A 137919-nucleotide genomic window follows, 5' to 3' on the forward strand; every position below is an offset into this window, starting at 1 on the left:
CCTTCAAAGATAACAACCTGGTACCATTTGGGAGATAGCACAGGGCAGCAACAATTCCCACTGGGCAACATGGACACAACTGTACTGCGTGAAGCTGTATCGAGTCAGCAGCATTGCAGCAGGCTTTGCACCCAGGCTGTGCAAAGCACATTCTTTTTCACTCAGAGTACAGCTGTAACACAGTGTGTCGTGCACTTTGAACTGAATATAAGAGACACAGAACTTTGTCTGTGGTTTAGACTGCAGAGGCTCTGTGGGAGATCAAGGAGACCAGCAAGTCTCCAGATGCAGACAGTCTCTGCCATTTTACCAGAGAGCCAGAGAATGCCCCCTGTTCCTGTTTTATTGTGCTTTCATATCTTGGAACTGGGACACTTACAGCTGGCAGTAAACAGCTGACCTCTTCCTGTGTCACAGAAAAGTCTGAGGCTTGCAGCTTCTGAGGAAGGCACAAGAGATGTGGCCAGAGGTTCCTTCTGGCTTCCTGGAAGACAGTGTACCCCATTGGGTCATCTCCCCTCTGTATGCAGTTAGCACCTTAGAGAGCTGCCAGCTAGTGAGCTGTCTGTAGCAGCCAAGTCCTGTGCTTTTTTTCATCCAGCAGTGGCAAGGAAGACAAGGTAAGGTCTTCAGAACCCTAAGGAAAGCTGTTGGAAAACTAAAGTAGTCAGCCTTGAGATTCAGAAAAGCCTGCTGGAGTTGCAGGGGTGTTAGGTGACCAAACCAAAAATTCAAAATATAACACCATTATTATCCCATTTTCTTTCCAAAAATGCTACCTCTCCTCTCCAGCTTCTAGTCCAACATGGTGAAAGATCTTAAACAACCCCACTATTACTTAGTTATATTAATGTATTTGGTAAAAGGGACAGGCCATAATTCCTAGGCACCTGCATTTAGATAGGTTTGTTTTCCGCTCCCCTGATAGGTGTGATTTGCAGGGGAAGAAGTCAGATTTAGCTAGAGCTTCGTTCTAAAAATAGTTAATCAATTTCAGTTCAAGGATCTCGGGTTATAGGAAAAGAAAATTATTTCACTTGGGCATATAATGAGCTTGGATAATCAGTTTTCCTCCTCAGAAGCAATGAATCCAAGGGTTTAAAAGAAAAGGAATGTTATTAAGAGGGATAAAATGGCAACTCAGCATAAAAATTGGTAGGCCTGTTCACTAAAATCAGCAATAGAACCTTCTTGCATGCCTTTTTCAATGTAGCCCTCACCCCTGTTTTGCCCAAAGCTGAGAGAGCCTATTCTCCATCTGTAAGGACTTGCTGTTCTTAAACCTCTTGTACTGTTTCCAAGTGCAGTGATCCCAGTCCTGACACCAGGTCACTGCTCTTCCAGCTTCAATCCACGAAGCCTTGGCTCTGCCAGAGAGGAGTCTGTGGCAAGGAAAACACAAAGTGAACCCTGAGGAAGACAGCATTTGAGTTTGGGTTTTGTTTTATACCTTTCTTGCTCCTTAGCTCATTTGCTCTACCACTATCAATTGGAGCCCCACAGGTAATTCCTAACCCTCAAATCACCATTCTCTATTGATGAATAAGAGTTTTTAATACCTTCAAATGTAAGACAGAATTGTATTTTAAACTCAGTGCCTGAGAGTGAAATCCACTGAAGTCAATTCACCTGCTCCCTTTTTGTTGTGATCTCTTGTCACTTCAAGCAGTGCTGGATTTCTCTCTTATCCCATTATAGGCAGGATCAGCAGTAAGTACTGCATTCTTTCAGGAATACTGGGCTTACCTCAGGATAGATGTAGCTCTGAATTTAGGTTTTACTTCTGTGCAAGCTTTACAGCACAAAGGATTGAATCGAATAGTTGGCTGAAGATTCTAATAAGAGTTTTTGCAGTATCTGTCTTCTCTTCTTACAGTTGTTACCATCTCTTAATATGACCCATTCCAAGTCATTCATAGTGGAGATAACAAAGGTTGGAACCATTCAGCATAGCATGAGATAGGCAGAGGTCAGAGGGTTAAATGGTTAAATGAAAAAAAAAAAAAGAAACATTGTTTGGAGAATAGGAAATATTTATTAAAAGTGATATCCTGAAAAATGACCTGTGCTTCAACTGCAGTGATGCATAAACCTGAACTGGGAAGTAGCCAGTACTGCTAGAAAAAGTTGTAAGAAGAGTGCTGCAGAAGCTGAGGTAAAACTGGTTCCTTCTACCTCAAATACTTGTAGTCTGATTATATTTCAAGTTGCACTGTCTGTTTAGAGGTGACATAAGCAGTTCTTAAATAGCAATTTCAGTGAATGGTTTAGCTAAACCAGAGAAGAACACATTTTTTACCAATTTCTGACTTGTCAGATAAAAACACTGGCTCAGAACTGCCACCCAATGATCAGACCCTGTAAAATCACTTAAACACGGGCTACCTGTGTTGCAAAGCACTGCGTTCTGTGAGACAATACAGTGGAGGCAAACAAAGTTCTTGTTGCATAAAAAAGGCAGTAAAAGGTCATTTCCACCTCCACTCTCCTTCTACTCCTCTTTCCCAACATGTGTATATCCCACCACTCATTGCCTTGTCTGCAACAAGGTCCTTTGCTTAGAAATTTTGATTGGTTAACCTGTTAAATTTTGGTTTTCGTTCCGTATTGATTTTCTGCTGGTTTATCAATTCGACTCAGTTCAGAGTTTGGGCAGGGAAGGGCCAACACCAGCACAGAAGAAGCAAGAAGGAATGAACTGTTGAGAGCCGAAGAATGGATAGAAGGGAGATTTTCTCAGCTGCAGTGAGCATGAGCACTTATTTCAGCTCTCTTCTTGTCTAACTGCATATGACATGGTACCTGGAGATTCCAAGGCTGGTTTTCCATATATGTGTTTGGATATTCAAAGCACTCTACAAAACAAAGTGCCACACAGGAAAATGCTCCTTGCCAAGGTTGTGCTAAATAAGTCTGTACAGCACTCAAAGAGTTCAGGTACTGATTGTCCCCAGTGGCTGTGCTGCCTCACTGAAAGCTATAATCTCAGTTATCTTTGCAGCTTTCATGTGTCATCTGTCTGAAAGTGTTTGTTCCTGGCTGAGCTGTACCATTTGGCAAAGCAAAGAAGATGAAGGGGGATTGACACAGGTATGTTCATTTGTCATCAAACACTGTCACCCATTTGAGTGCATTATACAACACCAAGTATTTTATGCTATTTTAGTGCTTATAAAATATTTTCATTTGTAAAAGGTGTACACAGTGACTTCATTTCACTGCAAGATGCAAACTCCCCATTTTGTGCCCAGTGGTGCACCAACAGGACCTTTCAGTCCATTTCTCTTCTGATCTACTCTCTTAATGAGTCCTTCATGAACAGCAAAAGGGCATTCGCTTCCAGCTGAACCATAATCCTGCAGTCTGCCTGCTTGCCCTAGTGTCTATTTCTAATGACTGACAGGCATTTTTAATGTCTAGTAGAAACAAATTTGTACATCTATGTGTGGATTCATCCCACATTATGTGTTGCCTATTAGCTGACAGTGCCCTGAACTGCCTGCTTCCAGTATGCCAAACAACATCACTAGATTTCTGTTCAGCTCCAGGTTTTCTGGATTAGTACCTGCTGTGGTCTCAGAAGACAGTGTTCATTATGTATTTGGAGTTATATTAGCCATCAGTGCTGAATGCAACACAGAGCTGTTCCTACAGAGCTGTGCTGTTCAGGGGAGGTGAGAGTGGTGTGTGCTCAGACAGCAGCCACTCAGTACTGATGTACAAAGCAAACCCACAGGGAGGCTTCTACAAGCTGCAATTTGGCCAGTCTTCTTAATTTTAAAGACTTGGACATCTGCCTGGAAATATCCAGTTAATTATTGGTGGTGGGAAATGATTATCACTTGATTATCATACTAGTTAAATTTTAACCTCCTTTACTACTTTAACAAAGTATACTGTTATCTAATCACCTAATCTATCATGGTGAAGTAACAATCCTAGTTCTGTCCCAAAACAGTTCATATTATGGAGCAAAGCATCAGTCTTCTAAAATGGTGAGAGCTTAGGACCAGATGGGGAAGAATAGGGCATCACTATTCCCAGGAATGTACTTTGTGATTGCTGCACCAAATTGCTGTCACCGGCACAGCTGGTCTGTAGCTGGACAAAATAAATCTAATTGTAACAAATCCAATTTGGCTAACCTGGCTGGTTCTAGAAACAAGTCCCTGGGTGAACAATGGAACTCATACAGGGATCTCAGCCAATCATGTTCAGTCCAGAGGGCAGACATATCACTGGTCAGGGAGCTGGGTGATGTTAAAACCCAGACCAATCAGTTGTCTAGACCCGGGAGCTTTGAACTGCTACATAAAAGGATCTGAACAATAAAACGGGCTGTTTGCTGATGACCCTTGCTGTGTACTGTGTCGTGTGCCTGTCTCCAACCCATGACCGTCGCATAACAAATTGCTACGCTTTGGAGCTGGAAGGCAGAGTCCTGCAATAAAGACCATTAAATCTGTGAGAAAAACACATCAGGAAACACTAAAGACCCTGCATATCCTGCATCCTTCAAGCTGTGGTCCTTACTTACTGCCCAGATACACTCCCAAACTCCAGGCTGGACAGACTGGATGCTGGATGCATGTGCCTCTCTCTGAGAGCTAGGGAAAGGGCTGCCAGGGGCAAGTGGGGCTTATGAGAGCTTCAGTAAGGGTACATGCACGTTGTGGGGTAGTGTGTGGATTGGAGGAGTCCTGAGGTTTCTTGCAGCTTTCCTGTTCCCTTTAGGTGGAATAAGCTGTTGTTTCTTTGTTTTTATTTTCACTGGCTTGGCCTGTAAATAGGGTTAGCTTTCACAAACAGCCTGATGCCTCCTCGGGTGAATTTCCGTTTGCTTTACCACATTTCTGTTGCTGGGACAACCCTGGTTGGTTCCCAGTGCATCCACTGCGCTCTCTGGAGTGCTGGGGCAGCTGTCAAAGTGTCATGAATCTTCTGGCAAACATGAGTTTGCTCAGAAACACACACCCCTTCCACCACTGCCCTCTTATACCACTCACAGGTCCTGCTCCAACTTACATGCCGAGCAGGTGAATTTCTGTGTGCACTCCTCTCAACACCACATCCTTCTGCAAGGGTATGGGCCTCACATCATCCTTCCCAGCATGCCAGTGACCAACAAAGTGATTTTTTTTTTGTTTGCATATTCAGACTTATCTCACACTGCTCTCCCCAGAGACACTTTAATAGAGAGGGGAGAAAGCACCAGGAACAAATCTGCTGTTGTCAGCTTGCAGGCAACGGGTTCAGGTTTCACAAGCAGGTTTATTAGCCAGTGGAAGAAAGACTCATTGTTGAATGCACTCCAATCTTCAACCTTCATCTTCTAGAAATTGTTTCATTTATCTCCCCCATATTTCTCCTTCATTGCTTTCTGCGCGTTAAGATCTAGGAAATATTTCTCATACCATCTCCCTGTAAAGAAGGGAAATCATAGTTCAGTTACAGCTTCCCTCCTAGTGCTATCATACCCCAAGGATTATTCTAGCTGTAGAGCTTGTTTCTTGTTAAAATGCCAGTTTCTAGTCCCCTTGTGCCTCTGCCCAAATCCATCCTTTGTTCTTGGCAGAAGCAGCACCCATCTCAGGAATTCAGCAATGTACTTTTCCTGGCAGAAATCATACCTAGCTCACTAATTGTCCTTCCATGCCAATGTCTGGGATCTATGACTGCCTTCTGAAATACATCAGGGGTGTAGGAATCTCTCATCAAGCTTCGGCTTTTCAGTGGGCCACCTGCAAAGAACAGCAAATAAGGAATTGCATGTAAAAATCACCAAACTGCAGTCCTGGAACTGAGCAGGGGAGCAACACCAGCAGTTGCAAGGGCTCAAGAAAAGGCATGTGTTGACTGCAGTACCTTTGATCAGGTTGGAGGCTGGGTGCTGAACAATAGCTTCATCATCACGACCCACGAGGTTGCTCGTGTTTGCCCATTTATCTGCTTTTCATCCTCAAGTATGAGATACACACAGAGGGTGCTGCAAGGTATCATCTTTATTTGTAACCCACTGCCCTTTTTTCAGTCAAGTGCTCGCCTCCTGTTGAATCTCCTCATCCATGTGAGTAGCTTCCTAGTAGCTGCTAGCAGCAACTAGCAGCACAACTCCACAAAACCCCCAATCATCTTACCACTCCAGGCCTTCTTGACCTCATTTTCTGCCACAAAGAGCTGCTAACTTCGACTTCTCTTTTTATCCCCTCTTTACTTCTAGCCATGAGGGGGCTTTAATCTCTAATCCTTTCCTCTTCACCTTCCTTTTAACCACACCTTTGTCTTGACAATAATGATTTTGAGCTCCCTGAGGAAAGATGTCCTTTTCTGTGTAACCACACAAACCCAGGACAATGCAGTCCTCAATATCCAGCAAGGTCTTGTCAGGGAACATACTGAATATAAGGAAAAGGAATCTAGTGCCTTATGCTGGTACATGCAAAATTAGAACCAGGAAGAATTATTTCAGAGTTTCTTGGATGAATGCTAAGATTCCAATATTTGCTTAGATGGAGGGATTCTGGGAAACCTTGGAAACAGAGGTTTGGGAAAGATATTTCACAGCTCCACATGTCTAAAGGTGTAGAAGAGAAATGATGTTGGAACTGGAAGTAACTAGGAACTGGAGATGACAGGGAACACTGAATTGCAAACGGTGTCCATTTGGACAACTCTGGACAGGATGACAGGGGTTATGACTCATGTTCACTTTTCACGCTGTGGGGAAAAAAAAAGTGAAAGAAAAGGACAGGACAGAATACATAAACTGGGAGTGTCTAGATTCCAGTTCTTGAGGTACCACAGCCTGGAAAAGCAGTGACTTTGGATAGAAGGAATAAGAGGGGAAAGTAAGTATTACTTATGGTCAGATCTCTACCCACAGCACTATGGCTGCCTGAGCCCTGGCAAAGAATAAATGGAACCAGCTTTGAAGGTCAGGGGTAGGTGTTGTGTCCCCTCACCTTGGAAGAGATTTACTCTCAAGTTGTAACCCAGCTGTTCATAATCTGAAAGAGATGCCCAGATCAAGGAGTTTTTTGTCATTTCAGTACAGTCGTTGGGTCCTTTCTGTCCTGTTTCTAATGTTGCATTGTCCTGAGCTTGAGGTTTCTGGAAATACAAAGAACAGGGAAACTCTGTCAATCCACATTCCCACAGTGCAGCAAACTCCTGGCATTTCCACCTCTTTGAGCTATGACTAATGCCTGGGACGGGTCTGTCCTTCAGTCTCCCTTAGTGGCTTCTGTAGGCATTGCATTTGCACGGGACAACTAGGAAAAGAAGTGCCTTCCCTGCAGAGGGAATGTCTGTGTAACCCTCTGTCATGTCCTGCTTGTTGGGTGTGTTCCTCATCCCAGGGATGGACAAGTTAAACTGAAGCCCTGGCCCATAGTGGTGGAATACGGTAATTGTGAGCCTGCTGGCACCAGCAGCAGGACAAATGGGATTGGGATCAGGTAGGAATGTACGTTTGGATTAGTTAGATTAGCTCAGGACATGACACAGGGCTTACATTCTGCTCTTGAGGCAGTTGTGGAAGTGAAGGTGCCAGCCCATGGGGTAGAAAGCCCAGTGCTCCACCAGGGCTGACTTGAATCAGCAGCAGCTTGGGTTTTACACTGAGACAGGTCTTTGCAGCACCAAGTCTTACACAGTATTGGGATCTTGAAGCTGAAGTTACTGTATCAGCCAGACTCCAGGAGTCAGTGCTGCATGCTCTGCAGAACCCTCTCCCACAAAAAGAACAGGGCCACAAGACATGAGGAGAGGAAGCCGGCCTGAGCCACAGGGAATAATCTGCTTTTTTTCTGTATCACTCTTCTTTTTAAAGAAGAGCCATGCACTTACACATGATCAAAGTGCAGGAAGCTGCTGCTAAATAAACTGCTGTGCTAACTCCCACCTCCTACTTAAAACAAAACCATATCTGTTATTATTACTATATTCAGTAGGAAGAATTTTCCAGTTTGCTGATGTAGAAATTCCTCCTCTCCCATTTCTTCCAACAAAGCAGAACTTCTGTGTAATGAGACAATGTGCTCATTTCCCAAATCCCTTTCATCAATAATTTCCCCAGTTCCTCTTGAACAAAATGACACCAAAGCCTGCAACTGTTCCTACTTTCTAGTTTGTAACTGTATATGATGTTGCTATCACTGTTATAATAAAAACACTGGAACTGCACGTGATTGTTATTTTTAATTTTATTTCCGACCCTGAAGGTCCAAAGTCAAAGCACTGCTCAGAAAATCCCACATCCTGAGGCCAAGGACTTTAAGGCCATTTTACCATCCTCCTGGATAACAGAAACCACAGAAGTATGTCTGCTTATTGCTTTGCTAAACCAGTTCTGTGAGGGACAATAGGCAACCAATCAGAAAAGATGTATCTTGATCAAAGAGTTAAAAAGGATTAAACGTGATCTTTCCTTCTGAACAAAATGTTTGGCATAGCCTAACACTCTGACTTTCCTGACATGCAGCCTTTGAGGAAAGAGGGAGCTGTTCTTCCCAGACATAAAACCTTCTTAGACAGGTGTGGGAACTGGCCACTCTCACCAGCGACCAGATGTGGCGAAGAGTGGTCTCATAGGCCTCCCCCATTTGACAGGATATCCAAAGTGTGGGGTTTCAGTGACTTTCCAAACCTGAGGAGCCCTATGGATGTGAAAATGACATTTCTCTCTCTCTCTCTCTCTCTTTTTTTTTTTTTTTAATTAAAAAAATCCAAATGTCTATGATTTACCAAGAGGCAAAGCCTCTTCTGTAACTACCTCTCGCACCTGGTCCATGATCCCTGGTGTGGTGACTGGTGGCTTGTACAAGCAGGCAGGTCCTCCTGAAGTCCAGTATGGAGGTGGGATGAAGGCTGAAGAGTACAGATGGTTGCTAGGGAACAGTGCTCCCTCCCTCTATGAGCTGTGGGAAACACAGCTCCATGGGAAACAGAATTCACACGGTGTAGGGAAGGGTTACCCTCGCTGATTGGAAAAACACACAAGGAGAAGAGTAAAAGGCTCATTTCTCATGAAGTACCTGTGCCCAGAAGTTCTCATCACACATACAGGATTTCTTGGAGACTTTCCTAACACAGTCGTTATAATCAACAAGACTGTATTCCAGCAGAAACGGCTCTTTTAGCATCTCGAAATGCTTCACATGAGCTCTCTGACCTCAGCCTTCTTGTTGGGACCTTGTTGCTGCCTACCAGGAACACCAGTAGTGGGTAATAATCAGTGGGCCGTACCAGTTGATACCATTTTTTTTTTTTGATGTCCGTTACCTGAACCCCAGGCAAGCAACACACCTCCCAGTGGATTGGCTCCAGTTGCCATATAGAAGGTACCCCCATTTTCCACATTCCAAATGGGAAGATGGTGGGCTGGCAAGAAATCTTCCACAGAGTCAATGACAGAACCACAGCTTGGCCCTCCCATGTCCAGTACTCAGAACTGTATTTTAGCACTGGACTTTGCATTCATTCTGCTCCTGATCTTCCACCAGGCCACTGGAATTTTGGCAGGTCTTCAGGCACAGTGTAACTCTTTCATGCTGCAGAGCGGCTTTTCTCACTCAACACAAGCAGGTTGCAGGTGACCGAGGAGAATTAGAAATACTCACAGATGCATCATCTAAGATTTTATTAATTGTCAAAAATCAAAAGCTCAGTAGAAGCTTAATGACAATTCTTAAAAAACCTGACAAAATCTAAATCAACCAATTTTTTCTTTACTTCCACCTCTTCCCTTTTGCTTTATCCTGGGCTGCAGACAGCTGCTAGACCGCGTTGCCCCAGACACAGCTCTCACTCTAGGCCTTGCTGCGTTTCAGCTCGGAGACCTTGTAGTGTGGTGGGGCTCGGTGGAACCACTCGGACCAGGAGCCATCGTACACGGCCACGTCGCGCTTGCCACACAGAAAGGCTGCCAAGGCAATCTGACACGCTGTGACGCCCTTGCGGCATGTGGCTGTCAGCGGCTTTGAGAGATCCACTTTCTTCCCACGGAATATTTCCTGGATCTCCTCAATACTCTTCTCGTGCCCTGTTTCTGATAGGAATGAGTGGAAGGGTATGTTCACAGCACCAGGGATGTGGCCAGATTCCAACCCTGCAAGAGTGAACCAGAAAAGGAAACATGAGCAAGGCCACATTAACATAGGTGATGGAAGACACCCACAAGAGACATTAGAGACATCACTGCAGATAAGTCTCACTCCCTCCAAAAGACTAATTTGTCCCACTTGATGATGAAGATGCAAAATGGTATTAGGCTAAAAAGAAGAGGACAAATATTATTCAACTTTGCAAAAATCAAAACTTCCAGAATATTTACCTATTATATAACTATTTCCTCACTGAAAGCGATGAGATGTAGAAATCTGAAGAAGCCCTAGACATGACAGAAATCAAAGAACCTCCACAGAAAATGCCTTAACAAAGGCATTAGGGGCACCTGTGATAAGAGGAATAAAACAATGCATTTCCAACCTTCCCCAGGTATGCCAGCAGTGTGTAGTGACAGTTTTCAGAAGCAGGAAACGTGGCCTGTATGTGGGATTTTTGAGAGTGGTTATCTGTTCACAGTTTATTCCTGCGTCACCTTAAAATCATATTTCAGAAAAATAAGTAGGAAATCATAAAGCAACCTTAGAGTCAGCCACATGACTGCTGAGGTAGCTATCCTGGGACAATAGGGTCAGAGAAGTCAGAATTTAAATTTTGTATCACTTCTTATCTACTCCATGGATGAAATCAGCACAGGCTCTGTTTTTCTGCTGGTGTATCTGACCACTTCAGGCAAGTTCAAAGCCGCATGTCAAAACAAGGTCTTCGGAGAGTAGCAGATATAAAAATACGATGGACAAGGTTGGCATCACACCCTTCAAATTCAGACTTTTAAGGGTTAATAATGGAAGCTTTTCCAATCATTTTGAGAAGCTTTGGATCAAGCCTCATTGGAGCCAAAAACATGCATTACTCTGAAAATGTGTTTGAGGGAATGGTTCCTTGCTAGGTTTGAACTTCTAATGAGACAAATCTGAAAAAAATCACATTAATTGTAATCTTTTTCACTGGGAGCTTTCCACTTGCCCAAATCATTGGGATAACTGGTCTTGGGAGAAGGGAGATATTGGGGCAGTTTAATCATTTGACTTTGCTACAGTGAAATGATTAAACTATACCTAGACAGAGACTGACATCACACATAATGACACTGCAGTTTCATCAGTATGCAGAGTGGGAACATGACATGGTAAGATATAAGGGGAAAATGGCTTTGGCACAGAATTCAAAGGAATTTTTGCTCTGCTGGACAAAGACAGAACCTAAAGACAATCAAAGCTGTCCTGAGTTAGCTTCACAAGTTCTCCTCCTGTTCCAGATGGACCCTCTTTGTCTCTTGATTCATCCTCCCCAGTGCATTAGAAATACGGCACAGTTGTCTAGGAGTCACCTCATGCATCCTTCAGGAATGTTTAGCATTACTGAGAGAAGCTGGGAGAAAAACTGCTGACTTCTGCAGGAACTAATATTTAAAAAGGACAAGAAAAAATAAAAGAGGCAGCATTTTAGACTGATGCTTTCACCAGACTTTTTCCAGTTCCAGAAGACAACGGTTCATCACTTCAGTACAGAGAACTGCGAAACTCACTCAGCAATACAGTGTCTGTATGACAGAGAGGAAATAAAAAATGAAGCAAAAACTGTGAAAACCTTTTATATAGTTCTCAGACTGCAAAGCTGCTTACTGGAGCCTCTTATGTGCCTGGGTTAGGCTACCACTTTCCCAGAGAGTAAATAGGAAAGGATTCATTCAGCAAAGGATTTCTGCAAGGCTCTGCTGCAGTACTGGTGATCACCCTAATACAGACAAATCTGTGAGCCATCCTAGGGCACTGGGAAGTGTACTGAGGATGAAGCAGAAGGGAACTCTTGCTCAAAGAAACTCTTGTTGGGCCACCAATTCACCTCCTAGGTGTCCCAGGCACCATGATCATTATTGCTTCTCTAGACTGTTTACAAACCTTAAAATAGGTTTGTACCCCTCTCTTATTGGAGACTGACAACTCACCACCCTTAAACAACTCTTGAGGTAGGAGCTGAGCAGATCTGAAAAAAACCCACTCATTTTAGAGCAGTTTTGACTTTGATCTATAGGGAGATTTTCTTGCTCCAGAGATTCAAAAATGTGTTGGAGTCAGAGACCAGTGCTTGCACTCTGTGGGTGAAAGACAGGGAATTCTGTAGAAACTGCATTTATTCACATATGTGGGCGCTCAACTGAGAGAAAGAGCTGAAACTGCACAACCACAATCCCTTGGACTGCCTAAGAAGTGCTCTCAAGCGGCTGAGGAAGCTTTATAATCTCTCTCTGCTAGGTCAATAGCAGAGAAACATAGGACTGGAGGGCAAGGCTGGATGCAGCTGAAATCTGAACAGGGGAGAGGATACATCTGCTCCTATCCCATATGAAACAGAGGGTACTCCATGCCAGATTCATGCAGTCACCATACGAAACACCAGGAAGGAACCCTAGGACTATAGAGCCTGGGCCCCAGCTACCTCAGTAATCACTTTATAGGCTGCCTCTCAAAAAAGCATCCATCTCAGAAACAGTTTGGATTCTTGTCATGAAACTTCCCACTGAAGCACCTCCTAGCTCATGTGAGGAGGAATATTAATTTCCAGTGTTCAGATCATCACAGTCAGTTGATACACCATTTATCCTTGGGTTAACACTGCCCTATGGCCAAAACAGTTTTTCTGCCCTTCTGCTATTGCTCCATCAGACTGACAGCAAGCCTTCAGCACTCCCAACAACCTCATGTCCTTAGCCTAAACCCAGTAAGTCCCCGTTAGATACACTTTTCTTTGTCTTGGCTACCCTAGAAACAGCTCCAGGCGTCCAGCAGGCTTCTGGATAAAGAAGTGGCATTTCCTACCATCACAGTTGGTAGACAGAGTTGCCAAGGCTGTTGCCAAGGCTAAATCACATGTGATGTTCCTGCACCCAAGGAATTCATCCAGGTCTTACCCTCTTCTATTGCTTCCAAATGTGGGTCATCAGCTTGTAGGAGAAACACAAGCAGTTCAGTGTTTTGGGCTACTAAGCATGTGACTTTGCTCTCTGTAGTGTTATACTTCCTGTCACTCATACATCTGCAGGTGGCCCCTCACATAATACTCCCCATGTGATCATTTAGACCTTCCCATGGCTGCGCCAGCGGCACATTTCAGTAACAACTCCCTATTTTCAATGCCTTAATGATTCAGGAAAATACAAAACAAAACACAGAAGCTTAATGATGGGACCAGGCTGGCAACTTCCAGCCCCACAGACCTTCTTTCAGTACCTGCTTTTCGTATCTCACTTACCTCCTTTTCAGTCAATTTTTCAATCTAACAGTACTTGTGCTATTTGCCCTCTCCTCATACCAAGCTAAGAAATGCCCCTCTGTGTTATGCCCAAAGCATTAATGAAGTCCAAATGGCACAACTCTACCTTGTAGGTGCTTCCAATGGCTGGAAAAAAAAGATCAGACATAACTTCCAGACATGCATGTTCCCATTTCTCTTATCTGGCCAACCAATTCTGTTGGCAAGGAAATAAAGCCCTTGGCTGCAGTACAAGTCTACCAATATATTCTACTCAACTTTACCTTTGTATAAAATAATTTTTTTGAAGAGTCTTTTGAAAGCCTCCCAGTCCACCCATGTTAGAAGACCAGCAGCTGCTTCAGTAGTGCTGTAACCCCTATTCTAAATATGAAGTTCGCAATTGTTTCTGTCCCACAGAACTATGTTATGAATAATTTTATCAAATTATTGCCTCAAGAAGTTTGCAACGTCACATGACTGATTTTTGACACACATTTGGGATCGATATCATCTGCCTCTCTGATTTGAGCATGGGGATATATTTTGGTTAGCCCTCTCCCTGCTTTGCAGAATTATCCTTAGTAGAGAAGTAAGCATGGTAGCAAAGACTCAGGGCCCAGTATAATGCTGAGACCACACACAAATAATCTTCCACCTGGAACCCCTGCTAACTGCACTGCAACCTTATTTATTCTTTCGCTCCTTGTTCTCTTTTGTTCACTCTGTTCCAGAAATTTTTGCCATTTAATTCCTTTTGCCAAGTCTCACTCAGCTTGGTGTGTGGCAATCCTTCCTCATAATTTATAACCTGTAATATGTTATCTTCTTCACTACTTAATCTCATTTTCCACATTTGTTAGATTCTCTGCTTACATATTGTTTTTATAGTTGGCTATTTCTCTCAGACCATAGCCCTTCCTCTCTAGCCTTCCCTTTGCAATGAAAGCTCCAGATGGAACTCCTTAATGTCAAAAAGATTTGCCCTGCCCGTATTTAACTCCCTGTGGCTTTGGAGTGTGCTGGCTGCAGATAGTTCTTTTCCAAATGCCTCCTCTGTTGGCTCCTTGTTTATCTCTCTTTTCCATTCAAATGGTATATCTTAGAAGGGACAATTACTGATCTTGTCTAACCTACCATGTAAGGAACACTTTAGGCTTGGTCCTGGCCAGCTCCTTGAAAGTCTTTCTAGGTTCCTGTGGGTTGAAACAGACTTTATCAAAGTCTCTCACTCTCCACTGATGTGCTCCAAGCATTATTACATGATCAAAGCAAAGCCAGTCCACTCCAGCTGCAGAACCCTCTTGGAGAAGAGGGGAAAGAAAAATGTATATTTCATTCTCATTCCCACTGAACATTCAAGATGAGCAAAAGCTTTATGTTTGGGGCAGGCAGGATGGAGAGCTGGGAAAATGGGCAAAACCTGAAGAGTTCTATATGCAGAAGGGAGACAAGGGCTACTTCAGGGCTGAGAATAAGAAAAAAAAAACCCTCTAAGTTCATTAAATGATTTTGGGTTTGCTCTCTATTTTTTTTTTAGATTATAGAGTTCTTGCCTAGCAACTTTCCCCTCTTTTCTCAGATGTCTTCAAAAGAATTCAGAAATTCACAACTTTTCTGCATGCATTTGGTTAACTTATAATTCTTGTTCATCAGTTTTTAGTGCCTGACAGTCAGAGAGGGTCAGCATTGGCAACTGCCATGTAATTATTTTTATCATCAGCCCTGGACAGCTAGTTCCTGCAGAAACACAGCACTGGACAGAGACACCTCGAACTACTCAGGTCAGGGCTGCACATCTGTCAGACTTATGCTGCACACTCTGCATGAACATCCAGCTTTTCATCCAAAGCAATACCAGCATTTAAGACCTATGAGACCCAGCCTATAGAGATTTCCATTTTTCTCTACTCTGGCAACTTTGGTGAACCTCTCCCAGCAAATAAAAATGTATTTGTCCAAATTATGGCTTATCTTAACCAGTACAGAGATCTAAATCCCAGCAAGGATAAAAATAAAACAGAGACAATTAATTCTTACCACAAAGAACTGAAAAACTAGAGGCGAAGAGTCAGCTGCAATTAGCCTCTCCTAAAGATGAAGTTCACAGAACAGGAGAGATTAATTGACTTAATTAGGAAGTCAAGAACTGAAGCAATAATTAAACTGAAATCACCTGAGAAGGCAGCAAGTTCCCTAACCTGAAGACCATTAGTCTTCTCTAAATTGCATCCTCCCTGATTGGATGACCCCTGCAATTAATCAGCATTGATTTCAAAGTGCTCTTTTAGGTGTAAGCACTGTCTTTTACCCACTGCTGGCTGATGTGCTGCTACTGTCTAGCTTAGTTCAGAGAGCTGTCAAGCTCCTATGGAATGAGCAGCTGCAGCTGGAGTGCTTATCCTGCTGGATCTGCTGTGGGAAGCAAAACTGGACCACCACAAATAAGCTGTTCCATGCTGACTCATTTCAAAGGAAAAATCTGCTTTGAAGATGCTGTTGGGGCTGGGGTATTTGCCATCTGGTGACAACTCTCACCTTGGGAAAGAATGCAAAATCCACCAGTTTGCAGCAAGGAGCATTTTAGTCACATTTTGAAGTTAAAATTCAACCTTCACTTTGATGGGCTGGGTAGGAGAAGAAGTAGAATGAGTGATAAGCCCAACTTTCCCCTGCCACAGCCTCCTCCATCACTCCCCATTACCTCTCCCACCTTCCACATTGTATTCGTGCAGGTCAAATGCGTTGGGGGGCTCCCTGTAGACACCTGGGCCACCCAAGTGTAAAGAGTAATTTATAGCTCCTGAAGTTTGGATGCAGGATTGTACTTCAGGACATGTTGTCACACTAACTGGCTGTACAGCAGCACACAAATATGTGAACAGCCCTGACAGAATGGCAACAACCTGTAGGGCAGCACGGGCTGGATACCACAGAAACCCACTGCACATTCTGGCAGTGTGGGCTCTGCTCAGACCCAACAGCTGCTGCTGAGCTTTTCTGTGCTTTCTTCTAGAAACTCCTTCTCTTCCAACCATTTCTGCGATTCCCTTGTTGAGGAACACATTCAGTGCAGGTAGCTCAGTGTGCAGCTGCAGTGTCAGCTGCAGGTTGGGCTCTGGGTGGTGAGAGCCTCAGGCAAGAGGCCAGGAACTGGGCCAGACCCTTTGCACAACAGAGAGCACAGGACCTCTGGCACAGCCAGGTGACCCAACACTGAGACATAGCAGGAACCAAGGACTCAGCAGGAAGAGCCAGGACTTTGTCACACACAGACTGAGAGAGGCTAAAAGTTCAGTGTTTTCTTTGTATAGGTCCCTCCTCGGAGGCACAAGCTCAAGCTGTTTCTTTGTTATAGTGCTGTTAATAAATTGCTTTAAGGAACCAGACTTTTGAGGCATCGCTAAGGAAAATCCAGACTGGAGACGGTAAGAAAACCTGATCTGAGTGTGTGTGCTGGGAAGTCAAGTGGGGCACCCATCGGATTAGTGGAGCTGCCTGCTGAGAAGGGGTTTTGGTCCCGGTAGTTGAAGTCTCTTTGCTGGTGACAGTGTGATTGCCAGAGTGCCTCCTGAAAGTTTCCTTTACACCCTTTCAGAGGGGAGGTTATTCTGGGATGTCCTAAGGCTCAAATTACACAGCAAGGGCCTCCTTTAACCAACTTCAATTTCATTCCAGGCACACTGCTGTACCTGCTGTCCCCACTGCACAGGACATCTCCCACCCCTGCTGCTTGTGTGTCCAGTGTTTCACCAAGGTAACAAAATCAGTTTTTGTTCCTGTAACTTGGGGCACCTAAAAGAGAGAGGCTGATACCCCATACATTTGCTAAAGGCTTCAGACTTTTCTTACATAAGCAAAAGAACAAAGATCAGCTCACGCAAATTCTCAATTTGCTGGGAATCAGAGCGATAAGGAGAATGTCCCTTGGGTTACTGTATTACCTAAAACCTTGGCTTTTGCTAGCGCACTCATTATGGTGAGAGGTGCCTGTATGAATACTGATAGTTTGTATGTGTGTGCTGGTTTTAGATAGGACCCTGAACAAACCCCTGGGAGCTTTCACCTCCCATGTTTGCATTTTGATAAACTTCTGCAGGGTGTGGGATGAGAGATCCTGGAACCAAATGACTGCAGCCCTTTTCTGCTATTTCCTCCTGCAGCTTTATAGCCAACTCCAACAAAAGCATTCAGTGATGGCACTGGGGTCTGAACGTGCAACTGTGGATCCCTTAAGGTAATCAATGAGTCGGGCTGAGGCACGCCTGTGCATGAGGAAAATCTGTTCGATGGCTGCCAGGAGCTGTTACTCCCAAGTCTAGTACTGACATTCACCCCGTTCTGAGGCAGGTGCCAGTCCCACCTCCATTACCTTGGTCCAGCTCTGTCCCCCGAAACCGGCCCTCGGGGCGGGAATCCACCACCTGGAACTTTAGGGACGACACGTTCTCTACCATCTCCTCAAAAGTCTTCACCAGGGCTCTGTTCAGCCTGGCCTTAAAGACAGCCGGGGTGGGTTGGGTGACCTCCGCCGTGACGGGGTACCCCTCCTTCACCCAATTCTTGAAGCCACCATTCAGCACAGAGACCTCCTTGTGCCCAAAGGCCCGGAACATCCACCAGGCACGGGGAGCGTAGAAGGCGCCCACCTCGTCCCCGTCGTACACCACCACGTGGGTGTCATTGCTGACCCCCAGTCCCCCCACGTAGTCGGCGAAGTGGGACTCGCTGGGCAGCATAAAGTCGTAGGGGGAGGACTTGTCCCGGCACTCCTCGATGTCAAAGAACGACGCCCCGGGGATGTGCCTCTCCTTGAACTCCTGCCGGGCGTTTCGCTCCTTGGGGGGGTACCAGGAGGCGTCCAGCACCCGTAGGCCGGCGCCCACCCGCCCGGCCCGCACCGCCTCGGCCAGCCAGGAGGCCGTGACCAGCGCCCGGCTGAGGCTCTGCCGCGCCATCTCGGGGAATCGGCGCGGGCGCCGCGGGCGGGACGCGCTCCCCTCACACACAAAGCCCGACGCAGCCCGACACACACGAAATGGCGGCGGGAGGCGCGGCCCAAGGGGCGGCACGGAGGCGGCCGTATGGCTGGGACCGGCCCGCTGGGAGCGCTCCCGCCCTCCGGCGGCGGCCGTGGCTGGCGGGTGGTCAGGCCCAGCAGGGAGGTACGGGGCGAAGCGGCGGGAATCGCGGCCCCGCCGGGCTGGGGGGCTGGCAGCTGGCGGCGGCGGGGCCCCGGTAAGGCCCCGGCTGCAGGCGTGCTCCAGGGCGGGCAGAGGCGCGGGGCTGTGCTTCACCGCCGAGCACTTGGTCCTTGGGGCTGCCCCGCTCCGCTCTGGCTGCTGTCAGTGCTGGCTGGGGTCCCTGGATGGGGCCAGATGAGCTGCGTGGGGCCGGGCACAGGGCAGGACTGCCGTGGCTGTCCCGCTCGGGACATTTTTGGGATGAGCTGTTGAAAACTACTTTCAGGACTGGAGCGTTTCAAGCCCCTCATTGTAGGCTTAGCCAGCACCTCAGTGCAGACGCAGGTCCTGAAAATGCGTCTTTGTCCATTTGCTTAATGAAAGGCTGGTCTCTAATTCGTGACTCTCTACCTTCTGCAGTCAGGTGGACTCAGGCAGAACCCAGAAATCAGATAATCTCAGCCAGGATTCGGGAGCGATGTCGCAACAACTCCTCTACCGAGCTCTGGTGTCTGCAAAATGGCTTTCAGAAGCCATCAAGTCCCAGCAAGCTGGCCTGGCCTTGAGAATCGTGGATGCATCCTGGTATTTGCCGAAGATGAAGCGTGATCCGAAGCGGGAATTTGAGGAGCGCCACATCCCTGGTGCGGTTTTCTTCGACATTGACCAGTGCAGTGACCGCACCTCGCCTTACGATCACATGCTGCCCAAGGCTAGTGACTTTGCTGAGTATGTGGGGAAGCTGGGTGTGGGGAATGATTCCCATGTTGTGGTGTATGATGGCAGCGACCAAGGTCTCTTCTCAGCACCCCGGGTATGGTGGATGTTCCGGGTCTTCGGACACGAAGCTGTCTCCCTTCTGGATGGTGGCCTGAAGAACTGGCAGCGAGAGGGGAATGCACTTAGCTCTGGGAAAACCCAGGTAGCTCCATCTGAGTTCCATGCCTCCTTGGACAAGTCCCTGGTGAAAACATATGAGGATGTCTTAGATAACTTGGATTCTCATCGCTTCCAACTAGTGGATGCCCGCGCTGCAGGACGGTTCCGGGGAGTGGAGCCAGAGCCCCGAGATGGTAATGTGCCTTCTGAGACAGTGGCATCATAAAGAGAGGCTTAATTTAAGGTGCCCATCACTTTGACTCCTGTAGACGTAATGCTAGGAAATAATGTCTGTCTTTTATGGGATGGGACTTCAGGCAGTATGTCTACCTGTCCTCCTTTCAGTTTGACTAGCAAGTGCTGCACTTTGAAAATTCAGCAGTGGGGAAGCCATGTATCTTTTTTTCTTCCTGAGGGACTGGGGTGAGGAACGTAGCTTTCGATACACCCCAAAGATTCTAATTGGTCTCTTCAAGTACTGGTGCTACTTTTCCCATCAGAATGGCCTGCGGAGGTGCTTCATCAGTGTGGGTTGCTCTGATGGGGAGAAAGATGTGGAAGGAACTAGGGGAAAGAATGGAACTCGACAGGGTTGTGCCCATGTGGTAGCATGAAGGTTACACAGAGAGCTGTGCTTCCTGAGTAATCAGTAATCTAATAAAGCAAAGTGTAGCAAAAATAAATGTACTTGTTTGTAACAAAATACACTAAGCAATAAATATTCCTCTCAGTGAAACAGAAGAGGCTTTGCAATAGTTCCTGACAATCAATAGAGGTTAATTCCTGTCTGCATTGTTTTTTTCTCTAGGAATTGAGCCCGGTCATGTCCCTGGGTCAACAAGCATCCCCTTCACTGATTTCCTCACAGAGTCTGGCTTAGAGAAGACCCCTGAGCAGATTCGCACTCTGTTCCAGGAGAAGAAGGTGGACCTCTTGAAGCCGGTGGTAGCCACGTGTGGCTCTGGGGTTACTGCCTGCCACGTGGCTCTGGGGGCCTACCTCTGTGGCAAGCCAGATGTTGCAGTGTACGACGGGGCCTGGGTGGAATGGTACATGCGAGCACAGCCTGAAAATATAATTTCTGAGGGAAAGGGGAAAACAGTATAATAAGCTGCATTGTTTCCCTGCTGTGCACATATCTTGCCTTGAAACAGGATTTGGAAAAGATGGGTTTAGCATTCCTGGTTAAGTGTCTTGAGCTGAAGGCATTGGATAACAATTATGCGCACATGGTACTTTGGCACTTTCTCCTTACCCTGCTGCTGCTTAGGAGGATGAAGATGACAGCAGTCCTGGGCAGCCAGTTCTAGGTGACCCTGCTTGAGCAGATAGGGTGGAACAGATGTCCTCCCAAGGTCACTTTCAACCTCAACCATTCTGTGATTCTGCGACCATTTCACCGTATCTGATGGATGGCAGAGAGTGCTGCTGCCAGCATAGGGAAGTAATTGAGTTAAGCCAAGCTCCTGACTCCACACATTCAGTCATGTTCATTCACAGAATTGTCATTCTTATATAACCATGCCTCATAATCCTGCTCTCTGCCTCTGTCCCACCCATGCACTTTTATGACCATTTTGAGTGCAAAACTTTATGGAAAGAGATGGCTGTTAGAGCAAAAATGGCATTCAGATTGGCACTTAGGCTAGAGACTTGATTTGTATTTATTCTTGTACGTGGACTCTAACTACAGTGTGTACTTAGCCAGCCTTGTAGCCCCATGGTCCAAAATCCCCCTTGAGAAAAAAAAAAAAAGATTCTGGGATTTAAACAATGTAAATAAACATGTTTCAAGGTCTTTCTGCAGAATGGAACTTACATGAGTGTTGCTTGGGTGAATTCTTTTCAGGAATTCTGTTTTTATGGAATCACTTCGTCCACAGTGTGATTCAAATGAGATATTTTCATCTCTCTGTGAGCAAAACTACACATCTTATCCTCAACAAGCTCTTTGACCCAGGAATGACAATGGCATGCCTCTCTCTTGGGTCTTTGCACCATCTTCCTGCTTTCGGTCCTTGTCCATTTTCTTTTTTTCCTTAAAGTCCACAGTTGTCAGTTACAGCTCTGTTCTTGAAACACTGGATGTCAGCTTACATAGTGGGAAGTGGGCTGCATGCGTATTTTCATTCTTACCATTTAACCTTCCCCTAAAAACTTAGCAGAACTGAGACGTACACAGGAATATCCCACACTGGCACATATTTTTCCCCAAGACATTTTCCTAAAAATTCAAAGCACACCAGGCATCCCTGATAATGTTCAAGAATTTGTTCTCTCTGGGATTTTCTCCTCTACAAAAAATGCTCCAAACTAAACAAAAAGAACCACAGAAACCTTGCCCCCCCCCCCCCAAAAAAAAAAAAAAAAACAACCCCAAACCAAACAAAAAAAAACCAAAAAAACCCCCAAAAAACAAACCACAAAACACACACACACCCAAAAAAAAAAAAAAAAACCCAAAACAAAACAAAAACAAAACAAAAACAAACCAAAAAACCCCCCAAAAACCCCCACAATAAAACCCCCCAAAAACCACAAACAAACCTGCACCTCTTCTGGCCTGCTGCTAACTTAAAGAGAGTTTCTTCTCTTGGGCTTGCAGCAACAGGTATCTGTAGATATCTGTGGCTGATGGGGTTGCCCTTCCCAGGGAATGCAGTGGATACTTATTGTCACAGGTTTGTCTGTAAGGACTGGATTCTTCCCTGTTGCTGAGTGTTTATCCTTTGCATTTCCTTTTACATCTTTTGACTGCTGCTTCTTGGCCTTGGCTTGCATGCATGCAAGCTGTGTTTCTACTCACCTCTTGGGCAGCTGGAGTTTCACTGTCCAGTTTATTTCTTCCTCTGTCCTCCCCACTCACACATATGGTCTGACCACCCCGTGGCTGACAGCCTGCAATTTCCCTGCTTGCATCCAGACTGACAGCCCAGCTCTTCGAGGACTTGGAGCTAGCATTGCAGCAAGTGCTGAGTACATGGAGTGCACAGGGGTCTGAAACAAGTGACCCTTTAGTATACCAAGAGGCTGATTTTGTCGTTATGTGGCCAGATGAGTACTCTGCCTGCTTTGTTGCTCCAGGAAAATTTAGTTTTAGGAAAATAGACATATTGTTTCAGACTCATTTGCAATAGATGCAGGGAGCTGGCTTTCGTGTATCCTTCCGGGATATATTTTGATGCATCTTACGCACTGTGTTTCTTTTTTGCCACTGACCCAGGAGTCCTGGGGTCAGTGGGAATCTCTCTTCTTCTCCTTGAGACTGAGATGCTTTTTCTGTCCTGTGTGTTGCAGAGAGGTGTGTGGCAAAGCCCAGCCATTCACCTGGAGATTGCAAATTGAGTAGAAAACTTCCCTCTCCCCTTGCTCTACATTTCACCCCTGTGGCTTGGTGACATCTAGCAGGGCCCTTTCCCCTCTCTGGTATTTATGCCAAGCTTGGCAATACTCAACTCAATTCTCAGGCTGAATTTTCCACTCCAAAATCTCAGTGATTCTTCCCAGCTTTTGGCAAATCTTTTCCCAGATGCTTAACTTTGCCTTGATTTCTCCACAGACCAGAAACAGAGATCTTCTTTCCTATAGCAAGATACTTTGTTTTTCTGGGGTATTCCCTCTTATATCATGTATCAAAAATCTATCCAAGAGTGTCTTCTGATGTTCCCCCTCCTTTTAGTTGAGATCTGTACTGGTGATGCAGGCAGAGCCCTGAGAAGGTTGTGAAGACGGAGACAATGTTTCCAAAGCCTGGAGACTGCGAAACCTATTTTGAGCTATAACAGATGCTACTGGACATATGGAACAGCTGAGGGGACTTACACAAGGACTATAAATGTTCTGCAGATCTTTATGTCCCTGACTCAGTGAGTGGGTTTCCTATAGGAACCAAAAGCTGTGGAGAAGTGAATATAATGCAAACCACTAATGTTCATGACTTTCCCATGGAAAAATTTGTCACAGGCAATTGGAAATAGCATGTCTTTAGTGGAATAGGGTTCATGGTAGCCAAAAAGGTAGCCTAAACAACAGCCCTGATGTGGGAGGAAGGTCACATTGACCTGTGGGTAACTTGAGACTAGAGTTTTTACATCTTTCAATGCAAATTTTAGAATCTCAGGCCAGCATGTAAACTCTTTACTGGTTTATTGGTTTATTTTACTATCTGCAATACTTTTGTCCTGAAGGAGGTTTGGATTCTGTGAAAACAGTCTTGTCTAGTCAAAAGTAATCCCATAGTGCCCCGTTCTTCACTTGTCTTCTTTGTCATCCTCCTTCCTTTTCCTTCCATGATGCTCCCTAGCAGTCAGGTTGCACTATTTAACTCTTCATTTCCCAGCAAGCTTTTTGTTTCTCTGCAAATTTTTGTAGATTCTAAAGCAGCTCTTCTTCTACCGGCACCACTGGTCCAAGCACTGCATAAGCCATGGTAATTAGTGTTGTCTGCAGGGACATTTCATATTCCTCCTATCTCTCCGGGTTGCAGCTTACAACCAGGTGCTATACAACCATTCTGTCTCCTTCTCCTAGCAGTCTTCCAGCAAAGGTGCTGCATGATGCACGTTCACACACACATGCTTTGCACACTGCTTTGAATGCAGGTACATTGCTCACAGACCTCATGCAGCACAAAGAGCTGGAGGAAGATTAGCTTGCTTATATGCCATGAGGCCTTTCCCTTATGCTCCAGTATGCCTGGCTCAGCTGGCAGTCAAGCTGGACTCTATTATTCAACTGTGTCCACCCCCAAGTCCAGTGTAGGGAATTTATTTGCCTGATTCACTGTTGGCTTACTGGCAAAATGTCAGAGCATCACTTGTCTTCCCCTCTCCACTTCCTGCAGAAGAGAGAGTGGCACTGATTCTACATGGACATGCCAACTAGTTCTTCTTGGTTTCTTCTGCGGTGTCTCCTGCCATGTAATCCCCAATATGTGTTCCCAGACTGTCAGGGTGGTGAGCTGTCTGTGCCAACACATGGTGACCCCTGCTCCCACTGCTGTTCCCCAACACAACAGTTCCATAAGAGCAGCTCTACAATGCCGGAGATGCATTGTGGGCCACGTACCAAGCTGCAGAGCCCTGCAGTGTGTGTAGCCTTCTGCAGGATTGCATTGCAGGCCTGGCTGCTGACCCAAGACACTCCCAGTTTACTCCCTGCTCTGTTCTCCTCAGCTCTTGTTCAGCCCAGTATCCAGTGGCTGTCAAGTTTTTCCTGCTCCCAGTCCATCTGTGCAATGGTTCCCATTACTTCACTGAGTACTTTGCAAGGCTGTACAGTCTTACACCATCACACAGCCCCATGTAAGCTGTTGTTTGCTCTTCCCTCTGTTTCTGTGCATGTGTTTTTATATACAGTTATCATAAAGGCAGGAGGAACAAGTCATAGAATCATAAAACAGTAAGGTTGGGAAAGAACTGATATCATTAAGTCCAACCTTTGACCCAACACCACCAATTGTTTAAACTTAACCTCTCTTGTGTCCTATTGCTTGATTTTAGGGGGCCTTAACAAGGGCACATTAATTGCCTCACAGAACTACATCTGGTAATAGTGTGCAATCAAGTCTGTATTTAGCCCATGCCCCAACTCATCAGAACATTTCAGTTGGCAACACTGGCTTCTTCCTAAAGAGGATTTCACATGCTGTGAATAAATCCCTGGCCTGGTGCATTTTCAATTATTTTTTTCCACTGTATATTGCAGGAAAAAGGGCACTGATGTTGGAAGTGGTGTTCGTTGACATCTTTCCTTACTCAAAATATACCTCTTTAGATTTAGCAAATAACTTTTCACCCCATGGCACTGGGGTGAGCAAGACTTGAGGTTCCAGCCACAAGTGGAGACTGGTATTGATGGAAGAAATTATGCCTTGAATACAGATCATCCTGGACTCGTGAGCAGCACTGCCATGGGGGAGGTTGAAAAAGAAGGTGTTGAGAACAAGAGATGGACCCTAAAAAGGAAAAAGAGGCTGTGGGGCTGTGAGAGGAGGAAAAGGAGAGGGTGAACCCTTGGTAAAAGAGGGAAAAAATTGAAGGCGGGGCAGATTTCTTGGAGGAGGAGATAAGGGGCTATAGGCTGCCACCCAACTTCTGCATTCATATCGGAGAGCCACAGTCTTCACCCCAGTTCTGTGCTGGAGCTGCAGCCAGTACAGACAAGGTCTTGCAGCCCTCACACACCAGAGTGCAGGGCAGAGGCCTCCAATTTGCTGTGGTTTGACTCAGAGCCAGAATTAGGAGGACAACAGTCTGACAGCCCAGAGCTGTGTTGCTCTGTGTGACGCTTCAGTCCAGGTCAGTGTTAGTCTGAGCATCTTCGATGTATGTTACTGCTCAGTGGAGACTGCTTCCAGGGCTGAGCAGTAATTTTGGCCGGAGCCTGCTCCCTCCATACAGGTGGTAGACAAAAATATTTTTTCATGCTCTGTTAATGGTCACTCTAATGCTGGTTCAAAAGTATTTGAATTTACACCCTTGAGGCAGCTGAATTGTTCCTGTACTTAAATTAGGTGAAGGTCAGCAATCTTGAAACCTCTTCCATGTTACCGTCTCTTTCTCTCCTTCCCTTGGCACCCCTCCATAGAAGGAGCGAAGTACACATGCGATCTTTGTGAGGGAAATCCTGGGTGATTTGGGGGAGAGGCCTTCTTCTGTAGTGATAAAAGGGAGTGATTTGCAAGTAAAAGAAGAAAGATGGACAAGAGGAAAAGGAATGTAAGAGTAAAACATAATGTTTCTCTTTACCCAGCCTCTTCACTCAATAACCCCTCACCTCTAAACGCACTAAGATCTAAATGCAAGAAAAAGAAAGTGTTGTGTGTCTCTGCAGTGCTACCTTGGCCTGTCAAGGAAGAGCCAGGAAGTCGCTTAGGTGAAGGAAGGTTTTGAGCCACAATGGGGTGAAACATCAGCCTTTTCTTTCCATTCTTAATGTGTTCGAGCTGCTGGCAAGCACAGCTGTGCTTAGGAGGGACTGGGAAAAGTAGGGCTCTTGGAGAGAGCTTGTTCAGGTTGTGTCTGTGCCAAGGAGTGTGTTTAAACAGAGTCCCCTGGGGCATGGATTGCTGAGCACCAGGCTCGGCCTGGCAGGAGTGAGTGGCAGAGGCAGGGCTAGATTCCATATCACGGGATTGGATTGGCACATCAGCCTGGGCAGGTGATACATGCCGGGGGAAGAGGTAAAACTCCACACAGAGCTGAGTTACAGTCTGACTTCTCTATTGCCCAGACACAAACAGGGATGGCAGGAGCCCTGGAGAAGGACGCAGGGGGTTTGCGCAGGTAGAGCAGCACAGGGCGGGAGTTTGCTAAGTCAGCAATGCCTCTGAGCTGGAAGAAGAAATATTCCTGCCCCCTGCCAGCACTTCATGCAGATCCATAATACGGTTCCCAAAACGGTCCGTACATATGTTAGCAAGAAGGCAACTGTCTACATATTTTGCTGCAAGAAAGTATGACAACTGATGCGGCACTGAGCGGTGAGCCTGGGATAATGGATGTCCTGAAGGGAATGCTGTGAAGTACAGCGCTGAGGGTCTTAATCTGCCGACTTCCAGGGAGCAGGCTGTGCTTCCTGTCTCCGAGGAAGCTTGCAGACAAGACCCAGGACTGGTAGCAGGCAGAATACCAGCCGCAGGGCTGGCGTCATGTGGTGCAGACCCCTTCGTTCCAGCATCCTCATTGCAGGAACAGCGACCTGGGAAAACTACAGTTCCCATCACCCTTTTGTGCTTGTTCCTGCGAAACTACAGTTCCCAGAACCTTTTAATGAGCCAGAGAGGATGTCTACGGAAATAAATGCCTACGATTTTTGCATAACACCCTGCACCTCCGGATTGCTGACTGGCACATGGTCTGTGAAAACGGGAAGAGGGGAAAAGACAGGGAGTGTCAACGCTGTGGAGCTGTTGCTTTGCCCACCCCAATAGCCGCAGTGATATCTTCCAGCACCGAGCAACCTTCCTCCTCTCAGGACTCCCTTGGTAGTCACAGGGAAGATCCCTAGCCCCCAGGAAACACAGCTGCTGCGGAGGGAGAGGCAGATAAACTACAGATCCCGGCATTCTCCGATAGGCAGCACCTGCGGCAGTCCCTGCACGCCGTGGGGGAGGTGGGGGTGAGGATGAGGATGGAGGGCAGGGAGGAGATGCAGGGCGCCGTGGGGCTACGCTGCACCTGGGACATCCCGCCACCCGCTGGCACCCAGGCCAAGTGGGTGAGACTCAATGTGGGGGGCACCGTCTTCCTCACCACCAGGCAGACCCTGTGTCGGGAGCAGAAATCTTTCCTGTGTCGCTTGTGCCAGGGCGAGGAGCTGCAGTCGGACCGGGTAAGGCAGCTGGGTTGCCTCCCGCACCGTGCCCCACCGAGCATGGGGAGGACTGGAGGGATGCGGGGATGGAGCCAGACTCCGGCTGCTGCAGCAGTAACTGAATGAGACATGCCTGCTCTTTCCCCCCCTCTCCCGGGAAGGATTTTCCTATGCCAGATTCCCCCTTGTTGTAGCCTGGTACCTGCCTTCCCGAGCTGGGGAAAAGAGAGGCCATCTCTCCCATGCTTCTGCTCCCCTTCCTCTTTGTCACCTCACATCCTGGGTCTACTTCCCAGCTGTGTCTGTCTGACTCAGCCTTGTTCCTGTAAGGGGATCTCTGCTCTCTTGCACCAGGCCTGGATGCACAGTTGCACAAAGAAACTGAGGCCTATTTTTTGGGCTTTTTCAGCTGGATTGATTCATACTGAGGTCGGCATGCTGAGCAGACCCATACAGGAGTTAAAATCCAAGCTGGACTGACTTGGCTAGGGACTCTGAGGGACCCATGGTTTCCAAAGAATCTTAGAAATAGTGGACATTTTTGCTTAGGTTTGTATTTTCTTGTATTCTAGGGTATTTGAGGGTTGGTTACAAGTTTTCCTTGGGTTTGTTTTTTTTTTTTTTTTTTTCTTGTGATCTATCTCTGTTGCTAGGATGAAACTGGTGCATACCTAATAGATCGGGACCCCACTTACTTTGGACCGATTCTGAATTTCCTCCGTCATGGGAAGCTGGTCCTGGATAAAGATATGGCTGAAGAGGGTGAGTTGTGAAGCCCAGAAAAATCCCACTTACCACAGTCGGGATAAACGGAACTTGTTGTCAACTTTGTTTTCTCTTGTTCTCCTTTTGGATGTTGATGTGGGGGGATTTCAGAGAGCTATCCCTGCAAGGCATGACGATGTCTCCTTTACTAAAGGGGTTTGGAGTGGGTGAGGAAGGCATCCTTGCAGGTGTTGTGGCATCATGACTGTCCAACAGAGATGTCACCAAGACAGAAGTAGGCAAGATCTCAAGAGCCTCAATAAGCCATTTTTTTACTTGTTCTTGATCTACTTTTAACCAGGCTCTGTGAGTTTTCTATTAATGTCTGTTTCTAATTAGGAATAAAAGCCCAGTAGACCAAACAAAACCGAGATCATCTCTTCTACTGACTGTAATAAAGACCATCATTAATCAGTGATATGCACTGTATGCTGTTCGTGCTCTGATGGGTTGTGGACTGCAGAAATTCCAGTGGAGCAAGTCAGACAAACCAATCCCTCATTTGAGGTTGGCAGTGGGTCGAATAGGATGATTTGGTGACATCACAGTGTTACCAGCCAGCAGTCCACAGTGCCTTGTTATTTTTTGGATGCTAGGCTCTAATAAGGAGCCAATTCCAAATACAGGCTGTGCTGTCCAGCCCTTGCCAAGCACAGTTTCTGCATGGTCATTAGTCTTCTCGCCTTTCTTACACATTTTTACCTAAAGCAAAGAAAGTTTTCTTCAGAATAGTCTTATCAGTTATAATTAAAAAAATATATATCCAACTAATGGTACAGGATTTTAATAAGCCAAATTTTGAAGTGTTTCCTGCTTGACACTTCTTGTAATCCTGAGGTCAGACAGAGTTCATCTGCAGGTTTTAATAGCAAATCTGAAACACAAACAGGAGTCCAGTTAATTTGCATTGCCTTTTTTAATTTCCTGCTGCAAACATTCAGACTGGTGTAAAACTAACCCATTAGACAATTCATTGGTGAATGAGAGGCACAGAAGAGGTCTGAGTGTGTCAGGTAGTGGAGGATCAATCTCCCCACCTATATTTTCTTTGTACTGCCCTGGGGACATGTGAGTGTTGGCTTCCAGCCACCTTTCCCTCACTGACCCTCTGGGAACCTCTTCCCTTTTCCTGAAGGCCTGTTAGCAAACAGGTGAGTCTCAGGAGAGGTGATGGATGCAGACACCATAGAGAAAAAAACAAAACCATTTCTGTTTACCTGTTTTGAGTTGAAGCACAGGGAAGGTAGCCAAAGATCATATAAAGTAATATGGGGCTGCAACTCCAAGTGGCTCAGGAGGTAGGTTAGGCTTTTCTAGGATCTTTTGGTGGCTTGTCAGAACCTCAAGTTGTGATTCTCTAGCTTAATGAGAGAGTCTGAGCAAGGTGATAACGAGTGGTCATTGAGAGAGACTGGAGCCTACAGTTGTTCTCCTTGGCCAAAACTATCTGGGAAAGGTATTAGCAGTCCTCAGCACAAGCCTTCCCTGGCAGTGCCTGTTTCTGTAGTAGCAGGCAGCATAAGGAAGTTGGGGTGAGCATTAGAAACAAGATGCAGGGAGCCAAGTTTCAATTCTCTGCAGTAAGAGTTTCAAGCCTGTTAAAAAGTAAGGCACTAATATAATTTCTCCCTATGGGCCTTGTGAAGCTCAGAATTGATCTTTTGCAAGTTGAAAAATAAAGATGGGTTGCTAACTTTCTGTCTTTGTGATCCTTCTGCCTGTCTTTCTCAGGGATCCTTGAAGAAGCTGAGTTCTATAACATTGGTCCTTTGATCCGAATAATCAAGGATCGAATGGAGGAGAAGGACTATACAGTAACACAGGTATGGCAAGATAAAGTGGGGTGGGGAAAGGAGGGGGTGTAAGAAGGGACAAAGATGAGTCTAAAGTGAGAGAACGCTTGAGAGAAGCAGCAAGGAATGGAAGGAAGCAACTAATTAGAGATTATGTGCTAATCCCTATGCAGCAAAATCTTGCAGGGGACAAACTACCACCAATTTAGTTATAATAAATAAGTTGCAGGCTTGCTTAGCATCCCAGAAGTAATGCTGGATGTATCCCCTGAAACTAAGTGAGCTCCTCTATCTTTTAGAAGAAGGCAGCTGGTTGCTGTGGGATATAGAGGAATGTTTGTGAGGAGAGCAAAGGTGTCATGGAGAGGAGGACTCGTGTGGGCAGTCCTGGGAGTGTAATCACAATGAAGAGCATGGTAAAACCTGTAAAGAAACCTGGAGGAAACAGGTGAAGAAATGGCTGTGAAAGAGTTAAATGCAGACAAGGAATCTATCCTACAGTCACTTTGGGCTGCAAAGCCCCATCAGCATTTGTTGCATTTGCAAAAATGATTTTGTAACGACAGGTACAAACTCCCCATCAAAAGAGGGCAGTATCTTCTGGGGACAATGCAGGAAGCACTCAGCTCAGTCCCTACTCTCCAGAAGAAATACTGTTCTTGCCTCCAATGACAGCACGGGAGAAATCTGGATTGTGGTTTCCACTCCCCTTTCACCTGGGACATGGGAAGAGGACAGGCCAAGGAGGGGTATTACCACTTCATTCTGCAGGAGGGGAACAGCTTTTAGTATGTGACTGTTGTCAGTGTGCTCTGTAATTTTGCTCTCAGGTGCCTCCTAAGCATGTCTACCGTGTGCTGCAGTGCCAGGAAGAGGAGCTCACTCAGATGGTTTCCACTATGTCAGATGGATGGCGCTTTGAGCAGGTATGGATAAGGCAGAGCAGGGGGGGAAGAAGTTGTCTTTCGGGGAAAAGATGATGGATATCATATAGTTGCCAGGCAAGGTTCCTTCCTGCTCTGAGAATACTGGGTAAGTCATTGATTGAGTCATCACGCTGGCTCTTTTCTTGCCCCTTCTAGAGGTTTTAGAGGATACTGTGTGAGGTCAGCCTGTTTTGCATCCTGGCTAACTTCTCTCCTGGTTCTCTGTGTTGTCTCCTCATCTTATGAGACCTTTCCAGCAGGATTATGGATTGGACTCAGTACTGCATGGTGGGCTTTCTGCCTTGCACCCCAGGTGGAATGGGTGTTTTCAGGAATACATGCTTGTGATTCTTGCTCTTATCTTTTCTAGCTTGTGAACATTGGCTCATCCTATAATTATGGGAATGAGGATCAGACAGAATTCCTGTGCGTGGTCTCCAAAGAGTTGTACAACTCTCCCAATGGCCTGAGCTCTGAGCCCAGCCACAAAGCCAAGGTGAGATTAACTTTGCTATGGCCCTGCTCCCATTGCCTATGACATCCTTTGTTCTTTGCTCCTTCTCTCTTTTCTCTCTCCCTTGCGACAGTGGGGCACCTCAGTGGTGAAATACAGGGGCCTTTCCTGGTGTTCAGCACCGTGGCATTACACCTGTTGCCCAAAAGGAGGAGTGTGTGTGTTGGAGGGGTGTGTGTGGCAAATGGCTTTAGCAAGTCACCCTGGCACCTCTCATGCTACTCTAACATCTCCCTCATGCCTCCTCATGCCCATTTGTGTGTGTCACTGCCTATAGGGCATTATTTCCCTGAAGGTTTTGCAGCATTCTCTTTCCTTTTTCTGAGTCTCAGCTTGAGGGGCAGATATCTCCTGCTCCGCTTTTGAGGGAAGGACAGAAACATGTAGCAGTGCATGACATCCTTTAGATACCCAGGATGCAGGAAGGAACACTAGCAACTGATGGCAGTTATCGGGCAGTGGGGTCACAGCACTTGTAAGTGGGTTAGATACCCTGATGTGACACTCCAGAGGAAAACGAGCCTCTCTCTTCCCTGACCTAGAATTGTCTTGGCCATGTGGAAAGGTCCCTTTTTATTTCAGTGTTATGATAATTGCTTTGTTCCGTTGTGTGTCAGAAAGAACTGCCATGGCTCATCTTGCAAGTATCTCCACTCTTTCTTCCTTTTGTCCCACATGCTGGGCCACAGAACACAGAGGAGGACCTGGAGGAGGAAGAGCAGGAGGTGGAGGAGGAGGCAGAGGCAGAAGCAGAAGCAGAGGAGAAAGGTGCAGCAAATCCCTGAGGAAAATGATAAAAATAATCCCCCAGGCGTAGACTCGTCCACCTTTCTGGTGAGAGCTCACAGCTAGCATCAGGGAAGGACTAGAACAGGTGTGGGGTGTGGGGGCTGTCCTCTCCAGGAGTTGGAGTCTCTCTGGAGATAAAGCTGATAGAGGAGAGCTGTTACCATGGCTGCTGCTTTGTATTTTGAACTGTTTGGTTTATCTGCGGTTTTATTTTTATTTGCAGACTGTCCATCTATTTGGGATTGTGCTAAACTCTCTTCCTGCGGACCCTCCCTCCTGCTCCCTTCCGTGTCCATCCCAGCACTGTCATCCACCTCCCACATTGCCCCACTCGCCAGCCTCCAGCATCCTTCCCTCTGCTGTCTTTGTCCCCCAGGGCTCAGAGTGGTCTCTGGCCAGGGCCCTGTCTCTCTCTGCTCCTCACTTTTCCTCTCTGCAGGTATGTTACCTGTCTGCACTCCCAGCTCCTGCCAGCCTGAGCTCTGCATGAGTGACTCACTTCCCTCTTGTGGGTATGGCCCTGGTTTGTAGAGCTTGGGGAGGGGAAGGAGGGACGTGTGAGGTTGTCTCATCCTTAAGGTGGCTTTACATATTCTCATCCTATGCATGCCTTTACCTGCCAAGCAGATCCTATGGCTGTGGACCAGAGGCTCTGGCAGCAGAAGGGAGAGTGCAGCTGGGAGAGGGGTGGAAATGAATGCAAAGCAGGCAGAGGTGGTTCAGGGAAGGGGTGGAATTTTGCCACGTGTCTGCGTGACACGCATGCCAGATCGCTTCTCCAGACTGCCATCCGCAGCTCCTTTGCCTGCCAGCCCAGGCAGTTTGCAGAAGACAGCCTGTTATTTGTCCTTCCCTGCTCTCACTTCCCTGGGCTTTTCCCCCACTGACTCTGCCGGGGTAAGAGCACAGTGGAAAAGGTGGCAAAGACAGAGCAGAAGCAGCTGGTCCCCATTGCAGATGTTCTCACAGCTGTGTGCAAAATGAGCCTCTCCACTCTGCCTCCTGCTTAGAAAGGCTGTCTGGCCAATATGCGTGGGGCTGGATACAGAAAGTGTTAGAAGGAGGATTCCTCTCCATACTGTGGAACTATAAGGCTCTTGTTAAACTGGAGATGTTCAGTGTCAGTCTCCACTGGTCCTGATGGAGAGCACTTGCTAGCTGGCTGACATTTCTCTCTCCCTCTGTTTGAAAGCCTCCTTGTCTATGGCTGTGGGACCTGAGTGTTATTATCTTAAGACTCAATGTGTGTTAATCACACAGACTTTTTCTCCTTCTGTTCTGTTTTCCCACCCTTGTTTCTTTTCTTTTTCTTCTGTTTGTGTTTCCTCTGTCATTTCCCTTTTTGTTTCTCACTCTCCCCTCCATGTTCAGTTGCTTTTTTTTCCTACCATTGATTGTGTTTCTCTTTCTCTCTCCTTCTCTAGCTGTTGCAAGCCAGAGATCTGAGGATGTGATCTGAACACTCCACTCCAGCCTTTTCATTTCTTGTTTATATCTTTATTTTTGTACTGCAGTGTATGGCAGCCCCTTGTCCCACAGTGATGCCCCCAGCCCCCTACATTGTTCACATGCAGCCATTTTTCTTTTACAAACTCACCTCGGAGGCCTGAGCTTCCAGCCCTGGAAGAAGGCAGATGCTCTAGGGAGCCCTGAGCTGCTGTAGGAGTGGGAGCCCACGGCCCTCTCCTATGACTGGCACTCTGGCTTTCCTTAATGTCACAGTGGCCCCTGGTGGGGACATCAGCGATCAGCCACTGCAGCCTGCGGTCCCTTCCTGAGCACCCTGGATGCAAACGGCGACCGAGGTGGCGGCAGCTGTGGAAGGACCAGCCCTTGCCCTTTCACTGTTGCAGGCAACTGGTGCGGGCTTGTGGCCTGGAGACAAATGCAGAGCCACCATCCTTTACTGGGCCACCTGTATCACTCGGAGGTGTCCCTGTGCTGGGTATCACATTCCTTGGTGCCTCCCTCCCTGTTCCTCAAAGCAACTCTGTGCCAGCAGTGTGAGAAGGAGAATGGTGTTCAGCCTGGGTACCAGGAACAGGCTGGTACCTGATGTTGTGTCAGCCAGCACCAAGCAGATTCCGGTTTTGGGGAGAGGGTTGTTTGCTTCACTGCTGTGTCTGAAGACTCCTGAATAAAATTCACAGTCTGTTCCTCCTTGCTGCCTCTCATTTCAAGTGGCAAGAATTCATTCCTGCTGTAAGGGGGTGTGAGTTGGAGAAAAGGAGTTTGGATTCATTACCTGGTGCCAGCAGAAGCTGCTTGCGCTGTGCCTGTCTTCTGGGGGCTGGAGGTGCTTACCCCACTGTGTCTGTGCTGCATCCTCACTGCAGGCAGCTGGGCTACAGAGTAGGTTTGCTTATTGGTATCTGCACCCCTAAATCATAACAATAAGTGAGGACCACCTGTCTAGTAAATGTATCGACGCCAGGGACATCTAGGGTTGGGGTGGGCAGGGGTGTGGAAACTTTTGCCCGTTGCCAGTGCCAGGACTGGAGTTTGGTCAAAAACATACAAACCTCAAGATAATTTTTAGCAGACTGAGGCAAAGTAGAGCCAAAAAAATTAATTTTATTTTTAATTCCAGAGCGTGGCCGATTATGTACACACACACACACACACACACACACACACACACACATCTTTAGTTAAAAAAACCAAACCCTCAGTGGTTGCAGTTTAAGCCCTGTGCCTTGAAGTCTTCTCCTTCACCTCCTGGATTACCTGAGATAGGAGATGGAGGAGGTTGAGACGCCCTGATGTTAAAGGTATTTAGGAGGGCTGAGGGCAGTGGATGGGAGTCTGCTCCAGCATTTTTCCTGGGGGAAGTGCAGCAATGGAGGCTGGGTGCTGCTCCAGCAAGGAGGCAGGACACGTGCTTGGGGGTGCAATGCTGGACTCATGCCTGGGAGTCAGTGAGACGTGAAGAGTTGCCTGGCTGAATTGAACAGCACACTGAACAGCACACGCCAACTAAGAAAAGAAGCAATTAGGGAGATGGAAGAGGAGGAGTGATGGGAGGGGAAGGGGGAGAAGGATAAGCAGCAGGAAGGAAGAGGGAGGCAGATTGATTTCACAGTTACTGGAATCTCTAACTACATCAGTCACATTTTCTTTCAGCAAATGTTCTAGCATAAGACTGTGGCTGAATCACATGGTTCACGGAAAGTTCAACTCCCCTTATTCCTCTTCTCAGAAACCATCAGCTTGGGACTATTGCTATGTCATGCCATTGCCCCCAACTCCCTCACCTGCCTCCCTTCTCGCTTTTGGATGGATGGCCTAAAAACCCCTTGGGGTGCTGCCTGGGAAGCACTAATGAGAAAGAGGGTCTGCCTGCTTTTTCTCTACCATCCCTGCAGCAGCCTATTTTATCCTGTTCAGAAGAGCATCCTGGGTCTGACAACATCCCACACTCTTTCTCTGAGAGGCAAGTGAGCAAGATCAGGAATGAGTGCCATGCAAGTGTAGGTGTGATGGGGAGAAGACAGAGATGCACTTTTCTCAGCTCATGGTTTGGTTCATCCAGCCCAGCACTTGAGTGATCCTGGTGTATACTCCATAGTGATTTGCACGTGCGCATCCCATTCCCCAGCTGACCAAACCAGCCAGAAACCATCTGCCACTGGGTTCTTTGCAGGCCAGTGGACCTCCAGAATCACCCTAGAAAAAAGAAAAGTAAAATGAAGTGGTGTGATCTGATGGAGCTTCTGCTGCTGCCTAATTACACTGTCTTTGAGCCCCTTTGTATACAGATTCCTGTATCCCCTCAACTCATGCCTGGGGCATCTGCAACCTTCCTTGTACCTTAGGCAGATGTCAAAAACAGTCTCCAGTGCAAACATCTGACTCAGTTTTTTCTTCATCATGCAAATATTCCTCCCCCACTGCCAGGTCCCAGAAAGCTGATTGCTCTACTGATTCCTCCTGGTCTGTATGGCATTTCCAAATATGTGGCAATCAAGGAAGCTAGTTGAAATTTAACTGGATTCCATGAGGGATGGCAGAGAGGAATTCCTTGGGACTGATAGTAATGAAGGAACAGACAGGTTACTGTGTATGAGAGGTGCTAAAGAGGCTGAGGTTGTAAGAGTCTGATTTAGTCACCTGACTTGAAAGTGGGAGGTAAAGTGGAGAATGGGCTGAAATGAGAAAAGGGTAATTTAACTGTATTTGGATCTTGTCTAAGGCCAGGATGCTAGGAAGAAGTGGTCATGAGAGCTGCTGTTGGCCGCTTAGATCAGAGAAGTGCTGGGACAGTGACCTTATATGGTCTCCCCCCCTCCCCCCCTCCCCTTTCAGGCTGTGGGGATTGCATTTGTGAGACTTGGGACACATCCCCCCTCTGGTAGTGAACCCTGATCCCACAACTCCTCTGTCACCTGGCAGGCATCCTTCTTGCCCTGGTAGTACCCAGCACACAGCATCCTGGGAGTAATCATGTAGTGATAAGCCTCACTGCAGATGTTCTGCTGGATGAGCTGCACATCCACCTTCTGCAGAACATTGCTGATGTGCCCTGAAAAGTAGAGCACCAAAAGTAGCACAGGTGAGATATGGTGGAACTTCCCCTAGCCCATGCCTACCTCACTGCATGCTGAAACCTGCCATTGGAATTTCTGTTCTGCTCTCCACTGGCATCACAGTCTCTGACTTTCAGCAGAGAACTCTTTCTGTGTGGAAGGCATAAAATTTCCCTTCATTCCTTTCCCTAAAGGGATATATTGTTGGCACTTCAGCTTTTGGGACAAGGAGTATTCTGCTTTGGGGAAACCTCTGGGCTGTCAGTCTTGGGTTTGTTTCTCACTGAAATGGATGTTAAGCTCTTCTGTCTAAGAGTACAAACCAGGAGTGTCCAGTTCTGTAGAGTTTCCTTAGTCTTTCCAATTAGGAAGCATCTGGAACAAGTCTGTGAGTGGGTGAAGGCACTAAGCTGACCTAAAGGGCTATTCTAGTCTTTAGATGAAGAAACTCATGCTGTCCCCATACAGATTACCAGGCTGCCATGCCTGCCTCTCCACATGAGGTTTCAGGGCACTCAACAGGTAACTTTGGTCATCTTATTACCCAAAATCAGAAGGAGTGAAGAAGGCACAATGTTTTGGGATGAACAGAAGCGTGTTCTGCCTATGACACATCTGAACCTATGTTTCTGCCTCAACACTGCTGCAGTAGGCCACCAAGAGACCTTGAACCTACCACCTTCCTTGAGGGCTCCCCAGCCAGTGATCCAGCAATGAAGGCCAGGCTCAAAGATGTGAGAAGGAGCAGGCAAGCAGATGGGCTGGATTAAGGGTGAGATGATCACAGGATGATCCAGCTGGAGCAGGGCCACATCATAATCATGGCTGTCCTCCTCGTAATAAGGGTGGAGGAAGAGATGGATAACCTTGAAGGACACCTCTGTATGGCCAGTGGCATTTTGCAAGTATTTGCCCAAGAAAACGGTCCAGATGGAGGGGGAGGCCAGCCTATAGGATGCAGCAGAGGAGCATGGAAGCCAAAGGGCACATTTTGCAGGTAATGCTATCCCCATCCTAGCACATGCTGACATCTCCATCGTTGTGACAGCAGCTATGCAGCCTCTTCCGCTATTGTTGCCCCCTCAAAGCTGCTCTGTGAATCCTAGCATTGCCCCTTTTCCCCTGCACACACCCCTAGGTAATTCTGCGTGTATCTATATCCCTTTCTTCAGTTCCAAGCCATGGAGAAGCATGGCTGAGGTGCCAGAGGAGGGGAGCAGCTGCCCCATGATATTTTCATTAATCAGAAGAACCTCCAATCATGCATGACATGGAAAGCAGTGCAGATCTTTCTATCCAGCACCTCCCCTCTCCGTTTACCTCTCATCCTGGAAGCAGTGTGCGGCTGAGACCACCCAGCGGTCAGCAATGAGTGTTCCCCCACAAATGTGGCGGCCCCGAACTTGCAGGCTGGCCTGCCATGGCCATTCTCCTTCCACAGAATTCATACCACCAACAATCCTGCTGAGAGGGGCTTGCATCCCACAGTCTGAGGAGGAGACACAGCAGGTACTTCAGGGAAGGAAGGGAACATGATATACTGTGCCTGTCCTTCCTTTCCTACTTAGTTGACTGAAGAATTTGACCTCTAATTGCTTGTCTCACCCAGCCAGCATATGCTTTATGTACTGCCCAGGACAGGTCTAGTGAGCACTCCCTGCCAGTATTCCCCACCTTCAGCTGCAGCCTGGGGATGCCTTTGGGGGAGCATGCTGACTGTGCTAACTGCTGTGTTGTCAGGAAATCCTTTCACTGCATATTGAGGCTCCAGAAAAAAACAAGTAGGGAAATCAAGACATCAACTCTCTCCCTGCCAGTGGCCATTCAGACATGGGTGATTTTCCTGGCTGGAGCCTTGAATACGATGGCATATAAGCTGACACAGTGGTCAGACAGGCAGCCTGTGGGTTGAACCTGGCCTGTGAGACATTGTCTGTCTGGCCTGACGCCTTTGCCTGAAGGAGGCAGGGAGCAGCTGTCCAAAGAGCAAGTGCCTGCTCACACTCAGCACAGAGTTAGCTCGTTGCTGCATTCCCTGCCACTGCAGAATGGAGCAGGAGCACTGGTACTGTGGGACTTAGGTGGGGAGAAGTTGGTGGAACAAGGGAGGGGGGGTGCTTCTGGGTAGTGGGAGAAAACAGGGCAACTTGCAGCTACGTGTCATCCTGAACCTGCCTGGCTGACGTGTGGCAGATCATTTCCTCACCACAGTGATTCTCGTCAGACAGGTCCTTGCAGTCTGCAGTGGTGTCACACAGGGGGTTGGGTTTCTTCACACAGGTCCCATCTTCACAGCGGTAAGTGAAAGGACCACAGGGGACCCCTGCAAAAAGGAAGGGAAGCCAAGACTGAGAGAGGGCAGCCAGTTGTAGATGCAGCTTGAAATCCTTTCAATGAGGAGAAAGGGCAGCAGAGAGCTTGGGGGAACTCCATAAATGATGACAGAATTTCCTGAACAAGCAGCTCACAAACATTGTGAGGAGGCTCGGCGAGTCAACTCCCAGATGGTGTCCTTATGTCACATGTGGGAAGTGCCCTACAGACAGCCTTGGTTTGAACACAGGGGTGGGCATTTGTCATCCAGCACTGTCCCCTCCCTACCTTCACTGCAGTGCTCCTCATCACTCCCGTTGACACAGTCCAGCTGCTGGTTGCAGACCCTGCTGAACTCGATGCAAGTGCTGTCCTCACGGCACTGGAACTTTGCAGGGCACACTGCAGAGGAGGGAAGCACACGGGAATCAGGCATACAAGACCAGGTGTGAGGTCAGGGTCATAAGTCCTTCGGTCTCTACAGCCTCATAAGCTGTGTTTATGACCAGCTCTGGTATAGTGCAGTTGTGTAGCTTTTGCCTGATCTGCACTATAGGTGTGCCTGAACCCTTACACTTTGGTGTTGCTGACTTAACTTTTCTTGTCTTGGCCTTAGACCCTCCTCAGCACTATGTACTTGCCTTGAGGTCCATGGCCTCCTCAGTTACCACCACCAGTCCTAATCTGCTTGCCTTGTTAGGGTTTTGTAGGACTGCATCCTGTCTGCTGAGGTCACTGCTCCTCCTTCCTTGCTGTCAACCCCAGCTTATGGGTCACTGTTTCGTACAGACCAGCAATTCCCCTTGCAGCTGAGTCCTGAACAACAAAGGATTCTGCAATGTCCATGAGTTCTGGTGGACACTGGAGGATGGAGATGGGTCTAAGCTGCCTGCCTACCAGAGTTTGACTTCTGTTCAGATTTCCATAGCAGGAACTTGTTCTGCTTGTGTGTACCATTTTCTTACTGCAATGACTATAATCTCTCCATTAATAGCACAAATCTTCTAGATGACTAAAGGCACATGAAGGTCTGAGGCAACTTGAACTTTGATTTTAAGGATAGGGACTGTTCCATACCTACACAGAGTGAATAATCAGAGATGCACTAATGGCAAGAGTATAAAAAAGGAAGGAAATAATAATGTTTCTATTTTCTTTTTCAAATATAAACCAATGTTGGAAAACACTGAGAAAGTGTGGGGTTTCTGTCAGTCATGGTCTGTGTCAACATGTGGAACTGAACAACATGATATCCCTGGGGCTAAGGAGAAACTGGGATTCAAGAAAGGATTAGATATTCATAAGGATGCAAATGCATCCATGTCTACAGGAGGGAAGCATGCAAAGCCTGGTGTCAGACAGCTGAATGATGGGACAGAGCACATTGTCAGCAATACTGCAGACAATACAAAACTGAACTTTGGCAATCTTACGTGAGCTCTCACATTTCTAGCATTAAATGCTAGCATTAAAGCTTCCTTAGAAAGATTTCACCTTCCTTTGACTTTAGACTTTTCCTACACCTTCCTCTGAATCTTCAAAATTGGCCACTCTCTCCAGTGGTTCAGGGCCCTTTATCCGTGAAAAAAAATCTATAGGAAACAACTAATGAAATGTTAGTAGTGGCAGCAATGTCATGAGCCCCCCCTCAAACCAGAGATGAGAGAACAGATGAATTAGGTGTCATGTCTAAGACTGAATTGCTGTTCCTATGAGAATGGGGCTCTGCAGGAGTTTTGAGATGCTAAGGATGGAGCCTGCATCAGCACCACCTGCTTTTGGCATGAAGAACTGATTGAGGCTGATCAACGACTTTGATGCTCCCAAACTGGGGCAAAATAGATGAGTGAGGATCTGTACAGATGAAGTGTCACAAATGGCCTGGGGGGAAAGAGGAGAGAGAAGGGCAGCAGGTGGGCTTGGGGAAGTGTGAGCAGGGAGGGGGATGCTGAGTGGTGTGACAGCAGAGGGGGCTGTAGGCCAGGGCTGAGGTTGGTCGTAGACCGTGGATGGGAGGAAAGCAGGACAAGGTGAAGGACAGCTTGGGTAGGGGGCTTCTTGCAGGTTGCCTGGGACTCTTGGTGCTCTTGGCAACTAGGAGACTCTCCCAGGAAGGCTGTGCTGTGACAGGAGCCTGAAGCATTACTGCTTTTTCCAGAGCAGGATAAAGCCATACCGCAGTGGGATGAGACTTTGAAGGGCATAGAGGTTTAAGTTCCTGAAGTTGAGGTACAAGGCTGTGCCTTGGCCAACCAAATACACCCCATCTTTCCCTGCCTTTGGAGGAGCAAAGGGGCTGTATCTTGCTGAGACCAAGGACCAGCGAGTAGAAGAAATCACTCACCACAGTTTCTCTCATCCAGCCCATTGGGGCAATCTTTGATCCCGTCACAGGCTGGGACACACAAACCGTTCACCAAACACAGAAACTCCCCAGGACAGGCTGTGAAACCAAAAGAGAGTAATTAGTTCCCAGTGTCTAGAAGCCTCCTGGCAGCAGAGCACCATGGCTTGGAACAGTGGAACTGCACACCCTTCTGACCACACGAGTGCTGCTGCAGTGTGCTGGCAGCACTCACCGCACTCCCCAAAATCTGCTACATCATCTGCACTTATCAGGGGCATATGGAGCCAGGCTATGCACCAGGGGAGAAAGGGCTTTCCCTGTTTTGTGTTGTACCACTGGGCAAAATCCAGGACAACCACCCGTCTGGCATGCCATACAATGGGATCGTTGTTGTTTCATGTCTCCTGAATGCCACAGGAAAGCTGAAAAGGCTCTCTGGAGTTGTTATCAAAACTTACGTGGGACCTTGAAGGGGTTGTTGTTAGACACGTTGACAGGTGCACATATTCAGGGACTGGTGTGCATTACTGGCACCCTTTAGGAGGGAGATGGTGAAACCTTGGAAAGACAGACTGTGGGTGGCATTTGCATATGTGTGTATTTGTGTGAGGTTTTATTTATCTCTTGTTTGCACAGATTCCAAGGTGAGCAGGAAACAGCTCTCTCTAAGAGATCTTGTAATCAAAACAAATGTTGCTTCAAGCAGAGGTGCTTTCTCATTGAATTCCCAAGGCCAGTCTGTGATCTTGATACGAGGGTAAGCTTTTAGACAATTTTGTGACCTTGGGTTTAGTTGTGTGGTTGCTCTGGCCACAAGAGGCAGGGCCACATGTGAGAAGCAGCTTTGCACATAATTGTCTCTTCTTTTTGGGGGATCACTGGTGCATCACTGATTTGTGAGCATCTTCCTGAACGGTGGATGGCACCTAGGGTTCCTGGGCTGTGCCTTGTGTTTCTCCTGGCACAAGCCAAGCGCAGAGGAGCTGCTGGTCCCCTCACTAAGGAGCAGGGAAGAACCTAAGCTTACGGTCAGATTGCTTGTACAGGCTGTAAGCTGCCTGTACCCCAGGGCCGGTTAAGGAGATCTGCGAGGTGAAGGTGATGGTGATGTCAGCAGAAGATGTGACTGGGATCCTCTCAGCGTAGGCTTGCAGGGTCCGCAGGCCACACAACCTGAGGGGCAAACACAGGCAAGGTGTATTGGACAGGGAGGCAGGAGACAAAGCAGGGCAAGGGGGCTCGGTGTGGCTGGGGTGGGAAGGGGGTCACACAGACAGGGCGCTGCAGGTGAATCAGGCATACAAAATGCCTTCAGTATGCATGAGATACAGAGTCCAGAGGAACCCTCCCATCTTTGGACATTTCCTTCTTTCTGGGAAGCACTGAGATCACACCATGCAAAGCAGTTCAGCTCTCCCAGTGTAAGAAGATCCTCCTTTGTCGTCTTCCTGAAGAAGCCATGGTGTAGAAACTGTGGCACTGACAGTTTAAGAGAAGAAAGCAGGGAGAGAAAAGGTGGAAATCCTAAGCCAGGGTAACATAACTGCTGGATAAGATCTTTCCTAGGAAGACAAGTTATCTCTACAAGAACCATGGAGAAGGCACTAATGAGGTGGGTCAGGGGAGGTTTTGGAGGAAAATAGGCAATTTTGCAATAAGTGGGAGGGAAACCAAAAGCTGTAGGTCCATTCATCTCAGAGCCTGCTTTGAAGAGATAGGAGGACAACAGGTCTCCATGCTTTGCACCTGGGCAGCAGTGAGCAGTAGCCCCAGCTACATAGGGATGCTAATCGTGGGAAGACCTGCAGGGGAAGTGGCTGCCGTCAAAGCAGGAGGATATGGAGCTAAGGGGAAGATCTGTACGGAGGTGGATGCAAGGCAATGGCTCACAGATAATATTGCAGAGGTGGTGACAGGCAGATTTGCAAACACAGGAGACGTGGGAGGACACCAAGGTTACACACACAGGAGAAAACCAAGAAGCCTGATGCAAACAGCAAGACACAGAAAGCAAGTTGGTAGCTCGAAACAAATCTGTGAGAAATGTGTTCACTGGGGACAGAATGAACCAGACAAGCAAAAAAGCAGGAGGCACCAGCACAAGGAGTGGTCACTGAGTGTAGATCTGTGTATGGCTCTTCTTCCTCACGTATGGTGGCTGAAGTGAGCAGAGAACCTACAGGGGTTTAATCCCAGTTTTATCCCAGGTGGGAAGTGAAAGACAGAAACCAGGACCCCACCACACACCTTCTGTTCTGAATTATCCACTGGCCTTGGGTACAGGGCAGGTCGTGCTTCTGTCTGCTGAGTGCATAGGCATCAAACCAGAGGGTGACCCCATAGTCAAGGGATGGGACCTGCAGACAAGGGGGTGCAGAGCAGAGGGCAGATGGGTTCCTAGGAGTGTTACAACACACTCCATAAGTCAGAAACGAGCAGAGCAAATGTGAAGGCCAGACATGTCCAGCCACATTGCAGGTCAGAAAGAAGCACCCTCTAAACTGGAGCCATGCCACAGCCCAGGGTGGCTCTGCTGCTGGTGTCAAAACCTGGCAATTCTCAATTCCTATCAATCTGGTTCTGCTTGAAGAACTCCTCTGGAGACCAGATTTCAGATTCCTCCTCAGCTGTGGCATCTCTGTGCTGATATGCAATATTAGACTTCTTCTCCTTCAGAAATACACCTTATGTGTAGGCTGGGCAGGCTGTTACCCTCTTCTTGCTTCTCATAATTATCTGACTGAGAGCCCTGGCTGTACCCCCTGCAATATGCAGAGTGCTACCCAGGTTTTGGGGACAGGGTGGATGCTCTTGTGGGAGCTGGCTCTCACCATCATGTGCCAGGTGCACTGTGTGTTGGGCGAGTAGTAGCTGGGGTGGTGTGGGGTGCCGATCTTCCCCTGCAGCTCCAGGCTCTCCCGCAGAGTTATGTTCATTTCACAAGCTGTAAATACAGACATTCAAAGCCCTGCTCCCTGTCAGCACAGCCTCAGCCTGGGGAGGCCATATAACCTGCCTTTTACTGACCACCCTTGCAATACAGAATGAATTCTGCCCCTTACAGGGATGCAGGCCTCTAGGAGCTGTGATGCTGTAGGAGAAAACCTGTCTTCTCCCTGTAACTGTATCTATTCTCCTCCAGCCTTCCTCACCTTCGAGGGGCACTGCCTGTGCTGAGAGGATGAAGGGGTCATAGTAGCTGTACATGGCTTTCTTCCACACAATGGACATGACAGGACCAGATGAAAGGACTTCCACGATGGGCTCCTGCCGGCTGCAGCCATAGATCCTCAGGGGAAAGAGATAAAAGGATGGGAGTGAAGCAAGCAATAAACTAATGAAAGAGAAGGATGAGAGACGGTGGATATATGTGTGACTCACACACAGCAGTTTTTAGTAAGGCACAAACTGAACCAAACAAAGGGCTAACAGTGAGAGCTCCTGCAGCATGGTGGTGCAAGACACATCCCCACATCCGTGACTTCAGCTGATCAGCAACAGGCAGGTTGTACATCAAGGAGAATCTCCTCTGATGTTGTGTGACACCTTCCCCTGCTGTGGAGCGTCGTGCCATCCTGCCTGTCTTCCCCACTACGTTCTCCCTGCTCAGGAGCTACCTACGAGGTGATGAGGTGTTTCTCCAGGGGCCCGGCTGCGTCATACATTGCCAGGCGGTCTCTGCAGTCGGGCAGAGTCCACTCCAGGCGTAGCTTGATCATGTAGCCCTTGAGGCCATGGAGGTGCCAAAGACAACTAGAGGCCAGGTAGTCAGGGCCCTCCAACCTCAGGATGTCATCCTCCTGGACATAGCTGTACCTGTAGCAACCTGAAATAGACATGATTGTAAGAGAAATTAAGATATGGGATTGTCACTGGATACATGAGTGTAACCCCTTTTTTAGGGTAAGGCTGACTCATCCCAGTGATCTCGGTTTACTTCTACATATGCTGTGGTGGCACTGATCCTTTTGTATAATTGCCCCAGTTTCTCTAAGAACTGTCCCCACTTCCTTGGTTAACCTAATACTACCTCAGGCTTTAAATATCATCACCGTATAGCTATCTTCCACTAGCTTTATTTACTTTTTCACCTTTCTCCTCTCAGCCCCATATCCTTCTTGGCTTTAGATCTCCCTCATCTGAATTCCAGGTTTCAGAAGACTTTCACAGCAGGATTTTTGAATATCAGTTTAAAGGTGAGCTTCTAATAGCATATCTAATGCAAGCTGTCAGACAGAGACCTTACAACACTGCCTGAAATTACTAAAAGCATCTTCAAACATTGCCAAGAAAACAGACAAATGAGGCACATCCAGTGCAGAGGCACGCAGGAAACCCCCACCCCACTCAGCAGTATTGCATGGGGCCTGGAATCAGCACTGTGGTACCAGTACACCAGCTATTTCACAGTTCTCATTAGGACCAGGACAAGTCTGAGGTGGCTGCACTGCCCAGCTGCTGGCATCCCTGCCCAGAGCTATCCAGTATGTAGTGGTCATGTAGTTTGGATCTGACCAAACAGCAGCACTGGTGCTCCCTTGCTCCTACTCTCCCCTTCCCAGGATTTACAACTCCAGGAGGCCAACAAGCTTTCTGTCCCCTGTGAAAATCCCTCCCATAAAGACATGAACTCAAAAGAAAAGGAGAAAGTAGCCTACCCAGAGTGGATTTCAGCACTACTATGTCTTTCACACTGGATTCTGTTGGAAAGAAAAGAAATAAAGGAAGATAAACAAAATATAAACTGGATAAAAAAAGATAATCTGATAACCTAGCATGGTAGATGAGGGCTCCCTTCCTTCCTTATGTAACTAACTCTCTTACAACTTCAGCATGGGACATCTTCCACGTACCTCTCTGTCTGCTCTCAGGGACCTGTTTCAGTCACGCCTTCCCCAACCCATCTCTTTGAGAAAATTCTCTGCCCATGACCCAAATCCAACAGCCCTAATCTTGCTTTCCAGCCCACCAGGGACTTCTCTGCCCTTTTTCCTTGCCCATTTTGGTGTGCTGTTCCAGGACTTCTTCCCCTTCCCAGGAGGGCTTGGCATTGCTTCAGGCAGTCATCCCCCTCTTCTGCCAGCCACATCACAGGGCCCAACCCCACTTCCCAGAGCCTTCACCGTCTGCTGTCCATTTTAAAGAATGCCCAATCAAAAACATGGGAGTCACTGAGCCTGGAGAAGGAGTTCTCTTCTGATGACCACTTAACTACTCCTTATAGAGTCCACCTTTGGAGAAGGGAGTTGTAGAGAAAGTGACCAGCAGGGACTACAAATCTGCAAAACAGTCACAGGGTGAATAACACTTTAAGTGAGTTGGGCTTTTCTCCAGCCTCCCAGCTGAACTGGAATCAGCCAGAGATCAGGTGCTACTGGGAATAATTGCCAAAATAAAAGGCACTGTGAGGTCAGCTGGGTGTGAGGGTTGTTGTTGAAGGCTTGCTTGGGTCAGGGATTTGGTCTTCTGTAGCTTCTAAGAAAATCTGTTGGGAGAGATGAGTGGTCTTGTCACAACAAAAACAGTTGTGGAAAATAGGATCCCGCAGGCATGAAGCAGGTTCCTAGGCAAGCTCATGTGCTGTAGGGAGTAACCTGTGCAGAGCTGGTAGTAAGTACTCTTTCGTCTGAAGGTAATAAAACCGAGTACCTGTAGGAAACAGGAAATCCTGAAAGATTTTTGGGCAAGGAGGAAGCTAGTGTACTGGGGTGAGTGTGGCTGTTAGTAAAAATGAAACACTGGAGATGTTGGAGAGGTTCCTGTACTTGTCGATGGTTTGCAGCTCTGTGTCTCAAGGCAGAGTGAACGTTTAGAGCTGAGCAGGCCAGCAAGAGTCTGTCAGAAAGCAATGAAGTGCTAATGACCTGCTATTAGCTGGCTGTTTTTTCACTCTAACTCCACAGGGCAAATGAAACCAGAGGTTAAGTCACTGGCTGGAGGTCATCCTGGCTCAGCAGTGTAAGAAATTTTTGCCTTTTGTCTCAGTTATCCGACTGTACTTCTGACTGGAAAGGGAAAGGACTAGGGAAAGCAGAAGGAGCTGGAAAAACTACAATTGATGTGTTAAGTCCAAAATAGAAAGGAGTCTTTTCTGCTGAAATGAATAAAACAGTGAAACAGATACAAGGAAAATAAGAGGGAACTGGGAACAGTTAAAATTATGGCACCATAATTTTTATTTGTTTATGAGTTGCATTATGAAGTGAACAAATAGAAGAAAAATGCTAGATGGGCTGACTTGGAAGGATGTAGCATATTTCCTTGTGATATCCTTGTTAAGAAAGTTCATTTAAATTGGCTGAGCATAGGGTCTGGTATGCTGGAAACAAACCATAAGTAAAAATAAGGAACTAATGGTAACTGTGGGAGGAGATGTCTTGACGAGATGCTCATGCAGCTTCTGACTAAGACCTTAAAATAATGGTCTGGACGAGGGAGTGAAAATCATTTAGAGGAAATCAGATTTTCTTTACAGGCGCCAAAAAAAAGACCCACAAAACCATTGGGATGTGGGGGTAAAAGTTAAAGAAAGTATGGGTAGGATATAATAAAAGGAGCTTCATCTTAGTATAATGCAAGATAGCATGCCTAGGGAAAAACAAAAAACTAAACAACCAAAAAACCCCAACAAAACAACTTGGAGATGTAACATCTCATGGGAAAAATAAACTTGGAATCCCAAGAGTAGAGAAGAAGCACAGTGTATTTTAATACCTGTGAGATTTGGGACTCTGTAAGAGGGATCAGACTAGGCTGACAAGTTAAGCCTCATTACAAAGATCAAATATAAATTCTATTGGACTTGTATTGACTTGCATTGACTCTATATACATCCCTAGTCCCTTACCTAACACCTACTGTAGAGAAGTTTTGCATGGGTGGCTTTTTAAACAGGCTGTGACCTTCACTGTGAGCAACAATAAATAATCCTTAAAATAATATGTCAGAATCTGAAGTGACAAAAATGATTTGTCTCAGAGGAAGACTTAGTGGTGACTCAGATGTGTTGCTTTTGTTCTCTCTATCAAATAGTCTGGAATAATCTCCCAAAGGAAAGCAGGCAACCTAAGTGCTTGGTATTTTCAAGCTGAGCTGATCAAAGTCATGACCTAAGATCTTGCTCTACAGAAGCCAAAGCTGATGGGTGAAAAAAGAATCACTTATCTGATCATGGCCAGGTGTATCTCCAATAATTTTAATCCTTCAAAGGAGGGATTTTTTAAAATCAAACTTCAGTTCTTCTCTATCAAGAAAAAAATGCACATAATTGTATCTCCTGATCCTTACATTTCACTCATCCTCTTCAGGTTTCCTCTGTCTCCTTCAATAGACTCCTCGCCTTTTCTCCTAACCTTCTACATCATAGAGCATTTCTGACTGCTCAGGCCACAGCTGAGCAGCTGGTACTTACCCAGAAGAACCAGAGAGTCTGGGTTGACCCTGTACTCCATCTGGTAGGACAGGCTGCCCGAGCTGTTGAAGCTGGTGGAGAGCTCTTGGTGGAGCACTGTGTTTACCCTCTCAGCAGTTGCCTCCTTCTGCTGACTCTCAGGGATTTGGAGGGTGAACCAGAAGAAGAAGGTCAGAGCTCCCTCCCTAACAGAGAAATAACAGGTAAAATATTCTTGCTCTTTATCTCCAGAATTACTAGAGAGACAAACCCTGGAGAATTACCCTCCCCACTATTTTTCTACAAATCAGACATATCTGTGGAGATTTTCCAGCTCTGCTGCTGTGACCCAGAGGAACCTCTCTGAGTGGGGCAGGAGAGCTGCAATATCCACGGTGTGAGTCAGTGCTTTGTGGGGAAAAAGCTTTCCATGCCATCTGGCTTTATTGATGACCATATGAGCTCAAATTAATGTGATAATTAATCAAGACTAGTCTAATGAGTAGTCTCATTTCAGGTAGAAATGACCTTTGGGTACTACTGACCAGGGGTTGAAGAGAGAAGCTCAAGACTTCACTGTCTCACCTCCCAGTGGTGACAAGCAGATGATTTATGACCAGGTGCCTTACCATAACCCATTAATGCTGGGCAGGCTAGAGCTGCAGGAGACTGTGCCTGGGAAAGTTCTGTTCAACCAGCTGGCAGAGAAAAGTGGCTGGTGGAGGGCAAGGAGATGTTGAAACAGATCTTTTTTTCAGGAAAAGGCTAGAGGAAGATGTGCAAGAGAAACTTTTATTTCCCCAGTTGAAAATGGAATTACATTGAAGTGGCAATATTCCTTAGGTGAAGGACAAATTTAGGGGTGTGGTTTTCCATTGGAAAAAAAAATCAGAAGGAAATGACCATCAATCTGGAAATTATTTCTGCTATCCTGTTCTACTGTTATGACCTGCAAAGCTGTAGTCCCACATCTGTCCCATTCCAATGTAATCCTGTTCCCAGGTGGTCCAGGCTTCTTGGCAGGAATAACTTTTCCATGGTGCATTCTGGCCTCTCCCTTCTGGTGCCTAGAGTCAGGCCATAAAACAGCTTTCTTGAATTAGAAAAATTAATTTCCAGCTGCTTAGTTTCTACTGACAATGCCAAGAAAATTTTGTTTTTATCTCTTCCCAATGATTTTTTTTTTTTACTATTTTGAACTTTTGCCTCTCTGAAAAATTTCTCAGTTTTGGCTTTTCATCCTGACCTGGGATGAACAGGAACATCAAAATATCCCCAGCTCTGTTATGCTGGAACCATTCTGAATCTGGACTGTCCAGCCTAGCCTGGAGGTCATGGCAGGGACTGCAAAGATTTGTCACAGGCAGATTTCAGTGAAACCACAGTACAGTTTGCTGGAAGCTTTCACACAGGAGCAAGCAAATATGCTGTGGGTGCTACTTACCCAAAGGCATACACTGTGCTCGAACTGTAGTACCGGCCCAGCTCTGTGGCACCAATCAGTTCCTTCAGCTGCAATGAGAACATTGTCTGATAACTACGGTGCAATGTTACAGTGGCTGATCCAATTTTTCATCCCTCTTGCTGTACAGGCCCACCAAGCCTGCCCTTGGATGAGGGTGCCTGACCCCTTCCCCATTCTACTCACTGAGCAGCCTCAGGGCTGGCTCTGTTTGTGAAACTGCCCTCACCATGTTCTGGAGCTTAACTGACTCCACCCAGAAGGCTCTGGACTCCACCTGCCCCAGGTCTGAGGAGTACCGGCGGTTGAGGACCTGGAGGCTGCCACAGTAAAACTGCAGGATGGATGGCTCCAGGTGCCACGGTCTGTAGTCTGCCGAATGAAGACACTACCTTAGTGATACGTAGGAAAGAGAGGGTTACCCCTGTGTATGACTGTCTAAAGACCACCCAGAGTCCCTAATGTGCTTTGGGCTGGGCATTGCTTTGACTCCCCGCCCTCTGCCTCCTGCTTGGGGGGGGGGGGGGAAACGTGAATTTTTACCTAGGAAATACCAGGTTGCTGCAGCAGCTCCAGCCAGCACAAGAAAGGCTATCCCAAGGGGCACGTAGCGGAGGCAGCGACGTGAGTTAGTCTCAGATTTGTCATTTGAGAGGGAGCTGGAGTCTTCCTCCTGTTCTTCAGCCTCCATCAGGTGTGTCTGGTGACACAGCATGCCAGGGTCAGGCTGGTTTTTCTGTTTCCCTTTACACCCTCTCTGAAGGTGTTATGTCAAATCTGTCCTCCTCTCCCAAGATCTACAGCCCTAAGAGATCAAAGACTTAGCTCAAAGCAAATGTGGGTAAAACTGCTAAATCAATGAGAGACAGGCTTCCAGGACACTGTCTTGTCTACATCTCCTGGTAATCCCTTGGTTTTCAAAGACATTCCCTGGGTTCTGCTTTTGTCAAAACTGCAAATTAGTACAATAATGAATTTCACTGAATACAAAAGTGTTGTCCTCCCAGGCTGGGAATTGTTTTAAAACTGGTATTTTATTGATCTAGAACTCAATGCAGAACAGAAGTGGTGATCTGAAATGTGAGTGGAAGTTGCACAAAGCAGCCACTGCCTGGGAACTTGGAGTTACACTTTGCCTGCTGTGACATTTTTATCTTGATGCCTACAAGTAAACAAACATTGCCATTCCCACCAGGCCTTGTGCTCCCAGGCAAAGCCAATGCTGGCACTGGCTCAATAGCTGAGCTAATGAGATGAGAGCACCTGAATAATATTCAGCCCTTCACCACCACCTGCTTGTGCCAGGGGACACCTTCTATCTTCCTTTGTCCCTCATCTCCCCCAAGCTGCTTCTTTTGCCTCTTCCTGACTGCTTCCCTTCTGTCAGCCCCATGCTCTGAGGACAAGAAATACCATTGCCCAGGAGAGTCACATAAATACTGGCTTTGTCACCCACTTTCCTCCTTCTTCCTCTGCCACATATAGTGCATGCTTGCCCGCAAAGGTTTTCTGTGTTTCTGCAGCTGGTGAGGAAAGGGATGTGAATGCATCCACATGGGAGAACACAGAGGCCTTGTGGAATTCTTGTGTCCTGTCTCTGTGTCTGAGTCATCTCTGTTCCCAGTGGTGCATGTGAACATGGGGAGAGGAGTGCATGAGAGGGATTTGCTACACAGCTGAGGGAAGAGGTGGCTGGCCTCATGCACATTTTAGCCCATGCAGATGCCACTGAGCATCACCTGATTAGGGTGAGTGGGCTTTTCAGCCTCCTCCACCCAGTTACAGAGCCCCAAGCCCTCCAGGCTGCCTTGCAACATGGAAGTACATTTCCAGAATGTAAGCACCAGGTAACTCACTCCAAAACATTAAACACAGCCTGGTGATCATCCACACTCGGACAAGCAGTCACATATCCACTTGCTCTAACACACCCTTCCAGAGAGACAGGCGGTACAAACAGGCCCAGCACAGACTACCCTCCCTTGCTCCTTGTGGGGCACCTTTCTGTGCAACCCCTGGGAAGGACCTCCTTCCCAAGGAGCCAAGCTGGGTAGTGCAGGAGAGCAAGGGCACTTTTCTGCTACCACAGCATCCCTTCAGAAGCAGCAGACATAAGCACACAACCACAGACAGAGGGGCAGGGGAGGGAGGGCAGGAAGCAGCAGAAGAGCCTCTTTGTTAGTATATTTGATGGCAGGCACTGGGGTTTCCCCCAGAGCTGCAGACCTACCTTTAAAGCCTGCTGTTGCCTGTGACACCTGGCCCACACCCCAACTCACACCTGCAGGGAGTGGGGGAGGAAGCAGGACATCTGTTTACCCAGCTCAAGGTCTCCTCAGTGATCAATAACCTGGTGCCATGTCCCTTCAGCTTGGCCTTTGTCCTGCACCATCCTCTTGCAGTGGGTCAGCTCACCCTGCACAATGGCTTTTTTTCTTTTCTGAAATGGAGGGTTTGGAGGCTTAAAGCGGGAGAAGATCTGCAGGCTGAGTAGGGGAAGTCCAGAAGAAGTCAAGGTAGGAGCACCTCCAGCTGTGCAGGGAAGAGCAATCCAGGAGACTTGTGCAGATTGCTTAGGTTGTCCTCCTTGGGGGACGGGGAGTTGCTGAGCAACTGCTGTATTTCTTAGCCACCCTCTTTGGTCCCATCGGTGTGTACTCCCCAGCACAAGGATGGAGCAGATGCTGGCTGGCAGGGTAGATGGCTGGAAGAAGGGAAGATGGCAGTAGAGAGTGCGTCTGGTCACCACAGTGTTGAGGCAGATGAAAGCAAAGCACAGTGCCTCTCAGTGCCAGCCTCAGAGAATCCCTCCTGTCTTCTTGTCCTGCTTGCTGCCCAGTCTCCTGACACTGGGCTCCCCACATTCAGCTGCACCACCTCCCTACAGCATCTGCTTTACTTCAAACCCCAGGTTCTCCTCAGCTACTTTTCCTACACAGCCTTCTGCTTGCAGTCCTGCAGGTCTGTATGTGCCCCTTTGTTTTTCACAGAAAGCAGAGACACTGCAGCTGGAGCAGAGTAAACAGAGTTACTCTGTCAATAAATGGGTGACTCCTGACCCAGGGCTGAGCTCCAGCCAGTGACATCGACCTGGGGTTGAGCTCATTTGGGCCAGGGCTCACTTGGGCTTCTTTTGGTAGCTGGGCAGGGATAGATATGTTTCAGCTCTGCCACTGGACCAAGTTTAGTCTGGGCCTGCACGAAGACCAAAAGCCATTGCTGTAGTTGCCCCATGGTGGATTCTAATAGATAAACATTAAATGTAGATAAAAAGCTGTAGTGTTTGACTGGGAATGCTCTCAGAACTGCTCAAGAGATTTGAAGCCTGATTTCACTTTAAAAAGTTACTTTGAATCAGAATTTCCACAGATAATGAGGGATAAGCAGCATCTTTAGGCACATATGTATTCATGTATTGCTTTTCTGAGATTACACTATGAGGGGCTTGCCACAGTGGGTCAGACCCCATTTGAGGGTATTTCTCAGTGCCAAAGTTACTTTCTTGAATTAAATTTTCCTGGAAAGAAGAATCTTCATTCTCTGGGGTTTTCAGCAGAACAAAAAAATGTTGAATCTCAATCTGATCTATCTAAGCAAGCAGACCACATCTATCACCACAGGCTTTTGAATCAACCCAGGACCCAAACCCTTGATCAGATCTGACTTCAGAGGAATTTTTTTACTGCAAGTACCCCTTGCTTTTTGTTTCTCCATGGTAAAAAAAAAGGGAGAGATGTGGGAGGAGGCTGCGAGTGATATCTATTTATGAACAAGGTATCTTGGAAAGGAGATGAGAGATGTGACAGCTATCTTTGCTGTCTCTAGGTTTAAGATAAAGAGAAGACTCATGCCTGTGGCTGTTAGGTCGATATTTTCCACACCAATATTTTCCACACAGCGCTGTTGTTCAGCTTTGGTTTGCCTCTGGGAGTGACGGACACGGTCGTAGCGTGTATCTGTGGGTTTGTGAACCACACACTGTGTTCTTATGGGCTTAAGTGGGGACTGACTGCTCCCCGTGTGACATTTCCAAAGGGCTCTTGGGAACCCAGCAGCGAAAGGTCCCCACATCACCGAGAGTGTCATGACTCTGGCATTCACAGCCTGTGTCATTCACATACAAGACCACATGATCTTGCCTTCCTGGAAGAAAGGTCCGGTTATCGCCAGATCTGACGTTGAGCACTTCCTGCCGCAGTGTGTCACACATTCACACCCAGCATGGCTGCGAAAGCACTGCGAACAGCTTGCCAGCTCCAAAGCTGTCAACATTTTCACAAAAAGCGGGGGCAGGGGCGGGGGCGGGCAGGGTGTAATACTGAGCCAGCAGGACAATCCTTAGGAGCTTGCAACAGCATCACCTCTAACTGCTTTCTTTATTAGGTGTCTGAGTCCCTTGGGGCAGGGAGTAGGAAGGAGAGCTAAAGGTATCTTAGTCTGAGCAAAACTTTACCTAGTTCCCTATTTAGGAAAGTTGTTAATCATGTCCCCTCACCCCAAAGGACAGAAAAACACTGTAGATTACTTAATATTTTGTTTATTTACAAAGAAGCAAACCTGTTTTTTTGTACTCAACAGCAAGATGTACACAGTAAGAGTGCAGATATATAATTTGGTCATGCAGAGAGAAAAATGGAAACAAGAAAGTCCAGCTAGAACTCAATCTGGCTACTCTCATCAAAAATAACAAATACATTAATAACAAAAAGAGGGTCAAAGAGAATCTCCATCCTTTATTTGACTTGGCAGGGGAATATTGACATCAAGGATGAGGGTGAGCTACTTAATGCCTTCTTCAGTCTCTAACAGAAAGATCAGACATCCCCAGGGTACCCAGCCCCATAGGCTAGAAGACAAAAACAGGAAGCAGAATAAACCCCCTATAATCCAGGAGGAAGTAGTTAGTGACCAGCTGTGCCACTTAGGCACTCCCAAGTCTGTGGGGCTGAATGTGATCCACCCAAGGGCACTGAGAAAACTGGCCAAAGTGCTTGCCAAGCCACTCTCCATCATTTATCAACAGTCCTGGCTAACCAGGAAGGTTCCAGGTGGCTGGAGATTGGCCAGTGTGACACCTATCTACAAAGAGGGCCGAAAGGAGGATCTGTGGAACTACAGGCCTGTCGGCCTGACCTTGCTGCCACAGAAGGTCATGGCACAGGTCACCTTGAGTGCCATCACATGGCAGGTGCAGAACAACAAAGGGATCAAGCCCTGCCAGCGTGGTTTAGGAAAGGCTGGTCAAACAGGACCAGCTTGATCTCCTTCTAAGGGTGACCACTTAGATGACTTTCACAGCCTTTCCCTCATCCACTATCTTTAGTAAAACCTTTAGTAAAACCATTTACACTATCTATCACAGCACTGTCCCAGAGAAACTGGCAGCCCATGGTGTGGATGTGTGTACTCTTTGCTGGGTAAAACATGGCTGGGTGGCCAAGCCCAAAAATTGTGGTGATTGGAGTTAAATCCAGCTGGCAGCCAGTCACCAGCGGCATTCCACAAGGCTCAGTATAGGGGCCAGATCTGTTTAATATCTGTTGATAATCTAGATGAGGGGATCAAGGGCTCCCCTTTAGTAAGTTTGCAAATGACACCGAGCTGGGCAGAAGTGTTGATCTGCTGCAGGGAAGGAAGGCTCTGCAGAGGGGTCTGGACAGGCTGGATTGATGAGCCAAGGCCAATGGTATGAGGTTCAACAGGGTGCCAGGTTCTGTTTGCAACAGGGTCGCAACAGCACCATGCAGTGCTGCAGACTGGGGGAAGAGTGGCTGGAAAGCTGCCCATTGGGAAAGAACCTGGGGGTGCTGGTTGACAGTGGCTGAACATGAGCCAGGTGTGCCCAGGTGGCCAAGAAGGCCAATGACATCCTGGCTTGTATCAGGAATAGTGTGGCCAGCAGGGCCAGGAAAGGGATGATCCCCCTGTACACAGCACTGGTGAGGCTGCTCCTCAAATCCTGTATTCAGTTTTGGGATGCTCAATACAAGAAGGACATTGAAGTGCTGGAGCGTGTCCAGAGAAGGGCAATAGAGATGGTGAAGGGTCTGGAGCACAAGTCCTGGGAGGAGCAGCTGAGGCAGCTGGGGTTGTTTAGCCTGGAGAGAAGAAGGCTCAAGGGTAACCTTATTGCTCTCTACAACTCTCCGAGAGGAAGTTGTGGCAAGGTGGAGGTCAGTCTCTTCTTCCAGATAAGAAGTGTTAGATCAAGAGGAAATTACTTCAAATTGCACCAGGGGAAATTCAAGTTGGATTCAGGAACAATTTCTTCACTGAAAGAGAGGATAAACATTGGAATAGACTCCCCAGGGAAGTGGTGGAATCACTATCTTTGGAAGTGTTCAGAAAACAAGTAGATGTGGCACTTTGCAATATAGTTTAGTGGGCATGGTAGTATTCAGTCAAAATTTGGACTAGATAATGTTGAAGGTCTTTTACAACCTTAATGATTCTATGAAGGAAAATAGAAAACCTTAAGACATGGGGACAGTGCAGTTTGGATCCTTGGCCCATGTAAGATAGCAAACTGCCCATCAGAGGCAAGGGAGTCAGTGTCTCTTTTCAAAGTCCATTTGGGAAGGTTCTCAAAGTACAGGAAACAGCTGGGAAAACCTTGTGTTTCCTTCTCTGGGAAGCTGTGGGGTCCTCTTCTCCTGTTTTCTCCTGGACACAATGGAGCAGTCCATGTCTTGAGACAGATGGTGAAGGAATGGATGAGAGGAGAGGAATAGTTCCCAAAGCCCTTACAGCTACAAGTAGGCTCAACTCCTCTGAGCAGCTCTTTTGAGGTGAAAACCAAGCCAGTGGGTGACCCTGCAACTGGGACTCATAATGACATTCAGGATACATACTGCAAGGTCAGCTAACAGTGTAGGAGCAGGAATCACAATGCTTGGACAGACAGAGATAGGAAAGAATTAATTCTAGCTGACACTCACAGCCATGACAGAAGCACTAACAAGTTCAATATCCTTGAGATTTTTTGGTATAAATTCTCTTAGAAGAGTTTTTAAGAGATAAGAGGAACTCTTAGCACATGGCTGGTATTTTCCCACTGCTGAAAAGTCCAGAAATACAGCAAGAAAATGGACAGATGGTACGAATGGTGAATGCAGGGATCTTCCTTTGTCTTACCACTTTTCTTCTGTGGCTTTTTCTTAACCCAGATCAGGGCTTGTAGAGGAAGAAGAAAAACAAAGTCTGTGCTATCCCCATTCTTTGCAAGTGGATTGAGGTTTTCTTTTCAGTAAAGGTGCTGATTCGTGGGTTAGTTTTCTGGGCTCATTCACCACATCTTTGCTGCTAATTAGGCAATGGTTTCCCTTGAGCAGTGGAAGGAATAGGCAGCACTGCTGTGATGTTTTCCACTTATACAGGATGTGGGATGAACTATTCTGCAATCAGCTTATCATAGTCAAATAACTGTAGTTTGCCAGCAGGGCAGAATGGCTTTCGATTTCGTGAAAAATATTGTAGCAAGAATGGGAAACTGTGTGAGTTCTTTCTACTGCCACCATCAGAGCTGGAGGAAAGAAAGAGAGGGAGGGGATTTCCCCAGTATTTTCAACCCAGTAATGGGGATTTCTTTTTTACACTGCACTGCTTAGACAGCTGACACAGTTGTGGCTCTGAGCCGACCTTAGAGACTCTAAGGTCTAGACTCTAAAGTCTAAAGCTGGACTGAGTAGCTTAGAATGTAATCTCCGATTAAAACCTAAAGTGGGGGACATCACAGAAAAAAATCACACCCTTGGTCAATCAGTAGGAGATGTCTTCATCCGTTTCATCATCAACCCCAGCACTGACTGGCAGTGCTATTGTCCCCTGTACAAAATCTCATATCCACATCTTCAGGCATTTCTCCATCCCATTAGAGGTTTTTAGGCCAGTATGAGGCAAATAGATCATATGCCTGCTCAGCCTCAAAGCTGAATGCTATTTTATACCAAAATGCAGAGCATGGAAGTGCTGGCACAGTCTCCTACTGGGAGCTGGGAAGGGAAAAAACGAGTTGGTGATGTTTGGAATGTCACTTGAGAAGTGTGAGGAATTTCTATGCCATCGGAGTCAGTACTAACAGAAAACCAGATTTGGTTATGAAGGTAAGTCCTTGCTGGTCTGTGTTCTCCAGCCTTATTTGCGAGCAGTCCCAATGGGATTGATGCTGAAGTTACATTCATGTCCTGAGGAGAGAAACTGTCCATCTAGCCTTCCCTGTGGAGGTGGCCTTTCCCATCTGTGGGTCTCCTCCCAGTAGTTCCTAGACAGAGCAATGGCTGTACTGGCTTTGGAGGTCCCTCAGAGAAAGGTAGGCACCAGTGTTTGAGACCTGGCTGGAGAAGGCTGTTTTGCATGGATCCTCATCCTGTCTTTGACTTAGAGGTGGAGGCTGGGAGAAGGAAGAGGTAGCATTTGCTGCTGGTGTGCAGGAGTCAGTTGGAGGGCCCCCCTTCCCACTCCCCTCTGTTACACTGACAGTATCGCTGTCCTGCAGATCCAGTGGGTCAGGAAAGTCAGTGTCCAGCTGGCACACGGCCTCAGCAGGTTGTGAAACTTCTTTGTCCATCACCTTCTCATCCTGTTCCAGAACTGGTGTTGGTGAGCTGCCTTCACTCGACTGGAGAGCCCCAGGAATGTCCATGGCCTGCTGGGCTTCACCTGCTGTCTCTTCTATGAAGGAGCTCTTCTGGAAGCTCTGGGTTGCCTCCATACAGTGAAAGAAGTTGCTGGGCAGAACATTCATGTCCTCTGCCAGTGTGCAGATGTCAGGGGAGGGGAGAGCCTGGTAACACTCACCATCCTTGCTGCCACTGCCCTCCTGGGTGAAAGGCTCATAGGTGAAGTAGACCTGGCAGGGCTCGATCTCAAAAGAGTTGGAAAGGTGGAAGAAGAAGTAGCCTTGGTTGGTGAAGCAGCTGGATCCAGAGTGCACACTGGTTTCTATGGGAGGATCAGGAGTCAGGGTTCCCTTGGAAAGCAGAAACTGGGATTCCTGGTCATTCTTCTGCATCACCTCGAGCATGGAGATCTCTGGGATTGTGCTGTTCACGCAGTAGGAAGATGTGGAGAATGGGGATGAGAGCCATTTCTGGTGGGGAAGAAACACAAGTGAGAGAGATAGAGAGATTGTGACTACCAAAGTATAGCACTCAGAGAGGAACCACAGGTTTCTTCTACTGACTGGCCACAGCAATCAAGCAAACTCTTCTCTGTCCAAGCAAGGGTCACCAGAGGTGGTGGGGAGGGAAATTCCCATTCGAGTCTCATCTGCAGGATTTTCAGAGTATGTCACTCTGTCATATAAAATTAAGAGTGGATCTTGTCAGCCTATGTTTTGAGATTTCTGGAGCAGGGAATTTAAGATGGAGAATTAAAGTGAAACAAAGGGAATAAAAAAGTAAGAAAAAACCCTTACAAGACCATAAGATGAAGCGAAGCATGAAAAACAGTATTGAGGTGCATCTCATGCAATCTGTTCCTTGGTGCTGAACAACCTTCTGATATATCCACATGGTTGCATGCAGATTTCTTGTCTAAAGTGCTCTTCCAGGCCCCTTGTGCCTAATTTTCACATTCATCATGAGCAACATCCTGCAGTACATCATTATCCTTAAAAATAAACTGATTCTGATGACACCAAAATCCATTGCCTTTCTGGCTTGTAAAGCAAAATTTTCAACTTCTTTCTGCACGATAAAGTGTCTTGAGTGCCTGCTGCCCCCCGTCCCCCTACTCTGCACTCTTTCCCTGGAGTTTAAGCTTTCTAAGCCTTTTTACACCTTGGCTTTTCCAAAGCTTTGCTGTTTCTGAACCCTCTGCAGTTTGTTCCCATCCTTCTAAAAGCAAGATGCCCCTTGGGATCACCTCCCACATCTTGCATCTGATGCTCCTTTTAATGCTGCACAGAATGGTAATTGTCTCCTCACAGCTGCCTGTACTCACAGAGAGCCTAGGAGAGGGGGAATAGTGGAGTGGGCAAAGAAGGGAAACAGACAAGAATGCAAGGAATAGCTAAGTGCTATCCAGTGTGATGGCAATTCACATCAGGAGGAGAGGAGAAGCTCACAGCAGGAAATCTAGGGAAGAGCTGGGCAGCCTAGGGCAGGTAGGGAGGCACTGAACTTGGAGGGAAGGGGATCCTGAGAGGCCAAGCTCCCTCCTGAAGGTCCCTTGTTGTCTCTCAGGCTGCTGATCATGGCAGCACAGTGCCATGTTTTGTGTGGTTTGCCATTTCTCTCTTCTGTAATTAGAGATGCCTCAGCTGAGCGTCAGGTTTTAGAAGGTCATAAAACAGAACATAAACAGGGAACCCAGCAGCTGGTGCTACAGGTGCATATATCATGTGTGCACGTGAAGGTCTATCTGTCCTGGGCATGTGCAGCTGGACACTCCTTTCCCTCATTTCTCCCCGCTATGGTTCCATCCCCAATCCAATACCTGAATGTCACCTCCATGAACTGCAACAAGTGGGGGAAAAAACTTCTCAGGGTCTGGGATGTGAATCTTCAGGATCTTCTTAAACCTTGAGGAAAGAGAATCAGAAGGACGAATGAAACAGGGCCTGATCCTGTTCACTGTCACTTTGGTGGGGGTGAAGGAGTGCACTGCAATTCACAGGTACTGCCTGGGAAGGGCATGGGGGAGTGGTAGAATAAGGTTGAGCCTGAGGGCTGTCCTTGCTCCTGAGAGGTCTGAGAGGCCCTAGCTCAGCCACGAAATGTATAGAGATGAGACAGATAAACCTGGAAAATACATTTCCCTCAGCCTTTTCCCTGGGGAAGGACAACCCCTGGTTTAAGTGGTTTCTTTCCTGCTTTGTCTGGTCACCTTAACCTCTCCACATGCCCCCTTCAGCCCCCATCCTGATGACAAGCTGAGCTGGCCTCCTTTGTTTTCAAGCTCCCACTCCTATGAGCTGCCCCTTCTTTGTTTTGCTGCCACCACAGTGACTCCTGCCACCACAATGACTCAGGACCATGTGGCCTGAGCAGGGCCATCACTGGAAAGCTCTGCTACAGCTCTCTACCCTCCTGGCAGGAGGCTGCATGGCATAGCTGGGGCACACTGGCTGTGCAAGCCATCTGAGTGAATATGCCTTGCATTATCCAGAGGCCTCTTCTTCCCTGGAACCAGTGTGTTGTCACCCTGAGGCAGTATGAAGTGATCTAATCTGCTCCCCAGTTTCTCAGAGAAGTTGGATCATCTTGTGATCCCTTTGCTGAAGCGTTGCTATAGGATGTTCTAAGGAAAAACCCTCCTGACCTCTGGAGGCAATCGGTGTACTCCCTGAAGCATCAGAACTTGCTAGCTCTTGCATATAAACTACCTTACATCATTGCAGATGCTATTTTTATTCATGCATGTCTAATCCTTCCTTGCATCTTACCTCAGCATTATTCTGCACTCAATTCCCCTAGGTTCATTATATTTTGTGGAGAAAGGAGGCCTCTTTAACTGCCTCTGTGCTGTACATCTAGCACTTCCTCAACTTTATGTCATGACTCAGGGTAAAATAGTGACCAGTGACTTTCTCAGTATTCATCTTCCTTCAGCATGGTTCTCTGTCTTTCCTTACAGAGAAACCATCCAGCCTCTGCAACTTCATCCCTGAGAATGTTTGTCCCTGCTCCCTGCCCTGAATATCAGCACCCCTGACCTGAGATTAGAAAACCTGTGATTGTGTCTAACCTTGCCAAGCTGAGAGGTCACTGTTCCTATTATTGTGTTGAGTAACTTTGTGAGACACTTCAAGTGCTTAGTAAAAGCAATGTCTGGGTAGAAACACTGGCAAAGAGGTTGAAGCATCATATGGGTTTTATCAGTGTGTGAGGACTGCACAGATCAGGGAGAACAAGAATTGTACTCCTCACTCTGGAGTTTTGCCTGAAGGCCCTATGTCACCTCATCCTGCTTGAGCTCTTGCTGGAATGTTTAAATGAAAAGGTAGTGGTAAACAGGCTTACTGGTCCTCACTACAGGGAGTGTTCTCAACCCTGTGACCTGCTTTTGAAGAGGCAATTTTGATGCATCCCTGCCAGGAAACACCACTCTAACCCCTGGGCAATAGATGTGCTGGGGCAGTTGTTTTAAATTTAGCCAGGCCATGGCACCAGGGCATGCCACCAGGTCACAGGATCATGGCACAATATGACAGTGCTGGTGAAACCGCATAATCTTGGGTAGTGTTATTTCTCCACAGGCAAATATCAGTCGCAGAAGGTTGGGCTATAAACCATGAACTGGTTGGCTTAAAGCCATCTCTATCCTGAGTAACAGCAGGTGAAAAATAATCTGAGTTTTGAGAATACACACAAGATACAGGAGAGGAACAGAGAGGTAAACTCAATTCTCAGTTACCATTTCAAGGTCCGTAAGTTAATGAGGAAGGCAGTCCCAATGATCACAAAGACAAAAGTGCTCACTATCAGAACTGGCAGGACTGGCTGGGATGTTCCTGCAAGATGAGAAAGAATGAGGAAATGGCTGTTAAAATCCAACCAGGATGCTGTAGGTAGAAGCTGCAGCCCTTTCATAGCTGCTCAAGGTGATCAAAGTGGGCCTTTGTTATAATTGTACATACTATTATCTAGATTTATAATATACAGGTCAGATTATATGCGAGTTCTGCTGTGTTGTGTAGGATGCCTTTGAGCTGGTACGGGTTTCAGAGTCTAAGCATTGCTTAACAGATAATTTGTGCTGAACAGCTTGAACTCCCTGGTCATAACAGCACCACAGCTAGAGGTTGCCACAGATGAGCTGGCACAGTCTTCCAGCTGATGTGTCCACCAACCTGTCTGTTTCATTGCCAAGGAAAGCAGGAACTCCTAAAACCAGCTAAACTGGGGTTGGAGGCTTGAAACAGCATTAAGGGTCAGTGGGGGAGAGGGAGTCATGGGGTTCACAGGTCTCTGAAAAGGCAAGGGGATACAGATAGATAAGATTAGGGATCACGGGGCTGGCTTCTTTCTTTGAAAAAGTGTAGGGAAGCATTAGGAGGCTAGAAAGGTTACAGCTTTGCACCATATTTTAGTACTTGGATTGTAAAGTTAGGACAGAGACTGGGTTCCCACATTGCCAGGGCTGCCAGCACTCCTCAGGCTTGTTTGGCCTCATCTCAAATATTCCTTAATCTGTTTCTTTCACTCCTATCTCCCCAGTGCACCTTTGCTTGGTCTTGCTATTCTGGTGCCTGTTTCCTCTGCCTGCCCCTCATCTCCTCCCGTCCCTCGTGTCCCTTGGTCACGCAGAGAATCTCTGGAGCAGTTAGGAGAGAGCAGAGAAAAATAAAAGACGGAGGAGACATTTTTAGCACATTCTTTCTTTCCCTGTCCTTGAGATGCTACTCAGATCACTTTGTCTCCTCTGCCTCTGGTACCCTGGTTATCTTTGGGTCTTGGTTGCTATGACAACTGGTTGCGGCTGTATCCTATTCACTGACATCACACACTGTCAAAATTTGATCGCCACAGCAACACAGTGCCCTTTCTAAACATAGCTCCTCTGTTTATACCAACACCAGGAACAACAAGGAGGGGTTGAGCAGAGGAAGGTGATGGGCAACGTGAGAAAGAATAACTTCTACCTGCTTATTTTATGGAAAACATAATGACAGAGGCCCCAGGCACCGACTCACCAAAGGGCACTGTCTTCCAGGGCTAGAAGTTCATACAGTGCCTGATGCAAATCTCAGCAGACCTTTTTTGAAAGGGTCTTATCATGCATGTAAGTCAATATGTCTCTCCCAGTTTCCATGAGACTTGGATTCCCAGGCTTGCGTGTTTTTCAGCTCAGGAGCTGAGAGCTGTTTCACTGCATTTCACTGATCAATACCTCCACTGAACTGGGCCATTTTAGGAAGCTGGGAGAATGTTCCCTGGTAACATTAGCATCTGGGAAAATGCCAGTCCTAGTCACTGCTTCTGCTGATTAGACATCTGGCCTTACTGCTCTGGGGAAGCAGTCCCTGATTTATATCTTGTGGATTTTGCCTGGCTTCTGGAAGTCAGAGGGGCTTTGCTGGGGTCAAGGGGTCGTTGCCCTTACCTGTGATGCTGAGATGATCTCACCTAACAGATTGGGAGGGACAGTTTTCAACCTATTACACTTTGGTCAACAGAATTCTTCCTACACATCTTCCTTCAGCTTCTCACCCTTATCTGGCCATTCTACCTTGTTTGCCCCGAGTCCCCATTTTCCCCTCCAGGTCAGACTACCTGACTTACCCTTATGGTCAGCGTGTGTCCTCCACAGGACCGGCTTGCTCCAGTCACTCCACACACCTTTGTAGTGGCTTCTGGCACTTGGCCTTGCACGGACAGCTGCCTCATATTTCGAGTTGGGTGAGAGTCTCTCAAAATTCGCCCACATCTGGTCCTGTTCAATGGGCAAGTTCACAGCCTCCTGGGAGTAGGGAAAATTTAAAACATCATCAACACTCTCGTTTACAATACCCATCTTCTCCACATACCACACATACCCTCACATACCCATCTTCACCAAGGCCCTCAGAGAAGACCTGTCTCAAGTCCTTACACCTTGTGCATGGCTTTTCCACCCTGAAGGAAAATTCTTCTTTGATTTGCTTTTCTCATCCCTTTCATGTCTGTCCTGGAACTGTCTGAATTTATTTTTTTTTGACATCACTAAGTAAAACAGGATCCCCATCTACCTCCTTGCCATCACCAAACCCTGGCAGCAGGTAACACAGATAAAAGAGCGGAGGCTGTCATCCTCTCTCCAGCTTCACCAAAACCGGTTACATCCTGAGAGGAGGCCCAGGAGCAAGTCTTGGGGGACATAAACAGAACCAGGATTCATCCAGGACTCACATGGTAACACGTCCCAGTCTCCTCCTCTGCACTCACCTCCCAGGGCTGACTCACATGTCGGTACCACACTTGGTACTCCCGCTCCCCAGTCAAATAGTGAGAGGAAATATTCAGGCTCCACGTTAGGTTGGAGGTGTTTTCAGTTATGTTAACCAACTGAAGGTTTCCTGGAGGCCTCAGCTTTACTGGAAAGAGAGAAGAAGCAGGGCTGATATCCCCATACTCTGTCCATAACAGGACTGCACATCAAGCCCCTCAGCAGCAGGACATCTCCTTGAGACAGGTAAACTCAGACAGCCAGCAAAACAATGTCCCAAGCAGATGTTTTTCTTCTGGATTAGCGAGCTGAAACCTTTCAGCAAAGACTGAAACACGCCAAGGCTCTCTTAAAGAAGAGTAAAAGCACATAACTACAGGGGGGCAGGAGAAGAACAGCAAGACTTTCCATCCTTCTTGCAGCACACATTTTTCATGCGGGATAGCTCATTAGCAACCCTAATGAGCTATCATTACCTGTATGGGACAGGACAGGATGTAGTTGGCGTGACACTACATGACAGAAGAGTAAGTGGCAGGAGTCAACATTATGCTCATTGTAGCAGAGAAAAAGTAAAACACAAAGGCCTAAAACCAGCTGTGGGTGTTGCACAGGAGTGGATGAGGAAGGAAAATTAGCTATCCTCTCATGGGGAAGCTTCAGAGACCAGAAGGCAGATGCGTACTCACTATTTTCAAAAGGATTGAAGTTTTTTATTTGTGCAGGTATTTTGGTTGTATTCTCTCCAGTGTGGCAGTGGACAGTCAAGTTAAGACGGTCTGAAATGGTGAAGCACTGATTCTGCAAGGCAAATTAACCATCAGTGACAATGAAACCTCATGAACAAGCATTCAAATTTCTAAGCATTGCCTATGCATAAGATGATTAGGCATACTTGACAATAAATATGGAAGATATTTGTGGCAGAAGGACATAAATCTCAGTGGTGAGTGAGGAACCAAAAATTTATATTTGGATTTTTTTTTATTGGCAAGAAAGGCACAAAATATTGTGATACACTAGTTTCTAGAGATTCCTGTATGTGCTGACTAAGCAGGAAAAAAAGTTACTCTCTATGAGTGACATTTACTGAGAAACTTTATTTTTACCAGAAGATTTTTTGTTCCCTGGTAAGACTGAAACTGCATTAGTATTAAAAATTAGACCTGAAATGCAGTGATGCTGAAGGGCCACATATATCATACAGTACTGAATAAGCAACAGAGAAATTAGCTTAATTAGAAAGAAAAGATTTTGAAACTGTATACCAACCCTGCAATTTGTCTTTGCACATGATATGCAAATGTATGAAGGCTTGTCTGTCATTAGAACTGGTTGTGACTTTACCAATAAAATACTAGCTCAAATTTGGGTGGGTGTTTTCTGAAAACACGGGGACTGCAGTGACTCTGGATGTGACTGAAGGAAGTACATAATGGATCTAAAATAAGACTGATTTAAATAAAGAATAATAGTTAGAAGATTTGCATCACCATTAGCTCCAATGATGTATTGCTGTTGCATCTTGCATTAGACACATCTAACCACACTTCACAGTAGCTAATGATCTGGAAAATGGTATTGATATTTTCTAGGAAAATGAGATCAAGAGACGACCTCAGAACTGGTGGTGATGTCCATTCCTCCTCAGAGGAAGGGATTAGGGCCAAACATAGGTAATTGAGACATGGGACATTGCATATGATCTGTCTGTCCTGCAGCTCTTGTGCATGTGTCAGGACAGCATGGCCCAGCTCACAATGAAGCCAGTCCTTCCTACAGGGGAACCCACAGCAGGCATGTGTACCAAAAACAAACAACATCAAGTCCAATCCCAGATCCGGAGTCAGAGATTAGGTTTGGGCTTCTCTATACTACCCCTGGATGTTACACTGTTTATACACCCCAAATGCATATATAAATCCTTTCCACTTTGTCATTAGCCAGGACATCCCAGATTAATTACTCACATTAACATCTTGGTTGAAGATTTTGATGCATCTCCTCAGTCCTGTCATATGCTCTGCCTTGGGTAACTTGCAGTGCTTCTTGTGTTTTTCAGGTGAGGGATATAATTCCAGTGAGCTGGGAAGTTACAGTTTTGGAGTTAGTCAAATATTCTGTAATGCTAAAGGGCTTTCAAAGCATTTTACCTCCTACTGTATTTGCTGAACAGGTTACAGCATAGATTTAATCCTACTTTCTCTCCCCATTGTATCACTCAGACAAATTTTGTGTGCTGACACATGGAAGTCAATGCACCCTAGTTATTTCAAGGCAAAGATAACAGCAGATTTCCAGTTTCAAAGATTTCACAAAACCCTCTTCCTATCTTCTCTGCTTCCTGTTGATATCAGAGGGCATGCAGAGCTGAAACTCACATACAACAACATGACCCTGGAAGACAGGTGCCTGTTTTAACCCCACTAGGAATTACAGGTCTCCTTCCAGACACTGACAGTCCTGTAGGATCTGAGATACTCAGTGACATAAGCCAGGTCACACCTCAGTCAGCCAGGACAGTACATCACAAGTGGCAGCACTACACTGTAAGGTCTCTTCTGCAAGCTCTCTTCTGCTCTGACAAGTGTGGCTAGAGAGCCCCAGCTGAGCTATGGCATGGGGTGTGGCAGGGTGGAGAACATCTGTGGGGTTGCAGCTGGGGCAGTGTCTGACTGAGGTGCCTGTTCCAGCTCTTAGGTCAGATCAGGCCTGCGACTTGCTGACAGTGGGGAGGGTTTTCTTCCTAGAGCCCTGGTCAAAGAATGACACAGTTCCACATCCAGCCCCAATTTCAGCCACAGTTTCTGATTCATACCCATGGAGCAACATAAATGTTTTAGCTTTCTATGTCCATGCACCAGCCCCAAGATATATTTGTCAATCTAACCCAGTTGGAGGTGTCTCTATGACAGTGACAAGTAACCCACCCAATGACAGAATCACACTGAACGTCTCCTTATGACAGGCACCCAGGGCAGTCCTGGGGTTGGCTGGTAAGCCTCTTGGCTGCAGATGTCCTATTTGGAGATGACAGAGACTCGGCCAGCCCCCACTGCAGTACTGGCCAAACACCTCTCCTCTTCTGGGAGGCATATGGGAGAGGAAAACATCATGAACTGGAAGAGACGAAAGAGCCGGGGAAGAGAAGGGGGATAGTATTTTTCTTCAGTCATTGTTACTCAGGATGCAACATCTCAGCTAATCCTGGCAATTGCCAAATGGCGTCTGTATAACTTCAATTCCACCTTTCTCCAGCCTCATCTCTATACAACCTCATTTTCCATTGAAAATGCCTTTCAGTCCTGAGGGTGTCTGCCAAGGAAGAGGGTTTTTTTGAAAAGGGAAGTTCAGACAGAGTCATGGAACTGGAAGATGGGTTGTGCTAGACAGTTCGGGACTGTCAGATGGCAAACACTGAGCAGTGGATGCCAGCATTCCAGCCCACATGGAGATAGAGACAGAGTTCAAGACAAAACACCTCAGCTCCGTGACTCCACTACACCTGGTCCGGGAAGGGGAAGCCTACATTTTTGTAAAGTGGCATTGTTTTTCCTCAGTCTCTCCAGTCACCCACCTGTCACAAAAGCCTTTCTTTGATGAAATCTCCAGCTGGCATGGGGCTTCAGCCAGGTCCCTGCCCGGGTCCCAGTCACAGAAGAGAGTCACCCGTGAGTCATACCAACAGGTGAGGCTGGAGGCACCTGCCAGCAGAGAAGAGACAGACAGCAATGTGCCTCAATTAACAGCAACGCTTGGCGTTGATCATCACCCCAGACAATGCTGCCCCATCCCAAACTACTGACTGACTCCTCTGCTGGACAACTCCAAGCAAGAAAGGCAGTGACACTCATTTCTCTATATCCTTGGAGGCTGATGCACTTATCAAAGACCTATAATAAGTACAACCTCCTCTGGCTGTATGTTACAACACAAACATTGCACAGTAACACAGTGTGGCACACACACTGCCCTGGTTGACTCCCCTCCCTGTTCACCCAGCTGGTACAGGTGAAAGGAATCGCTTCTTACCTTGTGCCGAGTCTGATGCCCATGAGGGAGGCATGAGGCTGAACAGGCAGAGGTGAGACAGAAGCAGCAATGAGGGCTTCATCAGTACTGGCAACACACTGAAAGAGAGAAGACACCCCCACCACAAAGCTCAGCAAGGGAACTTATGAAGATGTCGAGATGTCATCTCACAGGAGGCATCCACCCTCCTAGGATGCAGTACCAGTCTTCTAGGTTCAGAAACTCATATCCCTTCCACTCTGGAGTTTGCACTTTTCCCTAAGCACCTCACTGTTCTGCTGCCTTGGGTGCTTAGCTCAGCAGTGAAGCTGTTCACAGGGCAGCACAGAGGCTGTTTGCAGGAATTATGTCTTCTGAAAACGCGTGAGTGAGCGCACAGCAGTCCGTGCGTGCTGTCTCAGGCTGCCTGCTGACTCAGGTAGAGAGTGCTCTCTCGGCTGCACACAGCTTGTGCTTTGAAGAGTTTCTTTTTTTGGTAAACCCTAGGGCTGAAATAACTAGGTGCTTGCTGAGTAAGAGGGTCTCTGGATGCAACTGACAGAAGTTAGTTGCAGAGCTCATGGCTAGCAGGCAGATTTTGAATGGCATGCTTGGGACAGGTGGAGGAATCAGGGAGAAGAAAGTTTTTACCACGTTCTAGAAAGTCAAGGCTTTACCATATAAAAAAAATTACATAGTAGTGCATGAACTATGCATCGTCCCCTCCAAGCAGACCCTTGCTCTGCCTTGGAAGGAGTCATGATTTCAGGTGTATCAGAAAATTTGGGCTTTGTAATTAGGAAACTCAGCAGCAGCCCTCATCCCGCCCAGGCACCCAGGGAGTGTTGCTGGACGGACACCGACAAGGGAGCCTTCTTGTCTTACAAAGCCTGTACAGTCATGTTCCATATTAGACAGACTGGCCTTACAGTCTTCTCATCAAAGCCTCTCTCTCTCCCCATCCACCTGGACACCCAAACCTTGAGATCTTCCTTCATCCACAGGAGAAGGAACTGCCCTCACCTCTCACCAACCCTGAAGCTCAAGCAGACCTGAGGAAAACAAGATGGAAACCCCACTGGACCTTGCTGAGACTGCCAGAGGAGTGGAAAGAGATGGTTTATAAAGGGCTGGCATGAGCTTAATACCAATTCCCGTTGTGATAAAAGATTAGGTTCAGAGGAAGAAAAACATGATGACAACACATTAGCAGACAGGGGAGAGAAAGAGAGAAAGCGGGCGGTGTGGTTGTGAGATGCGGGGTATGATTTGAGAGGATTGTGGAGAGACAGAGAGATAAATATGTTCTTAGCCCTTCCCAACGGCAAGATGCAGTTTGTCAGATTGAAACTCCTTCTAAGATGCTTTCAGATCAGCCACCCCCATGTAAAAGAGAGCTGGCATTGCCCCCTTTACCTTCCAGCTCCGGGCACTGAGAGGTCCAGACGAAGAAAGTCCCTGGAGTCGTGGGGTTGGATGGCAGCAGGTGCTGAATGTCAAATGATGAGGGAAAGGATAAAGGGAAACAGGGAGAGTGATGAAGGCAGATATCCTGGCTCAGTGCATGTCCACAAGAGAAGAGGTGCCTACAGCACAGCAGTTCTGCTCCAAAACTGTTTCTCTCATATATGCATGGTCTCTGTCTTCTCCCTCTCACCTGTGCACAGGAAGCTGCTGCTTGCTTGCCTTGTCAGACTGAGACAAGGCCCCAAAGTATCGAAAAGGCTAGTGAGGCCAAGAATAAAAAAAAAAAACCAAACCACATTCTACTTCCTGCTGATAAAGCAGTAAGTGCAGAAACCAGGTTAGAGGGGTCAGATGTTAGCACTGCTCAAACATTCTGGGGCCAGTTTCAAACCATTGCTGGGAGGCAAAAGAGAGAGCAAAAAGGACCTCTTGGGATAGTGGCAAGACCCATAGCTTCCTCTTTCAGACACCCAAATGGGTCACTAATATTGCTCTCAGGGTCTGTACAAGTTTACAGATCACTTTGAAACTGGGGACGGGAGTCTGTCTACAGTAGAAATACCATGGACCACTTTGTGAAAAATGGCTGGAGCTGCTGACCTGAGCAACACCTGAATGAAACCAGACATTGTTGCCCCAGTTTTAGAGGATCCATGCTGAGTCACAGAAGGAGTGGAACCAGGTCAATGCTGAGTGTGAACAAGTTTGAGGCACACCCTCACACTTGCAGATGGTGAGACACCACAAGAACACCCATGCCACTGCCTCCCTACCCAGTCAAACACTCCATTCACTCCACAGAAGGAAGAACCACCCCCTCTGACCTGTCTTGCAGCTAGTCCGGCCAGGCAATAGTGCCCTGCAGTAGATGCAGCGCCTGTTTAGCATGGCTTGTCCATTCAACAGGCCAGACAAAGGTAGAAAAAATATTTCCATCCTCTTCCAAAGTTTCCTATGCCTTCACCTTTGCAGACAGATGGACCCTTTCTTTACCTTCACATCCCAAGCCAAGGCAGATGTACAAATGCAAATCCACAGCCTAATGGTTGTCCAGTTCACAGATAGACACAGACCTGCAAACATGTCCTCAACCCCTCTCTCTTTTCCATACAGAAATAGAATTCTCTGAAGTGCAGCATATCACGTTTCCTGTCTGGTCTGGACCGCACAATGATGGCTGCTGGTCTGAGGCCAGATGGTGAGAGTCTCCTCTTACATGTACAGTGGTCACCACATGTAACTGTGGTGCTCCTCATCTCTCCCTCCTAGAGCAGCTCAAGGCCTAAACTCAGATTTGGCCGGAAAGTTTTCTGAGCAAAAGTTGCCAGAGGCTAATCATAATTCTCCAGGCAGTTCCTGTTTGAGGACTCTATAAACCTCTACAAACCTGGAGGATGGGACCTAGCTTAATAACAAAGGGATCTTGGATTCAGGTAGTGGAAAAAGGGCGTAGGAAGAGGATGGGTTCTTAGCCACAGGATGCCCAGACCAGAGACTGGATTTCAGAAGATACTAGACCTCAAAAAGAAATAGTGTTGGAGCAAAACAGTAGTTTGAAGGCAGAGCCATTTTGCAGAAGGCTGCAATAGTCAATCCTTGTGGCCATTTCTGGGAAAGCATTGCAGTTGATCCAGAACCAAGCACTCACTTAGCCAGCAGTAGTGGAGTGCAGCACCTCTTTCTTCACCACACAACAAGGACCAGGAACCTTGAGGGCATCTGAAAACTCTTGTCAAGCCAGACTTGGGGAGGACAACTAGGGAATAAAAACCAGCCTACCTCTGCTGAAGAGGATCAGGGGAGAGGATGGGCTGTGTGCTTTCCTGCTCTGGTAACTGCTGGCTGTGTGTGCTGCACCTTGGAGGCTCCAATTGGGATGGACATGTAATGGCATGGATCATCAGGCCACAGACCACCTTTCCCAGGAACTCTGAAAATGAATGCAACTTACTCTGGCACAGAAATCCTCAGCTGAAGCAATTAAATTCTTGGTATCGCCAGCATTGCAGCTGCAATGGAGCATTCATGTTAACCCTAATTTTTCCTGTTTGTCCTTCAGGCTAGAGAAACCTACACCTTCCTTAAGACCAGAGATTATTTTGGGAAAGTGAATGCACAAAGTGCAGGTTTTTTATTGCTCAGCTTTTCAGGGGAAGAAAAAAAAAAACACAAAAAAACCCCAAAAAACAAAACCCCACAAACAAAAAACCCTCCACTGATTCCCTTTCTTTTCCTATTTTTTTCTTTTTGTTTTTAATGCATAAAAATCATACAAGGTTGATTGTGCTCTATGGTACCTGAAATAGTGGAAGAGGAAAACTTAACATGTAGTCAGCCCCTACAGGAAATGGGTGGCTGATGCAGTTTAAAACAAGGATTTGTGTGATCAGCTGCCTCTTTGGAGACTGTTTTTTTCCAGATCTGTTTCTCTACGATTAATTCTTGTACAGATTTTCTGCCATCTAGCAAGGACTGATGCCACTTTGAGGACTTTCCCATGGAGGGTCCCAATGGAAAACCAGCACTCCTCTATTAAGATACCCTTGCTCAATAAGGGATATACCTCCTTCTTGAGGGTAACTGAAATTGACTGACTTTCCCAAAACTGTGAAGGGAGGGGGAATGATCCAATAAATCAGCTACAGACAACCAAGACTCGATGTGTGGAGACACGAACTTCCTCAGCATATTTTCTTTAGAAACACAGTTTAAAATGTATTGGAGCAACAACTCCAATAATAAATAAGAGAGGGTTTCCTCCAGAGACATGATAATGGCATTATGTCCAGACCTCACCAGGCACATGTAAATTATGCTTGCTGTCAGCACAGTTTTTAAAAAGATTGCCCAAGATGTTGCGCTACTGAGAATGTGGCACTTTTTATCTCCTTCACACTGATATTGTTAGGAATTATGCCATTTGTAAAGTGAGAAGCCAAACAAAACCACATTGTCAGCAACACATGCAAGGTGTTCTTGACTTTACCTTCCTGTCCCCATAATGGTGGCTGAGATGGGTAAATTCTGAAAGTCAGTGTTGTTGTTCAGTGTTAAAGTGGCAGGTAAAAGTGTGATGGTGGAAGTTTGGTTAAAAGTGTTTTTTGGTCCAGATTGGTTTCAGGGGCAGCATAAGTTTTAAAAATACTCAAGACTGAGGCATGTACTTATGCACAAGACTTTTCTCCCTCACACTGCTTTCGTTAGAGGAGTACTGCTGAAACTGCTCATTTTCAGTTGCGTGTCCACTGAGAGTCTCTGCAAAATGGCAAAGGTGAACAGGGAAACAGACACAGAGAAGTGTGAAGGGCAAAAGTATTGTGTGGTGTCAAACTACCCCACGATTCATCAGCTCATCGCGTTCATTAGGCTGGGGATATCCCTTCCCTTTTCTGGCTCTCAGTGGGACCAGAGTGCCAGGCTAACTGGGACGCCTTGCAAACTGCACAGCACACCAGGGTGAGCTCAGTGGAGGGCTCAGCACATCCATCTGTGTCCTGTCCCCATGACCCTCTGGAGTGGAGCAGTGGAAAGGGCACAGAACCAGCAAGAGGTGAAGGGATGGAGGCAGAGACACCCTGATGGCCACTAAAGTGTTTGCTTCCTGACAGGATACACTGTGAAGGTCTCTAGAAGCTCTGCAAGTTATTTCTGGTACTTTCCAAATAATGTTGTTTTAACTATAACCTTTGCATTGAATTTCCTGCCAATCGTATGCGTGCGCTTCTCAAAACATCTGAAGTTATTTTCCCCTTAAACTGTGGTTCTACTCCGAAAAATGTCTGTAAAAATGGCCTTGTGGGAAACCACTGCTCAGTGTATAAGTAAGTGTGTAAGTGTATAAGTGTATAAGTGAGGTCTTGAATTTGTTCACATTACAAGCCTGTAAGAGGCTTTACTTTGTATCAAAACAGAAAACTTAGGCTGATGTGAGAGAGGTTTTTTTTCCCTCCTGTTCCATCATTCCTAGAGATGTTGCTGCTATGGGCTAAACACTGCCCTCAGGTTAATCTCCATCACTGTGTTTAAGTGGAGAGGCATTTAGACAATGGAGTTTAAGACCTGGAATCGGGTACCACAATGGAGTAACGATGCTGGGCAGCAAGTATTAAGCCTACCTATAGAGCAGATGATATTCCTGCATTTCTTTCTGTCCAAATTCTGCCCTACAGAGTGTCCTGATAGACATGCCTGAGAAAGGCAGCAGACATCAAATATACACATGAATACACAAGATGTTCAAAGTAGGGATTCCCTAGCCTGAAAGGCTATTGGAGAACATGGACAAAAGTGGTAGGAAACTGAGGTATTCACAGGCACTTTTACTTGCAACTCAGAGGCCAGAGGTGGGAGGTGATGGAGGAGGTGTTCACTTTCACTCCTTGACAGTGATGGTCACAGCCTCAGAGAAGTGGGGAAAAAAGGGTGGGAGGGAGAGCATGCTATTTTCAAGCAGTTTCACTCTTAGCCTACTTGGCTGTGAATGCACAGCTATGATCTCATGAGGAGAAGCATAGGACAATCACGAGATGGCCCTGCTTGGGACCTGAGCCCTGGCGCCGCATTCTGTTTGGGTTGAACTAGACAGTGTCAGGACTTTGTCTGGAGGGGCTGGAGCCCAGCAGCAGAGACAAGCTTTAAGAGAGCTCCTAGGAGTGGATGCTTGTCCCCCTGATGAGAGCTCGTGGTGCTACAAGGGCTGTTCAGATCCAGAGTCCCTCCCTAGAGACCCTCAAGGAAGACCTGGGCTGTCACCCTGGGCCTGGCTCAGCAACATGAAGGAAAGCCACTGCCTACACCCTTGTCTGAGCCTGTGGAGATGGTGTCTGAGGTCCAACAGGCATCTGAGCCACAGCAGTGTGGCAAGTGATCTCTGTCAGCTTAATCATGGTACCTGTGGTCCTATTCTGGCGCACTGTGATGGAAAACTCAGCAGTGGGAACTGGTAGGAAGGCATGTACCCACGGGACTATTAGCCTGTGTGTACAGCTCGCACATCCTCTCTGAGTCTCAATTTCCACAGCAGAGAAAGGGACTTAAAGAACACCTTCCCATCTTCAAAAACAGATTCATACACCAAACTCTGGGTCTTGCATCACACCCATGTGTCCACTGCCCAGGTCTGTAGGGCCATTATTGACTTACAGTCTTTAAACATGCCTCTGCAAGTCCCTGAGGGTCCTCCTGGCATTGAATACTGAAGATGCATGGCTAGACTGCCTACAGAACTTGCTCACAGACCTGTATTGAAGATGAATTGCCTGTGCTAGTGGTATGTTCTACAGGAAGGCAGCACTGGACTCAGAGAACAGCCTTACACCAACTCTATGCCCAAGCAAGGTAATGAGCTGAACACTGGCTGATTTGCTATTCAGCATCAGTGGCTGCTCTTGTCCTTGAGGGAAATCATTACCTTATTACCTGGGCAGTCTTGGAGAGATAAAGCCCTGCTCTGTTTTTCAGCCTGTCAATGTGTTACATCTCTATTTAAAGTTAGAGGGTACAAATAGTTGACAAGCCTAATATGAAGCAATGACAGCTTCCAGACCTAATAAATTGAGAGGAATTTAGGGATTTATTGTACATTCAAAATTGCTTGAAGGCAAGACATAATATTGTAAGGAGATTCCTGAGAATAAACCCTCAGGTATTTTGATTATCAAGGCTTGCTTCCAGTTTAATCACATTTCCCTTCCTTCTCTAGAGGAAAAAAATCATTACAGCCACCACCCCCATTCTGCTCAGAGCTCTCCTTGCTCCTCCATTTTCTTCATCTCTTTGCCTGAGCAGCTTCTAGAAAGGGAGTTAATTAGATTGTTGATTTTGTTTTAAATTATGGTTGGTGATGTCATGCTTATCCAAGGGCCAACCTTCTACTCCCCCTTAAGCCCTTCCAGGGGTTACTGATTTGTGACTGCAGCAATTATTAACTTTCATGTCATTAAAATGCCTGAACAAAAATTACTTGTTTGGAGGCAGCTTCCTGTCTCCTTACTGCTCACTGCTCAGGAACTGCATTCCTGTTTCTCCCCTGGGCTCAAACAGAAGAGCTATTTTCCCTCTGCTCTGTGGTTTCCTGGGTTCAGCTCTTCCCCCATTTGCCCTCTAATGTTGCTGCTCTCCACCTTGGGAGGCAGAAGGTCTGATGAGAAAGGCCACAGCCAGCGTACTTGGGTGTAAGGAATGGAAGGGAAGGGTGGTGTTCAGGTGGATCACCTGACCCAAGGGCTTGAGGGCACTTCACCCCCTCAAGGGCGGTACCACTATCTTGTGAAACAGCTCAGAACAAAGAGCTCCCCAGCCCTATTGAGAGCACACCTCTGCCAGGGTTTTAGCTCTGGGATTGCTCCTCTGAGGATTTTTCTCCTATGGAGCCCTCCTCTGAGGTGAAGTGCCTGTAGCAGAGCAGCTTGATAAGGCTGCACACAATCAAAAAGACTATTTTGTGGCTATGGGTAGGTAAGGCTGCCTGTTAGGGGAGACTACTAACAAGATCCTGGTGACCATTGCAAGACCACCACTTGTAGGAAGAAAAAGCACTGCAGACACTAGTGTTTTCCTCACTGTGGTCTCTGAGGAACCTGTAGATGCTCCTTGAGAGATGCAACACAGAGCCCTGTGCGTGTGGTACCTGTCAAGTTTGTTGCAATCACACAAAGCCCAAGCTGCAGCTCACCTCACTGCTCCATAGGCTGTGCCCCTATTAGGGAAATGGAATGTATATGTCTCAGGAAAAATGGGACTTAGTTCACTGAGTGAAAGACACACGGGGTTACCCTTTCTTCCTCTTCTCTTCCTGACTGACATGCATGGTCAGGGGGGAAATGTCATCCCTGTTGCTCTGGTAGCTCCCACATAAGAGGCAGGAAAGGGCACAGAGCATTGAAGCAGTTGATAATTTCACCCTCCCTTTTAGTGCAGTTGCAAAGAGCAATTGCACGGGGCTGGGAGGGCTAGTTTAGGCGGGTGCTGTGCCCTGCAGTTGGAGCAGGCTGCAGGGAAGGTCCGCGGGGGCACTGCCCTGTGCTTGCACCTGAGCACACATTCGTTCACACAAACACACACGCACACAGAGCACAGTTCAGGCCCAGTGGGGAAGCATGTGGGGCATCAAGCACTTGGCTCCACTTGAATGCTTACCCTAGAAATAGGCCAAGGACAGCACATGTCTGCAGGCACCAGAGTCCCTTCTCTTAGCCACAGCCTACTTAGGTGAGGTTTTAATTGTAATAGGAAACATGTACGGTTGCTTTTATGTTTCAAGGATGAGAGTGTCACTACATTTCTCCAGTACTGACCTTCCATGCACCACACAAGATCCCCCCCTTTGCCGCTCCTTTCCCCACCCTCTTTGCAGGCAGCAGGTTCCTTCATTAGAGGTGCTCAGTATTCAAAGAGAAGGTGGCTGATGGAAAGGACTGCTTAGGGTTTTTATCCTTTTGGCCCTGGAAATGATGCTGGCAGGCTAGTGCAGCATCTCTCCTCCTTCCCCCTCCCCTCATCCCCCGTGGCGGGGGAGGGAAGAGCGTAGGCGGTGGAAGGAGTTGTGGTCCCCAGATGTGTGAAGTGTTGCCGAGTAGAAATAGCGAACCACGGACAAACAGCAGCTCTCAACGGAGAGCCATTGCTTCGGACTTGCGTCACTGACCTTTTCCTCTCGCCCTTCTCTGTCCTCACCTGGCCTCCCACTGCTCCCCCTGCACTTTGCACTCCGAGAGCTCTCTGCAGTGTTTTGAAACGGTGAGAAGGACTGACATAGGAATGTAAAGGAGGAGGGGGGAGTGAAAAAAAAAAAGAAAAAGAAAAAAAAAAAAAGAAGGCCTGCAGCAAAGAGAAGGCTATGCATTCATCCTCTCTCCATTTCTCTCCATTTCCTCCGAGCTCAGATTGCCGTCTTGCAGGACAGGAGTTGTGGGCTGAGCCAACTCACCACTGTCCCTGCCTGGTCTGAAGGCTCAGATGTTCTGCCTTCACGACTGGCAGAATTGGGGATGAGGGAGGAGAAGGAAGCCTGTCTGAGGGTCAGGGGAGTGCTTCAGTATCTGCCATATAATGAATAAATAGAATTTTTTAAAAAAATAATTTTAAATCATGTGGTACAGCTATAAAAGCCTGCATAATTCTCTTAGACTAAAACAATGCCACCAGCACACCACACAGAAAAGTGGTAGTTGGGGCAAAGCAAGGGCTTGGAGGTGTTTTAAATCGTGTGTGGAATAATAATCCTGTGGTCCCTGGGCTCTAAAAATCTGCTCAATTGCTGGCTGTGGCTGCAGGTGACAGGGCTTAATTTCCTGGAATGTCCTTTCTAGTGATCTTCCTCACTCCACTATCTCAGGGGAAGAACTGAGGACATATGGGGAGAAAAAAAGTGTCTGTAGGGGTGAATGTGAGAATGCCACAAACCCAGAAAAGCATGTGTGGGGCAAATAAAATGTAGTGACCATCAGGCACCCTATGGAAGATGCTTGCTCTAGGGCATTGTTGTGCCAAACACCTGGAAGGTGAATAGTGCTTCAGAGCAGGGGCTCAGAACAGTGAAAATGATGCTTGCAGGATGTGGGTCAGTTAGACAAGAAACTAATTGTCCTCTTTCTTCTCTGTGGACCATTTCTTCCTCTGGCTATTTTGAAGCATTGCACCTGCCCTCAGTAGCACCTGTGAGGCTTGGGCACATCTGCCCCCTAAGAGGTGCACTGCAGCTCACACCGTCAGTGGAGGCACCTCTGCACTTCTCCATCCTCATCCACACTGGCAACAGGTACAAGTGTGTTAAAATCGATTAGGAAAGAACACAGACTCCTGCCTTCCACTCATCCAGGGCTCTATTTACAACCTTTCCAGGTAGATGGGGAGTTCCCTACTCCTTAGCTTCTCCAAGCCAAGAGCTCTACATCCTGCTCCCTCCTATTTTAACTGTTGCAAACAGAAACTGGAAAAAGTGTGAAGTTCTGCAATAGTTCGCAGGTCATTTGTGAGTTAAGTGACACAAATTCAAGAGACTGGATGGTCTGTGGAATGACAAACTGTCAGAAGCCTTTGGTTTAAACCTTCTGCCCTGGCCCTCACTGTGGTATAACTGCAAGGCAAGAGATCACAGAGAGCTCGTGGGTGAAGGAGAAGGTATTTCATTAGATGGGGGAGCTGTGCCTGTACCAAAGAGGCCTGGAGCCTCAGCACCCTCTGCCCACCTGCTGATAGCATCTTCAGAGCGTGCCAGACTTGCAAAGGGCAACAGTTTCCGTTGGCAGGAAGGTGAGAGATGTCCATATGGGGTCGGTATGTGTGTTGGTATGTGTGGGTATATGTGTGTGGGTGTCACAGCACAGTGTGCACTGAGCTGGCCTCCGAAGCCTGGTGTGACTGGGCAAGTGCTTGCTTTGCCACTGTGGTCAGAGAAGGGCCACGCCACATGAGGCAGTGGAACAATTGCCCTCAAATGCAGCTGTGCCCCAGCATCCACATAGCTATGAGCAGGGTCTACATCCAGCCTTTCAAATCCTATGGCAGCTCCCAGCCAGCAATGGGAAAGGGAAATTGAGAAAAAGGAGATCTGGGCAGGCTGAATCCACTGCTGGCACCTAGCTGCAATGTGCTAGATGGAGGGAGGTGGCAGCTCTGCTTGTGGCACTGGGTGATGCTGGCTGGGGTGTTGCATCACCCCCTCTCCCTCTCTGGACTCTGGGAGATAAACAAGGCTAAGGTGTGAGTGAAGCAAGTTGTCTGGGTGGTTTGGGAGAGGAGGAAGGACAGCAGGCTGCAGGGAAACCTGCTACAGTACAGCATGGCAGCCCCTGAATAGCGCGCTGATGTGGGGCAGATCTTTTACCATAGCAGCTGAGGCAAAGCCAAAGACTCTTCCTGTGACTGCCCCTCCTGTGACAAAAGCTCTGAAGGGATGTGGAGCCAGATCCTGCTTTCTTATATCTCTGCTCTCCCTGGTGCTTTGGGTGCAGACACATCCACCTGTGCCCACCTGCAGAGTGGGCCTGCTTCTCTCTTCCCCTTTCCCACAGCTATCACAGGGCAAAGAGCTATTGCAGGGCCTCCAGCTTCTCCTGACTTGTCCCTGGCATGTGCTTCCTTTCCCAGAGACAGCACTATGTCCTGCCCTTCATGTCCTCTCTCCCACTCCTTTCATACCTGGAAGACCAGGGACCTGCAGGAAGGCAGTTTTCAGGGACAACCCTGTGACAGATGCCTTGAACAAACTTCAGACATCTACAGAGCCCTTTGCAGCAGAGTTTGGACCACTCTTTAAGGGGAAGATATAGACACAGCTCCAGGGGTAGTGCTGCAGCTGTGCACCCCAGGGTGCTTGCTTTGCCCATGAGAGAGATACAGGCTGTCACCAGCCCCTGAATCACATTCCACAGGGCAGCTCCACTGCATGGAAAAAACCCACAGACCTGGGGTGAATGAATGAATGAATGAATGGTCTCATGGCCTTCTGGGCATGGGTGCACTCCCTGGCAGGACAGCAGGGCTGATCTATTCTAGATCTATTCTAGACCTTGTTCCTTCAAAGCATTGTAGAACCTACCTTGCCTGAGCTGAGCCTCACCTGCAGCAACTCCCTGGTCAGGCATCCATGGGTGATGGGTGGCACCAGCTACAGACCCTGCCTGTCACCCTAGCCCCAAGGGATTTGGCTGAGGAGACTTCAGGTGGCAGGCTGAAAGGTTGAATCACAGAAAGCTTTTCTTGAAGATCTGGCTACACATTTCCAATCGCCCCTCCTCCCTCCCTGCCCCCTTTCCTCACCTTTTGTAAGTGTGACAAAGTCACTTCCAATCTGCCAGCATCTCACCTCAAGGAGCAAGAACATGCACAAACACAACTGCTACACTTCCTGAGGACGCATTTTTATCTGCTTCCTCAGAAGTAAACAAAAAATGGGAAAAAGACTGGGCTCTGACCTGACAGAGCATTGCATTTACTAGGATATATATAGCCCTTGCTCTGGGCCTGACACAGGACCAAAGAGGCCTGTAGGGATGTGTATGACTGTGTGTTTCACCCTTTGCCAAATGAAGTGTCTGGTACATATCAAACCACAGGAGAAACTATGTGAAGGCAAATTAAACTCAAAACAGAAGGTCCTATATGGGCACCTCAACTTGGTTTTTCGCCTATCCTTCTACCTCAGCAGGAGTTCTCTCAGTCCAAAGATGATAAACAAAACCCCATGTACCTCTTTGACTTGTAATGAGACCCCAAAAGGCATCTCCCTGTCCTTAGGATTCTATGCCTTCTAGATCTTTCACTCAAGCTTATAAGTCTCCAGTTCCTGCTCACATCTTCCCTTCTCCCTCAGGTTTATAAGCAATTGCCACTTGTCTTTCCACCTCTGACCTGAATCTCAGGCCTTCTTCATCACACACAGGTCTTCCAAATATGCCTGCCCAGCTTCACTCTGGAATTCCCACTCATTCTGATATTAGGAAGCACAAGTGTCCAATCAACAGTTTACTATCGCTCCTACACTGTACTTCCTAGCCTTCAGCTCTTGGCAGAGAAAAGAGAAATGTCATAGGGAAAACAGAAAACACTTGTGCTCACCAAGTGCTTGATAGAAGAATGTGCTAAGAATTTCATTAGATAAAGGGATCTGGTCTCCCTTAAGAGAACTTCAACATAAACCCAGCCTTCCTCAATATAAATAAGTATTTGAAGCTACTTCTACAACCCATTGTATTGTCCTGGGAGTTTTTTGGTAATCATCAAAGAATCCTTTTTTGAATTTGCTGAAAGCTTTTCCAGCAAAAGGAGAATGGTTGTCATAATTAGAAGTGTTCAAGCAGTAAATATTTTAAGGTAATGATTCTTTCCAAAGGAAACAGACACAAGATTGTCAAGGGTTACCCAGGGAAATTTCAGAGCTGAGTTAGACTTTGTACCTGTCAATTTCAGGTCAGTGTCTTTTCCATCACATCATTCAACAATAACCAGAGCTAGAAGGAATAGGTTGGGAGAGAAAAACAGATTTAAGTGCAAAACAACCAAGGAAAAAAGTTTAATACCACTGAAAAAAAAAATGTATATACAAAAGTTCTTGGAGTCTGTTTGGTTTTGTTACATAAAGCACCATTAATTCCAGAGTACATCACAACTCAGCCTACTACACTTTCCAGAAAGCACCCAATACTCCTGAAATCTGATTTAGCACCAAGGGAATGCCATCTTGTTTAGCACCAGAAGCCTGTTAAACACACCCTTTGGTCCCCCTTCCCTCCTCTCTCATGTGCATCAGACACCCTCTGGCTGCTCATGGGTAGCACAGGAGACCTGTCACCAGCATTCAATCACCAAATAGGAAAGGAGAAAGAAGGAAGCTTGTCTATGGAGATATTCAGTCTTAGAGAGGCTTGCTTCTCTTCAGGCAGGCATGAGGCACTATACACTGTAAATAGACTATTTCTGGGTTTGCAGTCTGCTGAGGAAGAGAGAAAGGAATTCAGTCCTGAGCACCACCTCCAGCTTTCTGCTTCCTCTGCTATGTGGAATCCTGTCTCTGAGCAATTCCACACACTTGACCTGCTAAGGGAGAGGAAGAAACTCACAGTCTCCTTTAGTTTCCATGATCCCTTCATCACATGTTTCCCTGTGAAAAAAATCATCCTTGCCTTAGTGAAACTTTGTTTTTTATACCCATTGCCTCATTGGCAGTGGTGGGGAGGATCCGAACAAATTTCCTGAAACTCACTACAGTCTGTACAGCTTCCTTAGAAAAGCATGGAGAATAAGTAAACAGGATAAGAGAGAAAATTACCCACATTTTTTTTTCAAGGTCAGTTTTAATATTTAGCCTTGGTCCCTGTTCCTTTGCTATCCTGGGTTGTGCGTACCAGACCTAATCTTGTATAATGATGCACATTTCTTCTGGGAGAGCCCTGGTAGTCCCATGTGCTATAGGCAGAGACTGTGGCTCATCATGAGACAGCAGAACCCAGGAAAGTCTGAAAATTTCATGATCAGTGATGAGCAGAGGAGAAATACCTGTGTTTCTCTTGCTTATCCTGCCCTGAGACTCAAAAAAGAGACAAGTCTTGGCAGTGCTGTTTATGGGAGCATCGCGACAGGTGGAAGTAGGTTTCCTAAAGCGCTGAGCCAGCCTCATTGCTCCGCCCAGGACTGCAGCATCCCTTCCAGAGGGATGCAAACGGGACCAGTGTGAGACCAATATAAATAGTACTAAAAAACCCTACCACTGGCATTCTTTTCTCACTGTGACATCTCCAACCTGACAAAAAACGCAAGGGCTTGTTTTAGCCACATGCTTTTCTCAGGTACTTTGATGAGATTGCTGAAAAGGGCATGGAGCGTATAGCAGGGAAGATTTTAACCCTTGGGCAAGGTGCTGTAGTCTCACCTCTATCTCTGTTCCATCACAGAGTCAAAGAAGTGGCAGCCTGTCCAGGTTTGGAATTGATTGAACTGCAATTTCCCCTACAGCCTCCAGCTCAGGCCCTGAAACAGGTCCTTCAATACCAGTGTGGGAGAACCACCTTCAGGAGGACAATGAAATGGCACCTCTGCCAAAGGAGAGCAGATTCAGGTTTGCTCTCTGGACTAGTTTCCCACAGCTGATGAGCCAAGACTGAGTAACACCCCAGGGCTGGTGGGGGAGGGGTTTTCAAGCTTCTCTCTCTCTCTCTCTCTCTCTCATTCAGTACTGGTGGGAACAGAATGGTCGCCTCTACTGAATCATGGGCAGATGCCCATGAAGGGTCTGGCCAGGTGTTTGGCCCTTCATCGCTTTGAAGAGCTAGAGCTCTTCACAGAGGAGGCACAGAGGAGGACAATTCCACTAGGTCTAGGTTCGACAGCCAGTCTGGATTCTGTGACACAGAAGGGTGTCTATGGAAAGCCAGTTTAGAAGACCAACAGTTCCCTTTCTGGAAAGACAATATCCTCTCTCAGTGCTCCTACATCTTCCTTGTGCTACAGGAGACCATCAAACCCCAGCCTGCTCTCTAGACTACAGATATCAGAGGTGACATTAAGACCTTATTTCAGGCTGCAAAACTGGTATGTCTAGCTAGGATGGAGAGGAGCCAGGATGTACCTCGGCAGTGGGGACTTTCTAGCCCTTTCCACAGGAGTCCTTTGTGTACGAAGCCCCAAGGAGGGGCAAAGGCCCAGAAGCAGCATTTTAGCTTTCCTCTTGCTCTAGAACCCTAAATGCCAGAGGCAGCTTGCTGGCAGATTGAGAAGAAGCCAATAACCTAAGTTGGGGTTATGAGGTGAGGGGCAAGAGGTGGTAGTGCCATGATGTAAAGTGGACAGATACAGGTCTGGCTACAAGAGAGCGTGAGGTGGGAGCCAGTGTGGCAAGTTTCACACTCAGTGCCTGAGATTTCACAGGCCCATTTCCAAGTGATTTGCAGTGATTATGGGCAGTAAAGATAGAGAGAGAGAGAGAAAGAGAGAGAGAGAGAAAAGGAAAAGGCCTAAGAGGCCCCAAGGCAAAGGAGAGGCAGTTATTCAATGCTGGGCTTGACCAAGTACCCACTGAAGGTGATGTACACATCAACATCATCACTGTAAATGGCATTCTCCCGCTCCCGTTTGTAGAGCCTCACCCAGATCTCATCATTTTCCTGGAGCTCCAGCATGAGGCTCTGGCTCTGCATGATGCTGCGGTCGCTGGGTTGGGCATACAGGATGACCGCCTCTTCTTCATTGTGCATGATGTGCATGTAGGTCTCCTTGAAGTTCCAGGTGTGGACATTGAGGCTGAAGTAGTAAAGTCCACCCACTGAGCAGTAGAACTTGCCATTGAACATGTCGAAGTGGCTGTAGAGGTTGACGAAGACGGTGTCAAAGATCAAGACCTGGAAGCCCTCGCTGCTGTGCAGTGCTTTCTTGCGACCGACGGAGAATGCAGCGTACTGATGCTTGCAGGGGTCTCCTGCTGTGCCCATCTGTCCTTTACTGCCTTTCTGGCCCTGGGCACCCCGCTCACCTCGTGGTCCTTCTTTGCCCCATTTCCCTGGCATCCCAGGCTCTCCCCGGTCTCCTTTCTCTCCTACAGGAGGAAGCAGAGGACACAACTCCTGTGTGATGCCAGAAGATGTGGACGTGGCAGTGAGAAAGCCTAATGAGGAGGGAGAGGATTGCACAAGAATGGGGCAATGCCAGAAGAAGGAACACTTCTGAAGGTCACAGTACCTCTGCTCTTAATGGGAAAGGAGCTAGCAGAGCTCTGGGAGTGTCTGGAGTCTCTTCCCCAATGAATCCCCTGCTCACCAAATTATACAGCTCTGCTGGAGGCACCAGGACCTCTTCCTAGGAGACTTCAGCCTCAGAGGGAGCCCAGCAGTCCGAAGCACCACTGGGGCTCTTGACCTCTTCTTCCTCCCCCACACTCCTTTACCTCCAGCACAGCCTTGCCCTCCCACACACCTCTCCTTTGACGAAGCTATCCCCACAGGATGCACACTGGTCTTGCTGTAGGCTGGAGAAGGGGAAGAACTGCTAACACCCGTGGGGGAACATGATTAGGGAGTGACAATACAGTGGGTCAGAGGGAAAAGATCCAAGCTGGACTGGGCAGATGGAGCACTGCAACTTAGAGGGATGGTACTTTCACAATACTGGCATGCTCTGAGCATCCCATATAAATAATACTGCAGTTCTAACCTGGTGTGCACTGCCCATCACACACTTGGGCAGGCATCAATACAGAGACCAGCACCAGAATGTACTGTGTGTATACAGAGAAGGAATGGGACTCAGAGCAGCCTCCAGCACTAAGTGACAGCATTCAAAATCTGTATCTTGTTCTTTTCCTCCTCTCCATCCCCTGCATGGTACTAAAGGACCCCCTTAGACACCACACTCTAGTCTAGGCCTCTATCTGCCCTTCTGAACTTTGATGGATTACAGCTACTTCCTGGCAGGGCAGGGAAGGGAGAGCATCTGTCCAGTTAACCCAGACAAACCACAGAGCTACAAGCAGCGTGTGGCAGCATCCAGCTGGGAACAGGCTTTTGCCCACAGCAAAGGCTAAAAGGGGAATCCTGAAGAGAGGAGCTGATGTAAAATAGGGATCCCTTTCCTGTTAGCCAAGCCAGCCACTGCAGGGTGGAATGAGCTGGGGGTCACTGCCAGTTTAATCTGGAGGTGCTTGCAAATAACTGCTGCTTCCCTTTGCCCTCCTCCCGATCCCAAATGCACATGACCCACAGAGCTGGAGAAGGTCTCCCCACAACCTCCCTGGGTAGAAATGCCCTCCAAACATGCTTATTTTGCAGTTCATAAGGAGTGTTCTTTCCCTCAGGCACTACAGAACTCTGTAAGTCTGAGACAAGGAATGTGTCGTCCCAGCTTGACAAGAGGCTGTCAGTCCCACTCCTGTGTTAGCAAGGAGGAAGAGTTAGTAGCAGGCAGCATCCTGAGACACAGAGATCACAGCAGAGATACACACTGACTTCCATCCCCCCAGGCTACTCCCCATCACAGCACAAAACACCTAAACCCTGGGCATAGTGTGTGTGGTCACTTATCCTTCAGGATGGTCTGTTAGCACAACCAGCACGCCAGAAATCCAGCTGTCACCTCCACTGCAATGCATCAGTCCCTGAGCCGGCCTTGGCGTCCAAGGGCAAAGACTTACCCTTCAGAATGGTGATGTTGATATAGTGACGGACCTCTGGCACTGGGTAGGGAAAGTGGTGGTGGCTGGGAGGGATTGATGGGGTATCTGTGGAAGAGTCCAGTGAGTCACAACAGCGCTTGCAAGCACCAGGGCCTGGTTCTGTGAGGTTGGGTTCATCAGCGGGTGCCCCAAACACAAGAAGAGGGAGAAAAAGGAAGGTCAGGGATGTGCGCAGGTAGGTGATGTCCATGGTGACCTGGGAAGATATGAAGAAGTGCCAAGAGTGAGGTATAAGAAGGGGGAGGACATAAGGGATGGACAGAGATCATGATGAAACATCTTTCTGTGGTTGGAGCCAGGGGTGGGATGAAATGGCATTGTCCTGTGGAGGGAGTTAACATGCTTGTTCAAGGATGCAATCTGAGCAGCAATCGCATGGCCCAAGAGGGTTCCCCACGCCCTTCCGCCCAGACCAGTGGAGACTTGGTGCTGATCTTGTTAGAAGGCTTGATGCTGACTAGGCAAACCATTAAAGCCACTAGAATGTTCAGTTCCCAGGCTGGGATAGAAGAAGGAGACAGAATCATTGAATTGTTAAGATTGAAAAAGACCTCTAGGGTCATTGAGTCCAACCTCAGAAGTTCTTTAGCAAAAGGCTGCTCAGTCTGTGGGAAGCGCTGTAAAAAAAATTCTCCAGCCCTTCTATCACTGTGTATCAACTCTTTATAGTGATCTAAAAAATCCCCATGTCCCAGATGGAGCCTGACCCACATCTCTTGGCAGAGATGCCTCCTCTCCTGTGGGCTGGGAGCTTAACTTCAGCCTCCTCCTTTCCCCCACCAAATCCCACCCATCCTGGGGGCTTGGTCCCCTCCCACCTATGCCCAATGGGTTCTCAGGCAAACCCCAGCACCTTTCCAAGGGGACGGCCGGCTCCCCAGCGCAGCCTTTGGGCAGACTAGAGGGGAGCTGCTTTGCTGCCGATGGTGAAGGACGTGATTCTCTGCAGCTTGCAGAGAAATATGCTTACGAAAGACAGACATGCCAAGCAGCTGAGAAAGCCCCTCTTGCAGCCTGTGCCCCCATCCTGCTGCCTGCTCCCGGCACAGCGCAGCTGCTCACCCGGAGGCCGAAGGCTCCCCTCTTCGATGCCCAGCCCCTGCTCGCCGGCTCCCCTCTGCCTGCAGGGCAGGCCCCCGGGCCCATGGCTTTAAGGAAGCCGGTTCTTGGCACAGGCACTGCTCAGCGCTGGCTGGGTGTGCAAGCTAGGCTTGGATCAGCTCCCTCCCCCTCTCCTCTCCCTCCTTCTCCCTCCCTGGTTTTGGGTGCTCTCCATCCTAAACCGGCTTGGGTTTCAGCGTCTTTTTAACTCTTTCCTAGGAAGTGCCTTTTCCTTGTACATGTTGGTTTGGTTTTACTCTCTGCCTTTTCACTTCCAGCCAGCAAAAAATGCAGGCACCACAGACTGCCCTGTGCAAGGGGTGGACAGCAGCAGGGCAGTGTCCCACCCTTGGCATCTCAGGATGGACAAGGGAGGGTGCACTGGTGCAAGAGACAGACTCTTCTTCAATCAGGATGCTACAGGATTCTGCCCTTAGTCCTTTGCACTAGTCCCTTGTCCCGTGCATTAGTCCTTCACTTGGCCATGCTCTCTTCCCAGCTGTGCTTTACCCACTCATAGTCCCCAAACTTCATCTTTCATTCTCTCCTGCATTGTTTTTTTTGTGCGTCACTGTGGCCTCTTGCCCCAGGCATGATATTTCTAGCAGGAGCCGCTGCCAATGGGGAGAGGCATCAGTTTTTTCCCTCTCTGGTCATCCCCTCTGCCTGGGCAGAGCCCCAAGCCTTGTGCTCCAGCACGTGTCATCCCCTGGTCATGTCCCCTGTTTAGGTCCCAGGCTGAGCATTTTGGATGGGAGTGGTGTGCCTGGTCTGAAGCAGAGCCTGGCTGCTGAGAGTTGCCTGCCAGCAAAACTGGGGATCTGGAAACAAACCCTGGCTATGACCATTGTCCCCAGCTTGGCGCCAAGCTGACAAGCTTGTGTCTTTGGGGTAAGCACAATGTGGCTGCACCAGAACATTGGAATGAAGGGCATTTTGGAGAGGAGAAGAATTCAGGGTAGGAGAGACATGAGATTTTTTTTTATACTGCAGAGTCTGTTGGGAAGAGGATGAGAAGATTCTATTCTGCACCGAAACTGACCTGGGTATTTATACCTTGGGTATGTGGTGGGGGTGGGGTGTGTGCACATACAGATCTTTGGGAGGCAGAAGGAAGGATGGACAATATCTCTGTTCTGCAGGGGTCAGAAATGCCAAGTCAGCACTGTGCCTCCTGCAGCTTCCAAGAGGAGCTGCAGAAGGCTCCAAGGTTTCTGAGGGGAATGGGGTTTTGAGCATGTCTACGTGTACTGAGACTTTTTTTTCCTGTTTCCCTTCTCCCATTTGTTTGGTTTAGGAATGGGAGGCCCTGCTTCCCAGAGAGTGGCTGGCGTTTGGCAGGACCCCAGAACCACTGGAGAAGCAAGCGGAAAACTCTGGGAAAATATGTACTGTGAGCTGGGGGGGGAAGGGAGGAATGGGGGCTGGGAGGCCTGGAAATATTCTCAGGCTGCCTGTCAGGCTGGAGCTCAATGAACATGGAGTGAACATGCCTTCCAGCTGGGGCAGGAAGAGGACGGAGAAATTCACTGCTGCGTGCGTGAGTTCCTCACCGGGCTCCAGCACTGACGTGCAATGAAATCCAATGCAAGTTGCCCACGTTTGCCCATGCCTCAGTATCCCCCTTTGGGAAATGAGAGGGGGGGGAAAGGTTAGGGCAATACTTCTTGCTAATGGAGCCTTACCAGCTGACAAAAGAGGGTTTTTGTGATCAGTTGTGTTATCTACTCCTGGCTGCTGGTGGTGGGAATTTTGGCAGCTGACAGTACTATTAGAGACAAGTAAATTTTCTGGGGTGTTTGAAAATTTAGAGGCTGATACTGAAGACAAAGTTCTTCTCTGTCCCAAAAAAGCTCCTGCAGTGCCTCTCAGGTTTTCCTGCCTGGCTTATTTCTAAACATGACATTACCCACTTTTGCAGTTCTTGGCCTTATGCCTGGTCTCTTCCACCTTTCCAAGGGAAACAGGTAGCAGGGAGGCCATTGTCCTCATTTCCGTCCCACATTTCCATCTGCACTCTTGAGCTGCTCACAGCCAAGCAGATGTTCTTCATGGGGGACCTCATCATCTGGGGCCTTTGTCTGTGTCTCATCTGACTGTAAGAACAGTTCACAGTGGGGAGCAAGCAGGACTTTGCATTTAATGTCTCATCTGGGCTGAATAGGGACCTGCCAGGAGCCAGCAAACAAAGACATGTTCTGGTGGCATTGCCCAGCTGGGCAGAAGTTTATGCCAGTAAAGGCACTTTTACTAAGGTAATATTGCCCTGCTCCCCAAAAGGAACAGTGTGTATCAGCAATATTTTGCCGGGGAAGTCACATTTGCGGGAGATTTTGAGAATTCTATCCAGTAAACCTGTGCCACCCATGCTTTAAAGTGCAGTCCAAGCCTGAGGGCACCTTGTGTGCCCAACAATCTTCGCTCTCCCTCATCACACACTTTGCCTTGGAGGTAGCCCAAGGAAGCACTGTCCAGATTATACTGCAATGATCCCTGCTCAAAACCAGCTGTTTCCTCCTCCTCCATTTCCTCCCTTTTCCTATACCCACCACAACACTGGCAAAGTACGGGGAAAAAAAGACTGTCTCTACCTCAGTGGCTGCATCCATCCTATTACGCCTCTCTACCACAGGTACAGAGAAGGAAATTGATGTTTTCTCTCCTCTCTAGCCCCTGTGTACAGCTCAGCTCCCCTGTGGTATATGTGGATCATCTGCCCTGTTGCACATACACACACACATCCACACACAAACACTCGCCCTTCACAGCTCCTCCCTCACCAAACCTCCAGAGCAAAGGTATCGTTTGTACCAAGAGGCAGAGGAAGAGCCTCTTCTCTTCTCCTCCTGACTGCTTCTCCTTCACCACAGCTGCCTTTCCTTCCCAATCATCTGCCCCTAACCTTCAAGAACATCACAAGCCGGGAGGGGAAGCGGAGCAGCTCTTACCTCCGCTTCCCTCTGCAGGGGTCCCGCGCTGAGTTATCTCTATCCTGTATCCTTAGCTGCTCCTGGTTAGCAGCGCGGGAGGGAGGGAGGGAGGGAGGGAGGGAGGGCCGGCGGGGCCCAGCTGACTCCAGCCAGATGCTCGCCAAGTGCTCTTATGTAATTACTGTCTTTTCCATCCTGCCTCCAAGGCCTTTGTGAGTGCCTCCCCTCCTGCTCTGGCCCATGTCAGGCTTGGCTCTCCCTCCCTCTCTCCCTTCTTCCCTCCCTTCCTCCCTCCCTTCTTCCACCCACCCTGCACAGCATCACAATTCACTCAGCTCAACAGCTGATTCCTTCTGGAAGCAAAGTTCAGGTTTTTGGCTACCGCGGTTACTACCGTTGGAGACAGAGCTAAGGTGTTTCAAGAGCTGGGAAGGGATGAGCAGCACTGCTCTACACTTGCCTCCTCTCCATCACAGCCTGACTGCTCCTGGGTACCTTTGCGTTGCCCTTCCATAGTGCCTGTAAATGGGGAGGGGTACACCTGAGACACAGAAAGGTGGCAATGTGGTTTCTTTGCTTCAGTAATTTGTGGTGCCTCCAGGTTAGTCTATAACAGCAACTGTCACTCTGCTGTACCAGGATTGCTGATCATCTCTGGCCAGGGAGCAGAAGAGGCTGGGAAGAATAGATGACATTTAAAGGTCCCTTCAACCCCAAACTATTCTGTGGTTCTATGATTAGATGAGTATTTTCCAGCCTGTGGACTCCATGTGTGTGCACAGGGCTTGTGCAACAGCCAGCCCTTGTTACTCAAGAGCACCAGCATGGTACGAAATTAGAATACTTTCTACATCTCTAAGGACGGGCAGACCTATTAGATGTCAGCTGCATGGCTACATTTTCTTTAGACTTCTGCCCATGTGGGGGCCTGGACCAAGCAGAAATGACATGTTCCCTGGCTTTATGCAGGCTGCTGCTGAGTTTGAAGGCACTTCTGCCAGCAGGGATTTCTGCTGTGTGCTGCCTGGTGGCCTGGCCTGTCTCACACAGAGATTGAGGCCTGGCAAAGACTCTGCCTTTTTTTTTTTTTTTTTTTTTTTTTTTTTTTTTTTTTTTTTTTCCCCTGCGCATTGCTGAAATGCCACGTGGCTGAGGAGCAGCTGGAAGAGCTGTTCACCTGCACTCATTGCTTGAGCAAAACTGTTGCTAGACCTGGCAGTCTCCAATACTGAGCAGGGAAGTGTGAGCTTGTCTCCTACTTCCCGGTGTCCCCGCAGCAAGTCCTTGTGCGACACAGGTGAGCAGGGAGGGTATCAGACACTGGCTCACAAGCCACCTCAGTTGGAGATGCCTCACAGCATCACCCAGGTTGCCCCTCTCCCCATCAGCAGCTTTTCCAACTGGAGTGTCCCATCTCTTACCCTAACCTTGTGACCCTGCCTGTGAGACCAAGGAACTGTGCTGGTATCCACCCCAAACTCTGGCATATGACTACTAGTAGGACTATCCCTACTGCAATCAGAAAGAGTTTGCAGTCTTGTGAACATCTAGATCCAGCAGCTTGGCTAGGTGGGAGATACCAGGCGACATTGCAGCCTGTTTGAACCAGTTCCTAAAAATAACCTTCAGGCAAGCCTACTGCCTTCTGCTTCTCTGTAATTGCATGCATCTGAAGGCCCCCTCCTCCCTTCTACTCCTGTGTAGACCCAGAAAATTTTACTCCTTTGCCATCCTCTCCTATGCACACTCCTAGACCTGCCTGTATCGCTTATCATCAGTAGATCACTACTCAGGGCATGTCAGCTCTCACAAGGAGTGCTGAGAAAGGCGCACAGTGGTTTGGGTGAGAAAACTTTCTTCAGAGATACCCATGAGCTTTCTCACCAAAGAAACAAAAACTTTGTGGAGGGGAGATACAGTGGTAGGTAGGGCATGAGTGGACAGGTGGATGGGCAAGGATGCTGGTGTTTAAGAGCTCACAAACTCTTGGATCTGTGAGGGTGCTTTCCACTAAGGGAACTAGACTGACATAACAGAATTATAGAATCACAGAGTGGTTTGGGTTGGAAAGGACCTTCAAGATCATCTAATTCCAAGCCCCCTGCCATGGGCAGGTACTCATTTCAGCAGATCAGGTTGCTCAAAGCCTGGCTTTGAATGCTGCCGGAGATGGGGCAGCCACAGCGCCTTTGGGAAACCTGTGACAGTGCCTCACCACCCTCACAGTGAACAATTTCTTCCTAATGTCTAATCTAACCCTGACCTCCTTCATTTTAAAGCCATTCCCCCTTGTCGTATCACTACATGCCCTTGTGAAAAGTCTCTTTCCAGCTTTCCTGTAGTCTCCTGTTAGGCACTGGAAGGGACTATAAGATCTCCATGGAGCCTCCTCTTCTCCAGGCTAACGACCCCAATTCTCTCAGCTTCTCTTCATAGGACAGATGCTCCAGCCCTCTGATTATCTTCATCACTGTTGTCTTCGACTTACTGCAACAGGTCCATGTCCTTCATATATTGGATGTCCCAGACCTGGATGCAGCACCTCCAGATGAAGTCTCACCAGAGAGGAGTAGAGGGGCACCTGCTTGCCACGTTTCTTTTGATGCAGCCCAGGACACAACTGTCTCTCTGTGCTGCGACTGCACACTTCTCATGTCTGCACAGGTCCCTCTGGATGTCTGACACGCGGGGGGTTGGCACGGAGAGGCTCCACTGCCGCTTGGCAGCACAGTCCTAACCCCAGTAGGAAGGGCAGGCGCCCGGCCGCGTTCCCCGGCTCTCCGCGGTGCCGCAGCTGCCGGCCGGTGCCCGATCCCCCTCTGCAGGACGCGCCGCGCAGCGCCCGCATCCCCCGCGTCCCCCGCCCCGCGTCCCCCGCGCCGCTCGGCGCCACCCCCGCCCTGCCCCTCCCTCCCCGCTGCGTGTCCCCCGGAGGTGTCCCGCGTGCCCGAGAGCAAGGCAGGACCGGGATGGGCTCTCGTGTCCCTTCCGCCCGCAGCTCCGCAGCCGCTCCGGCTCCAGAGCACCGCGGGGAGTCGCGGCGGGGCACTGCCCGCCCAGGCACGCTTTGCCAGTCGAGGCATCCGTACTGCCGTGCCCCGCGGCCCTGTTTGTCATGTAGAGAAGGCTGCTGTGCTGCAGCCCAGGCACGTGTCCTAGCCCGGCTGCACTGACGCACTGGCTATGCGCGTGTGTCTGTTTGTGCATGACGTGCTGAGTGTGAGATCTGCGTGAGCCGGCTGCGTGGTGTGTGGCGTTTGCATAGTTTATGCTTGGGAAGGCAAAGAACAGCAATTTTTCATGAGCAAATATTTGCATATTTTCCACTCGTTCGAGCAGATAAAGCAATTTCAATTCTCTGTCGGATCCTCAGGAGAGCTAGGAGCATCTTCTTTTTAAAGGTGTTTCCCTTTTTTGTATTCCCTTGTCTATTTTCTCTAGAAAAAATTAGAGAAAATCCATTACAACAGTGCTTCTGGCCCCCTCCACACGCCCCCTTGTTCCACAGCCCTGAACAACAGGAGAAAGCAGAACGTGGCCTGGACAGCTTTGCTGTTGCCTGATCTGAGCTGCTGTGATTCCCTGCTGATGACAAATTCAGCGGCTCCCTAACAACAGCTTCAAATGATATTATGTGTGGGCTGTGTTGTTAACAGCCTGAAAACACACCCTTGGTTCTCCACACTGGAGCCCCTCTGCCACCACCATTCACCGCCCTTCCAGTTTTCCTCCTGAAGATCCACTGCAGAGCAGAAAGGTCACACTGAGTGGGTCCACAGCTGCCCCAGACCACCGTTCTGTGGTTGGGTTTGGGGGTGCATGTGTGTGTGTGGAGGGCAGATGCCCTCTCCCAGCCATAGCCTGTGTGCGTTAAGGTGAATGTGCCGCAGTCTTGGCGTTCATGCTTAGGCTGAGCGGTGTGCACAGGTCTGGGTGTGTGGGCACCTGTGTGGGTGGCCCCATAGGGCCTCATGCACGCATATATCTGCTTGAACCCATCCATGGCATGATTATGTCTGTGTGTTTATACACATCCACGCAGTTGCACATACACACACACAAAAGCAGGCAGTCATGCAATAAACACTAATTTGCATGCATGCATACACAGCACATCCAAATGCCTCTCTCTATCTGCTCTTGGTATGCACACGAACTCTCTGACAGAATGGGTTCCCCGTGTCCCTATCACCCCATCTGTAATCACACGTTTGCTGGGAAGAGGATTGCACAATGCTGCTGAAATCATTGCAGCCCTTTCTAGCCTTGCAGCTCTGATCACTACGTGACAAGAATGAAACCTTTTGTGCAGCCCAGGGCTTGATGGAGCCCTTATCTCTGTGTCTCTGCACCCAGAATAGAAAAACTCTTTTCCATACTTGACTGGAGCAAATCCCCCATAAACACATCCAGACTTTCATTTAGCCACTGCACATGGTCCCCATGGCCTCTGGATTGCCCAGAGTCAACCACACCATTGTTAAGGAGAGGGATCACAAGGGCAGTCAGATTAATGCCATTACCACAGAAAACTCTTGGGATTCACCAACAGGGAGACAGTGCTAAGGCAGTGACCTCCTGACTGTCATTCCAAATGCACATTCCTTTGAAAAACAGCCTTTAAATCAGTGGTGATAGTTTGAAGAATTTTGTGGCATTTGTTTCCTCCTCATGAATTTTGGATGAGAAATACCTTTTCCTTCCCCTCCCCCAGTCTTATTTTCTGTTCATCTTCATTTTTTATTTCCCCAGTTTGTCACTGCAAAATGGGATACAGCCTTTGGGGGGCAAGAAAAACAGAAGACAGAAAAATGTGATGCTTGTGTCTCTTTTCTTTTAAACCCCTATTTCATCTAAAGGTTTCCATTATTTTTGCAGATCTCCCTGGAACCCATTTTGTTTGCCCCAGCAGGCTGCCCTGCAGAGCTGCCTTGGTAGGAGCTCAGATTCCATGAGTCAAAATGATGTCTCATTGGCACACTTGCTTGGTGCTGGCATTGCAGTGCTTGGGCTCTTAAGGAATGTTGGTATTTTAAGAAACCAGCCAGCCGATGGAGTTTCTTGAATGGTGATTTGCAGCAGATGGAGCTGCAAAGGCGTGTGAAATGAAGTCTCAGTTCAGTTTGGTGATGAAGGAGACTGTCTCTGTTAAGTGTGGGCAGCTGGGGAACTCCCCCCATCTCCCCACAGCAGCTGGGCTGCCACTCCATGGATAAGGAAACCCATCCTATATATGCCCCCCAGCCACCTGAGCTGCTTACTGCAAGGTCCTTGCTCACAGTCACATGCCTTCTTAAGTGTCTGGTCTTCAACCATGAACACTGCTACAAGCTCTTCAGATAATACAATTTCTGCTCTGTCCTACAGGGATTGCTCTGCCAGGGGAGTTCAGCATTCACCTGGCTCTGCTCTTCTCTGCAAAAGGAGTAACACAGACCAGAGTTTGAAGTGCTGTGTTGTCCATCTACCTGACCATTTGGTAGTCAGCCCTCTTAATCTTTCCAACTCTTGTTGCCCCTTATAGAGGCAGAAGCTTTGGCAGTCCATCCTTTGGCAATCCTGCCAGGATTTCTTGGTTGTGTTTCATCCACTGGATGTTGTAGGAGCTCTCCAAGAAACTAAAACAGGCTTTTTTTAGTCCAACAAACTGTATCCCATGGCCGTGAATAGTTTGGCTGCTTTTCTGACTGGGGCCCACAGTGTGGGAAGCTGATGCATGGATTGAAGGAGAAAAAGATGTAAAGACATAGCAGAAGATTAAAAACTGGCTACCAAGCTCTTTCTTTTCCCTGCGAGCTGAGCCTGCACTCCTGGGTGTCTGGCTGCCCGTGCTCAGGGAAGCGCTGTAAGGGCACCTGATCAGTTCCTGCGTGGTCTGACAGGCAGCTCAGCTCCCGAGGCTGAGCCTGCAGGCATGGACAGCTTGGCACCAGTGTCCCAGGCTTAAAGAGGAAACACGAGGATGTAGGATTTCAGGGGACAATCTTTGTCAGGGAGGTTATGGCAGTACCAGTGGCTGTGAGTACAGCTGAGTGTGTTTTGGTTGGTTGCGTCTGCAGTCCCTGCCCACCCTTCCCCTGCTCTTTAACCTGGCTAGGAGATGTCTGTCTGACACCCTGTGACAGTCCTTTTCCAAAGTCAGGTGCCCTGCACTGCAGTTCTGATGCCTGCCAGGCCTTCATGTCTTCTCATATTGCCCTTGTGTGACCTTGACTCTTGCTTCTTTATAAAGCGGTGCTGTTCCTATGATCCTCAGCTGCTGCAGCTTGTTCTGTTTCCCAGCTCAGGGCTTTTGGCTTCTGTCCCAGCACACCTGACCCCATGCCACCCCTTCCCTTCTCTTACCTTCTCTCAAGTGACCCGTGAGACATCTTTCCATTACCCAGCCAGCTCCCGTAATTGACCCTCCACAAGTCACTTCTTACCACATCTCTTGACCTCAGGGAGGCATGTGTCCTTCTGGTGGGTCCCTCCTTCCCATTTCTCAAAATTGTTTGTGGAGAAGACTGCCCAAAGGGCTGCGATATGAGGGCCATTTCGGTGGTTGTAGCTTAGCAATAGCATTCATGGAGAAGTTAAAAGTGCAGGGACAGATATTTTAGCAGACCTGCAGGAATGAAGCCAAAGTGGAGAGGGAGACCTTAATCCCACTCACCCTTGTACAGTGCTACTTCTCTAGCCTGCACACTCAGATGGGCCATCCACAACTTCCGTCCAACAATCACTGTGCAGGAGCAAGCACTCATCCAACTGCACTCCATCCAGCACACTTGCTCTCCAACTCTTATCCAAGCATTCACATCCACACTTAAACATCCTGCAATTGCATCATAAACACACTCCCTCATCTGTATTTGTGTACACTTACACACATGCATACCCCCTTAGGTACCCCTGTATGCATGTGCACACCCCCAGCAGATGAACATCAGTGCCCAAGACTGGCACCACCCTCCCACCAGCCCTGATTCCTTGGTCTCCAATCCTCTTCAGCCATCCCCATACATGTATGGTCCAGGGAACAAAGTTTTGCCTACAACTACTTTTGTGCACATGCAGACACTTCATTTGTTCATCATCCTGAGCCAAATACTCCACCACTTCCAACAGAATAAACTGGCTCCTAGTATTGCTCAGACTCTTTACAACCACAACTCCCACACACTGGAGATCCCCTGACCTCTGTCTGTTTCCTGCCCCCATCCTGTACTGAGAGATCCCTTTGTCTCTTGTATCAGCCAAACATGGCTCCATACAGAGACTGACTCAACTCAAAGACATTGTGTATTCCCAGGAAAGTCAAATCTATAGCACTCCCTACCCTAAACACATAGAACAGTTTTGCCCACCTGGCCCTCTAAGTCTGTATTTACAGTAAAGCTTAAGAAGAAGAAAAGAAATGCTGCCTCCAACTCATGTCTCATTATCTTTTTCTCTGCCCTTGTTACACCTCCCACCAGGGTGCAAAGGCACCAGGAAACCCTGAGGAATGCAAGGTGCAGGAAAGAAATGTTCCATTTTTTTTCTCCCAGGTAAGTCGTGTCATCCTGCCCAGAGTCCATAAGAGCTCTGAAAAGAAAGAGGAGGTTTTGAGCAGTCAGTTGTCTCCAGCCATGACCAACATGGGCAGGAAATCTGTCCCCAAGACTTTTTGAAGAACTAGAGAGGGGCCAGCCATGCATGCAACTGGCTGGTATGTCTTTGCTGCAGACACTTCTCCTTCCTGTTCATCTTTTAAGGTAAACTACTTCTCATGTTTATAAGGAAGGTTGTCAAAGCACTGGGTTGTCTACGTGTGGTATATGCCATCTGGGGACTTCCTCAAGGTGCCACCATGAAATGGCAGCCTATGCCCTCCAAAGCTGGGTCATCTAAGAGCAGATATTGCTCTAGGGCTGACCTTGCTCTCTCTGTACTCTCAGTGCCCATCACCTCTTCAGCTCTCCCTAAATGCAGTCTGCTCTTTACCTGGTGTTGCCAGATGAAAAATTGTTTGCTCCTGGTGGCAAATACAATGCTTATTCTTCAAAAGCCACTGGCCTATGGAACTGCACAATGTTTATTCTGTAGGAAGAACAACTCGAAAGCAACCAGCCCAGTTTTGCCAACTTTTACCAGTTCACCAGGCAGTCAGGTATGACTTTGGGGTCACCAACCACAAGGGACCACCAAGAGACTCCCAAGACAGAAGAATGCATGTGTAAAGGAGAGGCAAAATACATTAACGATTTTGGGGAAATTAATATCATATGAATGTTTATTCTGGGAAAATCAATGAGCATGTATGTAAAATATAGTATATAAATGGGAGCTTTTCCTGTACTCAGCCATGCATGATATTTTGAAGGATTATCAGGAGAAGGAGATACCCCCTCGTGCATCCAGCCAAATAAAGAATGCCTGCTTCTTAACGCTAAATTAGTGTTAAGAAGGTTTTTTTTTACCAATTTCTGGTAACACTGGTACCACACAAACCTCAGGTGTCTCTTCCAAAGCCAAGAACAATGCCTTGCTTTTTCCACAAGATCATGGAGCCCTATTCATCTTTAAGCATATTCTTGGAGTTACTATTCCCTTATATTGATGTCTCCCATTGCCTTTGAAAGCAGAGAGTGAGAAGGGGATCCTATGTCCCAATGTCTCTTTCCCCTGCACCACCCCTTTCATCATAAATAACTGACATGCAACTTGTTCCTCTTTTCACATGCCGCAGGCTCCTCAGGGAGTGGTTTTTGCTGATTGCTTTTTCCTTCTCCACTGCTTAGAGGGCGCTCCTGCCTGTCATTTCCATTCTGGGTGATCTTGCTGATCTCACCCTCTTCCCTTTCATCATCAATCTTCTCTGGGGGGCATGCTGGCACCTCCTGGCTCTGGACTCGGCGGGATGGCCTGAAGATGGCCCTGCGGAAGCCCTGCTTGAAGCGGTAGGAGAGGAAGCCATAGATGATGGGATTGGCGCAGCTGTTGGCATATGGCAGCACCACCACAAGGAAGTAGACTCCAAAGAGGGATGGCTCCTCTGGCAGTGGGCAGACAACATTGATTATGTTGAGGACGTAGAAGGGAAGCCAGCAAAGGACGAAGACAGCCACCACAGTCACCACCATGCGGGTCACTCTGCGCTCTGAAAGCTTGTGCTTGGAGGACAGGGCCCTCACCCGCCTGCCAGAGGAGCGAACCTTCACAACAATCAGGAGATAGCAGAGACAAATCACCAGCAGTGGTCCAAAGAAGCCCAGGGTAGCAGTGTAGACGATGAAGCCAGCTCTCCACACTGAGGCAGGCTCTGGCCACTGGATGTGGCATGTACTCATCCCTAAAGGGACATCTGAGAAGACAACCACGGGCAGCACCACTATGGAAGACAGCACCCACACAGTTACACTCACGGCCTTGGCCACCCGTGCTGTCCTCCATTTGGAGGACTTCCCTGGGTGGACCACAGCCAGGTAGCGGTCAACGCTCATCACTGTCAGGCAGAAGATGCTGGTGAACTGGTTGATGGCATCCACGGCCATCACCAGGCGGCACATGAAAGAACCAAATGGCCAGTAGGACAGGGCATTTTGTGCAGCCAGGAAGGGCAGGCCCAGCATGAAGAGCTCATCAGCCAGGGCCAGGTTCAAGATGTACACGTTGGTCACAGACTCGCTCACGGAGTGCCGCAGGACCACATAAATGACCAGGGAATTCCCAGCCAACCCCACAACACAGACAATGAGGTATACCACAGGGATGAGGACACTGCTGACAACTACACCAGGGCTGACGGTGGAGGAGCTGTTGGGGGTAGTGAAGCCTGCCCAGCTACTGGAGGCATTCCCCTCCTCCAACACTGCCGGTGTGGGGAGGCTAAAAGCAGAAGTGTCCATAGCAGAGGCAGGGAAGAGGGCAGGGGGCAGTGTCCTTGCAGGATCAGTTAGCAATCTGGAGCTGAAGGGAGGAGAAAAAAAACATTGATACTGGGGACATGACAGCTCAACAAGCCACAGGTAAAATCACCACATTAACTGTGTGTTAGGTATGGGCAGGCATGGGAAATCAAGGGGAGTTTGTGGGTGCTAGCAGATGCTAGAAAATGTAGGACAATGTCAAACCCATCTAGTCCTGCAGGGCACAGTCAACACGGAGGGACAATGAGGGAGATGGCTCAGTGTGGGCCTCTCCTCTAGTGAAAGATCCTCTGGGGAAAGAACAACAGACTGGCGTAAGGACAGGGAAAGTTTTCATTTTCTGCTAAGGGATCCAATACTGAGGACATGGTCACCAGGGGCCTGGTTCTCATTTATGAGTGGCAGGTGCTTTACAAACAAAAGAGGGAAAAGCATCACACCGTGCCTTTCCAACTCTGACTTTCCTATTCTTTATTTATTCTCCTGCTTGCTGAAACTCTTTTTGGACTGGCCAGGTTATTGTTAGCACCACAGGAGAAGGAAAACCACTTTCAATCCAAGCAGAGAGGCTTAGCTCAGCACCTGAGCTGGAGGGCAGCTGGTTTGTGTTATGCCGGTTTGAGGGTAAAGGAAAGATAATTTTGGGTACACCAAGAGGTATCAGTCCAGACCCCTTTTGTCTCTTTTCCTCTTGATGTCCCTGCCAGTCTCTCCCTCTCCTTCTGCATGCTGCAACACACTGCTAATGGTAGAGGCTCTGCCTGCCCCACCTGTTTGCAACACCAAAGCAGTGTCCCAGCCTTCCTAAGCTGAGGAGCCCAATTGATTGTCACGTCAGGGTTTAGCATGGAAACAGCACTCAGCTCTCTCAGAGACAGCCTTGAGCAAACAAACTCTCCATTCACCACCAACTCACTGCTGACACTGGGTGAGGAGCTGCAGGGAGAGAAGGGACAGTTAAAGGACAGATGTGCCTTTTATCAGGGGTCCATATGTGAAATGCAGAGCCCAGCACACATGGTGGACCAGGGACACCATAGAAAACCTAATGCAGGGGAGATTTGTGTTCCTTTCAGGATTACTTCAGCTCTCGAAAAATCTTCTGGAAATGTGGACTGACAAGGGTCATCCCCCTGAATTAGGTCCTTGGAAGGGAAGATGACTTGGTGGAAATGAATGGCGACCCTGAGGCTCACGTTTTCACATCTCAACAAATCCCTTAGGGCTCTGAAACTCCTTTTCTATTGAAACTAAAACTGGGGATGTCAAAGGAAAGGACTCACAACCTTAACTGCTTTCAGGAGGCCAGAGATACTCCAGAGACTTTTCTTGCAGATGTGATTTTCTGTAACATCACAACTTTCTTCACAAATGTCTAATATTACAGTGTTTGGGGGAGGGGGGATGGTGTTTGGTTGGGTTTTTGTTACTTGTTTGTTTGGGGGTTTTTTATTTGTTTTGCAGGTGTCATTCCAAGTTCAGGAAACCCTAGGGGAGACCTGAGCTCTAGATGTATTCCTTGGACATCAGACAGGCAAACCCAACAGACTCCACAGATGTATCAAATTTTATGCTGAAAGAACCTCATCTGATAGGCCCCATAAAAACACAGTTGAACAACTATGTCTTAAGGCCATTTCTACAGGGTATTGTATAAATGTCTCTTGATTTAGAGCATTTGAGCTTTGAAGGACTGAGATTGTTTAGATTTTCTTAATTTTCAGATGCCTTGAGTTGTGACACACTGTTCTGACAGAAGCCCATCTCACTGGGTCCTGCAGCAACAGGTTGTCCCCCACATCATGAGTAGCTGCAATGAAGAAGCAGAATAGGAAGTGATTTGAAATTCTAAGTTCAAGGATGTTTCCTCTGATATTTTTTCCAATTCTGTTCTAGTGACACAAATCACTTGTTGGAGAAAAGAGGAGGGCAATGGCTGCTCTAGGGACAAAGATCCCTACAAAAGGTGGCAGAAGCGAGAACAGTATGTTCATAAAAGGATGATCCTCTAAAAGATGAAGACATAGATAGGAATCCCTTTGGATGTTCCTCCTGCATGTAAAGTAATTTAAAGAAGAAAAAGACCAAACATTTGGAGCCTTATAAATACCAAATATGGATGGAGATACTCCTGGTGGAGCTGCAAAGCATTTGAAGAAGTGTCTGGGGTCCAGACCTCAAAGCCCGTTGTTCAGACTGTTGTTCAGCAATACAGTAAATCCAGCTTCAGGGTAGCTTCAGAAGCCCTATCAAAAATGCTAAGGCGTGCAACAAAAATGATGGATTTCCTATGAACTCATTTTCCTGCTCAGGCAGTTGCAGGGGAGAAACTTGATCTTTAAGCGGGCATAATCTGTTGCTGCCATTTTAACTTCCTCAAGTGCCATGTACCAGCTCAAATGCTATGTCACACATTTTGGCTGGTTTGGCAGAAAAAACACTGGGGCACCAGTGCTCCATCTAGTTTGAATCCACTCTGCTGGTTGCTTTGGCAGCACATGCATAGGTAGAAGTTGGTGTGGAGCCCTGGCCTCAGACTGATAGTGTGTTGGCATCCACTTGGATCTCTTTCTGATGTGGACATCACCTGTTGCAAGAGGCTTGGGATGCTCTAACAGGTGCTACCAGAATAAGCCTGGTTCATGCAGCTGGAGAGCAGGAAGAAGGCAGAGAGGTAGGAAGAGGTGGGAAATTGGCACTACTTCTTTCCTTAAATATATATATATATATATATATATATATATATATATATAATATATATATATGTTTCTGCATTGAATGAGAGGAGGAGATGAGTGCTGAAAGCTGAGCCTAGTTCTGGTAACAAACCATGAATAGCAGCTGGGAGGGACAACACAGCCAAATAACCTGCACCGTCCCCTCTTGACCCCCTCCCCTCCTGTCCCCCCTGCTTCCCACGGCCCTGCTCCAGCTCAGGATTCTCCCATCTCACCTGGGGGTTGACCTCTCTCGTAAGGACCAGGCTGGACTGGCAGAGTTGGAGGGTCGGCAGCAGGGGGTGGTCGGCAGATTTTCTTCTCTGGAACTGAAGACTTAACTTCTGCATGGTCTCATGCCCGCGGGAGACATCTGGGAAGAGCGGGCAGAGCTGCCGGGTACTTACATGTCGGCGGGACCTACATTTTCCTCCGCTTCCCCGGGAGAATCCGTGTCATGATTTTCCCCTCTCTTAAACGCGACAGAGTAAAGCGCTCCCGGAGGGAGCGAGCCCCGCCGAGCGCTACGGGAGGCGCTAGTCCTTCTTCCCGGACTTGTCCATCATCCCCGCCGTGCCTGGCGTGGGAAGGGGCCCGGGGGCGGGCGGGGGGATGCGCGGTCCCTCAGCCCCACGCCCGTACGTCTCTCCCGCAGGCAGCCCCCACCATCCGCGGGGTTCGGGCAGAGGGAGCGGAGCGCCGGTACCGGGGAGCGGGTGCCGGCAGCCAATGGGCGCCACGCACGGAAACACCGGCAGGAGAAGGAGGAGAAGGAGGGGATGGACGGCAGGGCAGGAGAACAATGATGAGCGGGGGGAGATACCGGGATGGAGAATAAAAGCGGGAGAGGGAGGCGCAAGGAGATGGGCAGAGGGATAAGAGGAGCACAGAAGAGGGGAGGATGAAGGAATGAGGAGTGCGGTAAAAGAAGCTGAAGACAGTGGAGGGAAGAGGGAGAGGAAGAAAAGAGGGATACAGAGAGCAGCTATGTGGTGGGAGAGTGGCGTGCGGGAGGGGGTGACTCGGCTCGGCTCTCCTAGGGGCACCCAGGAAATGGGTCCCCGATCCAAGGGTCTTGCAGGCAGGACTGGTGCTGCTTGGAGCTGCAGGGACATAGCAAAACCTTCTGGCTGGCAGGGGGCTCAGAAATCGGGGCAGATGTTGAGCACACAAACCCTTCTCCCTTCTGTTCTGCCCTGTGAGCACCTCCAGATGGACGGAGATGAGGGTAGATAGGCAGATAGGGGACTGTCTGTTTCAACTCCTTCCCTTTCCCTGGCTCCATATATGATCTCTTGTCTTTTGCACCTTCAATGGGAAAATGTTCCGGTTTAACAGCCCCAAACTCTCCTACCAGATTTCATCTCTGCTGGAAGGCATAGACACAGAAGAAAGAGATCTAAGAAAGAAATTAATCTTTGTGTGAGCTGTTGCCCCACGAGAGATTTTCCCATCCCATTCCCTGCACAAAGGGCTTCCCTGTCATTCTCATCCTGTTTCCTGACCTGCAGCTAGCATCAGTGACTCCTTGTGCTGTGCATCACCCAGTTCTTGATATTTGACACTGCTATTTTGAGCATTTGAGCCCCTAGGATAAACTCCAGCTTTAACAAAAGAAGGCAGCACAACATAGCCAGGGTCTAAAATCTGGGCAACTTTATGTGGGGCCAATGCTGCTCAAAGGTGAGCTGATGAAGGTGGTACAGGACTTCAAAGCTATCAGGTCTCTTTAGGCTAGAACGTGGTCACAATGCTGTCTGGAGACACAGAAGAGAAAGGAGTCCTCACTGGGGAAGGAATGGCATGGGTAGCGCCCAGAGGTTTTCTTTACCATGGCAGGGCAGATGTCTATAGCACCATGCAGAAGCCCCCAAGCTCCTTTGTTTGAAGAAACAGAGCCATGCAACAGCAGAGTTCTACACAGTCCTGCTAACCCTTGCAGGACTTGTTAGCATCAGCATGGTCATAGGATCACAAACTCTAGGTCTCCAGATCACTTCTTCAATGCTCTGAGTGGTATCCTATTCTCTGCCTCAGCTCCAGTGGAGGGCTATGCAAACTGCTTAAATTGTGCTGGGAGGAGAGCTCAGCCTGTGCACCTCCACAGGGAGGCAGATACATGAATTTTGTTTCCCACACATTGTATGCATTGCTGTACATGATAGGGGATGGGGCAGACTGAAAAGGTAAAAGCCAAGGCTTGAAAACTGGAGAGGAGTGATAAACCACTGGGAATATATTGCTTTGAGTCATGCTTAGGATGCTTAAAGGAGGTTAGATCCCGTTTTTAAGTACTTTGTCTCCCTTGCCCTTTCACAGGTATATGCTCATACCAGAGGCTTAATTTTTACTCTTCTGGACTTACACTGACATAATTTACATTACCTTTGGATGGGGCCTGGGCAATTCATCCAGCAGCCCATGTGCAGTGCAGATATTTGTGGAACTTCCTGCCACCGGGTGCCTGCCAGGTTTGCTCTGAACTTTATCAGTAGGTAATGTGTCACATCACTGAATTAACTACCTTTTTTAGATCTGACTCTGAATTGAAATTGCAGAAATTTCCCTGGCAGCAGGGTACCTCGGGCGCTTCGCTGTGTCTGGTTGTACCCGACATCACCAATGCACCTCCTCATTGCAGGAAGCACCCTTTGAAACTCAGAAGTGTTGCAGCATCCAGGAGCAGTAATCTGGCTCAACTCCACAGTTTCTCTATGCCCTCTTAGGACTGCAGGATTTTGCAGTGCCAATCATCACACTCTGAGCTTTCCTCTCTCCTGCAAGTAGTGGCAGTAGCAGCCACCCTGTAACACTTAGTCTCAAGTCCCTGCAATGCATCAGGAAAGGAGATGCTCACAGCTGCCAGATCCATAGTACCACTGGGATCACTCTCTTCAGCTTAATTTTAGTATCTTGGAGGCAATTTATCTGGACTGGTGACTCATTCCTCCCTCTTTAATTTTTTTCCCTGCCCTCCCCCTTCCTATTCTCACTCTGCCTGTGTCTGGCAGTGTAAAAGTGCCAGAGCTTAGAAGGATTAATGCAGCAATGTTCTGGTGAAAAGATATCCCCAGGAACCTGCGGGGGCAGTCCTCACGGAGAGGAGTCTGCGTCCAGGTGTCCCCTCCCAAAGCCTGCATCCCATCCTCTGTGTGGCACAGAGGGGAGACAGCTTTTCCTTTGAACACATGGAGAATGAGAAGAGGAAAGGCAAAAGGAATTCAGGGGGCTCAGCTGAGAACTTAGCAACTTGGAGGATGAGTCAGGCCTGGTCTCATCAAACTACAGCAACTGAGGTTCACCAGGTTTTGTGTTGTGCTGCCTGGGTTGTCACTGTGGAAGGAGGTGCACAGCTGGGAGGTGCCTCCAGCCCAGCTGTCCCATTGCTCACGACTTCAGAGCTGTGTCCCCCTGTGGTGCAACACATCACGGACATGACAAGAATGTACAGTCTGTTTATTTGGTCTTGAATAAGAATTGGTATTGAATAAGAATTCACTATGTTGTAACTTCAGGGCTCGGAAGGAAGGGAAGGGGCAGGGGGGCAGGAGAGGCAAGAGCAGGGATGGGGGATGTTGTGTGAACAGACAAACCAGTGCTACAGACACACAGCAGTCTTTCAAGCCGGCAAAAGTAAAAAGCAATAACCATCCCAAGGTGCTGAGCTCCGGGTTGCTGGAGTTATCACTCTCCTGTGTGCTGGGCAGCGCCTGGCATCAGGACGAGGCTGGGATCTAAAGCCAAAAACATGACAGACTCATAATACCAGCTCAACTATTTTACTGCTCTCCCTCCCTCTGCTCTGGTGATGGTAGGTGTATGAAGGGACAGGGTCCAAACTAGCAGGCTCTCACTCTTCTCTCTCATCAGGCTATGACCAGCTTTGACTCTTGTCCTGAAGCCTCTCTCCTCCCTCTGCTGCCTTGTACTGAAGTGGAGGCAGGTGGGCACAATATGAGAAGTAAAGGAGTCCTGCAGGAGAAGCTGCCACTTGCCAATGAGCACCACAAAAAAACCCTTGAGGTGAGCAGGGCTTGGTAAGAGGAAGGGCCACTGGCAACTGCCATGAATAAGGAACAGCTTTTTCTTTTCCTCCTTTTTTTTCTACAGGCAAAGGCTATGGCTTCATAGGTCTCATAACAGGTCATCCCCAGGGCAGCCTGGATGTAGTTCCCTCTTTAGCAAAAGCTGACAGACAGTACTCTATGAGGGCACATGTGGAAAATCCTAGGCTGTCCCACATCAAGAGATGGGAACAAACTTGCACACAGTCAAGCAGAAAGGAGAGGGAAGTTGATCCTAGGGGCATCATACCATGTCCTGTCCTTTTCCCAAGCAGGATCAGCTGTCTCCCTCTCTCTCTTTGAAGGTGACCCACTCCAACAGCCTCGCCAGGAACAGAGTGGCCCTGATTGTCTGGGTTCAGGAGCGGGAAAGCACCACTGGTGTCACTCCCAGGGATCTCTGTCAGACTTACTTGCTTAGAGGAGGCTGCATGCCCGTTTCTTTGTCCGGGTGGGCTGCGGGCACAGGACTGCTCGGATGGCCTCATCAAACACCGTCTTGAGGCCACGCTGCGTCAAGGCCGAGCACTCAAGGTATTTCACAGAATCTGCCAGGAGGAAAGCAGGTGTTGCAATGGGGAGGAAATGAGCTGGGGTAGGCAGTGAGAATACCCAGGTTTCTGTTCCTTATGCTAGAAAGCACAGCACCGGCTCTTGCCCAAACTGAATAAACACATCTCAGGTGATCAAAGACAAGACGCATTGTCAGGACACATTTCACTCACTCAAACAGTCTTGACTTCAGGGCATAGCTTGCCAGCTACACTAGACCTAGGTTTGCCTATTGGCTACCCATGTAGCCAGAGCAGAGCCACTCTGTGTGTCTGACCATCCTGGCCATACACTCTCTCTGCTAAACTCCTTGAAAAGTGACTCAAGCTGTGTTTCTCACCCTCTGTCCTACTTCTGTGTGCCACATCTGAGAAGAGCTGGATGGTGGGGTGAGACACCCATACCTGGGATTGCACATATAAGTTCAGCAGACAGAGGCATGGACAGGAAACTGCATTTGCAGCTCTTCCTGAGAGAGGTTAAAAGCCTCTCTTCTGCCTCTCTCCGGATATGGAGGAGTGGCCTCTGCCCACAGTGCAGCTGTGGCTTGCACAGAATAAATATTGTCCCAGATAGAGGTAAGCAGAGTAAAAGGGGAGGAGAATGTGAAAATGTGTAGTTGTGTGTGTATGTGGAGGATGGTGGCCAGAGAGAGGTAGAAAACTGAGGGCTAAGGGGTTGAGTCTTCCTCAAGAAGCAGATCTCCTTCCTGAGTCTCCTGAAGTGCATTTTGTCCCATGACCCTGGATGTGTCTTCTTGTGTCCCTTGGAGATACCACTGTGAGATACCACTACAAAAGCCTCATAAGCTGAGGTGAAGCCCTTTTCTTCTACTGCTCTCCTTTCAGAAGGCCCAAGATGATTCCCAAACACATACCTATTTCCTTGGCCAGAGCAAGACCCTGAGGATACGTTATGGGGGATAGCTTCTTCTCCTTCAGCTTCTCAATAGTGTCCTTGTCATCACGAAGATCCAGCTTTGTGCCCACAAGGATGATGGGAGTGCTTGGGCAGTGGTGCCGCACCTCAGGGAACCACTAGCAATGGAGCAAAATGCCAAAGATGTGAGAAGAGGTCACACATATGGGCATGCACATGGGAAAACAAAGAGGCACTCCTGAAAAAAATGTCAGCAAGGCAGCTAACAGCCTGTCCTTTCTCACATCCATTGTTGGGTGCTATAACCTGACCCAGGCCAGCTCTTGTTGCTGGGTCCTCAGGCAAAATCCCTGAGAGGGAGCTCAAATTTTGTTATGCAGAAGCACAAGCTGCTCTCTGCCCTTGACCCTCCCCACCCAGGGAAGAACCTTTAAATGGTAGGAAGGACATATTTTTGTTCTGTTCACCAATCTCTGCCTTCTTCCCTCACTTTCCTTTTAAAAGCTGTGAGCACCTGCTTCTTATGCCTTGTGGACCAGTCGTGTGTGTCTGTGCTTTGACAGTCTTGGCTGAAAGATGCCACCAGAATATAAGTCTGTGATCTGACAGCACAATAGCCCAGCAAGATGAAATACTTGCCCATTAGTAGAGTTGGCCACCTTCTTTGAAATGAACCAGAAAAGGCATCTGAAGGAGGTTTCTGACTAACAGAAAAGAGATATGACCTCTTGAACCTATATGTCCTAGTGGTAGTCTCCACCTATAGTCCCTGTTCTTGCAGGACCACCACCAATGTCATCCCCCTCATCCCCTGGTGGACCAGGACATAGTCTCACCTTAGCACGGACGTTTTCATAGGATGCTGGGCTGACAAGGGAGAAGCAGATCAGGAAGACATCCTGTAGGCATACAACCATGGTGCAGAGTTAGGATGGGAGCATGGGATGGCATGATGAAGCAGAGAGGGGAGGGGAAAGAAGGGGAGGGGAGGTCTGTGTGGGCAGCACCCTCCCTCTGCAGCAGAGGGTTGTGCTTGGGAAAGCTCTCTCTACAATATAAAAGTCCTGACTGCTGCTTCTTGCCTCTAGTGGAGAGAAGGATCTCTGCTCCCCTGAGTCATTGTAACCATAGCCACCATTATCAGAAGAGCCAAATGGTCAACTCTGAGGATGGGGTTTTTGCGGTTGGCACACTCATCCTCATGGGAAACAGCCTGACAGCTTCCTGCTCATTTCTCACAGAACACCACAGAGCTTTCAGGCCAAAGTCATTTTGCCTACAGTTGAGACAGACCTAGTTTCAGCCTAAACAGTATACATGCAGGACTCAGAGGAGGCAGGCTCTCCGGGTAAGTGATTCTCCTGCGCATGGCAGAATTCAGACTTCCTTGAAAACCAGAGCAAACCAAACAAAACCAAGACCATAACAGCTCATCAAGGTTATATCTGTTTCATCCAGCTTCACCTAGCTGGAGCAGTGGTGCCAGACCCAGCCTATCCATTTTCATACTTCTACAGCCATTGGAGACAAAAACCCTGGAGAAATATTCCTCCACCTATCCTTGAGATATGTCCCAGGGTGGATGCAAGCATGTTGTTGAGAAATAGACCTGCTTGCACTGACTGAAGGCAAAACCACCTTATACCAGGTGTCTGATTTTTAGGTAGCTGAACCTAGCCCAAACAAATAACTTTTAATCAATTCCCAACCTTTTTGTTTGCAGTGGCAACCTTTAGACTAATGTCTAATGCAGCAAGGTCTTTCTGAGCTTGCCAAAAGACTGCTTGAAACAACATTCTCCAGAGACGGTGATCCTTAAACCCTGAAATCACTCTGTCAGTGTGGTGAAAACGGTGAACACAGTATCTGAGGCACCCAGTTTTTCTGCTGGAGGCACCAGCAGATCAATCACATGCCCACAAATCATATCTCTTTCAAAAGGCAGAAGTCAGAAGAGTGGGGTTCACAGAAATGTGACAAGCTCCAGCCTCAGCTCTTAAATTCCATGAACCACCTTAACTTTACAAAGGGAAGGTTTTTTCCAGAGTTGTGTAAGGCATCTGCCCCACACAAAGTCAGTGTCAGCTGGGCTCAAGAGTGTCTTTGAATGTCTCATTTTCTTGCTCAGTTACACCAGTTATGGGAGTTAAGATAAAGGCTCCAAAATATCCTTAAGATACCTTTCAACTTTCAGGTTTCAAGGCAGTTGTATATCAACTGAGATATTCTCAGAAAAGGGCTGAGAGAGACAGTAACAACCCTGTCACTGTTTCATGTTGAGTTTTGCAGTGAGCGATGGAGATGTAGCTGAGGGAAGAAGGGAGGAGGGGCATGGAGTGTGACCCACCGTCTGCGGGTAAGAGAGTGGCCTCAGCCTGTCATAATCCTCTTGTCCAGCAGTATCCCACAGTCCCAGATTTACAGGCTTGCTGTCAACCATGACGTTGGCAGAATAGTTATCAAACCTGAAATTCAGAGACATAGGCCATGGCTCAAACAGGAGAAGAGGGAACCCTTCCAGTAGTGTAGGTGAGGTTCACTAGGTGCACCCAGGAGCAAAGGGTGATGATTCCTCTTCTTAGCTCACCTGGGTGATGCTGGTTTCCTGTGAACCTCCACCTTATGGAATTCCCACTCATCAACTTCCTCCTCATCATTCAGCTGTCCTGGACAGGTGCCTGACTGCAGCTACACCTTTGATCCCTTGCATGCAGGTTCACAAACCGTTTTCCCATTTTATTCTCCAATATTCTTCCTACAACTGTGTCTGCTCTAGAGCCAAACCCCTATTTTTCTTCTATGTTCTAAAACCTAGTTTTATTCTTAGAAGTGAAGAAGAATCCATGTCTCTGTAGTTTGCTGCACTCCTCAACAGCCCTCCTGGAACTGAGAACAATGTGTCCCATTACTATTTGACAACTCAGCTTGAAATATTTTAGAAAAACTGTCAGGATTGCATGCTTAGGAGTAAAGTCTAAGTTTTTTCTAGGTGGAAAAAAAAAAGAGGATAATAAAGCAACAGAGAAGTTCCTCCCCTCATTGTAGAATATTTTATTTCCTGGTCTTTTTGTTACTTTTTTTCCCAGATTAAGGGAAATCAGTGATAGGGAGGAACCAACACAAAAGGTCTCTTGAATGTGTTCATGGCATCTGCACGTTAGAAGGGACATGATTTAGTAGTGGGCTTGGTAATGCTAGGCTAGTGGTTGACCTAATGGTCTTGGAGGTCTTTTCCAATCAATTCTATGATTCTGCTCCATGAAGAATCTATGACTGTTCCAATGAGAGCAAGTGCTTTGGACAGGGAAGGAAGTGGGGTCCCATGTCCATCCACCTGCCTTCTCTTGCTGTGGCCCAGTTGTTGTAGCCTAGTGACTGTTTGTTTTGGCCAGCAGGATCCCCTCTGCTGCTTGTAAACTTAGCAAGCAGATACACCTTGAGTTGGCTGGAGTCTCCCAAACATCCCATTTATACCAGGGTTTTATAACATTGCTTCTTGTGAAAGGTGACAGATCCAAAGTTAGAGACACCTTCCCTGAGTTTCCTCTGCTTGGCATGGAGACTGTGACCCATGGAGTGCACAACAAGGGGTCACTGTGGCCCCTTTGCATCCTGCTTTTCATGCCTTCCACCCACTCCAGAACCTGTTTATGCATTACTCACACAGTGGGGATGTATTCTCCTGGGAAGGCATTGGTGGTATAGCTGATAAGGAGACAGGTTTTTCCCACAGCCCTAGAAGGAAAAGAAAACCACTGCAGGAATTCATGGCAGTCTTGCTAGGGTGAGATGGAGATCGGGCAGTCTTTCCACACCTCTAACCTAGCCCTATCCGGAGACCCCTGGAAGCAGAAACACATTCACAGGACCAGACAGTGCACACACAACCACAGGTTAGAAACCTGACAGGAAGAAAGACAGGATGTCACCCAGAAATGTTTCTTGTCTTTGAGCACAAAAGCTTGTTTTCTATGGTCTAGTACAGAGATCACTCAGCTAAAACACATCCACTCTGAGATGGAGGTGAAAGCCATTTTGCAGTGCATGCAGAGTGCTGTAGGCTTACAGCCAGGACAGGTGCGTTGGCTTGGTGTGCCATGACAAAGCTGCCATGCCAACTTCAGCAGACAAGTACAGGCACTCCTGCCTGCTTTTCAGGTGCTGTGGCCAGGGAGTGGTAGGAACGTTTCCTGACTTACCCAGTCTTTCCCATCTACAGTAAGCTGCAACAACACCTCCAGAGAGCTGTAAGAAGCCAGGAAGGTCCATGGCTCCTGGAGGCTGCTGATGGTGTTTCTGAGCTCGAAGCTGGTGCTTCCTCTCCCCTCAGCCTCCCCCACAGACTGCTACAGCAGGGTGGAGTGCAAGGTAGCAACCCAGTCTAGACTGGGTGAAAGCGTTGATGGATAAGGAGCAATAAGGCTATCATGTGAGGGAAGGAGGTGTTGTCAGCAAGCTGAAGCCTGCAGGGAGGGAAAGAAGTGCAGAGAAACTAGAAGAAAATAAAGCAGCCAAGACAGGTGTTGGAAAGACAATCCTTCTCCTGCTGGGACGCTGTTTCTCAGGTTTTTGTGGTCTGGGAAAGCTTGGCCATGTTTCAGTTACAGAACACAGGAAATGGAGGTGACAGCAACCTGCCTCAACTAGCGTAGCGTCCCAGGAGGAGGGAGAGGTCTTTCCTGGGCAAAGGCTGGAAATGTGCTGCTGGAGATTGTCAGATAATCTCAGCTGTACCTGCAAAGTCCCTTGCCACAGAGCTGCACCTCTGTGCCTTTGACAGGTACACTGGTCTCAAGGCACCTGCTTCTGTGGCTGGACTGTGGGGCAGCTGAGGAGGAAGCTGAGCTTTTCGGCATGCTCTGACATTTGTTTCTTCCTCCTGCCACCTCCCTTTCTTAGATCCTCCTCTCTCAGACCCTGCTCTTTCCCCAGCTGCCTTGCTTCCTTCTTATCATGGAGTTGTTGAGGGAGGTGAAGCTCTATAGGAAATGCTTCAGGACATCTATGGGCCTGCAAGTGGATTGGTCATGGAAGAGGGGGAGGTTCTGAATTGGTGTGGCTGAACAGAGTGCTGTGCAAAGGGTCAGTGAAGGGGTGAAGGTTGCAACACAGAGGTGAGGTTAGTCTACATGCAGGCTTCTGTGACTGATTGGCATATTAAGAGATTGGTGATGTGTGATGGAGGGGATATGGGGGGACAACAGCTAGGGGACAACACGTGAGCTGAGTGATAGGAGAAGGTCCTGTGGTTGTTAGGGTTTAGCCAAGAGGGTGACGTTGCTGGCATGGCTGGGAAGGAGGTGAGAGGAGGTGAACCAAGAGTTTAGAGCAATGGGGGCTGTGTTGCAAGATGGTGAGAAGTATACAGAGGTGCAGAGTACAGAAAAGAAAAATGACAAGACAGAAGACGTTTAAGAGGAATTGAGGTCCTAGGGGTTGAAAGCAGGACTGTTACTAACAGGTAAGGCCTTTATAAAGCCTTACCTATTGGTAGTACAGGACATGTGGCAGGGTTAACCATGATGCGAAGGGCATGCTGCCTTGAGGGAAGACTACAGAGTTGGTGCTATGTGTGAGGGGCAAACTGGGGGGTGGGGAACTGGGTAACAGAGAAAAGCCCAGTGGAGTTGTTCATCCAGCACCAGCTTAAAGCCTTCAGGGGACCTTTCTTAGAGGTTACAGTTTTTATCTAGGGCTCTGTCTTTCCTCATCCCTTCTCCCTGTCCCCTTGCCCCAGCCCGTAAGAACATGTCTGACATGTATGGTTATGTGTGCAGACATCTTCTTTCCCAGGCAAGGTCTAAAGGAGGAAGTGACTGGGGAGCAGCACTGCTGTAAATGTCTCTTCATCTGCTATCTTATAGCTGCTCCAGATAAGTCTGGCCAGCTTCTAGGTGGAAAGGAATTCAGCTATTCCATTCCAAGCAGAGACTCTCCTCCTTCCCTCTCTTGCATTTACTCATCCCACGGAGCAAGAAGACACTCTGTCCCCTGTATCCTTCCTGCACCAGGCAGTGATGACTGTTAACTCATGGATGGCTTGGATCAGGCCATTTCCAGGCATCAGGGGACATGGGTAGAGAAGCCACCATGTTGTGAAGGTAAGGTTTTGTTAGCTCCCACTCCCAAAGTGGCCTACACTAGTGCCTGTCTCAGTGGAAAGAACTTCTCCGTGTGCCCACAGAGGCCTCTTGCCAGCAGCCTCCACCACACCCCAATACAGAGCTAACCTGCTGAGGGAAGCTGAACATAGAGACCCTGATAGACATCTTGCCAGGACCAGAGTGTCATGCCCTTTCCCAGTCATTCCCAGTGAGCTCACGGCTTTCAAGGAGCCATTCACCTGCAGGAAACCAATTGCACCTAATGGGCTTTTAATCTAACTGCTGCCTACAAGTTGAATCTGGCAGGAACACCATCACCTCCTGTGCATGGGACAGACCTGCTCTACTTCCCATGGATGCAGATGGAAATGCAGATGCAGGCCCCTGGTCACAGCCTGTCCCGCCCCACACCCACAGCGAACCCGCAGGGTACGTACCCGTCTCCCACCACGACACACTTGATGGCTTGCATGGCTCTGGACCCGTGGCAGAGGACGGTCCCTGGGGCAAAGGGAAGTCAGGCCAAGGCCACAGCAGGGAGGGATGGGCAAATGTGAGTATCAGAACAGCAGGTTGCAAGGAGGGAGGAAGTGGAAGAGGGAACTTCAGTCGACAATCACCCTCCGGTCCGCCCCTTCACCGCAGCAGCAGCTCTGTGGCAGAGGCCGTTGGCTGAAGGCAGAGCAGGCGTGACTTCTTGGTCGGGATGATGACTGCTTTAATATTTCTTGCTCTCCTTGCATGTCCCACCCACTCCCTTCCCACCTCATCCCAACGAACAGCGCGGGGCACCAAACTGCTTTTCCAGGGGGGCTGAACAAGAGTTAGAAGCGGGGTGAGAATATGGAAGGGTGGATTTTCTCCTCCCTCCTTTATGATCCAAGCTTTGGAGGAGGTGTTAGCAGAGAAGGGAATCTGAAGTGGGAGTACTGGGGTGATGAGGGGTAATGAAGGTTTTTCAGGTCTTCCTAGCATCCCTAAGTGTCAAAGGTGAAACATCACAAGGAACAATACTTCTGCGAAGGCTGAACAAGGAAGTCAAGCAGCCTCTTGAAAGCAGCTGCAAACCAATGGCTATTCCTCTGCTACTGTGGGGATAAGGTGTTCCTCACCTGCTCAGACTACTAGTACATCCTTCTCTTCTTCAAGCTGAACAACTCCAGCTCTCTCAGACAGTCCTTATTGTCCTCAGAAAATAAAAGACGTTTATAGCTAAGCATGAAGAAGAAGAAAGCAATCACCCTAAGAAAGAAGAGACAAGAGCAGAATGATCCCAGGAAGCTCTACTCCTTTCTTTCCATTATTGAAATGAGGGTCTGCCTCCCCTTCCTTCCTTCCTTCCTTCCTTCCTTCCTTCCTTCCTTCCTTCCTTCCTTCCTTCCTTCCTTCCTTCCTTCCTTCCTTCCTTCCTTCCTTCCTTCCTTCCTTCCTTCCTTCCTTCCTTCCTTCCTTCCTTCCTTCCTTCCTTCCTTCCTTCCTTCCTTCCTTCCTTCCTTCCTTCCTTCCTTCCTTCCTTCCTTCCTTCCTTCCTTCCTTCCTTCTTCCCTCCCTCCCTCCCTCCCTCCCTCCCTCCCTCCCTCCCTCCCTCCCTCCCTCCCTCCTTCTCCTCCCTCCTTCTCCTCCCTCCTTCTCCTCCCATGCAACATTAAGCCTTGAAAAGAGTGTATGTGTGCACATATGTGTGCTCCAGCCTGAATTCATGAGTGGATGGGCAGGAGATGGGTTTTATAGAAGATGGGCTATGGTGGCCCAGAATTAATTAAGCATTTCCAGGCTTTGCCAGGAGGCCAGTCAGAGCAAGAACAGTGGGTTTGCAGCTGGGATGTTCCTGAAGGAAAGAACTCTGAGTAAAGTGTTTCTCCAAAGGCTGATGACCTTTGTGCTGCTGCAGCCACAAGAGGCTGTTGCAACTGACCTGCTCTGGAGGAGAGCGCTCCCAGTTGTCACTCAGCACTGGCTACAGCCCAGAAACCTTCAACCATGGAATGTTTCCAAGTCTTGCCGCTATTTCAGAAGCACAAAGTGACCAGCTGTACGAGGTGTTCCCTCTGTGGGTGGTAGGGAAAGGGGAGGAAGGAAACTCACTGATACCTCTGCAAGCAAGAGCAGGAATGGGACACAGGAATACAGGTCAGAGAAGGACATAAGAGAGAGGGACAAAGGCTTTTACAGAGGGGAGCTGGAAAGGACAGGCAGGCACAGAATATATGAACTCAGTTAGAAGGCAGGGGTATCAGGCTCTAGAGAATGCTACTGGTGGAAAGACAAAAACCATTCTAGGACTTGGTGGCAGGGATGAACAAGGACCACTGACCTGCTGAACACCTGAACACCAGTTTGCTTTTGTCCTGGTAGTCCGGCATATAGGCTTGTGGGACTGGCAGTGTGGAAGGGACTGGAGAAGAAGACCAGTTTAATTGGTCAGGGAAGAGAGATTGTTGTGGAGAACCCACAAACAGGTGGGGCCCATGTCAAAGACACTGTAAATCTGCATGTCTAGCAATGAGCTATGAAGTCCTGGCAAGAGCCCATTTCTGGACAAATTACTTTTGGAAGATAATTCCCTGCAACTGCAATGGACAGTCAGTTCTTGTCCAGTCAGAAGTCTGTGCTGTGAATCTATAAACATCCTTCCTCCACCAGTGCCTCTGTAGAGGGACAACAGGGATCTACAAAAATGCTTTCAGGATGTTTCTTTCCATCACATTTAAATGGGATTAAATGGGATTATTTAATAATGGGATATTACACTCAAATAACACATACAGTAATCACTCTAAGAACAACTGGCACCTGCTGCATTAAAACCTTTCATTTGTACATGCTGCAGGAAAAGTAACGAACTTGCAGGAAATAGGCCCATAACCCCAGACTGAGCATATACAGATAGATCGCTGCTACTATGATGTCCTCTCACACCACCAAGAGGTGCTCTTGACATGAATATCCTTCTGCATGTGCAGCAGGGCACACATCTGGGGTTTCTTGTTCCCTTTGCTGAGTTTGAGAGAGATGCTAATGGGAATTAATTGTTCAGTGAGACACTTTTGCTCTGGGAGGCTTTCAGGGTCCTGAGCTGGGTCATCTCAGAGCAACCCAGATGTGTTGGGTTTGCATGGCACCCATATGAGACTGCAGAGCAGGGATGAAATGCTTGATACTGCTTTTCTTCCACAAGGATCCAAAGCAGTGAGGACTACCTCTCTCTTCCTCTCTTTCTGTGGTGTTCTGCCCCGTCAAGAATAAAGGAAAAAAGTAAGGGGACTCTTTCAGAAATAGTGCTTGCACATCACAGCCCTGTACAGGAGGGCAGGAGATGAGCAGGAGGCTTGTCCTTCAGCACAGACAGAATAGCATGGAGGATTCTTTCATGGAGGCAGCACAAGGCTCATTTCTTTGCACACACAGGACATGGTCATGTCCAACACCATGTCTTCTCATATCCCTATATTTTTTTGATGTGACCTCTCTCTCAGGCAGTCCTGAGTTGCCATGAGAACTTCTCTCTGTGCATTGGGTGCCCACCAGGGTAAACATTAATTTGCTTCAGCCTGACTGGGCTACAAACTGTCTCCACTTCCTATATTCCCCTTTTGCACAGCTTCCCACTTCCCCTTTGACACAGCTTCGTACCATCTGTCTCCTGCTTTTAGTTCTTGCTTTGCTACTTCTCTTTTCCAAAATTCCCACTCCTCCCCGTTGCTGCTTCCCCTCCCCCCTTCACTGCTGCAGTTTCTCAGACTGCCACAGTTGCTTGAAAAGCCTGTACTGACTTAAGAGCTCAGATCATTACTGAAGTGAGCAATGATGTTCTGCAGTCCCTCTTAGAGAGGCTGTGGAGTTGTTTCATTCAGGGCCTGTTTTCTGATGGGGGCCTCCTCTCCAGCCTAAATTTGTTCTATCAAACAAAAGCTTAGAAAAAGAATGAAGTTTCCAATCCAGCCTCACTGAAGACAAGCTACCTACATTTACACCCATCATAAGCAACTCAACTTGCAAAAGGTGCTTACTTAGTCTTGCACTTGTCTTACTCATGGGCTGTTATGGACACGAGCCCTACTGCAATCAGGGGCAGGTGGTCCATTCCTGACCTCGTGTCATGGAGCCTTCTCTGTCTTCAGAGCGTGACTGCTCTCAGCCTTTCCACTGTGGGCCAAAACAGGAGGTCCGCTGCCATCTTCCTCCCTGGAGCACTGAAAGAGGTTCACCTCCTCCTCCTCCTCCCCTCCTCATCTTTTCCCTTATGGATCTGGGTAAGCAGAAGAGCATGGCACAAACCTTTGGGCTTCAAGTTCTTTGTGATGGTTGCTCCATACTTGCACTTCCCTCAGTCAAGAAATTGTTCACAGACACTAAATCATACTGGGTTTTTGTGGCTTGGCCTTATCTGGTTCTCCGTACTTCTGCAGATCCCCAGTGATGCTGATATGGGTTTCCATTCCCAGAGACATTTTACTCTCAGCCAGTGACAACCCCCATCTTGCTGATACAGTGTGCCACTTTAATAGCAATAAATACAGATCAATATCTGACTGTGAATTCTTTCCCACAATGTGCTTAGACAGTTGAAAAACACTTTTCACCTGCCTGTTGTAGAAGAAAAGTAACAGGGACTAGAGATTATATGCGTAAATTCAAACTTGAGTGTCAGCTGCATGACTTGACTCCCCTCCCTGCTAGCACCCTCTATACATTATCAGATGTTAGATATATTGTATTTCATAAATACAGATCTAATACATATCTTTACTCGTAAGAGATGATGTCTTCTAGGAAGGCTGCACCAGGGAAGTGAAAAGAGCTGTTTAGAGTACTAAGAAAATCTATAGCTAATCTCTTTTACAAGACTTATATTTCCTCAACGACAAAAGTAAAATCTTGTGCTTACCTTCTACCATTTTATTTCAAAGGCATAAAGCTTCAATCTTGCTGTACTTTCAAGTCTAACAAAAAAAAAAAAAATCCCTCTGGCTCTTCATTCAAGTTTATCAGACTCCAAGTGACCCTTCTGTAATCTTTGTAAGAGGGTTTCTTCTTGCCTATGGCCTTTTATAATCACCATTTTTCTACCTTTTAAACAGACTCCAGTCCCTAAGCCCAAACTGAATGGCAGCCTAAGCCTCCTGAAGGGGTTATTGAATTTGAACAGACCTGTACTTTGTCGCTCTGTGGAGACTTGTGGGAATACGGTTGATATGTACAGCACAGAGAAATACGTGGCACTTTTTCCCTGCCTTTATCCCCTCGAAAGCAGTAGGAAATATTTATATGTCTTTTTATTTACACAATTATTTAAGCTGTACCAAGCAGCAGAAAAGTGGACACATATTGTTGGCTTGATATTTTCCACCATGACCACCAAAACAACAGATATTTCCAGCTCAAATTTAAGTTTTTATGTGCAGTCAGGGAGCATCTGGGAGTAATGCCCAGAGTATTGATCTGCAGCAGTCTGCCTAATTTGCCCATGCTTGATGAGGTGAGAACAGTGGACCAGCCTGGATGCCCCCATTGCACACACTGGCCTTGCTGACAACACCTGTGGGAGAACCCACACGCTCTGAGCCACTGGCTATGGGCAACTCTGAACACACTGTACAGCATTTAACCTCATTTCCCCTAAGATACTTTTGATGTTCCTATATCCCAAGGGCATAATTAAATTTCATTTGTTCTTGCCCTTCCTTCCTTCCTTCCTTCCTTCTTCCTTCCTTCCTTCCTTCCTTCCTTCCTTCCTTCCTTCCTTCCTTCCTTCCTTCCTTCCTTCCTTCCTTCCTTCCTTCCTTCCTTCCTTCCTTCCTTCCTTCCTTCCTTCCTTCCTTCCTCCTTCCTTCCTTCCTTCCTTCCTTCCTTCCTTCCTTCCTTCCTTCCTTCCTTCCTTCCTTCCTTCCTTCCTTCCTTCCTTCCTTCCTTCCTCCCTCCCTCCCCTCCCTCCCTCCCTCCCTCCCTCCCTCTTTGGAATAATGAAAGTTCTGTTTTGTAGTCCATTCACAGTCTTTCCATGCCACGATCACAGAACTTGTGACACCTTAAGGGTGTTGTCTGACACATTGCTGGCTGGGGTAGGGTTGGTATCCATCTGCATTGACTACACATCTGTCTGGAATGCTCAAGCAGACTGAGTTCTCATTTGGTTCTAGGTTTTCTCAAGAGAGGAACTATGTTGTATTGCTCCAGGGTAAGCCTAGAACTTAAGTATTTTGTCCACCATGAGAATTAGTGGAATTCTAGGGACCACAACAAGGAGACATACTTACCCTGCACTTTGAAAAGAACAGGAGATTGCTCTAGGGTTAGTTTATTTACATAATCTTGTCTGCTGTGTACCCTCATGAGAAAACATCTCACAGGTGCTTTGTTTTCACATGGCATAGACTCATGCAGTTTTTTATCAGTGCATTCCCCATTCAGACTCGTCTGGCTGAAATAAATGAAGCATTTAAAGTGCACCAAGTGTTACAAGCAAGACTACCAGATCCAGAGGAATGCAAGTAGTGGAGGTGATCATTGAACAGAAATAGTAGCAAGGTCTCCTAACAGGGCATTCAGGCATTCCCATAGACAGGCAGAAAAAGCTTTGAGAAACATCACGGAGCTAAAAGATGAAGGAAGTATGGAGGGTGAGCACACAGGGCCTATGGAGGTGAGACACAGGGCCAGGTTTTATACTCTGCTGGAGTGGCTGAAAGTACTTCTGCGGTGCACAGAGGCATCCATTTTGATGTTTGCAGGTCTTTGTGGTTTGACCTGCTCACACACATGTGTAAGAGCAGCCCTGATCAAGCTGCCTGTATATGTCTCCTACGTTTGCAGCAGGCAGGATCACATTTTTCAAGGGAGTATTTTAGGTTGACATGTCTTCTTGATGTCAGCTGCAATACTGCAAAACTATTTTTTATAGAAAAGAGTGATGGAAGAAAAAACTGGAGGTTATACACAGGACCAGCTCCAGTGAAGAAACTGGGGGCTCTGGGCCAGATTGTGGAGCACTGATTATCCTCTTATGTAGCCCAGAATCTCAAGAAAGAAATTTAGTTTACAAAGGGTAGGATTTTGACAATTTGTGACTGAAATGCAGGCCTCTGATAGCTTTTAGGTGTGGACATTTTGTATAATGAAGATCTGGACACACATGGGTGTGTAACGGTTTGAAATTACTTTGCATTCATGTAGCTCACCCCCTTCTTCTTTTTTCACTTCCAAATAAGTTTCTAACTGCTTCTTTGTAAATATTGAAGCTGGCTATAGAAAGTGAGTCCTAAACGCTTGCTACCAACTCTTCCTAAAGATCACAGGTTGTGACCCTGCCTACAGCTCCCTGTGTAAATTCATTCTAGATTTCTGCCACCACTTGCATGTTTAAGGTGGGGATATCTCCCACTCTTCACTGTAGGTTCATCAGAGTTCTTGCCCTGTTCGGTAACAGCACTGAACTTACAGCATGACCACAGGTTAGAGCAAATACAAGAGACTGGAGGAAGGGAGGGCAATTTGTGTCTTTCTTTGTGAGGCTGAATGGCCCTAGAGGAAGGGAGCCTAGCCAGGGTGTTCAGGCAGGTCCTACCTTTCACATCAAGCCTTCTAAAGGGCCTTTATCCTCTTCAGAGGACTTCAGACCAGACTCAGTTAATGGGAATGTGGAAGGTAATAGCTCTTCCTGTCCTAGTGAGTCAAGGACCTTCAGTCTCACAGGACCCTCTTCTGTGTGGTGGTGAGCGTACACAGATGCAAACTCTGACTGCATAACAAGTCACAAGGTCTTTTCTTATTTTTCTACGTGCACAATGCTCTTGCAAACTCTACCCTGCTGTCTCAGGGAAAGATGGTAAGCAGAAGTCTGGCCCTGTTTTGCTGTGCTGCTCAAGGCCTGCTGTGAGTACAGCAGCAGGCTGGGGAGCTAAGGATGAAGAGTGCTTCAGAGGAAAGTGTTCATGGATGAAGAGGGCCAACCCTCTACAGCTTCACTCCTGCCAGAGGAGGCAAGAGCACTTGGGCATTACACTTGTTCTGAATTTGACCTCGAGCTACTTATTCAGTCATCAGTTCTTATGTCTCTAACATGGTCCTCTCCTGCATGGGGACTTTTTCCCCACATTGCCTACAACATAGCTCTAACACATAAATCACACAGCAGCCAACAACAACTCAAGGGGATTTGTACAGCCTCTGGAGCTGTGAGGAGAAACAGCACTTCTGTTCTTCACAGGAGAACAGAGCAGCACAAATGCCTTCCAAACAGTCCCTGCTAATGCTAGCTCTCTTACCAGCTGGAATATTGCTAAACCTGAGAGAGGACTGCATTTCTTCTTAGTTCGCTCTATCCTTTATTACAAGGTTTCACAAGAAAAACAGTCTGTTCGGGGGGGGGGGGGGGGGGGGGGGGGAAGGAGCAAGACTTAAAGTGACACTGAGCAGTGAGCGAGCCAGAAGAGCCTGACTACTTTATTCTCCCCTCCATCAACCATCCTCCAATTCCGGAGTGTTCATTCCCACCCCAACCTGCTGCAGAATTAACACAGGAAGAATCTCCCCTTTAAAATGAAACCACTTCCCCAATCAGATGGATTTTCTGAATCAAGAACTTCCTTTTTCCCCCTCTCTCCTCTGAGTATCTCAGACAAAAGCCTCTCACCACTCATTTTAGTCTCCTCAAACTGAGATTCCCAAAAAGCTGCTGGGATGGAAATGGATTTGGGTATTTACATTTCAGAAGTAGCCAATGAGCCCCTGTTAGCTCATCGAAACACGCACACGGTTTCCGGCACTGCTACAAGCTTGTGACATGTGATCGGGGCGGAGGATGAGGAGAGGAAGGAGGAGTTACGGGAGAACCCGCCCCGCCCAAAGCTGCTGCGCTCTTGTTCGCTGGCTCCAAGTTGTTTTCAGTTCTGTGAAGCATCTGAACAAGCCGAATACTGGGAGGAGCACCACTTTTGTTGAAAATATATCGTGCTCTTCAGGATGGACCTTTGTCCTGCTGGTAAGACTCAAACATTGTGTGCCTTTTTTGGGATGAGGGCTGTGCACTCAGTTTGATGGAGCAGAGCACACCATGAAATCCCAGCAGCCAGAGTGGATGCTGCGGCTGGTGACTGGAGGAATGACATGCTGGAAGATCCCTGGTGGTACAATTAATTGCTTGTCAGTCTTCAGCATTAGGCATGGGTTTATTTTACTTGTTGTCCTTTCCCATCAGGAGAAGTTTCCCCACTGGTTTGAATGGCTTTTGTGTTGAGAATGTTGCTGCTTTGATTCCTTGGGCTGGTGATGCTGGGCTGAGCTGGGAACTGACTGCTCGGTGCCAATGGTGTATGTGACACCTGGGGTGAGCACTCGTAGGCTTTGGCTGCACTTCATACAACTCTGGCAAGTTCCTCTGTGGTGTTTCCCTACAGATCCCAGAAGCTGGTTTCCCTTTGCAGAGTCTCCCATGCAGTTGAGTATTATGGCCATGTTAGAGGTAAACTATTAGGGTTCTAGAAGCTCCAAGTGATCTACAGGTGGGCCTGCCTGGTCCTGAAATAATCTCAGTGGGAAAATGTGAGTGAAAGGAAATAAACCACATCTGAGGAACTGAGAGAGAACTTAGGTTTTATTTCCTGCTTTGGCAGGTGGTGGATAAAATGGTTGGGATTCAGCAGGGAAAGGCACACCACCAGACTGAACATTTCCAGCTTCTGGCTGAGGAAGCTCTTGAGTGTGTCTGTGCAAAGCCAGCAGAGAGAGCTGAGTGGGAACAGGCTGAACAGAGGAAGAAAAAGAATCACCTTGCAATGTCTCTTCTCGTTCTGACTCTGTCCCCTCAGGCTTTTGTGTATAGGATATGGAGCACAGAGTGAAAGCAAAAAGCAATGCCCAGTTTCAACAACAGTTGTGCACTTTTTAGCTCTGAGGTGTGTAGACAAGGAAAGGGCAAGCTCAAACCACATTCCAGCCTTACTTGCCAGGGAAATTGTGGTACCTGTAAGAGCTGAGTTCTTACCAGCATCTGACTGGTATTGAATGTTGGTGAAAATGGGTCTCTTCTGATCACCCAACCCTCACTACGTGAAAGCAAAAAAGCTGTGGACAAAGCTTCTTCAGGACAAACTGGGCAGGAGGAGGGATAACTCATATTTTGCTATTTATTTTGGAATGTGCCTTCAACAGAAACTGGGGCAGCTTGCTCAGTTCTGGGTAGAGGCAGAGCCTGGAGACAGGCAGTGCCTGAAGAGATGTGCTGGCTCTGGCTGATGTTTTTGCTTAATCCCATCCTGTCATTCCACAGCTGGGTGAGAAGGTGGTTTTATTTGATGCTGAACTCCCTTGGGAGCCAAGGCTGCCACCAGAAACAATTTTCCAGTGATCGCTGAATGCATTTGGAATTTCTCAGTTGTAGCATGATTGTCCTGAAGGTCAGAGGTGCGTGTACACCTGTCTCTGGGGTCACTCCGACCTGGAGACGTGATGGGCCCATTAGGTACACATCTGTTTGCAAGTAAGACTTGATGCCTTGGGGAGCTGCTCTCCCTGCAACGTGCATCCTCTTCCAGCTTCCTTGAGAACCCTCTCAGGACTGTCTGAATGAGGCCACAGAGCTGGTTTGCCAAGCCCTTGAGCTGGATGTGTGAAATATGGAAGAGCAGACTGGTACTGTGGTATCCTGTGCTGCGATGTGTGGGGTTAGAGCTGTAGTCAAAAGTCACAGGAAGCTATCCTGAAGGATGAATATAAGTCGTCACATGTGATAAGGGGCCCAGTAGACGACATAAATTCTTCTTCCCAGCTTTCCCTTGGTAGCTGGAATGTGCAAATTAAACCTGTTGGGATTTATGTTGAATTTCTTCTGACACAAGCTGGCGGAGAACTGTGGAGTGGCTGTAGGAGGGAGACACACATGGCTGGAGGGAATTGAGGACTGAAGGCTTTCTGTCATCTCCCTGCTACTAAACTGGTACCTGGCTGTGGAGGTGGTGGTCTGTGCTGGAGATGACACAGCATCCATATCAAAAAAGAAAAGGAATTCCAGGTGAAATTTTTCTATCAGAGAGCCTCCTTCAGGCACAAGCTGCCCATCAGGCTCCTCTGTTTTTGTGCTGCTGTGGGTGGAGGTGCCCAAACCCTTTAGTAGTGACACTCAAAGCCCTCCATTGCCTTGCAAATGGGCCTGATGAACGTTTGCTGTCCTACCATGAGTGTGTAACACATGGCAGCAGTGGCCCAGATACAATCATTCTTCATAACCTTCCCCTGCTACTTCTGCAGTTCATCCTTCCAGCTCTCCTGGGTGGTCAATTCCCACTTACCTCTGTGCTTCAAAAGCCATCTCCCTATTCCTATAATTTTCCATGGGACTGAAAGCCTTATACTTGGGTGGTGCAGCACAGCCCTTTGCAATGGGAAGTGAAACCAGCAAACACAGAACTCCCTGCTGGCCACACAAGTACCCAGATGTTTGGGTAACTCCGACCTGCTATCTGGATGGGGAGGCTGAAGGCATAAGCCACCAGAACTGGAACTGAAGTCTGTGTCCTGTTTTGAGTGACAGCACTGAAAATACAGTCCTGGTCAGTTCGTGAAGAACTGGCAGGTCTTTCTATCTGGGTCTGCCCTGAGAGTGGGGAAACAACCTCAGGAGCAGGTGTAAGACCCACAAATGTGCTTATGATGCACTTTCCTTTCAAAATTTGCTCTCTGAAAATAAATTCCAAACAACAAGCTAATGCCCTCTCTGGAGAGGGTACTAGCCACTTTTTGTGTGTCTGAACTAGAAAACTTCAGTGTTGGTTGGGCTGACAGCATCTTTCTGAAACCTGTGGGTGGTTTTCTGGTGCATTCTTTATCAGGGTGAAATTTCCCCCTGTGCAGAGAACCCTGACCAGGGCTATGCTTCATCTGTGTCCTGACCTAGTCCTAGAGGGAAGTAGAACTGAGGTGGTACTGAGGACTTTGACAAGGCGTGGACCATTTTCTAAAGCGGTCAAGGACTTAAGCTGTATAAGGAACCTGACAAAAACCCTCTCTGCAGCTCAGTCTAAGTTGCCCTAAGAGTTTGATCCATCCATTTTTTCCCAAACTGTGTCACCCTTTCCTACTTTTTACCCCTTGATTCCTTCCCCTTCTTCATGACTCATTCTTTTTCTCCCATGCCCTCTCCACACACACAGCCCTTCCCACACTTTTCTCATTCTGACAAACTGGGCAGTGGGGAGTTGGGGTTTTCAGATGTTTAGGAGGAAAGGGACTGTGTTATTTACAGCCTTGTTGGGGGTCATGTGGGTGAGATGGTGTCCTTTGGGAGCCTCATGAGTCTTTCAGATGCTTTAGGCTGCTTTAATAGACACAGAATCACTGAAGCAAAGCAACCAGCCCCACCACCGAGTTTGCTGATGGGGTGGGGGAAGGTAAGGTTCCTCAGGGTTGTCCTCCTATGGTGCTTTTGTGGAAAGAAGTACAGGGCAAAAGGTGTTAGTTGTAATTTGTCAAGGATTCACCCCAGTGATTTCACAATAACAAGCCTTGACTGGAATGAGAAAGATACAGCTGGAGAGAGTGAGAGGCCAGCCTGATCTCCTGCAGGTACCACAATTGCAGGATACATAAATTAATCTGAAGGGCCTGGGGACTGCTCAGAGGCACGGGGCTGACATTCAAAGGGAGATCAGCAACCCACCTAACAAGTACCAGAGTCACTGCATGTTTCTGGTTGGTTTTCTTTGTGGTTTCTTTTCATTTGTTTGTTTTTTGTTTGTTAACCTTCCTTACTGCTTTGGTTTTCCCCTCACCTGCAGACTTGGCTGTTGTGAGCTTTTTGATGCCTTTTTGCTTCCCTCTTGACTGGCTTCATCAATCTGTCCACTCCGTGCTGCTCTTCACAAGGGCTGCTTGCAAGGCTGGGAGGGCACGTGGGTCCTTCCCAGCCTGGCTTCATGCTGGCCCCTTTTCCAGTGCTCCCACAGACTCAGCAGCTTCTCCCCAGGGAATGCAATGCTTGAAACCATCAGTAAGAGTGGCAGGAGAGAGACAGCAGCCTGAGAAAAGTAACAGGAACATATTTAACACAAGGAAACCCAACCAGCCAGGAGGATGGAGGAAAGATTAGGGTTGAGGAAGGTGGGTCTTTCTGAGCTGTTGTGGCCATGACAGGAAAGACGCATACTAAGATGGTTGCCCTTGTTGCTTTTCCTTCTGTCTTTTTTTCTTCCACTCATATTTATAGCAGTTGTTTTGCATGTGAGATCCACACTAAGAGAATTTCCAATGCAACTGGTGCTACTTCCCCTTTTTCTGGAAAGACAGGAAGCCCAGGGGATTTTGTCTTGTGATACAGTGGAGCAGGGCATCCAGTGGCTTGACCTGGCTTCCTGGCTTTATCTTGCAGTGTTTAGATGCAACAAGGACCCCGTCTGCAAGTTCACCAGTGAACTCCAGTGCTCTCAGCCTTCTGCAAGCTCTGCTTTTTTCCTGGGGCCTCACCTTCTGCTTTGTCTCCTCTCTAGGGCTGCAGCCTTCTCATTCTCCTTGCTGGTGAGGCTATGTTTCACCTGGATTATAGTTAGCAGCAGCACTGTCACCCCAATTTTTTTAGGTCTTTTATGAATCATATTGTGGTTGCCTTGACTTTGCTGCTATTTGTTTAATTTCCTGTACTTTACAAGGAAGTCTACTCATATCTCTGCATTTTCTGCTATTCACAGAACAACAGACACCCAGAGACATTTCTTCTTCAGCAGGGCTTTCATCCCCCAGATCCTGCCCTCCTACTTGAAAAACCTCAGTTTTCTCTCTTAAGCTATTTCTGACTCTATCTATGGCAGATCAGCTCATGAAGCCAGTGGTTTTCTTGGGGGTTTGGATGTAGATGAAGTATTTAGGTCATAGATTTTCAGTACCTAAAGATGACTGACATAACAGCCACCAGAGAGCATTTAGTGAGACCTCTTCACCATGCGCAGGGTGAGCCGAATTGGCTGAACAGGCAGTGGATGTCTGCAGGGTCAGCTGAGAGGGCTGTGCAGAGCCTCTGGCTGCAATGAGGGGGGGTTATGGTCTGTGCTGCACATTCTGGACTGAGAACCATTTGCAAGGCAAAGGTGAGGTGCAGTGGTTGCAACAGCAGGGAGCACAGATGCTGAAACACAGAAATCAGTTGCTGTGGCATGACCCTAGGAGAAGCTAAGTGCTGAGAGGTTGGGGCAGCTTTTTCCATGATATGTTGGCTCCAGTAGAGTTTTCACAGGAATCTTCATTCTTTCAGAATCAACTGGCTTGAGTGGGGCTGAAGAGGCTGAAATAGAGAAAATCAGGAAGCACAAACAGGAGCTTTTGGATGACATTAAGGTAAGGACCATCCTGTCCCTTGTGCCTGCCTAGCCTTCTCAAATCTGCCTTCACCAAGGAGCATCTTTGCATAGCAGTCCAGGCCATGCAGAAGTGCTCTTGCACAGGAGGCATTTTCTCTGTCGTGATCCAACTTCAGTTTTAAACTTCAGGCTGCCCTGGCCTGTTTGCCACCTGGTTACATCCAGCCTGTGGTACTCTGTGCTTCGGGAATCATCAGCTGCCCTAATGGCATATTTGAAAAAGGCTGGTCAGATTATGAGCAGTGATGAGCTGGGATTGCATATTTAGGATTAAAGAAATGTCGTCATTCAGTCATACTGGCAGGCATCTGGCTCAGCATTTATGATTCTTTTTAATTACTGATTACCTGCTAATGGCATATCAGTCCTAGTTACCTGCAGCATCCCCCTGTGTTCATCAAACTTTTGTTTGCTTTGTGGACCTCTAACAAGTTCTCCGTGAAGGATCCTGTCTCTTTGAAGAGGTCTCAGGGCAGGACCTTCCACACAAGTTTTTGTGGCTGAACTTGCTTTTCTCTTTTTTTTTTTTTTTTAGCAGACTCAGCCATTTCTCCAGTGGCTCCTAAAATGTCTGAAAGTAACAGATTCAAATTCAGTCACTAAGACTGTGCCACAGTCTTGCATGGTGCTGTGCCCTTTCTATTCTATTCTGCCTCCACCATGAAATGTGGTTTCCCATTTGAGAGCTTATAGCACTGAATCGTTGGACTTGGACAGATTTTTCCACAACATGAAGCTGGCCAGATGCCTAGGGAATAGCTGCAATGTTTCCTGGCATAGAGTAAAGCATTAAGCCAAACTACATATTACTTCTTAGACTTCCAGATCTCCTCTCTCTGCTGCAAACCAGAATGGTCTCTTGTCCCCCCTGGAAAAACAGATTAGGAATGTATGTGCCTGGGATTTGCCTGTGTGTGGTTTGTCTCTCTTCAGTTTTCAGAACAGGCGATGGGCACTGTAAGAGCAGGATACTTGAACAGGAGTTCATTTTTTTGCCCTCTGTAGACAGAGAAAGGTTGCTATACTGCACAAACCCATGCTTTAAAACCCAAAGCCATAAAGCAATGGGGTACGCAATGTCTGGTGAAGCAGAGTGAGTTTAGGGGGAAAGAGTGCCTTAGAACAAGAGACATTTTCCCCAGGGGATTTTTTTCAGAATTTATCTATCAGTACCCTTAAACACAAAGACCTGGGGGCATATCTGGGGAAAGGGGGAGGGAGAAGAAAAGAGGATGGGTCTTGACTTGCCAGTAACACTGCCAAAAGATAGCAGTGAATAAAATAACAAAATTGATAATCATTTGAAGGTCACGAGCTGAGATCATGGCTCTGTTACATTTGTGCAACACTTAAAATTTAGTAAGGAACACTCACAGCTCTGGGGACCAATGAAGCACAACAGAAGGTAGCCAGAGCAAAACTGAAACCCAGAAGGTCTTTTAAATTATGGCATATTGCAGAAATTCAGTTTCTCTATCTGATTATGTGCTCCATCCAGATCCTCAGTCCTTGATGAGAAAGGATCTGTCATAAAATAACCCTTCTTGCCCTGCCTGTTTTGGTTGGTATGGGGAAGAATTTGGGTGATTCCTGGAAGAGATCTATGATGCACTTTGGCTTTGAGGTAGAACATAACTGCAGGATGGAAGCAAGGAGATATAGACACCTTCATTTCCATGGTAACACACAATATCCAGCCAAGGCAGCCATGGTCTGTCTTGAACCTAAAGGAAAGTGAATTCCACAATTGATTTTTTAAAATCTGGCAGTAACTACTTTACCTTTACTCCTCCTCTCTTTTTTCTCCACCTGAAGAGTTATCTGCTCAGTGGTATTTAAATGACAGATACATGAAAAATTCTGTGTTTCACAATACAGCCACTTCATGGGTTCATATTGATCTCACAGTTACTAGTTCCACTTCTTCGTTCCTGAATGTGTAGTAGGGCTACGCAAAATAAAAGCTCAAAAGAAATGGGCACAGTGGAAGGATTCTTGTATCTGACATTGTTTGAGGAACTGAAATCAACAGTGGGGTGAGTTCTCTGACACTCTCCACATTGATTAAGCTTGATTTTTCCAATCTTGATTGACAATAGGCATGAGAACATCCTTCTGTCTCTCTTTCCAGTTGTTTTCATCTGGAATCCAGCAGGGTCATTCCAGGGCAGTGCCCATTTCATAGGCATCGTTGGCTGGTCATGACCACCTGACCTGTCCTTTTCCTATGACTGAGGGAAGAAGTAAGACATGTTCTTATGCTTCCTTACAGTGTCTGCTCTTTTTCCCTCCATTGCCTTCATCTTCCTGAGATTTCTTTTGCAGAAGCTGAAGGAGGAGATTGCTGAGGTGTTTGCAGAGATTGAATGTTTCCAACATGCAGAGGAGAAACAAGAGGCAGACAATAATCCTGGAGAGCAGACCAGGCAAGTGGAATGAGTATTCCTTTGCTTACGAAGTCTCTCTTTTTAAGTTGAGAAAACAAAAACACTGTTAGGATTTGGTTCACAGCAAGGGCAGGGAAATGAGGCCAGGAGGGAAATGGGCAGGGAAATGAAGCCCTTCTATCCTCCTAGATTTCTCATTATTCCTGGATAGTCAGACAACTGTCCTTGAGATATCTCACCTTGTGAATGAAATGACATGGTCCTTTATTCTAAAATTGACTTTTCCTTCTTTTTTGTGTTTGCAGCAAGCTGTCACAGACAGATAAAATTCTGTCCCTGGGCCGGAAGAAATTCAACATGGATCCTGAAAAGGTAGGATTTGTTAATTTCACCAGTGAGGATAAAGCTAGGAGGAAGAGCCTCTGCTGGCTGCTCTTCAGTTGCAGCCACTGATATCAAAGGAACTATGGCCGGGGACTGTGGGGATGGATTCCTACCTCACTAAGGCCCCTGATGGGAGCAGCCTCCACCCTGCCCCTGACTGAGGTCTTCTGATGTGACCAAGCTGTGTTGCCTCCTCCTATCATGGGCTTAGAGGCCACGCCACACGATTCAACCCCAACCTAAGAGAAGTAAAGGGAGAATGGTTTAACACTGCCAGCATGCCGTGGGAACCAAATTTCCTTCAGCACAGCCCTTCTTGACTGTGAGAGGCTAGGAGCTTGTTAAATGTGATAGAGGAGGATGAACTTAGAAAAAGGTGATAAGTTTTGAGAGTGTGTCAGGTTCCTTGGCTCATTGAGAACAGAAGAGGACAGAAGGCCCCTGTCATTTTGGAAGCAGTTTTGGTTGAATTGTGGAGTAAACATAGCTTTTCCACTTTCTGGGGCTCTGACCAGTGGTGTCAAGACTCCACAGCCTTCAGCCCTCTTCAGAAAGCTCTAAAACCATCATGATTAAGTAGAGAAGATGTGAGGCAGTTCTCTCTTCCTTCCTCCTCACTGGCAGAGCACTTTTTGAGCTCTTCAAGGTAAACCACAATCTGTGGTCAAACGATAGCTGATCATCAGCTAACATCTTGGGTGGCTGCTGCTCTGCATGACAGCTTTTCATGCCTCTCCTGTGCCCTGCAGAGAGCATCAAAATGCCTTCCCCAGTGCTCACACCCCAGCTTTCCAGTCCCCTGGGCATCCATGTGCCAGTGGGAGCTATCTCAGAGCAGTGATAATCAGTATTACAGGCTGTGTGAGAGTTGGTTTTATTTTGCTTTTCTGTCTGACCTTGGTTTGAAGCCCCTGAGACATCTTTCTCTGCCATGCTGTGCAGGAATACCCAAACTAATTCTAAGCCCAAACCAGTTTAGCTTTATGAGTTCAATGCCAATCAGACTGGTCAAAATGTTGTATACTCTGTGCCTGTATTATGCAGGTCTCTGATTATTGCCTCCCTCTTGCTACCTGCTATAGAGTGGGAGGTGCTGCAATGCAAGGAAATTTCTTTGCCCCTCCTTTCTAAGGTTAAACTCCACCCATGCAATGCTGATACTTATAAATGTGTTCCTATATCCAAGATCGCATGGAAAGTTCCTGAGGATAGCGGAGGTAAGCAATAGGAATCTGGCTGATAAAAATCTTTGGGGAGAAACATTTTTTTCTGGAAAATGGGACCCCATCATCACTGCAATGCTTTTCAAAATTAAATTGATCTTACTGAAAATCCATCGTGGGAAAAAGAAATGAAAATAGAGTGGAAAAAAATCTCACAAAAATTTCAATTTCTTCTTTTAAAACTGCTTTTTCTTTGGGGCATTTTAAAAATAGTTTCATGTATATTGCAAGGGAAAGTGAAATGATTCTATTGAAGTAGAACATTTTGATGGATCTAAAACAATTTTCATTCCTTTATTGTATATTGCAAGGAGAATTGCAATGTGGTTTGGAGAACTGTAGCATTATTAGATACTGTCAAGAATCTTTTGAAAAAAGCCTCAGCTTTTTCTCTGGCTTTAAAAATCATGACATTTTCTCTAAAATAGGATGTTGACTCTTTGCACAACCCAACTCACAACCTCTGTATTCCTTAAAAAGCATATTCCAGCCTTATTGCCTAGGAGGGATGAAGCTGAAAAGATTTCAGACTTCTCTGTTCTGTGGCATAGAAGAAAAATCTAAGAAAAAATTGTTTCAAGTTGTCTCAAGCCCATATTTTTGTCTGAGTACATTTTTTTATTATGCCTTTTTTTAAACAAACAATTTTTCTTTTAAGTTAAGTTAATTTATATTAAAAAGACATTTAGGAACAGAGCACTATGACATTTTGATTGAAAATATTAAAATTTATTATTTTGACTTTTTCTTTTTGGACTTTAAATCTACATTGCCCTATTTTGTTTGTTTGAGTTTCCATCCCAGTGAAACATTTAGCCAAATCTAGGGATTAAATGAAAATGGGACTAACAACTCATAGTGGATGAAGAGGGATTGAATAATAATGAGAATGTGGCTGTTGTCTCCCATGAAGGGGCTGGGGAATAATAGAGGAGCAAATCCATCAAAGCTAAGGAAGGCTGATATCAGAATGTTGGCATCCTACTTCCTTATTAGACCACAGAGCTGTTTTATTTCTCTGTCTTGTTTCTCCTTCCCAGGGGATCCAGTACCTGATCGAGCACCAGGTATTGTCCTCAGACCTGCAGGAGATTGCCAGATTCCTCCACAAGGGTGAAGGCCTGAACAAGACAGCCATTGGAGATTACCTGGGTGGGAGGTGAGCAACCCAGGATGAGGAGACCCCTTGGAGGCCCTCTCCTGCCTGGCCCCTCTGAACTACCATTTTGGATGACCTGTGGCAGACCTCATCCAGGTGCCAAGACTGAACATATCTTCATCTACAGTGGGCTGGGTGAGCAGGACATCCCTGGGAGGGTCTTCGAAGTGTGACTAAGGCTGGCTGTATAGGCTGCCTTTTCTTGTGCCTGTAATGGGATCAGTCATCCCAGACTGGCATGTGCACCTTGGCTGCTTCTTGGTAGTGAGACAGGGGTGGAGCCAGGTGTGTGTTGTCACACCAAGGGACATCCAGAATGAGCAAGGTCAAAGCACTCTTCTGACCTTTTCCCTCCATCCTCTCCCAGGGACCCCACAAACATTCAGATCCTCCAGGCCTTTGTGGCATGTCACGAGTTTGCCAACCTCAACCTGGTGCAGGCACTGAGGTGAGTGAGTGTGCCTGGTTCAGGGGACAGTGCTGGGACATGCTCAGCCACTGAGTCTTACCAGCCAAGAAGGTCAGGAGGCCCTCTTGGGCTGAAATGGGAGTTTCTCAAGGCCCTGCTGTGTGTGTTGGCTCCAGGGCTGTTACTCTGTGAGGTGTCAACAGTTGCTCAGGTCCCTTGATTGGATTTCCCACGTGCAGAAAAGTGGGTCAGTGTGATTTCAGTGTCTGGGGGGATGAAAAAAGTTATTTTTGGCAGCAAGAAATATCTATCCTCAGTGCCTGTTAGGTAAATAAAAAAGTGGCTCTGTTTTAGGGCACCTTGTTATATTACAGGCTGCCCCCTGGCAGGACTCTTACTCCTGAGGTCTCTGCTGCCTTGCAGGGCTCTCATTAGGGAAGCAGAGCTGTGGTTTCTGGGAGGCTCAGTTCTGCTTCCTGTGTTTAGGGTGTTTGAGGCTGATGTATCCAGGCAATTTCTAGAGAGGAGCAGAGCTCCTACTCCATGCCCTGTGTTGTCTCCCCATTGTGATGGGATGACTTATCTTCAGGGTGTTCCATGGGTTGAGGGGAGGCATCAATGTGCCCTGGACACTATGTGACTGATGCTCTGACACTCTGCTCCTGACAGACAGTTCCTCTGGAGCTTCCGTCTGCCTGGGGAGGCGCAGAAGATTGATCGGATGATGGAGGCCTTTGCCAACTGGTACTGCAAGTGTAACCCAGGAGTGTTCCAGTCCACAGGTAGTTATGGGGAGAAGGCCATTAAAACTGAGCTATGCTCTTTGCTAGGGAGAGGAGCCTTCCTTTTCCATTCACAAAGCACAGGCAGCATCACTTGGAAGTGTGTTTCCCCTTACGCTAAAGGAAGCAGCCCAGTTCCTGTGAAGCTTTTCAATAAACTGAGCATCTGCAGTCCTCCTTTTGCTACTGTGCTCCAGGCCCTCCTGATGGGCAGCAGACTGGGGAAGGGCTCCCAGCCTCACATGAGGTATTACCACATCACAGCAGGGATAGCACTGACAGATGTAGATCTGCAGAAACTTTCCTGCTGGCAGAGCCATTATTAGATTGCATCTGCCCAACTTGCCCCATTATCCTGAGGGCATGGAATCACTTCCATCATAGGAAATCAACTGTGCCCCTCTTTCTCCTAGCAGAGGGAACATCTCCCTTCTTCTCCTACAAGTGAGAGGATGACTCTTCTTCAGTGTCTAGAAACCAAGCCACCTGTGGTGTGGATTGATCTGCCCTCTAAGACAAGTGCAACCCATCCTGACTTTCTTTCTCATTGCTAGATACCTGTTATGTACTCTCCTTCTCTATCATCATGCTTAACACCAGCCTGCACAACCCCAATGTGAAAGACAAACCCCACTTTGAAAGGTTTGTATCCATCAACAGAGGCATTGACAATGGAGGGGACCTGCCAGAAGTGCTTTTAAAGGTAAGAAGAATTCCCCTTTAGTCATCCCCTGGGGTCCACTGAGAAGCAAAGGTGAAGAGACAGGGGATGCATCCATTAGCAAAGCTGCAGCTGGCATTTTCCCAAAGGCTGGGACCTGCCTTGTGAGTTAAGGTAGAGGTGGGCAGCCTGCCTACATGTGTCTGCCTTTACCCAAGCAGCCTGGGCAGAATAACTTCTGCCTTGTGTTAAAGGGGCTGCCTACATCCTACATCTGGGTTTGCTGAGCAGCATCCCCTCAGGGTAGAGGCTTTAGATCCTTCTCCAGAGCATCATTTCATTCAGGCAATTTGAGGAAAGTTGCAGGAGCCTGTAGTCTCTTCTTTTTTTTCCCCTTGGCTTGGGATTTGTGTAATAAATCATGGCAAATACAATGATGTGAACAACATTTCAGTATCCTTTAAAAGCCAGTTACCTGCCTCCATGTCACTCTGCTGTTATGAATGCCATCCTTTGCACCCCTCCGAGCCAAAGTTTGGCTCTGAAATGTGCCTCCTTGTGGCCATGTAGCTCTGGGTGCTGGTCTCCACATTCCACTTCCCGGCAGCATTTGGCGCCACCAACCCAGGGTCTAAATGGGGCTGCATCTCTGGCGCGTTGAGTCCCATCCTAGTGCCTTAAAACTACCCACAGCAGCACTTGTGACATGCTGGGTTTGGTCACTGCAGCGTGTCTTGCTATGCAAA

General features: G+C 47.7%; 10 protein-coding genes across 17 annotated transcripts in view; 3 read left to right on the forward strand and 7 right to left on the reverse strand.

Annotated features, from left to right (window-relative positions):
- Nucleotides 1-5166: 5166 nt before the first annotated feature.
- On the reverse strand, nucleotides 5167-8859 carry CIMIP4 (ciliary microtubule inner protein 4). The gene is made up of 4 exons (XM_066184055.1): nucleotides 8783-8859; nucleotides 6963-7110; nucleotides 5631-5741; nucleotides 5167-5421 (listed from the first exon to the last, which is right to left on the reverse strand). The coding sequence occupies exons 1-4, from the start codon at nucleotides 8789-8791 to the stop codon at nucleotides 5345-5347; spliced, it is 345 nt and encodes a 114-aa protein (XP_066040152.1). The 5' UTR covers nucleotides 8792-8859; the 3' UTR covers nucleotides 5167-5344.
- On the reverse strand, nucleotides 8187-18425 carry TST (thiosulfate sulfurtransferase). The gene is made up of 2 exons (XM_066184054.1): nucleotides 17750-18425; nucleotides 8187-10108 (listed from the first exon to the last, which is right to left on the reverse strand). Exons 1-2 carry the CDS (start codon nucleotides 18333-18335, stop codon nucleotides 9810-9812), a joined length of 885 nt encoding a protein of 294 aa, XP_066040151.1. The 5' UTR covers nucleotides 18336-18425; the 3' UTR covers nucleotides 8187-9809.
- On the forward strand, nucleotides 16075-21257 carry MPST (mercaptopyruvate sulfurtransferase). Of its 3 annotated transcripts, XM_066184047.1 has the most exons (5): nucleotides 16075-16805; nucleotides 17056-17134; nucleotides 17541-17614; nucleotides 18981-19633; nucleotides 20248-21257. In XM_066184047.1, the coding sequence occupies exons 3-5, from the start codon at nucleotides 17574-17576 to the stop codon at nucleotides 20544-20546; spliced, it is 993 nt and encodes a 330-aa protein (XP_066040144.1). In that variant the 5' UTR covers nucleotides 16075-16805; nucleotides 17056-17134; nucleotides 17541-17573; the 3' UTR covers nucleotides 20547-21257. The 3 variants fall into 3 exon arrangements, with proteins under 3 accessions (XP_066040144.1, XP_066040143.1, XP_066040145.1); XM_066184046.1 differs by lacking the exons at nucleotides 16075-16805; nucleotides 17056-17134 and having other exon boundaries at nucleotides 17391-17614; XM_066184048.1 differs by lacking the exons at nucleotides 16075-16805; nucleotides 17056-17134; nucleotides 17541-17614 and adding an exon at nucleotides 18475-18542.
- Nucleotides 21258-27294: 6037 nt separating this feature from the next.
- Nucleotides 27295-34702, forward strand: KCTD17 (potassium channel tetramerization domain containing 17). 4 transcript variants are annotated; one of them, XM_066184049.1, is made up of 8 exons: nucleotides 27295-27773; nucleotides 28409-28517; nucleotides 30252-30343; nucleotides 31144-31239; nucleotides 31610-31735; nucleotides 32443-32521; nucleotides 32766-33054; nucleotides 33967-34702. In XM_066184049.1, exons 1-8 carry the CDS (start codon nucleotides 27567-27569, stop codon nucleotides 33986-33988), a joined length of 1020 nt encoding a protein of 339 aa, XP_066040146.1. In that variant the 5' UTR covers nucleotides 27295-27566; the 3' UTR covers nucleotides 33989-34702. The 4 variants fall into 4 exon arrangements, with proteins under 4 accessions (XP_066040146.1, XP_066040147.1, XP_066040149.1 ...); XM_066184050.1 differs by having other exon boundaries at nucleotides 32766-32981; XM_066184052.1 differs by lacking the exon at nucleotides 32766-33054 and having other exon boundaries at nucleotides 32443-32587.
- Nucleotides 34703-35102: 400 nt separating this feature from the next.
- TMPRSS6 (transmembrane serine protease 6) lies at nucleotides 35103-51332 on the reverse strand. The gene is made up of 17 exons (XM_066184056.1): nucleotides 51124-51332; nucleotides 50810-50952; nucleotides 50563-50630; nucleotides 49140-49324; nucleotides 46387-46428; nucleotides 45350-45554; nucleotides 44881-45017; nucleotides 44560-44672; nucleotides 43976-44085; nucleotides 42756-42901; nucleotides 41726-41824; nucleotides 39670-39783; nucleotides 39275-39391; nucleotides 38389-38557; nucleotides 37745-38016; nucleotides 36928-37064; nucleotides 35103-36208 (listed from the first exon to the last, which is right to left on the reverse strand). Exons 1-17 carry the CDS (start codon nucleotides 51293-51295, stop codon nucleotides 36050-36052), a joined length of 2388 nt encoding a protein of 795 aa, XP_066040153.1. The 5' UTR covers nucleotides 51296-51332; the 3' UTR covers nucleotides 35103-36049.
- A 3813-nt stretch (nucleotides 51333-55145) lies between these two features.
- On the reverse strand, nucleotides 55146-69586 carry IL2RB (interleukin 2 receptor subunit beta). The gene is made up of 9 exons (XM_066184057.1): nucleotides 69481-69586; nucleotides 69026-69152; nucleotides 67419-67533; nucleotides 66138-66249; nucleotides 65448-65596; nucleotides 64806-64983; nucleotides 62938-63034; nucleotides 61018-61102; nucleotides 55146-59668 (listed from the first exon to the last, which is right to left on the reverse strand). The coding sequence occupies exons 1-9, from the start codon at nucleotides 69560-69562 to the stop codon at nucleotides 58841-58843; spliced, it is 1773 nt and encodes a 590-aa protein (XP_066040154.1). The 5' UTR covers nucleotides 69563-69586; the 3' UTR covers nucleotides 55146-58840.
- Nucleotides 69587-82928: 13342 nt separating this feature from the next.
- C1QTNF6 (C1q and TNF related 6) lies at nucleotides 82929-92480 on the reverse strand. The gene is made up of 3 exons (XM_066184058.1): nucleotides 92078-92480; nucleotides 87545-87782; nucleotides 82929-85954 (listed from the first exon to the last, which is right to left on the reverse strand). The coding sequence occupies exons 1-3, from the start codon at nucleotides 92129-92131 to the stop codon at nucleotides 85407-85409; spliced, it is 840 nt and encodes a 279-aa protein (XP_066040155.1). The 5' UTR covers nucleotides 92132-92480; the 3' UTR covers nucleotides 82929-85406.
- Nucleotides 92481-99878: 7398 nt separating this feature from the next.
- Nucleotides 99879-104788, reverse strand: SSTR3 (somatostatin receptor 3). Its single transcript, XM_066184656.1, has 2 exons — nucleotides 104464-104788; nucleotides 99879-101550 (listed from the first exon to the last, which is right to left on the reverse strand). Exon 2 carries the CDS (start codon nucleotides 101487-101489, stop codon nucleotides 100284-100286), a length of 1206 nt encoding a protein of 401 aa, XP_066040753.1. The 5' UTR covers nucleotides 101490-101550; nucleotides 104464-104788; the 3' UTR covers nucleotides 99879-100283.
- A 2874-nt stretch (nucleotides 104789-107662) lies between these two features.
- On the reverse strand, nucleotides 107663-116420 carry RAC2 (Rac family small GTPase 2). The gene is made up of 7 exons (XM_066184059.1): nucleotides 116264-116420; nucleotides 113386-113457; nucleotides 112070-112187; nucleotides 110559-110621; nucleotides 109721-109880; nucleotides 108705-108839; nucleotides 107663-107961 (listed from the first exon to the last, which is right to left on the reverse strand). The coding sequence occupies exons 1-6, from the start codon at nucleotides 116296-116298 to the stop codon at nucleotides 108709-108711; spliced, it is 579 nt and encodes a 192-aa protein (XP_066040156.1). The 5' UTR covers nucleotides 116299-116420; the 3' UTR covers nucleotides 107663-107961; nucleotides 108705-108708.
- An 8352-nt stretch (nucleotides 116421-124772) lies between these two features.
- The window catches only part of CYTH4 (cytohesin 4), a 17001-nt gene continuing 3854 nt past the window's right edge, over nucleotides 124773-137919 (forward strand). The window contains exons 1-8 of one of the 3 annotated variants that reach the window (XM_066184062.1): nucleotides 124773-124806; nucleotides 130063-130145; nucleotides 132494-132594; nucleotides 132861-132927; nucleotides 135203-135321; nucleotides 135689-135769; nucleotides 136400-136512; nucleotides 137067-137215. In XM_066184062.1, the coding sequence (XP_066040159.1) occupies nucleotides 124788-124806; nucleotides 130063-130145; nucleotides 132494-132594; nucleotides 132861-132927; nucleotides 135203-135321; nucleotides 135689-135769; nucleotides 136400-136512; nucleotides 137067-137215 (732 nt within the window). In that variant the 5' untranslated portion in view covers nucleotides 124773-124787. Of the gene's footprint in view, nucleotides 124807-130062; nucleotides 130146-132493; nucleotides 132595-132860; nucleotides 132928-135202; nucleotides 135322-135688; nucleotides 135770-136399; nucleotides 136513-137066; nucleotides 137216-137919 lie in introns of those variants that run through there. The other 2 variants (XM_066184060.1, XM_066184061.1) reach the window with 2 other exon arrangements.

The sequence above is a fragment of the Chamaea fasciata genome, unplaced genomic scaffold (assembly GCF_029207755.1).
Source record: "Chamaea fasciata isolate MVZ Bird 193981 ecotype frontalis unplaced genomic scaffold, bChaFas1.0.hap1 SCAF_5, whole genome shotgun sequence".
NCBI classification, from domain to species: domain Eukaryota; kingdom Metazoa; phylum Chordata; class Aves; order Passeriformes; family Sylviidae; genus Chamaea; species Chamaea fasciata.

Coding starts and splice junctions, on each gene's coding strand:
- SSTR3 (XM_066184656.1), bottom strand. CDS start 101,489: ATGGACACTTCTGCTTTTAGCCTCCCCACACCGGCAGTGTTGGAGGAG.
- IL2RB (XM_066184057.1), bottom strand. CDS start 69,562: ATGAAGCCCTCATTGCTGCTTCTGTCTCACCTCTGCCTGTTCAGCCTC. Junction 63,035..64,805: donor GACACACGCTGACCATAAGG/GTAAGTCAGGTA, acceptor CTCATCTTGCAG/GAACATCCCAGCCAGTCCTG. Junction 61,103..62,937: donor AACTTACGGACCTTGAAATG/GTAACTGAGAAT, acceptor TCTTTCCTCAAG/GTTTAAGAAGATCCTGAAGA.
- TST (XM_066184054.1), bottom strand. CDS start 18,335: ATGGCGCGGCAGAGCCTCAGCCGGGCGCTGGTCACGGCCTCCTGGCTG. Junction 10,109..17,749: donor GGGGACAGAGCTGGACCAAG/GTAATGGAGGTG, acceptor TCACTCTTGCAG/GGTTGGAATCTGGCCACATC.
- KCTD17 (XM_066184049.1), top strand. CDS start 27,567: ATGAGGATGGAGGGCAGGGAGGAGATGCAGGGCGCCGTGGGGCTACGC. Junction 28,518..30,251: donor TAAAGATATGGCTGAAGAGG/GTGAGTTGTGAA, acceptor TGTCTTTCTCAG/GGATCCTTGAAGAAGCTGAG. Junction 31,240..31,609: donor ATGGATGGCGCTTTGAGCAG/GTATGGATAAGG, acceptor TATCTTTTCTAG/CTTGTGAACATTGGCTCATC.
- MPST (XM_066184046.1), top strand. CDS start 17,391: ATGTGTGTGCTGGTTTTAGATAGGACCCTGAACAAACCCCTGGGAGCT. Junction 17,615..18,980: donor GCAACTGTGGATCCCTTAAG/GTAATCAATGAG, acceptor TACCTTCTGCAG/TCAGGTGGACTCAGGCAGAA. Junction 19,634..20,247: donor GGAGCCAGAGCCCCGAGATG/GTAATGTGCCTT, acceptor TTTTTTCTCTAG/GAATTGAGCCCGGTCATGTC.
- CIMIP4 (XM_066184055.1), bottom strand. Junction 5,742..6,962: donor GAGAGTAAATCTCTTCCAAG/GTGAGGGGACAC, acceptor TGTTCTTTGCAG/GTGGCCCACTGAAAAGCCGA. Junction 5,422..5,630: donor AAGGACAATTAGTGAGCTAG/GTATGATTTCTG, acceptor CCTTCTTTACAG/GGAGATGGTATGAGAAATAT.
- TMPRSS6 (XM_066184056.1), bottom strand. CDS start 51,295: ATGCTGTGTCACCAGACACACCTGATGGAGGCTGAAGAACAGGAGGAA. Junction 49,325..50,562: donor AGCACAGTGTATGCCTTTGG/GTAAGTAGCACC, acceptor TTTCTCTGTTAG/GGAGGGAGCTCTGACCTTCT. Junction 42,902..43,975: donor TGGATAATTCAGAACAGAAG/GTGTGTGGTGGG, acceptor TTTGCCCCTCAG/GTTGTGTGGCCTGCGGACCC.
- C1QTNF6 (XM_066184058.1), bottom strand. CDS start 92,131: ATGGAAGGGCAACGCAAAGGTACCCAGGAGCAGTCAGGCTGTGATGGA. Junction 87,783..92,077: donor CAGGCTGTGATGGAGAGGAG/GCAAGTGTAGAG, acceptor ATATCTTCCCAG/GTCACCATGGACATCACCTA. Junction 85,955..87,544: donor CAACATCACCATTCTGAAGG/GTAAGTCTTTGC, acceptor TTCCTCCTGTAG/GAGAGAAAGGAGACCGGGGA.
- RAC2 (XM_066184059.1), bottom strand. CDS start 116,298: ATGCAAGCCATCAAGTGTGTCGTGGTGGGAGACGG. Junction 109,881..110,558: donor ATGAAAACGTCCGTGCTAAG/GTGAGACTATGT, acceptor CTCCATTGCTAG/TGGTTCCCTGAGGTGCGGCA. Junction 108,840..109,720: donor TGCTCTGGCCAAGGAAATAG/GTATGTGTTTGG, acceptor TCCTCCTGGCAG/ATTCTGTGAAATACCTTGAG.